The sequence below is a fragment of the Lytechinus variegatus genome, chromosome 11, assembly GCF_018143015.1.
Source record: "Lytechinus variegatus isolate NC3 chromosome 11, Lvar_3.0, whole genome shotgun sequence".
NCBI classification, from domain to species: domain Eukaryota; kingdom Metazoa; phylum Echinodermata; class Echinoidea; order Temnopleuroida; family Toxopneustidae; genus Lytechinus; species Lytechinus variegatus.
Genome location: NC_054750.1, coordinates 21,902,007 through 22,003,132, shown reverse-complemented (window position 1 = coordinate 22,003,132; position 101,126 = coordinate 21,902,007). Strand labels below are relative to the sequence as shown.

The 101,126-nt window shown below is 37.0% G+C and overlaps 2 protein-coding genes and 1 pseudogene across 2 annotated transcripts; 2 read left to right on the top strand and 1 right to left on the bottom strand.

Moving 5' to 3' along the window:
- The first annotated feature begins 10,822 nt into the window (after positions 1-10,822).
- Positions 10,823-18,041, top strand: LOC121424117 (PAT complex subunit Asterix-like). The gene is made up of 4 exons (XM_041619715.1): positions 10,823-11,003; positions 15,012-15,111; positions 15,843-15,940; positions 16,928-18,041. Exons 1-4 carry the CDS (start codon positions 10,945-10,947, stop codon positions 16,995-16,997), a joined length of 327 nt encoding a protein of 108 aa, XP_041475649.1. The 5' UTR covers positions 10,823-10,944; the 3' UTR covers positions 16,998-18,041.
- A 2,401-nt stretch (positions 18,042-20,442) lies between these two features.
- Positions 20,443-51,552, top strand: LOC121423606 (ubiquitin-protein ligase E3C-like). Its single transcript, XM_041618989.1, has 22 exons — positions 20,443-20,610; positions 23,805-23,902; positions 24,418-24,471; positions 25,330-25,539; positions 26,388-26,500; positions 27,893-28,044; positions 28,906-29,056; positions 29,832-30,070; positions 36,028-36,176; positions 37,024-37,205; positions 37,581-37,667; positions 40,364-40,518; positions 41,749-41,972; positions 42,487-42,591; positions 43,304-43,477; positions 44,309-44,450; positions 46,907-47,151; positions 47,579-47,700; positions 48,353-48,443; positions 49,018-49,116; positions 49,631-49,918; positions 50,585-51,552. Exons 2-22 carry the CDS (start codon positions 23,837-23,839, stop codon positions 50,753-50,755), a joined length of 3,219 nt encoding a protein of 1,072 aa, XP_041474923.1. The 5' UTR covers positions 20,443-20,610; positions 23,805-23,836; the 3' UTR covers positions 50,756-51,552.
- Positions 51,553-67,282: 15,730 nt separating this feature from the next.
- Positions 67,283-72,406, bottom strand: LOC121423944 (annotated as a pseudogene).
- Positions 72,407-101,126: the final 28,720 nt, after the last annotated feature.

The window sequence follows — 101,126 nt, the reverse complement described above, 5'->3', positions numbered from 1 at the left end:
AAGATTCCCTATTTCTTTGAGTACACTGCAAAAAAATGTTATCATGATAAAACTAAAGAAAATGTGTAATAAGAATTTAAACTACTCTGAATTTAATTTATTTAGATGTTTATATCATGGTCTAGAAATAAAAATATAAGTTTTTGAGAGTATGCTCATCAGATTTTAATAATTATACAATGTGTTGGTGTGTGTGTACTGTGCAAAAACTGGTTATCAAGCAATGTAGAGAGAGGGGGACAGGAGCAGTGGGGTTTAGTGTACTTGAATTGATATTTTTGCAACATTACCACTATTTTCTGTTTGGTCTAATTCTAAAATTCTATGGTAATCTTAGTGAATCCAAAACCAACTCCTATTCCATTTACAATTTAGCTCGTTCACCAATTTTTTTATCTATATGATAAGACGAACTGTTAATAAACCAAATTTTAATTGACGAAGCTCCAAGTAATTAAGATTGGTAGACAATATGGAAATTAGACCAAATTTGTTAGAGAATAAATGAGTGAGACCAAGTGAGTATTTGAACAAGTAATTGACCAAATTGATAGCAGACCACCAAGTGGGTCATTATGTTAAGACAATTTGATAATTACTTCGACCATCTGGAAGTAAACCAAGAGGATACAAATTCATGATGACAGAAATGAGACTAGCGGGGAAGTCCATCCCGATTAAAAGTTGGCTTAAATAATGCAGAAAGTTTCAGTAAAATCAAATCTAAAATGATAAAGTTATATTTAAAGTTTTGTTCAATTTCACAAAACAATTATATTTATATGTATTTGGTATGCAAATGACAATGTCACTGATTCATTATTTTTGTATATTGTACGAAATATTTAAATTGTCTCTTCATCGTATGAAAGGTTGTGTGTAAGTTAACTTTGGATCCTCCCTGAAGATTTGGAACTACAATGCAGTGTGACTCCATGGAGAACCCTTATTGCTTAATCTAATATAATGATAGAAAAATCAAATATATAGAATACAAAAGAAATGGTGAGCAAGTGACTTCATCAACTCTCACAGCTTGTTAAAAAGGCTTTGTAAGTTGCGCACAACTTTCGGGTAAATTTCTAAAGCTAGACGGGGGGGGGGGGGGCAGTCAAATGTATTGCAATACACTGGCCAAATTATTTCCAAACACCCCCTAAACAAGTTTTTCTGTGTGTCCAAAATAATCCTCTAGTTTTTTGCAGGCTTTATTTACACACTTTGGCCCCTATTAAACAAGTCGCCAGAATGTATGACCCCGGGGAAAAAGCTTGGGGAAAAAAATACCCTAAACACGTTTGGCTAGTCTTAAAAAAAAGCTTTGAAAAAAAAATACCCTAAATACGTTTGACCCTGCGATTGACCAGTCTTTCTAAACTACCCCCTTTTATTTAAACGTTTTTTTTCACGCATGTACAGCAATACATTTGACAGCCCCCCCCCCCCCCCACTCTGGAAGCTAGCCAGCACTCTAATTTTTTCCTATAGATCCAAAAAAGCTCAAATACTTGCATGAGCAGAAAGACAAAATGCCACTGAATCATTTGATCACATTTTAGTGAACCATTTTAATGACATCTCTCGAAATGAAGAATTCCAGACCCTTTTAGAACTTTGAAGGTCCAGCTTTGTAAGTAGAATGTGATATCAATTGATTCATTGGCATTTTGTCTTTCTAATAGTAATAAAGCAAATTTCTTAGCTTTTATGGAACTTTGTGTCCCTTGTGTAATTTCTTGATAGCTTTATTCTTTGAAAGACAACATGAAAAATTGGCCAGCTGTCTAGGTTCAGGAATTTCCATTCAACTAACAGCCTTAAATTCTCAAAATATAAGACCTTGTCTACTAAAAATAAAAACATAATTTAATTTTGATTGGGACATATATTCTTTTTTAATGAGAGTGCCTTAAAAAAAAAACAATTAACAACAACCCGAAACTTAAGTGCAACTTTCACAGAATAATTTTCCTGGTATATATGTATATATATGTAATATTGCAGTTTGCTACACATTATTTAAAGGCTGCTACACAAAAAGTCTTCTGTGTTGCAGAGTTTTACACAGGACTGTACAGAACTAAGTTGAGACCTTTTCTCTCATGAACAAAAATGGTAATCAAAATTTTACTCAATGTACTGTATTTATTTTCACAAGATAGCAAACATTTGGCACAAACAACTGAGTAACCATCAAATTTCATCTTTATTGCTGTTATAATTCATTACAATTCAACAAACACTATGAATTTTAACATTCACAATGTACAGATACAAAACTTGCAGCGACAGAATTCTCAAGTGACAAATATTTACATCTAAATTGTCCTACACATGTATGCACATTAACATTGATCAAATAGAAACATCAAAATTCTGCATTACCATACCGACTTGGAACATAGTGTCATTCCAGATTATTTGATTTTCAAGTACATTAGTTTCATCTTTAAAAAATATTGTATAAAGGAAGCAAAATAAAGTTAGATAGTCACACATTATCAATTGCTCTGGTCAAAAAGACTTGTTAATAGTGTTATACTGAGTTCCATGGAAAATGATTTTGATTGGCTGGTAGTTTACATAGATTTGTAAGTTCTATAAAAAAAATAGCAACAAATTGGAAAATTTCAACTTAACCCTACAGGGTAAGAAAAATATCCCAATGTGTGCTGCGTTGATCATCACATATTTGCATGCATTAAATTATTTTTTTTAATCTAGATCAAGTCGTTAAGAATTATGTGTCTTTTATTTCAGAAGCAGACACTAAAATTCTCAGAAAATAATTGGGATTTGCAGGGAATTATTTTCCTGCAGCCTGTTGCATAAAACTTTTTACCTGAGAAAACTCTGGTTAAAACTGAAAACTAAGGTTAGTCGATTTCTTCCATTCACTTTAACACAGGGCGAAAAACTCAGGTAAAAATTACCTGAGTTTTCTCAGGTAAAAATTCTTATGCAACAAATTGCAATTTGCTCCACATTTTTTAAAGACTGCTACGCATAATACCCATTCTTATAAAACGTAAAGGATGCAGAAATGCTCATCATACAACATTTGGCCATTGAGATCAATATTAAATCTACTGTTAATGATGGAATAATGGTCTTTGATTCGAAATGAACATTGTTTACATTTGACTGCCAAAGCATCCTGTAATTGACACTTGCTGATCCCTAATGACAAACAAGTCTAATAAAAGAGGATATTCAGCAATTCAAATGTTCTTCTAAATGCTTCAAGTGCCCCACTTATGTACTATCTTAGTATCTTTATGGTTGAGGATGTCAATACTTCCTCAATTTGCATGTTTTTTTCTAATTTAATAAGAAAATCATGTACATTCCTTATTGGTCAGCAAATTTTACAATTGCAACTTTGCAAGACAAAAAATAAAATATAAAGTAGTGGGATAGAAGTTGTTGAAACTAATGCCTCTGCCAATAATAGATCTGAAATATATTGCACATTTAGCTTCAAAATTTTTAATAACTTTCATAAACTCCCACATGCATATATACACTGGTCTGACTCTGAACATACATGCATGAACCAAAATAATCTTGATTTGTATTTTTAAAATTGTTGCAACTGAACCATTAGCTTATATAAAAATTGATGTGTTCAATGTACTTAAAATTTCCTTGTCAATTCTTAATGATACATTTACATGAGCTTTTTGAAATCAAATAAGAAAATTAAGATTGATTTGGAAATTAAAAGAAAAATTATAGCAAATAAATCAAATAATCACATACCGTTATGTAATAGAATGTGGAGGTACATGTAACTTACAATGTACATGTATGTTAACTTGCGTAATTGCCATTAATCATGCCATTAGCGATTTATTTGGCAAGAAGAATGGAACTATTTTCAAATCTGCACACTAATGGCTTTCATAGAAAGCAGAAATGAATGATACATTTATGTCAGCATGCTACTGGCATGTAAACCTAGTTACATGTACACATCCTCAATCGAAAGTAGTTAACCATTAATTAAGAATTCAATTGCTTTATTTATAATGCCTCCTTTACACTATCAAAAAGCTACAATGTTGATGGACCAAATACATTAACAACAAATAATTCTGCAAGTAGAAAAGAAGTTGTAGACATTCATGTTATCTGTACATGTACAAAGTATGTACATTCTAGACTTACAAAATGTACTACAACTTCAGCAACCGTTTAACATTTGGTTCTCTCCTAGTATACAAATCAACCTACCTGTAGGTACTACCAAGCATCTGTGACTGTAAGCATATACATATTTTTTAAAATCACTATTTAATGCACAATTAGTAATGAATTGGTTTAGATACACATATTAAAAATTAAAATCATCCAAATGATGAGAGTAAGTGAAATATATAGATCCACCTACATTTAGCCTTTTATTACATTTTGGATGCAAAGATCTCTATTCATGATGACCTTTTGGCGATTTGACTGCAAATGTTTATATTATGTAATCTTTGGGTCCCATCTTACATACATGTAGAGTTGTGATTGATCGGATCAACCACAACTTTGGAAAGCCACGATGCAAGCATTTAAAATGCATGTTTGTTAAAAATGTTTCTAGATATCAATCATGTATACTGTACATTCTTTGTTGCCTTGATGATTCAGTGTGCTCCTCTTTAGAGGACATTGGGCAAATTCCCGTAGGAAAAATTATGACAGTGGATATCCATATAGCTGAAGTGGATTATTGGATATTTTAAGGTGTAATGATGAACAATGTAATTTTGATACAGAATGAGTCAATGACCCGAGTGCCTTGAGCTACGTGTACTTCCTTGGTTGAGTTCAAAGGTCAGAAAATGAAACGGACACATGCAGGTAAAAAAAACAACATTTCCATCATGTTCTTGGAGATTCCTCATATCGGCAAAATAATATCACTCTTGATTTTTCCATCTCGTACTTCATTGCGGCTGGTTTAAATTAAATAATCTCAAAAGTTAAAATCTGGAGTAAATCATAAGCTATCCTTTGCTAATTGATATCACTGTCTCATGGTTTGACGCTTGCCTTTAAAATAGACGATCAAGGGTCTGAATATCCAGAAGTCCAATGATCGAATCAACTTGGTATGATCGCGAGTAGAAAGTCCCAATGGGTCACCATCAATCTGACTTCTTTGAGCGGTTACTTCTGCCACGCGCCTTGGCAATGTTGGTGTCCCGCTTAGCTTTTCGCCTCTTCTCCTTGTCCTTCTTCTCAATGTCTTTGTAAAGGATGTACGAGAGGATGCCACTCAGGATAAAGAGGGGGGTCAGGAACATAAAGATGGTGGTGATAAATCCCCAGGGGTCCTTGGCAGCCCAAAGGATAACATTCTTCTCTATCCAGTATTTCCAGGAGTTGTCATCCTCACCTAAAGGATCGTTGAAGGGGGTCTCCTCCTCGCCTGCCATAGTCCTTCCTGGAAAAGAACAATATTGAGTGAAATTTTAAAATCTTGCAACTGATGAAAGAGTAGAATCGCTCAAATAAAACACATACATGTAGAGTTGCATTGAAAATTTGCTCACATTTTTCAGAGACAGATTCCACATTTATGAAATATATGTTTACAATAAATTTGATATTTATGGTAAGAGTTGAAAGTTATCTTTAATATAGCCTAGGAGTAAGACCAACATCTCAGCAAATTGTTTGCGCAGGGCCACTCAAGGGTTCATTACATGCCGCTGCGCACTGAAAAATCAAGCCATAGACGTCGTGTGTTGTGGACGCCAGAAGTGGTGTCACAGCACGCGCAACCCACTATTCAGAAATCCACTGCCAAACGCGGTTCTTGGTGCGAGGTTAATACATGTACTAACCCCGCCTTAGTGTGAGTGGTGCAGGGCAGATTACGGTACAATCCAAACTAGAAATATTGAGGCATGTCAGAAATGATTTGCGCAGAAACTCACATGTGAATCTGATTCTGAACCCACCTTCAATTCAGGGATCAGTTAGAGAAACGTAACAAAGAATACGAAAGAAATGCTAATGAGCCAAAAGCTCAATAAGCACGGTGGTCATATATCATAAACCAATAATATTCTTGATCAATATCTGCGCAACCTGATTTTGACACGTTAGATCCTCGAAGTCGAAGTCTAATCTGGATTCTGGATGTGTACAGTGCAGGACCATTTTGGTATAGCGCACTGGGTGAGAGAGAGGGCTGATAAATTAGCAGGTCCAGAGAAGATGGTCTTCAACAGCAATATTTATTCACCTTCGTGTAAATTAATAATGAACATTGTTTAGAAAGTTAGGCACAGGAAATACTTTTTCTTTGCATGATAATTTGAGTGCGTAGCTTTGCCTTTAGTTAAGGACCCCTTCTATTCAGGCGGCGAAATAAAAAAAAAATCAATCAACAATTCAAGGTGTTCAGAATTAAACACAGCCACTCAGGTCATTCAAATATTAAAATTTAAATGAACAAGTTCAACTTCAATGACAAGATTAATTTATATCCACGGCCACGGAGTCGGAGGGATTTTCAAGATAATACAGCACTGATTAGTGAGCTGAGTTTTGTGATAGTTTTTCTTGGCTAAGAATCTTTAGAATATTTCAATAAAATTTGTGAAAGATGATTTGTCAAAAAATATTAAAATTAGCAGAAGTTTTATCGTTTGTGAACAAAGTGCGTAGGGCCTAGGGCTAGGCCGTAGCTTAAGTTTTGCTCCCATGCACGACACACTTATCAATATATGGGACCATGTCAATGAATTTACAACAAAATCGGGGCTAGTCGACGTCTGTTGCCTAAATTAGTCGAACATTTATGTTCATGTTTGACGTTACTTAGAGTCTAGACAAACGGAATATAGCAAAAGTTTTACACATCTACTTTTATTAAAAATACAGCGCCATATACTTACAATCTAAACTTAATTCTAATTTTTGATGGTTGAACAGAAAGGTCGCTCGCAGTCGAAATAATCCCATACAAAGCGCTTCGACGCGACTCGTGCTATGGTCGGACATAAGGGCCAAAATAAATTTAAATTGGAATTCATAGCTCGGAACGTTTGTCGATCACCAAATCAAGTTTGTGAAACATCTATTTGCTTTAACTGAGTCACTTACAAATTTCACAAAACAAATGGGCATAGAATTCTATGTATAGACCCCTGCCATTTTTAAACTCTCCAAGCTAGTAAGAATACACGTAAGAACTTTTTTATATTTACTTTTGTCTTTTTATTATATGAAATAATACTCTCTTTTTTTTCTACCATATACTAAAACAATTGGATTCACAAGTGATAAAGTGCACTAGGTATTTATTGCCACAACTTATTTTATGGTAATGGATCGAGACACATCATTTACTCATGTATAAAAAATGATTCAGTTATGATTTCATGTAATAATAACAAAAAGGAAAGTGGGGATATGACATCATCAGCCAATTAACCTGATGAATATTCACAAACTTTAAATTTCAATAACTTCGTTATTTGTTGTAAGATTTTGATGAAATTTTCAGCATTTTGCTCTGTGATTTTACTTTCGATATAAATATTTTCAGCCCGGACCATCCCTTTAATGTTCAACTCGAAGATTTAGAAATAACGCAAGTCACAATTAAGCTAAGGCACAAATTAAACAGCAGCAAAGCAAATAGAGAAGGCGCAGGTACTATACTGAAGACACATGAACAATTGAACTAGTATCAACTCGATTGAGTCTACAGTTAATTCACTGACTTATCAAAATGGCCTCTTTGCCTCACTAAAACATATATAAAACAGAATTATCATATATTCAAATTGAGAAATACTGGTCAATCTGGGCTTGCCAATTTATAATCAAACTGAGAATTACTGATTTTGTAGGAAAACCAATGACAAATTAGTCCTACACTAGATTTTTTGCGATCATCTCTTTGGCTCTTAATCGTTTTGCCTAAATTGGTATGTAAGGAAAAATTGTTACATGTACATAATTCGAATGGAGATGGAAATGGAATTATGGAAAGTAGCGAGAAATAATACATGGTAAAAATAGGCTCGCTGCACTTATAGGCTTTATCAATCTAAAATATCCAGGAATCAGGGTGACCAGACGTCCCGTATTTCCCGGGATTGTCCCGCATTTTGCTCCTGTGTCCCGGCGTCCCGACAAACCCTTCCTGGGATTCCTATTTGTCCCGTATTTCAGAATATTGAACAAAATGTAGTTAATACATTTAAAAATGACGAACTTTCCTTAAATAACCAACAGCTGACGAAGCAGCTCAGGGACAACAATTAAATCGATATTTACTGTAAACTTTTCTGCGGCGATTTCTTAAACCCAAGACATTGCAAACGAACTGGCCTGCCTGTGTGTGTGGCAGGCTACTAGCTAGGCATGTAGGATCGAAGCAAATTCTAAATGGTGAAAACAATCTCACATGATAAACAGTTTTTCCACCAACATAATCACAAAATCGGCGGGAAATTCGTATAATTATACTATGGATTCTCAGATTAATGATTTGGAGATGTAATCGGAGGAAGTTATTGAATTTTTATAGATCTAGTTGTTTCAGCTTTCGTTTTGAGTCTTGGTGTGCACGATGCCGCGATGTTTCATCCAATTTTTAAGTTTGACAATATGTTTCACTTTGAAATCTTATTAATTTCTAAAACATTTTATTTTTTAAATTTTAAAAATACATTAAAAAAACACCAAATGAAATTATGATTTTTATTAGATGATTGGATTTTTTTGTTTGAATACTTGAAGTTTGAACTTTTCCCTTTTCCTTCTTTTATATATACCCTATCCTTTCTGCTTGCCCTTTTTTGTTCCATCTATCTTTATTTCCAATAGGCCTACCATACTTTATCCGTATTATTTATTTTGTAATTGTCTGTGTTATTGTTTGAATATTTTTTAGTCTTTATTACCTTGTGAATGCATCGCACTTCGGCCTTAGCCGCGATGATGTCTTGATTTTTATTAATAAACCATTTATCTATTTCCTATCTTTCTTTGCTAGACATTTTCTTTTCTCTCTCTCTCTGTTCATTTTTCTTTCTTTCCTTCTTTCTCTTACTTTCCTTCTTTATCAAATATCCTTTTTTATTTCCTTATTCTTTCTTTCCCTTCCTTCCTTCCAGTTTTCTTCTTTCTTTCAAAGAATGAAGGAAACATGTTTATTTCCTTCATTATTTCTTTCCTCCTTCTTTTTTTTACCTTTTCCCCCTTTCCTCTCCTTTATTTTGTCTTTCAGACATTTATTCATCTTCCCTTCCTTCCTTCCTTCCTTCCTTTCTTTCTTTCTTTCTTTCTATATATTCATTTCAAGAATGACGGAAACCCTTTTTTTAATCTCTTTTATTATTTCTTTCATCCTTCTTTTATTCTAAGGCTTTCTGTTATTTTTTTCTGTTTTCCTTTATTTTCTTCCTTCTCAATCATCTCTTTTCTTTCTCTCCTTCATTCTTTTGTTCACCTTCCCTTCCAATTCTTTATATTTTTTTCACAAGTCTAACACTTTGTGTGGGCTTCTTTGTTGATCTTCGTTTGTCAATTGTCCCGTATTCATTTTTGAAATCTGGTCACCCTGCCAGGAATATGTGTGATTTAAATGCGTAATGTAGAAAGCAATTAGTTCATCTTGGCTTCAGTAATTTAGGTAACAAAATAATGCTGATGATCATGCTTTGATTGCCAAAAAAGTTTTTATCATAAAAAAACTTTAATAAAACTGTATTGGCAATTAATCAAAGCATCACCATCAGTATTATATTTCTCTCTATTTATTTTTCTTTTCTTTTTTACCAAACTTTTGGGACCGAATTTACAAAGGTGTTTTTTTAAGTAGACGGTATTGTATTCACGCGAGCAGCTGTGAATTAATGAGTTCACTCTGGACCTATGACTGTCCAACAGGCATCAATTTTGGTGCACTGTAAAGTGCGCATCATTGCACATTTCTTAGTATATACGCATTAAATTAATAAGCACAATTTATACAGGAAATCTGCATAAACCATGGGTTCAATCGTAAATTCGGGCCTTGATATATCATCGGCGGTCATCCGAACCTTTGTATCCATGTACATACGACGGTGCACAGCCATTTCAGGGGCTGCGGAACAGTTTTCAAAGTGAGGGGGGGGGGGCTGACCATGCTCTAAAAATCACAATCATATTGTCATTTTTACGTTTTTGTACACGGTTTTGGAAAAAAGTGGGGGGCTTCAGCCCCCCCCCCCGGTTCCGCGGCCCCTATATTTCAGAGAAATCGACTTCAATCTTCATTATAATTTTCAAACTTAGTTCTCCAGCCTTACAACCCGGGCTTACAACATATTCATTGATAGAAAAATACATGGTTGGATGAAGACCAACTTGCTTGAAATATGCTATAAAAAGTATAGAGGGTATAACAACCTTGACCACAACGTCATATCGCTTTTAGTTTTCACGTGCAAAATCAATGTAGTGTTGATGGCTGATACGTCAGTTTAGCTTACCGCACGCATCAAAATCGCGTTGAGCCAAAACGTTGTATCGATCACTCTGCAGGTACTGACACGTTTCCAATGGGATTTGCGGATTTTATTAAAAATTTGTATGGCATCGTCGTGAAAATCCCCTCATATCTCAGAAAATAAAATAGATTGCTGCCTAGAAATGTAATTGAATAGGACTTGTACTTTAATTTTCTGCACAAATCTCAAAATCGATTTTTTTACCAAACCTGATACGATCGACGGTTCGGATGAACGCCGACGATGTTTGGTGGCGCAGCGCGAGGGCTGCCAAAGCAAGCCTTTCTGTTTTATTTCATTTTGGCCCTTTTGGTCGACCATACCGTACCGTATCGTGTCGAGGATTTTGGACTAAATACCGTCTCCAATCATTTATTTTGCTCAGCAGAGTGCATTTGAAGCGAGGGAAGAACCGATAACTAACGAAAAAATGTCAAATAATGCTGCGAACAGTTCATCAGATGTGAAAAGACCGAACAAGATTAAGAAGTGAGTTTTAAAGTGCTGCGTTTTATTACCTTCAATTTCCATACTCGATTCTCGAGTCGAACCAATGCAGATCTTTGTGGTCCGCACAAGCTCAGCCCAGCGCCCACAGCCAGCTTTAAAAGTGTGTGCAATTTCTTACGCATACGACTTAATGGGAAATATCAAGATTCCGTGATAGGGGTATTGAAATAACACATAGGCGATATTGCCGGCTTAGCTTATATGTTGCCTCTGGCTCTGGTACTGGACCCTAAATTGGCATGTATCATTCAAAGCCAGCGTATTTCACACTGACATAACATTTATTGTGAAAATGAAAAATCACAGGAAGAATAACAGCCAAATATTGGTGGAGTAGATCTCTAGACCAAAAAAGCTTCGGTCTCTGTATTAAATGAATTAATTATTAAAGTGCATGAAGTTGCTAGTTGTGCGACAGCCAGCCCAAAGTAAGTCTTTTTCCCCTTTTAACTTAAGTTTATTCAACTATTTTCCCCTGTTTTGGTGCATTTCACTCAGGCCAAAACTGTAAACGTAATAATGATGATAATCTTTATTTTTGTGAAATAAAGACGAAAATGGATGAGCACTGTTGGGGGATTTTGCATTGTGAACCCCCTAAATCAGTAGTGAGTAGAGGCGCACAGCCAATATGGGAGACTCTCTCCACTCCAATAAGGGAGACAATCTCCCATATTGGAGACTTGCTTTGCAAAAGAACAAAAGAAACAACACCAACAAAAGCATGATTTTTTCCACCAAACTTTTGTCCAACTGAGGTCAGAAGCCCATTTGTTTTGTGTGTGGATGATAACAAAAATCCTTATAAAAACAAAAGTAGACAGTGAATTTTCACAGTAGATGGTGAAAAGGGGAAATATTTCATGAGGACTGCTTATCACATTTTTATCTGCCGCGAAGGTAATCTTTTTTAAGCAAATGTTAACAAAGAAAATTGGTCTCCCAAACTGGAGACTGTCTCTGAAATTGGATACCAAAATTCTTTATAAAAGTCTCTGATATTGGAGATAATCTCTCTCATGGGAGACAGTCTCCAATATTGGCCGTGCACCTCTACTATGGTGGCTGTACGGTAGCGAGCAGTGTGTGTCCGAGGAGAAATTAAAAAAGATTAAAAATGTTTTTTAAAAACTTGAAAAAGACGGCTGGCAGCTGTCTATTGGTGGAGCTGGTAATGGTCAATGCCATAGTTTGACTTTTTTGAGGAAAATCTGTATTCAAACTCAATCAAGTCTGTTTATAAAGTCTCGAGACAATTTAACATTAATAAAAAGTTATTACTCATTTAAAGATATGTGACGATATACGAGCCTAGCGTGCAGCTTCCCTATCATGCCTACTCATTCATTGAACTTGAACAATGAACAATAAATGTTACGGTAATACGGTACTTTAGGCCTAACAAGATATAAATTTGTTCTCTGTTTTAATACTGATACTAGGAGTCTGGCACTCATTCAATGAACAAGATTGGAGTCTAGGACTCCCTGGAGCTGTGTGGGGAAATCAGGGGAGCGTTGCATCAATATTTCCATTCCATCAAATTTGATTAGCAATGGTTGTCATATCAGCAATGGTTTTTAAATACGCAGGATTTTTTAAGGGGGTGTTCAAGCTGAATGCAATGTTGGCAAGCAAAAAAAAGGGTTTCACCACAAATTTTACGTAGTTTCGTACCCCAAATAAAATTGACAATAAAAAAAGGTCTTTAAAGGGGGGGGGTGGGTATCCAAAAAATTTAAGGGGGGGTTCGAACACCTGTATCCCCCTGCAAACGCTACTGCGTTAAATGATATCAAGATTCAAGTAAACATATTAAAAAAAAAATAACAAAAAAATGTCCATGCCGAAAAGGAAGAGAAGACAAAACTGGCATAGAAGCAAAGGCAGCAAGCAACTTTGATAACTAGGCCTATGGCTTAACCAGTTGTAAAGCAACAAGAAAAATGGAGACTCTCGAGTGCAAGCGTGAACCCTCTGATCCATAAAATAAGATGCTGAGAGACCTAGCTCCGCATTTAGTGATGTCACTAAGCCTGAGTCATATCGATTATTTTGAAAACCGGTGTTCGACAGCTCTAATTCGATCGAACATCGATGCATCGAATATTGAAGGCGGGGAAAATTTAGTCTTGTTTTTTGCGTCGATGCGAAGCGCTTTGCATGTGCACTATACGCACTGACGGTATGCGCTGGCGTTGGCCGGGTGAGCGTTGCACAAGCAGATGACAGAGCAAAGTTCGTTTGTATTTTCCATGATCACAAAACACACAAAAAAGGCCGGGGACCAAAGCAGAATTCTTCCCAAAATATCTTCAACAATGATATTTGCAGATGACAACATATAAGTTTAAAATGAAACAATAATAAAGACATGAATCACGCAGAGTCGATCCGAATGATTTTCGGTCAACTAGCATTCGCAGTCCATTCACCAGCCCCGTCCTCAGCTCCGTACACTCACTCTCAGCTCCCGAAACGACAGGCGTGCATGACGTCAGCGCCAGCAAACAAGTGCAATCAACGGAGAGCGCTGTAACTTGCCTGAGATTGTGTAGTTGGATCCAAAATGAGCTCCAAATAAATTTATGGGAATAAATACGTAATTTTCTCTGGATGGTCATTTGAATTGCTATTCAATGCTGATATAACGATTGTGAGGAAAGATTGTGGAATATGAGTTATGACGATGTTCGAGAATTAATCCTGATAATGACAATCCAGTTTTTTAGACGCAATTGAGCATGCGATCAAAATAAATATGAATGGTTCGAATCGAGCCCTAAATTCATCTAAATTATTACGATTTAACAAGATTTTATGGTCATACTAAGAATATTGACGATGTCAGCAAAGTATGTTATGTTCATATGGAAGAATAAATACTGGGATTATTTCTATGATTCCATTTCTGGATGTCTCCTCCAAGCTCCGAGAAAATAAGTACAATGCGCATGCGTGTTCGATGACGTATGACATATTTTCCCATTCATGAAATCAGAGCCCAAAGTTGGGCACAAACTAGCTTCAAATTGATGGGGAAAAAATCAAACGCAATTTTCTCTGTTTTGTCATGTAAAATGTTATTATATGGTGATATTACGAACTTGAACAGAGTTTTTGCATGTAGACAATGTTCGAGAATCAATCCTGACGTGATGATTATTTTTTTTAGACAAGTGCACTAGCTCGACTCAAGAAGTCAAGTCGATCGTCATGAGATGTCCGCCATTGAAAATTGAAACGAAATACAAACGTTTCACATCAAGCTCTAAATTTATATTAATGATTATCATATGCAAATTATTGTTAAATATTACGATTAAATAATGTTCTATGGTCATGATATTAATATTGTTCATGAAAGCAAGATTTATTTTACGTTGATCGCGTAAATTTTCTGGTTTGATTAAAGAACAGTACTGCGCATGCACGATCGATGGCCATGACTTATTCCATTCATAATTCATCGTGCATAAATTATCTCGGCACGAGCAGACGAGTAAGACTCGAACTATGATCGAAATAAACTTCAAATTAATGGTGAATAGCATCATAATTACTCAATCGGTTTCATTTTGGGGGCAATAGAAATCAAGTAAGTAGTAGTAAAGTTGGACATTGCTGATATTTTGATGATTGATTGTGAAAACCAAACGAATCGGCCGGCTGACATATTTTTTATTTTTTTCGATGCACCGATTTTGCAAAATCTGCACCGGTGTTCGATGACATCGATCGAACACCGATTTCAAAATCGATTCGACTCAGGCTTAGATGTCACATATTGCATTATCTGGAAGCTATTCAAAGCATGTACTGCTGAGTGGCTGAAAGTCCTATGCACTTTATACAAAATACATTTTTTATATCACTATCAGCCATTTTGAGTCATACAACCACTTGCATATAATGTGCAATGTAAATATTCCCTGCCTTTCCAGCTTCAGTATAAACAAAAGTTCTTTATCCTTAAATACACTACAGGTATACTCCACCTGATGAGAATAGTGCATCTGATGATCCTACTGCAGACTACATGAATCTCTTGGGCATGGTGTTCAGTATGTTTGGACTTATGATGAAGGTTTGTATAATCATCCAGTGTAGTGAAGGGATGTTGTGGCTCAGTGGATAAGTCTCTGGACCTTGAACAATGAGGTGTGGGGGTCAAATCCCATTGCAGCAATGTGTTTAAATGTAGTGTCATTTCCTACTCTCCACCAAGGTGTAGTACATGAGCATCCATCATGGTAGTAGTAGTAGTAATGATAATAATGATAATAATATAGGTATATTTACCCAGGGAAGTCACTTTAGTTCTGAAAACTGTTCTCCAAGCGGACCCTGCTATTGATTATTGATACTTTAGCATTCTTGAGTTTAGTTTTCTGTAACAAAAACACACTTTAATAAATTAATCAATCAAGCATAATTGTAAGTCAGTGGCAAACAATAGACAAAAATTTACAATTAACTGTTGATGTTATATTTATGTTACTAAAACTGTAATTCAATTTCTTATTCATTTTAACAAATTATGTTTCATGCAAACAGATTTGATGTGGAAAATGCATTAATGAAATTTTGCACTTCGTGCAATATGCACTGGTATTTAAGCATGGCTTTGCTTATTGTCAGATTGGTGTTCCCTCTATCATTTCAGGTGCAAGAAGAGAGTAAGAGACATGGACACAGTGTGTTTTGAATGATATGGTAATGGAAGGCAATATAAGAAACACACAGGCAAACTTTAGAAATGCTGATATCAGAATTACAGTTACCTGTGAAATCACTCTTTCTTGTATCATATGGCAGATGAAATGGTGTGCCTGGATGGCAGTCTTCTGCTCCTTTATCAGCTTCTCAAATTCCAGAGTCAACGAGGATGGAAAACAAATGTTCAGTAGTTTTATGTAAGTAATCATAAAAATCCCTTTTCTTTTAAATAATCTGTAACTGTATAGAGTATTGCAGTGTTGAAGTCACAGAAATTTCTTTTTTTTTTGCATATCAATGTTTATGTAACCATTTCTCAGCAGAGCTTGATGAAAATCCTCAAATTGATGGGATTCATTATTATTCCAGGAACATCCAAGATATGACCGTGTGAATACCTAGGCTACTTATGCCGATTTCAGTGGGACATACAGTATTGGGTTTTCATTTGGCAATAATTTGAGTTCATGTCAAATTTGTTGTGTTGGGTTTTTATGCCCCCGCAGACGAAGTCCGGAGGGGGCATTAAGCCTTGCCCTTGTCAGTCCGTCCCCCACTTTGTTTCTGCGCAATAACTCGAAAACAATAGATTTTAAAAATTGTTGGTGTGTAGGTGATGACACCAAAATACAGGCCAAGTTCGAATTCAGAGTCTGCAGGTCAAAGGTCACAGGTCATTAAATATGTGAGTTGGTTTCCGTGCAATAACTAAAAAAATATCACAACAAGCACGTTAAAAGTAATATTGAAAAGTAAAGTTTCAAGTGTTGATTAATTTGCACAAAACATTCATATGCATTACATGGGGGATATGAAGGTATTGATGACACCACAAAGTCACTATTTCTTTTACATTAATTTCAATTTTTTCCCCTTATGTTGTGAGACATCATGGTTGACTCCTTGTACGCATGGAAACATAACTTTATATGATTTGTCAAGAGATTCAATAATATCTACATGTACACAGATTCAATATTGGAGGTTTCATCTAAGAAAAGCCGAAAGAAATGTCAGTGAGTGATCCTTCCCCATATTTGCGTACAACCTGTGTTGTGCATATAATTTTTGTTCTTTTATTTGAAGTGAAAGAATCAAATGGAAAAATGTGAAACAATACAATCTTATACGGCTTTCTCATTCTGTTGTGTATCTTTTAATTTTCCTCTTTGTCTTATGTACAGGTTATCAATATCAGCTGTTGTGATGTCGTACTTACAGAATCCAGCACCGATGACGTTACCATGGCAATAACACTACGATTTTTAAAAGATGTTTAGCTAATATGTATGTCTATATTTAAACGATTCACTCTACATATTAAGGTTTTACTATTTTTGCATCGTTCCTCAATTATTGTCAGTTGGGCTACATAAGTATCTTTTCTCTTCAAATTTTAAGTCAGTAAGGAAATTAGTAAATTGTATTACCAGTATGTGAATTATGGATATTTTTCCTCAAATAACCCAAGTCCCAAGTTACATTACATGATATAAAGACAATAATTCAATTCACAGATAGCAACAACTTTTCTCAAATGACCTTTCCCACATATTTCATTAGGGTGAGCCATAAGACTTCTTATATGTTGTGTAAAGCCAGCAAAGCATTCCATTTCTTAAAGGAAGGCATGGTATAACTACACGTAGATGACTAGAATAGTATGCCAGTGATCAAGTTTGAAAATTGTCTGTTGTTTTGTCTTTTTTTTGGCACACTGACTAGTGTTTGGGCTACTGTCAAATACCAATGATTATGAACACTTTGTTACCCTTCAGCTTGGATGTGATGAAACAAATACATGTATGAAATCACAAATGCTTAAATGTAAGTGAATTTGAAAACCACCTTGATGGTTTATCTCCAATAACCTTTTACTGCTTATGCACACGTACAACTGTGAAAAGGCTTATGCCCTGTATAATCTCTTTCAGAGAACAATATTTCAATGGGTTAACAACTTGTGCTCCAGAGGTTGATTCCCTTGCACCTATTTCCAGTGCTTTTCCTACAGACTGGCATAGGCAATCATTGAAAGTGAAATCTGTATCATTTTTGAAAACTGTCAGAAATAATAAGTAGTGTAAAAAGAAACTGCTGATACTACTACTAACTACTTTTACTTCCCTTTATGCTCGCAATGCTGTCAATGTTAATTCTCGTCCAATTACTGGTACTAAGATTATTTGGAATTGAAATAGAGAGTGTTGCATGTAAGTACTCCTGGGCCCCGTCTTACAAAGAGTTACGATTGATACAATCAATTGTAACTCTATGGAAATCCATCAGTGTCAATTTTTTACACAGGAAATTTGCACAATGTCCTTTGTAAACAAAGAGAAGCACAGTGAATTTTCAGGTAAACAATGAAAGCATGAATATACATCATAGTTAGAAAACATTTTGAAAAAACATGCATAAGAGATGTTGACGTTACTGGCCGTCTATAGTTGTGATTGATTGGATCAGTCGCAACTCTTTGTAACATGGGGCCCAGGACAGGGTGTTCAGTATTAATCTGGTATAACTTAGCATCATTTGGTATTATTATTGTCAACTTTTGATCAAGACAAAAGTAGTTTATCAGTGATCACGTAGATAATTATAAATTCATGTTTGTGACTGTAAATTATTGTTGAGTTGAAAGATGAGATGAATGAAATATATGTTTGCTTGTATACCAAAACTGATAAAAATATGTCATTTGGACTTGGGATGTTTGCAGATTCAAATTTGTTAAGGCAGTTCTGTTATGTTCTATGATTTATTACATTTGGAACTTATTTTTTTCCGTAAAAAAGAACTTTTATGTTATATCATTATAATTATTATCTAGGAATAACACTGATACATGTACTTCAGAATAAATTTCCTGTTAGTATTTCTTAACAGACCATGAATGATAAAAATGAAATTGATACTCAGGAGTTGCATTATATCTGAAAGGAAAAAAAGGACTTATCCGTTATCCATTTGCATTTCATCAATTGAATTTTATTATTGATCACTGCAATAAAAGTAGATTTATGAAATTAACACTTTTCTTTTTTTGTGTTTGAAGTCGTAAATGTTGCTGCATTGCAAGAAAACGCTAGGTTTAATTTGTTAGAAAACTGAAATTGAAAAAAAATGTTGTTGGTAAACTATCGCTTGAGATGCAGTGAGTTTCATTAACTCTGATGCTCAGATAAGGGTTGGAGCTTTGCAAGTGATAACTTATGGTTGCCAAAATAAGTAAACACACAGGCTCTATTCTGCACTCTAGCTTAACTTAGGCCATAGGGTCAAAGGACATTGACTCTGATAAATTTACATATGACAAGCGGAAAATGTCATATACATTGATCCTTATGTTTACTTTCTTCTTTCCTTTGCTTTGATGGTGGAGAAAACAGAGCTGAGGATTTTGAACCTGTGTTAATGATTTGTGTTACTATGGGATATTCATGGTTAAATCACACACAAAAATCCCCACTTATCTGTATTACCATGGTTCTTTGTAGGGTTCATGTGAAGTGATCACAATTTTTGACCAGTTACAAGTTTAAACTCGAACTCGGTACATGGGCCTTATAAGGGATTAAAGTATAGTGTACTCCATATTTATGTCTTATTTGAGTCTGATGTGCTTGAAGACTATACAGGCTGTTATAACCTCATATTTCAAAATTGAAAATGTGTTGAGGGAGAGAAACGGGGGGGGGGGGGGATATATGAGAGGGAGAGTCTTTGAAAAAGAGCAATGAAACCTGGATTGTGAGATGGCGGGACTTTCAGGATTTCTCATATTTTATTATGTGTATGGTGATAATATTGGAATAATAAGGCAAAATGTTTAAGGTAGGGATATGAGTGAAGTTAGTTTTGCAACATCAACATCCCATCATATTTCAAACAACAAAAACAGCCCTATACAACCTCCATCATGCCAGCGGCCGGCAGGTAGTCCCGTTTGTGCCAACATGTGCCATTAAATTATTTTTGATCATTAGTTGAGTAGGCCAATAGATCGAGTAGGAGACTACTTCCATCCAATGGTGAACAGATGGGGGGGAGGGTGTGCCCCCCCCCCAAAAAAAGACTTGCGACCAAGAAGAAAGGAAAGAGGAAAGATAGAAGGGTGAAATATACTATTTTATGAATATTATATACCCTATATCATGGGCGTAGAGGTGGGGGGGGGGGGCTCTTGCCCCCTCCCCCAAATTTTCACGACCAAGAAAACAAAAGTGAAAGGAAAGAAAAGGGGAGGGACAAGGGTGAGATATGTTATTCATTATTATGTTGTGCTGAGAAAAAAATTACACTTGTATATACTTTTTTATTGGAATGTGGAAATCAATACATCAAATAAAATTTTTGTTATAAAAATGTCTAAATTTTTTGCTCGCTCGCTTCACTTTTTTCGCAACGTCTTAATTTTAAGCGATATGCCATATTCAGCACCCTCACAATTGTTGGCTCATTACGCCACTGTCCATTCTTTCTCTTTGGTCTGCAAATCCAAAAGAATTGAAAAACAAGAACAGACTGTTTTACACCTCCGCAAGCCACCCCCCCCCGAAAATAACCCGGAAGCGGAAGTGAATGATCGCAGCTGAGCTGAGCTAGCATAGAGTTATATAATTAGTACGTATTTAACTCTATGGTCGCTAGCTAGCGCCGTCTATGGGCGCGCGCGGGAGCTCGCGCCAGTTGTCGTCCGCGCGCGAGGCCGAGGGGTCATCAGCTGTCGAATTTCCTAATCATTAATTTGCACTGCACATAGAGAATTCGAGAAAGGGTCAGGAAAAGGAACACGATCCACAAAAGAATTGTATTTAAAGAACTCGTGGAACAGCGAAGTATCTATAGCAGTACATGAAAGGTATTGTAAGATTTATTCTGTACGGTTTAAGATTACGTTTGAAATGAGCGTTAAATCTCAAAATTTGTTTCGGCAAGCCGTCTTGATTCTTGTCTTGTCTGTGTGACTGCTGCAGATGCAGTGGCCTGTGGTGAGCAAATCAAATTAATACTATAATAGGCCTACATGTAGGGCTAGGCCCTATGCAATTTTTTTATTATGATGGGGGACCTAAACTTTAAGCTATGCACTTTGTTTTCAAACAAAAACTGTCCCAATTTCAATATTTCAACAAATTAGACTATATTTCAATAATTTGTGGCAAACAGTAAAGATGAAAAGATCATTAACCAAGAAAAAAAATAACGCAAAACTAGTCTAGGCTATCATTCGTGCTAGATCTATTCTAGGCCTAGGCTAGAGTCTATATGAAAATCCCGCCGTGTTTTCCGAACACCCCTTGATTTTGCCGCCCGATGTAGAAGGGGTCCTAAAGCTAACGCACTCGATTTATCATGCAAAAAATATTTCCTGTGGCTGTGCCTCAATTTCTAAAATATATTTGGTCAGTTCCCCCATGTCTGCGCAGTCTCCCAAGTCTGCGCACCCGCGTATCTGCACGATTCTAGTAAAAGAAGATACGCAACGGGCACAAACTTTACACATGCAATACATAGGCAGGTATTCTTGACTCACCGCAGGCAGAGAGTTGTCATCAATGGAAAATCATCACAATGTCAATGGTTACCTGTTAGAAGTGGTGTGCCTCAAGGTAGTGTTCTCGGACCGATGGTCTTTGTTGTGTTCATCAATGATCTGCCTGAGGTAGTAAGCAGTATCGTAAAGATATACGCTGATGACACCAAACTGTTCAGAGAGATCAGAATGGAGGAGGACTGTGACAGGCTGCAAGCTGACTTAGACAACTTAGCTAAGTGGTCCAAGAAGTGGCAGCTTCAGTTCAATACAGCAAAGTGCAGATACCTCCATCTTGGTCATCAAAATTCCCATCATCAGTATCATCTAGATGGAGATATGCTGGAGGAAGTTTCAGAGGAAAGAGACTTGGGAGTCATCATGGACTCTCAACTGAAATTCCACTCCCAAGTAGCCAGTGCAGTCTTGAAAGCAAACGACGAACCTTTGTGCATAGAGACAAAGACAACATCAAGAGGTTATACAAGTCACTTGTGAGACCAATTCTGGAATATGCAAATGGGATATGGTACCCAAGATATACCTCTGACCTGAAGGCTATTGAGAAAGTCCAGCGGCGAGCAACCAAGCTAGTACCAACCCTGAAGGAAATGGACTATGGCAGAAGGCTACGTGCAATGAAATTACCTTCCATCAAGTACAGACTACGAAGAGGTGACATGATTCAAGTCTATAAGATAATCCACGGCATTGATGATGTGAATAGAGACCTGTTCTTCACATCAGCTTCCACTCAAGCAACCCGTGGTCATCCTTACAAGCTTTTTCTGAAAAGGAGTAGGTTGAGTGTGAGGCAAAACACCTTCAGTGTTAGAGTGGTGAGCGACTGGAATTCTTTGCCTGCTGAAGTAGTCACAGCATCAACAGTCAATCACTTCAAAACAAAACTAGACAAGTTTTGGTCTGCATGGCATTATGCTCATGCATGGGATTAGTACTAGTCACTGCATTGGCACAGCAAAGGACAAATAGCACAGATAGCGATTTATCCAAGCTAGGAAGACAACGTACAGTACAAGATAGACCTGGAAACTTGACTGCAGACACAACTGTATTTTTCCAGTAGATGCGGTATAAAGGTATAAAGGTATTCATTAAAAAATCCGACTCAAAATGGTGGAAAAATAATGAATTCAGGGCATTTCATGTGACGGCCTCAAAACCTTCAATCTGAAAATGACTGCCCGAGGTTTTTTCAAGAAAATCTTATATTTTCTTTCATTTTTTAATGAGAAATTTGGTACACTTACTCTTAATAATGTAAGGAACACTATTAACCAAAAGATTTTGTGAAATAAGAAGAAATTCATGTTAAATCTTAACTCAAATTGTTAGGTGCGCAGACTTGGGGCCCACCATCATTCAAATTATTAGGCCTAGAGGATAAAATGAAATTAAAGCGAATATAACTCCAAAATTCCAAACAGTTGTTGGTTTTCTCTGCATTAGAGATTTACTGCAGCCTCTGTAGAAAAAATTGAATAGGAATCGTTCGTCACTCTGCAGTCACAGTTCCACACACAGAGTGCGCATTTGCCATTAAAAGTGCATGCGCGATGAGTGGTGCGTAGCTATGACCCGCGCAGCTTAGGACCTCCTACCATACACCCAGAATGAGTGCGTTCAGGAACCTGTGACAAACTTATGCTCGTCAACGAGAAGAAAAAACAGTGTTAAAATTTTTCCAATCGAATGTTTGGGAAAAGTGGCTTCATATCTTATGGCAAGTCTCGTACCAAAATTCAATTTGATTTAAAATTTCTAGACTTTGCGCACAATTTCACCCTATCCCATGTAGCCAGGAGGCTTCTAGAGAGTAAAATTCATTTACTAACGTAAGCTTACTCTCATACGAAGCCAGGTCTTCCTGGTAATTGACCCACACGACGGAAGCCAAAACCTGAAACTTTCACCCCCGAGATTTCTCCGTTCTAAAAGATTTAGCCCTAAATCATGAACATGGGATAAAACTTCATGTCCGACATTTCTACACCCTCGTTGTTATTTTTTGAACAAAAATTCATCAAAAAAATGAGAAAAATATTGTGAAAAGATGGAAGAGACTTGCCCGATGTTTACGCCGCCATCTTGCTTCCTATTGTTCATCGCCAACGTTACAGATGCGTGCGTTACTCTTAGTGCTGGTGTTTCGCATGACGCATAACTGCAGCATCTATGGAGGAAAGGGTGAGCTACCACACCCTCTTCTATTACTCCTTAATTCCCTTTTTTGACAGAGAAAACAAGACGTGTGAATGAAAGTTGACATTTGAAGAAAACAACACGAACGTGATTGTCTGAATTTTTTTAGATATACAAAAGTAATTAAGAAAATCAATTGCAGATTTATTTTAGATCAACATGTCCAATGTTCACATCATCAAAGATGAATGAGAGTTTCTCACTGGATGCATCATTTTGAATCAAACAAAAAGTCAGTATTTCAAGACTAATTTTAACTTTACTGTTTGTGACATCAATCATCTCTTTTTTTTCAGATTTGTCGTGCTGATTGAAGCATAGTAACACCATGTTTAGCTTCGAAGGGGAGTTTAGGAGGAAGCCAGTGGTTTCAATGAGAGGAGCAAGTAAAAAGGTCAGTATATAATGTACTAGTAATTCTTCCACGAATAATATATCAGAATTTTTTCTTTGATTCCAAAGAAAAAAATTCCCTTTTTACAAAATGTTTTCAGCATTTGAAATTGCTTGTCTTCTGCACAAAATCAGGCCTGTGCCAGCCTTTTTGCTGCACCTGTTGCCCACGCACAAAGCTTTGCAATCATAGTTAAAGAATATCTTTGCGATTTCTTGCATTGACCACATTTTGCAATCAAACATAAAAATCAAGTGTAGGATCAATCGCTTACCTTTGTGTTGGTGGAACTGGAATTTGCCCAATGTGATTGGAATAATTATTACAGTGTGATGCTGAATTTGTAATTTTGGTCTTGAAATAAAGAAATGGGGTTTTAAGGAAAATTGTTCAGATTCATCAAAAAGATTTTAACTTGAGGGATGAAAATGCATGAAGATTGAAGAATGTTTAGAAATTCATCAAAATCACTTAGGAGGAATATACGATTTATTTACATTTCCTTTATTTTTCAGGAAATGACATCATCACTGCTGCAGAGAAACCAAGAGGAAAGACGAAAGAGAGAGGTATTCCCTAACTTCATGTGATATTTTAGGGTATACTTTGCAGGGCCTAAATCAATAGTGTAATCCAAGGCCTTGTGTGGCCTTTTGATTGAGCTAAAAAAAATAATCCCTTTTCATATTTGTGTGCCCTTTTTATATTCCTGACTTGTTGTGTAGTACGAAAATGCAATCTTTTGTAATGGGCCTTGCCCTAAAAATTAAAAAAATGCCTTTTTTGAGGTCTTACCAGGGGCCCGTTGCATAAAACTTTTTACCTGAAAAAACTCCGGTTGTTTTTACCAGAGTTTTTGCCCTGTGTTAACGTCAATGGCAGAAATCAGACTAACTTTAGTTTTCAGTTTTTACCAGAGTTTTCTCAGGTAAAAAGTCTTATGCAACAGGCCCCAGGTCATACATACCTGAGTAATTGAAAATATGAACAACCCAAGTCTATCTCTCGGCCAAATTGAGATAATTGGAGTTACTTAATGTATCAAAGAGCCCATCTTAACTTTAATATGCAGTTTGCCAAGGTGAATGAAAAAAAAATCCTCATTGGGCATTCACAAAAATCTTCTTGTTATTCCTGATTTACTGAAAATTAACTGGAATTGGGTTGTTCTTATGTTTATATCATCAGTAAAACATTTAGGATTTTCTATGGATGTGTTATTATGCATATGTCTGTTAAACATTTTTTTGAAATGTTTTACTGCATGTGTGTTATTCCATTTTGAATATGTATTGTCATTGTGTTTTTTTTATGTTTATATATTTAAAAAAAAAGAAAAAAAGCCCTCTTAATTTTCCTTAAACAGTATCATCATGACTTTGATGCTCGAAGGTTTCAAAATCTTTCTCTCCTTTTTCTTTTCATAGGCGGTTAGGAATCGACTAAGAAGTGCCATCAAAATACAGTCCTTTGTGCGGGGCGCCATCTGTAGACGGAAGCTGATGCGAGCCTACAGAGCGAAATGGGAAGACATGGTGAAGTCTGTCCAGCAAGACCATATTGAAAGCCAGACTCTTGATGCACTTCTCAGGCTTCTCATTCGATTTTACAATGAACGAGAAGATGTTCAGAGATTGGTAAGTGCTCAGAAAATGAGGAGTATTTCTGAACAGGGGGACCAATAATAAGAAGCTTTGTGATCGATCACACAGTTGATTTGTACAAAAACTTGAATATATATACATGTATAATGATAAATGTCATCAAGTATAAAAATCAGCCCTACCATCAAGCGTTAAACTTTGTGTTACCTGGTCGTGGAGCCCGTTCATAAAGAGTTACAACCGTTGTGACTTTGCCATTCTGGCAACTACCATGGTACCCTTGATTTTGATTGGCTGCTGAACCCTGTTACCATGGTAGTTGCAAGAATGGCAAAGTTACAACAGTTGTAACTCTTTATTAAACAGGCCCCTAATCCTGCAGATTGTGCTATGTGTTGAATCAAGTAGAAGTTTACAGGGCTTTCTGGAGGCAAATTTCCCTTTACCCGTTTATTCATTTATTTTGTGTTTGCCTGTGGTAAGAAAATTGACAGGAGATTTCTGGGGGGCTACACATTGTTGATATACCACTTTGTCTAATTCCCTGTATCCATATTTTACTAGAAAATTTGCAGCAATTGATTTTGGCAGATAGCTATGCGATACCATGAAAAATATTCCCTTTTGTCCATTTCTTTTGTTTGTGTGATAAGAAAGTGCAGAGTTGCCAACCCTTGCAGAATATCAATGAGATGTGTTCTGATGTAAATTCAATTTGTTTACTTCCAGCAAAAAACTTTTGTTAACATGTTTTGTCTTGTAAGAAAACATTTGGTTCAGCCGTTTTGGTTATTCACATTGTAATTTCTTATCTGATTGATATTCCGTAACGAGTGGCATTTCTGAAAGTGACCTTATTAATTTTTTTTAAAATCCTACAGACCTGGTTGTGCCAGACTTTATTGAAACACAGAGAGAAGAGTATCAGCCTATTGAAGCTACAGCATCAGACCTGGCTCTATCAGACCATGCATATTCTTAGGCTTTGCTGTCGGTAAGTCATCTGCCATATACACGTAACACCTGGTTGCAGTATACAGAATAAACTTGAAACATAAATACTGTTCTGGTACCCTCCAGCTTTAAAGAAAATTTGTGAGTGCAAAATTTCAAAATTGGAAAAATGTTATTAGGGTTGAATGATTTGATTTAACTTGATTTCATTTGATTTATTGTGCAATAAACATAAGTTAGTCAATCATATGAATTCAGCTTTATCAATCATCGTCATCGTCTAGTCATTCTGACTTACCATTTAATCAGAGGGTCGTAGGTATAAATCCCAGGCATGCCATTAAATTTCTTTCAACAAAAATTCATCTACCTTGTGCTGCACTCAACCCAGGTATTGTATAGGAGTACCTGGCTGGAATGTTTTTCATACCTTGAAATGCTTTTAAGCTACAGCATGGCTAGCCTTTTTATATCCAGGGTATTGATATCAACAGTGCCTTGAGCACTACAGATTGGTTACATCTGTAGCAGTAGTAGTAGAAGTAGTAGTTAGTAGTAGAAGTAGTAGTAGTAGTAGTAGCAGTAGTAGTAGCGCTGGCAGTACTAGCAGGAGTAGTAGTAGTACAGCGTGCGACACTGGTGCTGGTCCGACAGTCCCTGACCAGTAAAAATTGCTGTCGGGCCAGAAAATTTTCAGAAATAGCCAGATTTACTGGTCTGACATGACCATTAAAAAATGTATCAAACTGATACAAATGATATTTTCTCCTCTTTCTTGAATTGTAAAAATGGCTGTGGCATCTTAATTTCTTTAAAAAATGGCTTTCCAAAAATGGAGGAATGGCTGTCATGAATTACATGTATGTTCTGTGTGTGTGTGAACTATTGTTAGTTTTTTTGGGGGGGGGTGGGGGGGGGCAATATAACAAAAGACAGCAAAATAAACTTTTTTCGAATGTTTTTCTTTATATTGGGGGACAAGTAAATTTTAGGTTAGGACCAGTAAAAAATAAACTGGGTATCTAATTGTCCGACATCAACAGGTTGGACCAGTAGAAAAAAAGGGGTAGTGTGGAACCCTGACTGTAGTAGTAGTAGTAGTAGTAGGAGAAGTAGTAGTAGGAGTAGTAGTAGTAGCAGTAGTAGTAGTAGCAGCAGCAGCAGTAGCAGCAGCAGCAGTAGTAATTGTAGTAGTAGTAGCAGCAGCAGCAGCAGTAGTAGCAGTAGTAGTAGTAGTAGTAGTAGCAGTAGTAGTAGTAGTAGTAGTAGTAGTTGTAGTAGCAGCAGCAGTAGTAGTAGTAGTAGTAGTAGTAGTAGTAGTAGCAGTAGTAGTAGTAGTAGTAGTAGTAGTAGTAGTAGTAGTAGTAGTAGTAATTCACGTCTTCTGTGTCAATCACTGTTTTGCCCCTTTTTGTTTTGTCTTATCGTTCAGTCTCCTGGAAGCACCCTCTTCCATCCCAATCACAATGCCCCTCCGAATGCTTGAAGTCTTTACGGATGTTACTACCTACACAAAGAATGGAATAGCCCTGGATGATGCAATAAAAACTGTTGCAGCCCTACAGATGTACCTGGTGCAAAATGGTACAGTATCTTGAAAAGCTTATTGTAAACTCAATTTCCTTTACAATATCAAACATCTTTTTTATAAATTGAATCAAGGTACTGGTAATCATCTCACTATGGCGACATTTCACCAATTATCAATTGACTTCTTCGAGCGAATGACGATCCCAATGAAAGAAATTTACAGTTCCTTGATTTCATTTATCACATTAAGGCCGATTAGATAAATTTACTTTACATTATAGTTTTTTAATATCTTCACAATTCAAATTTTGAATGATGATGATCTTCAGAATTATCGAACTGAAAATTTTATAAAACAAACAGTGGTTTTCTGTTAAATTGAAATTAAGTTAAACATAATAATAATAATAATAATATAGGGTATGTATATTGCGCACATATCCACCCTGTTAGGTGCTCGAGGCGCTCCTATATTACCCGGGTAAGCTAGGCCTGTGTATATATATTTTTTGTATGGTTCAGATTTTCCTGAAAGGAGATGCATAAGAAAAAAAAATTGTCGCTAATTATGTTCCCCCTTTGCATAAATGAACTTCCATCCAAGTTTTGTTAGAAAATTTTGATCCAGATTTAAAAGAGAACCAATATTAATTTTTGGAAAATATCCGCTTTGGCTTGGAAACACCCAATGGGCATATTGCATACAAGAGAAGAAAGTAATCATGATCCTGCACGTCAGAGGCGGTGGAACGTCAGGCTTATGCAATGAAAGTGGAGGGGCATGTATTGTTTGGCAGACATAAGGTGCCCCTGCACTTTCCATTTTTCCGAGCCTGACGTTCCGCTGCCTCTGCTGCATGTGCAGTAGAAGAGATGAAATATATAATTTGATCTGTTTTTTTTTTTCCTAAACAGGTTATTACAAGAATCTAAGGCGTTTTATCAATGAGAGACTGCCTCCTGGAATCGATGTATCTCATCCACCGCCAATAGCTCAAACCAGTCTTGACCTAACCTTAAGACCTCTCAAGGTCACAGGTCAATATCCAGCCTACAAGGGTCAAAGGTCAGTAATTGGGAAAGATTATAAGGTGTAGTGCCCTATGTCTGTGCCATGTCAAATGACTCTACAACTGTCCAATATCATTTTGTATCCCCAATGTGTATGATAAACTTGGTGTAAACTGTTAATGTACTGTAGATTTTGAAGTGTAATGCTTTGGAACTGTCTGAATGTCTTTTCCTTTAGCCAAAATTGCTACAAATCCCATGTAACTGATCATTGGTCATCTGTTCCAAGTTTTGGTTTTGATTGATATATAGCTATTGATAGCCATCATGACTTTTTGAGTTTTGTTAAATCCTATTTTCACAATTACCTTGGTTGCAGCAAACACTGATTTTATGATAAAGTCTGTAAAACTATTCAATTGTCACCATATAACTGTAGATCTAGATCTGGTGCAGCTACATAAACCAAAGAGCTTAAAAACCATCCCACTGATGATCACCGACACAGATTAACACACTTGGGACAGACTAAATCTGGCTGAAATGCCATGCTTATTTTGCTGATTTCTCAGTAATTACACATTTGATTGAGAATCTTTTGGTGCATATTTCTTTATTATACTTACAGACACTTGGGTGTTCATTTCATTGGATTCTGCATGATGTCAAATTGATTTGATATTGTCAACACAACCTGGTATTTATCTTAAAAGCTTGTGTGCAAATGTTTAAGCCTCTCTGGCTGCCAATGAAAAGTCGATAAAAAACATTACCAAGAGTAGTAACATGGGATTTATGTAAATCTTAACACAATTCTTTGCACCCTACAGAAATATAGCTTTGTGTTCCTTATGCCAAGAATTACTATGTCGTCAGTCTACTGATCAAATCAGCGAGTTCCTTATCCCTGCCTTGGCCCAGAGAGAGGGTGGTATACCGCCTGAACAGCTCCTTGAAGCCCTCTTACCATCACTGACCAATAATACTGATGAACACAATGCACAGTTAGGGGTGGAGCCATCGCCTTGGTTACTCTATGCTGTTATGACCATAGTAGGACCTTATGTCGGTGAGTTTGGAGAATTTGTATTTTATATCAATCAAATCTGAATGAACATTTGAATATTCCTTGGAAGTGCCATCTCTCTAGAAACATTTTATTCTTAGGCACAATAGTCAAAATTTATTATCTTTCTCACAATTCCTTAGGGAGCAACATACATGCGTATACAGTGTTGCTCAAAAGTTTGTGAATCCCACCAGAAAATGAACATATGTGTCAGAAATTTAGTTGTGAAGTCAGATGTTAAAATATTACATTCAATAGGGTACCGAAGCGATGACATCAGCCTGGTTCTAAACAAATGAAACGGGGGCCGTTTCATAAAGCTGTTCGTAAGTTAGGAGCGATTTTATTTGATTGGTGATCCTTTTCTCAAGAATGAAGATCCATACTTGGACTAACAATGTTGTTCTTATGTCTTTATTATATTTAAAGACGTGTGCGTGTAAAAAGCACTTATCTATTTCACACCCTTTTTACTTTTTTGACTGAAATTTGTATTTTACCCTTAAAAAGTACTTTTTGTTTCAAAGTTGAAATGTAGTGGGGTTAGGGGTTATACAATGGATCATTAATACATGGCACCACCACAATGTCTGACTCATTCATTATTGGCCTGAGGGTGGTGGTGAGGGTGATGGCTCAACTTGCCCCTATGCTCAACTTACCCTGCCTTCCCCTACAATTGTGTTAGTGTAGCTTCCAGCTTCCGCTTCCAAAGCTCAGTGCATTCAAGGTAGTAATCCTCTTGGGTATCCAATTACATTATATAGAAATATCCATGGTTTGTTAAATTCATTGAACTGATTGCTTAATGGCACTGGGCAACCCTGTTAAAAGCCTATGAGATTTACAGAATTCAGAAGTCAACAGGTTAGACAAGGTTCCTCTGTGATATGATACATCATGCTCTCAATTGCTTAGTTTGTGTTTTGCTTCCTTATTAGGGGCTAAGTATTTTATTTCGTAATTCTCCTGGAGAAATTACAGGAGATCCCGCCCGCGCATGCGCAGTCATTACGTTCGCAGCATTGATTTGGCAGTCATATTCCGCCATTTGGGGTAAGATAAAAATTGCTTTTTCTTCCCCTTCTTCGAGTTGGTTGCTGGAAATTATGCGCTAGAGCTCTTTTCTATTACAACCTCCTTCTGATATCGACATTGGGTTCGAGTTGGAGTACTTCATGACAAAAAATACGATTATGAATCGTGATTTCTTGAATGTGGGTACCAGCCCGCCGGCGACTCAGTCGCAGCGGAGTGCGGTTTCTCCACCGGGCCAGACGCCGGCGAAGCCGGGCGCAGGGACCCGTTCCACGAGCCAGCAACCAGCGTCGCATCAACAGTCTTCGTATTCGACTTCGTCGAATACAGTTATAGATAACTTCATGATAAAGGAGATATGATTGAATCTCCGTCGGGCTTTTCGGGCATAGGTACCGATATGGCACTATTGAAAGCCAAGCCCAATAAAATTGTCAAAAACATAAAGATAAAGGAGATATTAAATCTCCGTCGGGCTCTTCGGGCATAGGAACCGATATGACACCAACAAAGCCAAGCCCAAAAAGAATAAACCTTCCCCTCAACTTCAAACTCTGAGTTTGAGGAGAGACTAAATTAGAATCGCTTTTGACTGAAGCACTGGAGAACCAGGCTTTTCAGAACCAGTCAGGGAGCCAGTTACTCCCCAGGCATAGGTCAGCCATTATCAAGATAGTATTCTGAGGCTGTCTTTTTACGATGATAATAATGGTTATGATGATCAGAATTCTTAAATACAGTTCCACGCAGGTCAGGTCCATGTGACCAATGTCAATGATGACAATTCACAAGCTCCAGATTTCGAGAGTGGGGAAGGTGAATGTGATGTGGGCCAATTAAGGCCCAGGCATACCGGCATTAGCCGCTTAAGTTTGCCCAGCCCCAAGAGAAGGGGCACGGCAATTGATAACCTTGGTCGATATGCCAAGAGTTAATGCTCCCATTTGGGACAAACTAAAACAAGTAGGCCTAACTAGACAAAGAAACCTGCAACTACAAAAAATTCAACGTTCACTAACCAGAGGTTTGACAGCATTCATGCAATCTTTAGACCCAGAGAATATTTCTGAAGCTCAACAAGATTGCCTCGCTTTGCTCAGCAATACCAATTTTGAGCTAAATTGCACAAGGAAACGTCTTATCAGACCTGATATGAATATGAAATTTACACCATTGTGCAAATCTTCCCAAGTGGGCAAGTTCTTATTTGGAGATGATCTTGCTAAGCAAGTGAAAGACCTGAGTGGGCAGCTGCAGGGATGATGAGAGGCTTAATTGAAGGACAAGCAATTCAAGTCTCACACATATCACCCATATGCTAGGAATAAAACCAGTACTCGTGAATCTGGATGGGCTCAATCAGCCCAACATGATTTGTGGTCAGGCAACCAGAGGGTCCTTTTTTAGGGCATCCCCAGTGGAAACGACACAAGAACAAGGGTCATGACCAGTGGCAGAACCCAGGCTCGCAGAGCAGAATGCCTCTCAACAGCCCCTTTCCCCCCAAAGCAGGGTGCATCTTGGAAGAAAACAAAGTAACTACTTCTACTGAAGAGACAAGTTAACTCAATGATTATTCAAAGTTTCCTATTGGTGGCCGAATGAGGCATTTTGTAAACAATTGGAAAATATTACTTCTGATCACGTTGTCTTATCAGCTGTTGAAGGGTAAATTAGAGTTTGAAAATTTATCTATTAAACCATACCGTTCACTACCCCACACTGTTTTCATATCAGAACAGTTGAAGTAATTCAAATCAAGAAATTATACACTTACTTGAGGAAAAGGTGATTGAACAATGCTCCCATAAGAATGGAGAGTTCGTGTCCAACATTTTTATTCGGCCCAAGAAAAATACTGGGCTAATTAAGAGTTATTCTGGATCTTTCTGACCTGAAAAAGTATGGCTGTCAGCATTTTAAGATGGATAGCATACATACAGCAACACAATGTCAGAAAATTTGTTTTCTTGCCTCAGTGGACCTCCGGGATGCTTACTTTTCGGTCCCAGTTCACCCTTCAGATAGAAAGTACTTAAGATTTATTTGGCAAGACACGCTTTTTCAATTTACATGTTTACCAAATGGTTTGAGTACTGCACCACGGCTCTTTACCAAAATTTTGAAACCAGTGTTTGCCACACTGCACCAAGCAAACCACATCTTAGTGGGTTATCATGACAACACCATCATTATTGGTAACAATAAGGCCCAAGTACAGAAGGCAATTGATGCCACGGTTGGCCTTTTATCAGAGCTTAGGTTTATTATTCACCCTGATAAGTCGGTACTCAAACCATTACAGGAAATTACTTTCCTTGGATTGGCCCTTAATTCAGTGAATATGTCCATTACACTCCCTTCTGACAAGGTAAATGAAGTTAAAAAGTGTTGCCTATAGGCCTCCTCCAAACTAACTTGCCTAGTATTAGAGCAGTCTCCAGAACAATTGGGAAAATTGTACCATCATTCCCTGCTGTCCAATATGGCCCTCTTTTCTATCGGGCTTTGGAATTTGACAAAATTGTAGCACTGAAAATTAACAAAGGTCATTTTGATAGACCCATTCAACTCTCGCAGGCAGCTCGGTACGATCTTGAATGGTGGATAGCAAACCTGCACATTGTATACTCGTCTTTGAGAGTAAAGAACCGGACCTGGAGTTGTACTCCGATGCAAGCTGTTCGGAATGGGAAACTACATGTATAGAGCTAAATTCTAGTAAATTAAAGGTGGGCGATGGAATGCCGAGGAGCTTGTCAAAGCTCAGAATAGTGAGATTGATTATCTTGAATTACTGGCAGCCTTTTTCGGACTAAAGTCCTTTTGTACATCTATGAAAAATACCATATCCTACTACGCATAGATCATGTAGTTGTAATGAAATTGCAAATGCAATCTGTAAATGGTGTTTAGAGAGAAATATTTGGCTGTCTATTTCTTATATTCCAGGCAAGCTAAATGTAGTAGCTGACAAGCTGTCTCGTAAATTCAATGATAGGACAGAGTGGACACTGGATAAACAAGCTTTTAACCAATATGCTCCTTACTTTGGCTCACCAGATATTGACTTATCTGCATCTCGAATAAATAATCAATTGCCTAGGTATGTCTCTTGGCAACCCGATCCTAGTGCATTCTTGGTTGATACATTTTTTTTCTAAACTGGGCCAAGTTGAATTTTTATGTCTTCCCACGTATTTTGTCTCATGCCAAGTTGCTTGCAGAAATTTCTGAATGACAAGGATATACGGGCTTACTAGTTGTCCCATATTGGCCCTCACAATTTCGGTTTTCCTTGCTCCAAATTATAGGGAAACCTGTAGAATTCAAGAGGAGGAAAGGGTTACTAACTTTACCCTTCTCAAATTTCACCCCTTTTGAGATCACATTGATCTATTATGTTGTAGGATCTCCGGAAACATTTCAAGAGACTGAATAAAAAGACCACGGAGATCATAAGGTCTTCACGGAGAGACTCTACTAAAAATCAATAATAATAATAATGCTCAATTCTTGTAAAGCGCATATAGCATAGCATGTCCCTATGCGCTGTATCTACATAAGAAAATGGAAAAACTTTATTTAGACAAAGGTTGGAGTTATGTTCAATCATCAAGACATTAATTGGAGTTCTTTACAAGTTTATATGAACACCGAGCTGGTTATAGTACCTTGAACACTACAGAAGCACCTTGTCTAAATTTTTAGTTTTAGATGGTCCTTTAACAGTGGGAACTCATTCATTAGTGCACCACTTTATGAAAGGAACCTTTCAACTTCGACCACCCAAACCCAGGTACACTAACATATCTGGGATGTTAAATTAGTGTTGAACCATTTAAGGAAGCCAGCACCCGAGAGAACCCTTAGCCTCAAGCTCTTGAGCCTGAAAATTGTCACCCTCTTGGCACTAACCTCAGCGCAGCGGGTGCAGTCGCTTCATCAGTTAAACATTGAGCATATGACTCTTAAGGATACTAGTAGTGGAGCTACGTTTTGCTTTGGTCAACTACTGAACAAGACAGACCAGGGCATATGAAGATATGACATTGGAAGCTTATACCCTCTAGATAAGCGAATGTGTGTTCTTGATTATCTAAAACTTTATATTCGAAGAACAGAACGTCTGAGTGGATCATAAAAAGTTCCTTTTCATCAGCGTTCAGAAGCCTCATGTGAGGATAAGTTAATTTATATCAAACCATTTCCCTTTGGAAACGAGTAAATCTAGCTGCAGCTGGGGTAGACACTGATTTCTATAAGGCGCAATCCACGAGGGCTGCGTCGGTGTCAGAAGCTGAGAGGGCAGAAGTTTCCATCGCTGCTATTATCTCAGACAGGCTGGATGGACTAATGAGAAAACTTTTAACAACTCTATCATACGCTTTGGATCAGAAAAGTGACTTCTCGGCCTCCTTGTTAGGCAGTGCCTCATACTCGGTTGTAGAGGTTATGTTGTGTTCACACCAGGGTTGTGACTTGGTGTAATTTTGGTATCAAATATGCCTCCTGAGCTTTGAAATCTCCTGTAATTTCTCCAGGAGAATTACGAAATAAAATAGAAAGATTAAATGAGAACAAAGTTTGAAATTTAATATTTATTTTATGAATAATTTGGAGGGAGAGATTACAGGCCCCCCACTCCCTCCCATTACTCAAGGGCAAAATTAGCTCTAACTTGTTCTCATCTTAGTTTAATCTTTCTTGCTGTTTTATCAGGAGTCATATTTGATGCTTTGAATGATGACTGCGCATGCGCGGGCGGGATCTCCTGTAATCTCTCCCTCCAAATTACTCATAAAATAAATATTAAATTTCAAACTTTGTTCTCATTTAATCTTTCTATTATATGACAACCAAAAAGTTTATGATCATTGTTTAAATTTCCCTCTAAGGTCAGACAGAACGTACTTTAGATCAGTTCCCTTCGGACCTTGTGATCCGATATCTACTTCTTCTGAAGATTCTCTTACCAACGTTACCGAGCGCTGAGAGGCTTCATCATATGCTTGCTGCTGATGAAGATTCTGATATGGAGGAGGATGATGTGAGGGATGTCGTAGAGGTGAGAACTATGGAACAATCGGTTTGAGATATTGTCGCTGAGATGCTAAAACGTATCTTGAAATTCAACAATTTAACGGTTCCATGATATTTGCTCTGGCGACAATTGCTGTGATGGAACAAACATAAATTCTAACCTCCAAAACTAGATAAACCCTAATCCTTATCTTCACATTATTCTGAACCAAAAACTCAATTGAAATCCTAACTCTAACTGTATGCCCACTGAGATATTAAGACTGGAGCAAATGTTGTAGGAGCAAATGCAGTATCACCAAGAAAACAATTTTGGCAGCTAGAAAAAGCTGTATTTTTTAAGTATGGCAGCGGTGGCAACTCGTAAATTTTAGAAAACAGTTTCCTAAATTCCTGTAAAGAACTATAAAGAACAATTAAACGGTTCAATGATATTTGATCTGGCGACAAATGCTCTGATGGAAAGTCTGCACGTTGAGCCAAATATAATATCTAACCTCCAATACTAGATAAACCCTAAACCTTATCTTCACATTACTCTTAACCGAAAGCTCTATTACAATCCTAAGTCTAATCATGTATCCACTGAGATATTAAGACTGGAAAATGCCGTATCACCAAAAACAATTTTGTCAGCTAGAAAAAGCTGTATTTTGTAGTATGGAAATGGTGGCAACCTGTAATTTCTAGAATACAGCCTCCTAGATTCATGTAGATAACTGTTCCTAGGCAAAAGAAGGTTGTTTTGTATATCAACTCTAAAATCAAGCTCTTTCCGAGATCTGAAAATACCCCTTTTCAGTGCCAGCTCACATTTGTTTTGAAGTTCCAAGAAACAATAAAAGTGTAGTTTCTCTTATCTTTTTTTTCAGTTTGGAAGTGCTTCTACCATCTCGGAGATACGCGAGCAGTGTGTAAGACAGGTCAACTCTCAAGCTCATGTCCAATGTCTGATTGCAACAACTACGCAGGGCAATGTACCAGCCTTGACAGCTCTTTGTACTTTATGCCATTCGTTAATGGTGGATCATAAACTTCATGTACCAAGAACAAGGTAAAACGCCATGTAAACCCCTATAAGGTGTTAGAGAACAATTCATCAGTGGCAGTGGTGGTGCAACGCAGAGTTATTGCATCAATGTAAGCAGCATCAGTAGAAGTCAATTTGACCTGTTTTATCATTTTTTTTTCCATATTTACATAAAGAAGCTGCATAATTAACACCTTGTGATGTAAATCTTGATACTGATTATTCCTTGTAAAATAGGATAGTAACAAATATTCTGCCACAGTGTTTCGAAATCCGTCCTGTATTTAAGTCAAATTGATGTATTTTGTTGACGTTATTATGCATATTTGCAATTCTTAAGAGAATTACTTGTACTTCCCTTTTAATGAGAACTACTTGTACTTCCCTTTAAATCCGTAGGTTGCTGTACTCTCTTGCAATAAACAAGTCATTTTTGAGACATCTCTGGATTACATTGAGGAATGTATCATCTGTGTCAGTAACAGGGTGAGTATGCTGATCTATAATTACGATGAATCAAAGATTTCACCGTAATGGTACTGTGTGTGCCTTGGAATATAATATTTTGTGTACATACAGAATTTGCATTCGACTTCTACATGAAATCATGTTTATGAACTGACATGCACTTTACAGACTGTCATTTTGGAACTCTATTGCCGGGCATCACAAATTTGGTCCCAAAAGGTGTGTGAGACGTAAAAAGTAAGCAAGGGGTGCGATGGTGGAGGGAGAGAGGGGTGGGCTAATTACACCCTCCCTCCCAAGCCAGATAGGGTTATGCTTGATTTAGTATTGAACTTAAGTTTCTTCCAATGCCCCCTACAATCATTATGAGGTAGTGGTGATGAAACTTGGTAATAGTATGCAGTGCTTAGAATCAATATATTAAAGCGACCTTACATTGACAAATCATGTGGAAATCAAGGCTAATCTCAGAACAGAGAAGGGATTCAAGTCTTTCACTCGCATGCCTGGGACTGTGTTATGTAATAGACGCCGGCATGTCTGGGAGGTCTAATATAGGAGAGCAATAGTTAGTAACCAACCAACCAGAAGTAAACTGTGTTTTACTTTGAAACATGTAGCTTCACAGAGGTTATTTATATTGGTTTAGCAATCAAGAGACCTGCTAGGAGTCTAGGAATTGGGATTGTTGGAAAATAGAACTGCGACGACCCGAAGTAAATAACCATCACGAGTTCAGTCAAATTTGTGTTGTCCGAATTTTTATCACATTAGTCCGACAGGCGCTCATGACGGATGGATTATATTAAGCAAGTCAATTGGCCTTTTGCAAATTTCGTATTGATTCAATTTCCCCATGATTTGTCAATTGCAGGGCACTTTAAGCTCTACCATATTAGTAGCTCATATTACAGTATGTCCCTGTGGGCTGTAAGAAATAATTAATCAAATTTAGGTAGGGATTGACTTAAGGAGAATAATGCATGCTCCTGTACTTCTTCACATTAATATGCAGGCATGAGATTTCTCCGCGGATCGGCGGATTTCCGCGGATTTTGAAATTGTAAAAAAAAAAATGAAAAAAATGAAAAAGCAAAAAAAAAAAATTGTGTTGTTTCTTGCCGCGTCCTCTTCCCTCTTTGATTGCAGCATCAATTTTCTTGATATTAACTATTTCTATGGCTGCTGAATAGCGAAAAAAATTCACAAGATTACTCTGGGATCTCTCTCGCAACTTCAAAAACAATTGCAAAGTCCGATATCGACGTAATTGCGAGAAAGAAAAAAAATCTGATTTGGTTTTTCATTGGAATTTTGAAGATACCATCATAAATTAGCAAGGAAATAAAGTTTGCAAACTCGGATAAGATCACGGATATCTTCATTTTTAGTGCATTTTCGGGGTTCCCGCTTACTGAATCTGAACTAATCCGTCGCGTGCTTTGGAAATATGGCGCAGATAAATCAATTTTAATGACATAATATGTATTTCAGCGTGTTTTTTGGGTGAGTGATAACGCCTGTACTTAGATGTGTGTTACTGTGATTGTCTGTGTGCTTGTGACTCTGTTGGGTGAACTGCATGTGTGCTACGATGGTGTGATTGACCGTGCTGGCGTGACGTGAATTTGTGAAATGCATTAAATTTTCTGGCGAGTTTTCTAATGTCAGGAGGCAATGCATCGAATATTCAATGAGGGATTTTATATTCAGTATTAATTGTAAAAATGAATTAAAAGCTCCCTGGGTTATGCAGCTGGCAGCTTTCTGCATGCACGTGTGTATACATTTGTTTACATTGAATGCAAGTGATATGGACGTACAGCGTTTTCGAGTTGGATTATCGTGGATTTTACAAGAATTTGTAGGGTGTGTGGTGTAATTTCTTCAACTACAAAATGAAGACTGTTGAGAAGAATGACCCTCGTGTTAGTGATATTGACAAGGATGTCTCCAACAAGTTCAAATGGCAGTGGTTGGACCATGAAGTTGAGCTTGCAAAGTCAGCTACGGTGACTATATTTATCTACAAAATAACCTCTTCAAAACAGTAAAATTTGATTGTAGAATGCATCGAAATGGGGTTTTGCATACCTTAAATTCCAAAATTTTCCCAACACACCCTCCCCCAGGAGGGCCATGAAGTTCCTCTCTTTTTCAAATTTCTCTGTCTCATGCCTGATATGGTGCTCCGAAGTGATGGCATTGTAAAAAAAAAACACTTGATTTGATACTACATTTTGGCATAGCATGATAAAAATGTCTACTACCCCCCCCAAAAAAATATATATATATATGATGGGAATCAGTCTGTAGGGCCCAAAAGGCAATGTTCCACAGAGTACCTATCTATCCCTTTTGAGAACAGTGTAAAATGGCTCAGTTCCAAGCAGCTATGGACTGGGCCAATTTACATTGTTTTCAGTGGCACCTGTTTGGGCCACCATGAACGGATTCACGTCAAACTTTGTACATGGATTTTTTTCATCATACTCTATTGAAATCAAGTAAGCACTGGCCCCTTATTCTGGGAATCGACATTGAACTTTGTGACTAAAGAGAAATTTATCTGAAAATGCAAAAAAATGGAATGGGACACTTCTTGCTATCTTCTTTTACTCTTTTGTACTTTTTCTTTGACGTACGGTCACATCCAACCTGTTGTCCAAATGAAGTCTAATTTAGATTTTCCACTGATTCTTAATGATCTACAGGTCACGTATCCCATTGCTACAAACGATATCTAGAGGGATTGATCTTCCATCGACTGACATCAATCGTATCATCCCACTTCTATCCGTCTTCTGCTCTCTGTTTGGTCATCTCCTGATGTCTCTCCATGACTCAGAGTTCTATGGTGATGATGCAGGTATGATATTGAATAAAAGAAGTATACAAGAATTCAAAGATTTAGGACCTATCAAGTGGATCATAAAACGGCCATTTTTTTATAATCAGGTTGTATATCAGGCAGCTCATGTTGAATAATATACAAATATTCAATGTTGATGAGTGCAATCGTTCCGAATATTGCATGGGTGTGCAAGTTGAAACAGTCCATTCAACGACGTGAAGCGGAGTTGAATAGACCGTTTCGACTGGCAACAAATGTAATATTCGGAAATTCACACGAATACAACATTGAATATTTGTTTTATACAACACCGATTGCTAACAGTTTAGACTAGATCTAGATAGGCTAGATCTATAGGTCTAGTCTATGACTAACGCGCGTTGGGTCTTATTTTGCTTATAGTCGACTATAGCACGGCTAGCATATCTTAGCGTGCTAGCATATCTTAGCGTGCTATAGCTGATTCCTCTGTATGTCATGTGATACGCTTTCATCCAATCAGCTGTCAAGGATCTATCCATGTGTTGTATAACATCGTCACACGCACCATGAACCGTCCTCTCTGCGCAGATACAGTGCGCTATCGCGCCTCGCGATTTCACTACGAACCGTCCTCTCTGTTACGATGCCAAATGTGGAATAAATAATTCACTTCAAGAAAATGTAAAGATATGGGATGAAACTTTGGAACCTGAACTTTTAAACGAAGACACCGGTAAACAATTTGCTTTCCTTGTAGGTGCACTTATTGCAGGTTTTAAAAAGGCTTTTCTTTAAATGCGTTTTCTGCAAAACTAACTTTCGCATCAAAGTGCGCAAAGAGGATGGTTCGTGGTGCGTGCGACGACATGAAATAGCTGTTTCTAACTCACTATGTGGGCACCTAGGGGAATTGTGACTGCATCATTACATATGATTTAAAGGCTTGGTCTCACTGCACTTATGGATGCAGATCGGATGTAAAACAGAAATCTTGCCATCCGTTGGAAAACGTTATGTATCCATGGTGTACTCTTTGCATACGTGTTTCATACGCTCTGAGTCCATCGAGCATCTGTCCACTGATTTATTGTTCGCTTATAGTGTCCATTGTCTGGAGCGGATGAAAACTGACGGAGCCACCCCAAATCTTGCTTGTCCACTGTATCCATTATGAATAAGTTTTCTGTCCTTCGGCCAGTGGGACCAGGGCTTAATCTCATCTAATTAGATCATGTCCTTTCAATTCATTAATACAAATGACAGATACGAATCGGAACAGTCTGATGCCCTTCTCACGTGACGAGCTGGTCCAAATGAGCATGGCTCTACGAAACACCTGCCTGGGAATGGTAGAGCTGGCCTACCCCGAGACTACCCCATCGGTCACTTCTGACTACTCCCTAGCCATGGCCAGTATAGGGGTCAGACAAAGGGTTGACCCTAAGAAAGCAGAAAAGGTCATGGCAACATGGCTTCATGTCTTTAAGGTGAGTCTAAATAAGAGATAACTGAAGCAATGATGTCAGAAAATTTGGGGTATTTATTTCATTGTTTTTTATACCATACATGTATCTTTGCGTGGCATGATGAAAAAAATCCACACATTTTACCAAAATGTCAAGAGCCCGTCCATGGTGGCCAGGCCTACCCCCCCCCCATAGACAGAGACCAAGCTCACCCCCCCCCCCTTGACAGCGTAATAAGCTATTGTGGAACAATCATGCGCAAATCCCACAACTCTTGTCTAAAGCACTATCTGTGTATCAAATCCAGCAAATTGTAGGCTCTCAATACAAGTCCTTTACACATCTGTCATACCCATCTGAATGCTATTTGTGTTGTTGACTTTGGTTCTGATCTCAGACCAGGTTTGAAATATATAAGATTGAATCTGAAATAGAATAAAGCTTTTTTGATACAAAAAAGAATCTGAATTAGGAAGGGTTGTGATATTGGTTGGGATCATTCATCTTTTGATTTCCTGTCTTTTTTCTTTGTCAGGTAACAACTCAACTAATAAAGCAGCTCCACTCTCGTGACATCAGACGCTCTTTCTGCCCACTCAACCATTGGCTCGCTCCAAATGTACATGTCTTAACTGAAAGGGTATGTGAGTTTATTAATAAGTTCATGTTATTTCTAAGGAGACTTCATTCCAAAACACGCTTCCCAAGAAAGAATAAAACCTGATGGAGATTAGGATTTTAGATTTATATTAAAGATTCATATATATTAACGTTGATCAGGGGAGTGTTTTATTACAGGATATGTCAGACATTTAACCCCGGCAAGTCTCATTCTATTCGACAGTTACATGCCAACAGTTTGTCTCAGCCAATGAAAATCACGCAAAGTTATCGGAACAACTTGTCATACAAAAATGTTTATGAATTGCTCCTCAGGGTCTCCTTAAGACATATGATAGCAATCAAGAAGCTAAATGGTCATGGCTAATCATATTCATTGATGTATCTGCCCTTTGTTCAGTACACTGAACAGGAACCAATCAGTATTGTAAAGATCATATTTGCAAATCCATCACAAAGCTCTGTGACATAGGCCCCTGATTAGAGTTTAAGTATTTTGAGAAAGAAAAATTGAATGTGTGGCATATTTTAGATCTGGCGTTTACTAAGACTTAAATTTGTAATCGTGTAATCTAATTGATTTAGATCATGGCCTACATGTTCAAGGCTTGTCGCATCAATACCATTAGAGAAGCAGTAAAGAGTTTCATTGATAATAGATAATAGACCTCCACAAATAAAAAATACTCCAATCAATGATCCTTTCATCCATGTATCTCAACTTTCAATAGTCACGAGGGGTCAGGGGTCATGGAGGAAGGATGTACCGGCCAAGGAGACTGCAGCTGTTGGCCCAGCCCAACCCAGAGGATGAAGAAGGTCCTCCACCGTCCACCCACATGGCTAGACGACTTGTCATCCTGGCCGAGATGCCCTTTGTGATACCCTTTGAAGAAAGAGTTCAGGTAAGATTTCCTTCTTTGAGAAACGTTCCGTAATATTTTCATACAAGACCAAAAAAAATGTCAGTAATGTTCACTGGTATAATGTATAACCTGGGCCTCATAATATAAAATCATAGTCATTGATCGTGGGACTGACTTATATAATTGTGGGACTGTTTCAAAGGTCATAAGTATGAAAATATGTTAATGACTAATCAAAATGATGTGTATTACATGTTTATAATATATTGATGGGGATTCTTGTTATTTGACGAACCATCGTCATCTCAAAACCATGATTGGTCGTTATACTTTTCTCACAACTGCTCATCATTTTTGCTGAATAATGAAAAACAAAAAAAATCGTATGAATAATGGAATATTGAACTGTTATTATTTGTAATAATGAATTTATGAATAATGAGCCTGCACCTATGAATGTTTTAATAGACATATGGCACAATATAAATGCTGTTGATCATTATCATCATCACATGTCAAAATCAACCTGTTAGACAACACTATGTCATATTATAATTCATGATATTGGCCTATGACAAGATACATGCTGAGATTAACCTTGATCCCAGCCATGGAATAATTTCCTTCAGCAAGAAATCAATTCAATTTGCTGCAGTCAACCCAGGTGAGGAAAATGGGTATCAGCAGGAAGTAATTCCTATAAGAGCTGTAAGCACTTGAATCGAAAGCCTAGCTTAGCTTGGGTAATGCAGGAGCGCCTTGAGCACCTAACAGGGTGGATATTTGCGCTATATGAATACCTGATGTCATTATATTATTATTATGAAGGATATTTCCCCTTTAGTACCATAAAATGTTGCCTTGTTTCAGGTATTTCGAGACTGGGTATTGGCCGATAAGCAGGATTCTCAGGGGGAGTTTGCTGGTTTTTTACCGGGTAAGGCCATCGACATCATCATCAGGAGAAACTACATCTATGAAGATGCCTATGATAGGCTTAGACCAGAGAATGGTGAGTTCTTCTGTCTCCTACATTCTTCTTATTCTTCTGGAAGTCTCATGGAAGGTTTATGAGGTTGATAGAATTATATTTATTGTCAAAATGAAATGAATGGAAATTTGCCTTCGAACTATTTTGAACATCAATTGTCGTATCAAATTACAAGTGCTGTGAAGATTGCGTTCCATAGACTGTTGCATATGTTTAAGGATGAATTCAGACTTTCATTAAAGAAGGGACACCGAGAGTGCACCAATTTTTCGCGCCTAAATGACAGAATTGTCTCAAAACAAACTTGACAAGAAGGAAATATATATATATACTCATACCTATTAAACGTCTGCTACTGGCAGTTTCACAATCTGACTTGAGGCGATTTTCAGGCAGACTGACGTTATTGGCTATTTGTGTGGTGCGGCGGGTCAATTTGATGCTTCGGTGGTTTCCGGTTTGGTCTCGTTCGGTGTCTGCACTTTGAAATCAGTTCCGACCTTTTGTTTAGTGAGTTTCTGTTATTATGGACACTTTCCTCTGGGCAAAGATTGCACAAGCCATGTTTTCTTTGGTTTGATTAGACTTTTTTTGATGTCCCAAGTAAGCGTAGATTCAATGTTCTTTTCCTTCAGATTCCATATGTATTTTGAGAGTTGAGTTTCGTTCCGGTATCTTTCATGCTTAAATGATTTGATGTGGTTTCTGTATCTATCTTTGAATGTCCCCCCCCCCCGCAAGCCCGAAGTAATGTTTCTCCTTGTTGCCATGTCGGATCGTCGCCTTGTATACCAGAGCTGTCTGCATACACTTTCCTTTAAATGGACATTGGTTTTTTTGCCGACAGTTACATTTTGGCTTATTTTCCGCTCGTGGGTTCGATTGTTTGACAACTTTTTGGTTGTGGGTTTTTATTATGGTATCCATATTTTTCATGCAACTGTAGCTAACCTTTATTGTGTTCTTGTTGAATATTTGGTTCAATTTATGTCCCTTGGGGAAGTGCTTCATTATAAGCAGACGTTTTAAATAGGTATGAGTAAATGCTCTGCTTTATATAGCATTGAGCACTTAGCACAATCATCGGCATCTACACATCATCGGCATCTACACATCTAAGGATAAATATATATATATATGAGATATTTGATTTGATTTATTGTTTTCTTGTGCATTCATAACATTCATATATAATACATTTTTCATTACATAACAAACATAATATATTGGTTGGGGACGAGGGGGGGTGGCATGAATCATGAAGAAAAAATGGACTAGATAAAAAGGCATTCTAAACAAATATGATCGGCTTCTAAATAGTTTTGATTTCTTATGAGATGGTTGGCACAACGCACATATCTGAATCCATTCCATAGCTCAACTCTTCCTTGTACATGTGAAACTGTGGTCATTGAAACTTATCATCATTCATTCATTCAAAAGCTTCTTTCAATTCTGCAAATATGAAATTTGTAATAGAATATGATTTTTTCTTTATTCTGTGGAATAAATAAGAAAGAAAGAAAGTAAAGAGGAACATGATTAGTTATTTTATGTAATGAAATACACATTTCACTGTATTCATTTATATATTAAAATGTACAGAAGATTAGTAAAAGCTGTTTTCGTCAATGACAAAAATGAAATAAAAATCACAATACGATCGTGAACATCAATTTTATCAAATGAAATAAAACCAGACTAAAGAGATAATATTGTTGAGGCAGTTTATAGTGAGTAGATACTATTTAGTAATTGTTACTACATAAAGGATTATGTATAATGATATAAAATGTTGATGTACAATTGGACATGTCTATGAATACTGCCTGATATTTTCTCAGATGTTAAAAAGTAAAGAACAAAGATATCTCAATCCCAGTTTTATACAATATATAACATATCAAATAGAGGTTAAACTGTGACCTGCATTCCTCTTTGTTTACAACTTAATAGTATATTTCACTGGCACCATCAACATACTTGCTTGTCAGTTTCATCCTGTCTTGGAGTAGATTTCACCATTTGATTGACAGGTGGAATGTTGAATCAACATCTGCTTGTTGATTTCAGGCTTTCAAAATTCATCCCTAGTAAATTGCATCCTGTGGTTAATTGACATTTATGTCTTTGTAGATTATGATTGAAGTCTTCATTGAAGGTGACTGTCAAGGAGGTGCAATTGGAACTTGTTGGGATGCACTAGTTGCAGCTTAATCTTTTCTCCCTCAATAATGTATAACTCTGAAACTTGTAACCGTAATTGTAAATAAGTTGGTGCTTTTGTGGAGAAAAAAAAAGTGTCGGCAAATGATAAAAAAAATTGTAGAGGCCTGGTACATATTGGAGATTGACCTGATGATAAATATGAATAGTGATGAATAGGATAATTCTTCTTTTCTTTTGTATGTGTTACCTTGTTACTTTTGCAATGTTTAGATCAACCAATGGTACAATTATTCACTCTCTGCATTCAGAACCTGATTTTCGGAAAAAGCTCCGGGTGACCTTGAAGAACGCCCAGGGGTTGGACGAGGCTGGAATCGACGGGGGCGGTGTCACCCGGGAATTCTTGACTCAGCTTATGATGACAGCGTTTGATCCGAACAGAGGGTTCTTCAAGACGACGACAGACGAACTGCTCTATCCAAGCCCGCAATCACCAATGCTCATGGAAGACTTCACCAAGCATTACTATTTTATTGGAAGGGTACTAGGAAAGGTTGGTATCAATTTTGGATATATGTGATAGTTCCTTTTGTTACTTTTGAAGTTTTTAGTAGTTTTGTCCAGCAGAATTTACCCCTTATGGTCGGCACGAAATGACAACTTGTATTTAAATCTGTTATCTGAAAAGTCGATAGACAACTTTGCCAAGCTTTATTGCATTATTAGCAGTATACTAGGTAAAGTCTGTATCTCCATTTTAGAAATTTGCTTTAACATCTGGTAAAAGTTCTGGATTTTGCAGTCATATTGTTTGTACTGAGGTTTTTTCTCAATGCAATTATGTAAGATGGAGCAGTAGAAATAGATAGTTTTACTTCATAGTGTAATTAAAATGAAAACAATTGACTTTCTGAATAGGTCAGATTTTAAAATATATTAACAGATTGATTTTCTCTCTCTTTTTTCCTTTTCCTTTATAGGTGCTGTATGAGAACCTGTTGGTGGAGATCCCCTTTGCTAGTTTCTTTCTCTCTAAGATTCTAAGCAGACATACTAATGTTGACATCCATCATTTAGCTTCACTTGATCCTGTTATGTACAAGTAAGTTATGTTTCTTTTTGTATATTCTTTACTGACCTGGATGGAGGTTAAAGGGGTGTGGGAAGGAAGACCTGTGGGTCATGGTAATTCAGTTAACCTTTTCCAAACCCAGGCAGCCCCTTCATCTCTATTCCAGGTCCTTTGTACTATGTCACGTATGTTCTATTGTTTATGTAATTTGTATTGTACTATAATTTATGTATTTTGAAATGCCGAATAAATAATAATAATACTAATAAGTAATAGTTTGGAAGTTGATCCATATTACCAACCATTGGGAAAATTTTGGTTGAATATTTACTTTTCATTGGTATTTCTTTGATAATTTGATTTCTTTCTTTGTAGGTTCGTGTATGCATATTGGCATGAAGATGATGTTAGATTTTGGGGATCATAAAATCAATGGACTCAGAGGTCATTGGAAAATTTTTAGAAGTTTTGTGTTTAATGTATTTTCTGTTTGACATTGGGGAGGTGTGCATTTTGACTGCATGCAGTCGAGATTTGTTTTGCCTTCGTTTCGATATAAATTTGCATTTTAGATGAACAGGCTGTCAGCATTCACTCAGCGGTATTTTAAAATAAATTTACCAGACATCGTTAATTTTGTTCTATGATTTTTTTTTTTGTTCATTTACTGCTTGACTTCTAGGAATCTGCTGTTTCTAAAAGATTACAGGGGAGATGTGTGTGACCTTGGATTGACCTTCACCGTTATGGATAATGACTTTGGCGAGGCTCAGGTACTCAAACTATACAATATTGTTCAATTCAATCATTCATTCAGGTTATATCGCAAAAATTCATTCTCAAGCAGACCTTGCATACAAGGCGTAGAAATTAGTTTTAACTCTGGGGATGAATCTGCTTATTTTTATTAATGATAATGATAGTGAAAATTCTATAAGCACGAAAAAGATTTAAGCCCGACTATATAAAATTTGCATTTGATTCACAGTACTGTTGCTTGTATAGTGGACCGACTTATTGGTAAGATTACAAGCGTGCACACTCTTGCTGTTTCTTCATCGAGAAGACTTATTTAAGGAATATGCCTTCAGTAACTTATTTTCAATGGAATTATGCATGACATTTAAGAAAGAACTTTTGTGAAACAATCGCTTGAATTCTATTATGATAATAATATTGTGCTTTCACAGTAGTTATTAATTCAATGTTGCAATTATTTTTTTACTTCTCCTTTTCTTACCCCTTTCCTCTCTCTCTCTCCCCCACTCTCTTCTTATCTCTATTCTATTCTACCCAACCCCCTTCCCTCTCTCTCTCTCTCTCTCTCTCTCACTGTATATCATGTAGGTCCATGATCTAAAGCCTGGCGGATCTGAGATCCCTGTCACAGCATCTAACAGGATAGAATACATACATCTGATGGCAGACTTCAGGCTCAACAAACAGGTATGGTGTCCCTAAACTTTACAGAAAATTTTCAAACATGACCAATACAAATGTGACATAAACATATTATAAGTGATAAGCTCTTGCAGCAAACAAGTAAAGGCAAGAATTTATTTAAATGACATGTAGATTTATAACATGACATTTAAAAAGAAAGTCGTGACTATGTGTACTAGTTTGCGAAAGACCAATTTATCGTAATGATAAATTTATCCATTTATCAAGGGGCTTCTAGATATATTATAACTATGCATATATTTAGTATGCACTATCTTTATTTCTTGAGGAATATTGCAGCAATGAGCAGTAGATATGCTCTTTTGTTGGATGAACAACAGGTACATTCAATTCCCACCAGGTACCCATTTACTGGTATGGAGAGTGCTGCATGTGGTGTGATGAAAACACAGAGTCTTTGATTTCAAGGCTAGAGTCAACATTTCTATGGAAGAGTTATTACATCATAAATAGGTAGTTTATTCATTGGTTAATATTCAACATCCTTTTATCTCAGATCCGGCCCCAAATCCTTGCCTTCCGTCAAGGTCTGTCGGATGTCATCGACCTCGAGTGGCTACGCATGTTCAACCACCAAGAACTCCAAGTCCTCATCTCTGGTGCCTCGATGCCCGTCGACGTCGACGACCTCCGCCAGCACACCAACTATTCCGGGGGTTACAAGGATGACAGCCCTGTCATCAAAAACTTCTGGCGAGTGGTGGAAGGTTTCACCAACCCTCAACGGAGACATCTGCTTAAGTTTGTGACGAGTTGTTCAAGGCCACCTCTCCTTGGTTTCAAGGTTTGTTCAAAGAAAATTAGGAATTACAGTCAATCGTTTTCATTGAGTTAAAAGAAAGGTGATCATGGCTTCATGGACAGGTTCTTTTTGGGCAAGGTTTTCATGCGAATGTACACTCAAGAGCCCCATTGAATACTACTACTAATATTACTATTAGTAATAGTAATAATGGAAATGTTTTCTTTATAACGTGGTAGCCACATACTTGCGAAAGGCCATTCATTACCCTTCAATCGACATGCTGAGCTCATAGCAAAATGACAGAAAGCCCAATTGTTATAACTCTTCATTGTGAATTGGCCAGGGGCCCGTTTCATAAAGCTGTTCGTAAGTTACGAGTGACTTTACGCACGACTGGTGATCCTTTCTTTTGCTATGTGTTATCCCTATGTAATTGAGTTATGACCTAAGAAGATGTTCCAGTCGTGCGTAAAGTTGTTCGTAACTTTACTTTTCCTTTGTTTTGCTATGTGTTATCCCTATGTAATTGAGTTATGACCTAAGAACATGTTCCAGTCGTGCGTAAAGTTGTTCGTAACTTTACGAACAGCTTTATGAAACACCCACCTGGTGTTGTAATTTGGTATATGGAGTAATTTGGAGGAGATTGCAGGATTGTGATTTTACATTAATTCACTTTTTTTTTGTTATTCCCACCCTCCGCAGGAACTGTATCCAGCTTTCTGTATCCATCATGGCGGCAGTGAGCTAGACAGGCTACCCACAGCGAGCACCTGTATGAACCTTCTCAAGCTACCAGAGTTCGGCAATGAGGAGACTCTAAGAGAAAAACTGCTCTATGCCATTGAATCAGGAGCTGGCTTTGAGCTGAGTTGAGAGCAAAAAAGGGACTTTCAAAGTCGGTGCGACATCAACTTTCATGGGGTATGGATTTTTATTTGCTGCCCCCAGACTTGTAAAAAGCATTGGAAATAAAAGACATCTTTAAGGGAAGCAAATTCAGTGTACCAGCGAGGAATCTTTGATCAAGTAACTTTAGCCTCTGCAACAGTGTCAGCTCAAGGACTGTGAGATAATCTATCATTTGGGGTTTTCTAATTGCATTACATAACATCTGCTATTCATGTATCTTATCTACCATAAGATTGACCATATGTGATTTATATATCGGAATGGTGTCGAATTACCAAGGAAAGCTTAAGCCCTCTGACCTTTCGTGAACAACTGAACTATGGACACAGGATTGTGTGGAGAAGAATTATCTACAAGTATACCTTTGAATCATCAGCTGAACTGGGTAAAAAAAAAGTGCTGAGAGAGAAAAAATGGTCCTATCGAATTAGGGTGTGACTTTGAGCTGAGTGCAAGAAAGACTATCAGAGAAAACTCAAATTCTGTAGGATCAGGCACTGAGCTATGTACAGAAAGGACATTTGAGTTCAAAACAAGCTACATTGCATGCTACTGGGCCTGAACACAAAAGAGATATTGAGAAGGACTGCCTGTATCCATACCAATGAATCATCAGAAGATAAGAGTTGCTAAGACAAAAAGTGTGGTTTTATGCAATTGAATCAGGAACTGGCTTCCAGCTGAGCAATGGCCGAAAGAAAAAAAGCTTTAAAGATCCAGACCGGACCCAAAAATGAAACTGACAAATTATATACCAATCGAAAGCTTATAAGCTACTAAATACAGCAAGGTATGCTTTATGCATTTTCACTGCTTCCCAGCTGAGTATTTTGCTTAAGAATATTCCAATTATCGGGCTTCGAACCCCGTTTAGAAAATAGGCTTTATTGTGCTTTTCACCTGCCTCGAGACCGTCGTCACGTTGTGTAAGAAGCGTCGTGATTCCATAGGTTTGTACAGAGAAAAACTGGGTGATTTTTTTGTTTTCCAGATAACGCATTTCATTCTCTTCACTTCTATCACAGAGGGATATCACATATATTTTTTCCCACAAGCTTGAATTTATGAAATCTACAGTTTTGAACTAGTTTTTGCCATATTTTATTTCCTGCTTATTTGGCACAGATTTCAATTCTATCTGCATTCTGATTATGTATAACAACTTTTCCTGACATAGCAATTTAGGCCCAATAAGAGCCAAACAAAGAAATCACAAAAAAGGTAGTGAATAGTTGTAGGTTTACAACAATTTGAACAGTGAATAATTTTGAGTGCCATTTTCATCTGAAAACGAAAAAAAAAATGGATTCATAACATGGAAATGGAAGAAAATACCCAATGCTTTTGTACACAAACCTATGGAATCACAACCCTCCAGACACAACGTGACGTCATCATTTCCAGGCGACGTGGGGGTGCTCAATCAAAACGTAATTTGGAGGAGCAGTTTCTTTATTTTATTTCATATTTTTAACTATTGGAAGGAGATATATGTAATATTTTTGGTATATTTGTATTGTATGAATCATTACCTTTATTTTGATATATGATTGTTTTTACACCGGTCAGGGTCTTTAAGAGCCGGCTTTTACTAATTTGAGTCCAAAATTGAGAGCTGGCTCTGAGCTTAGCTGAGTGCAAATGAGTTTCATGAGAAAATATATTTATGTACTTTTGATCAGGAACTGGATCCTAGTCCAAAAAATGAGAGCTTGCTTGGAGCTGAGCTGGATGCAAAATAAGTTTAAAGAGAAAATATAGGTATAACATTGATTTGGAGCTGGATTTCTTGTGATCAGAGTGAGAAAAAAAACAGCAGCTTTTAGCTGAGCTGAATGCAAAATTAGTTTAAAAGCAAAATATATCTATAATAGTGATCAGTAAAAACAGAGAAATACATAATACTTAAAAAAAAAATTAAATATATAAGCAAACATTTTATACCAATTGTGTATCTGTTCATTTGATCAGAATCCCATAGAGTCTCTAAAAACAAGTCAGGAGTTCACAGGATTCATTTATCAATTGACAGCCAAAATATAATTTTATGCATTTTACCATACAGTAATTACATGTAATCAATGTAGAATAAAAGGAATTAATGTAGTGTAATTTAGGTATCTGACCCAATAGATTATTTAATACCATCATGGCAATTTCTGTTGCAATCATGTGATCCATGGCCGAGAATGGGGGGGGGGTAACGTTCCCTTTGGCTAAAATCTGAGGAGGATGTTGAGGTAAAAATTTCATTCTCAAAAGTATTTTTGAAAATCCCTAAATTTCGGCTATGACATAATTTGAAGGTGACTTCATGACCTAGGTTGGATTAAGTACCCAGCATCTGATATTTCATCATTTATTACCTATATTATATGTCCTCCTCATTCTTTCCTTCAAAAAAGATTCATGACATCTTTGAAATTTGTATTTTGGTTTGTTTCCAGGTCATGGTCTGCATTAGTTTAGTATCTTTGTTCAATCTATTCCGGCGCACAGAGCCCGGGGATACATGAACTAATTATTAAAATATTTGCTGGTCATTCATTCAATGCATTTTTTACTCAATACTTCCTCAAACACACACGCAGTGCCACTCAATGGTAGTATTGTAACTATTTAGGAAGAATAATTTTATTGTTATTCAGAGTGCATTCATTTTTTGAATGGATTCTTCCATTTGAGTGGTGGGCTGTTGAAGGGGAGCTGGTATAGATTTTTATACATGCTAGTTTTCTTTAAATAGGGAAATGGGAAGTCTAATATATTCAAATTCTTTTAGTCTATGTACTGGAATTTAGATTTCAAGTTATTTTACATGAACATTTTTTTGAATTATTGGTATTTGGCAGCCATTATATGTTTGAACTACATACATATGTATGATTAGCGTTAGCATTAAAGTTGATAAGGTATTTATACTTGAGGATACTACTTTGCATATCGAGACCACATTGTAAGCCGCTGTTACAAGCTACTTAACCCAGGGAGCTCCCCTGTCTACCCAGTCTCGTTATAAATTTTGAAAGAATTAGGAGAGGTATCGCGACAGAACTTTTCGGTTTTTTGAGGTTCCAGTCTGTGCTTCGATGTCAGGATACTGCCACATGATAGACCTTCATCCATAGTGGCAAGTGCATAATTTCTGTTTTCACAATTTTATTTCCAAGTTATTGTGACCACAATCTACCCTAGTCCCGTGAGTATGAGTAAATGCACGGCAAGCTCCTGGGCTCCCACCTGCTACGCGGGCAGGAGCTCCCTGCGTTACAAGCTACTGAGATTTAATTGGGGGAAGGGGGTGACTGAAGAAGACCTGGACAATGCAAGTGGTGAATGAGAGTAGGAGGGCCGGGTTGAGGGAGGAGGATGCACCGAAAAGTTTAAAATGGAGGGAGGGGGTGAGGGTGATATTTGTGAGTGCGGGGTTAATCCAGCCGCCCCTGTAATCAGGGAATAAACCGGATTTAAAACCTGAATGACTTACTAATTTGCTAAGAGCAATTTTATTATGATTTTCTTTGTTTTGTATAAGATATATTTTTTTTTAACAAGACTGAGACCAAGTCCAAGTGGAAATTTACACAAGCAATATTATTAATTACAAAACAACATGTAATTAAGTATACTTTCTTGTTCCATGCAACCTGGGCCCTGTTATAATAAGACTCGATATGGACTCTTTGTCTATTAGAATCCCAGAACTGGTGGATTATGTTCAATGTTTTGTGTGGCTAACCATGGAATGATTTATTTTGATTTCAGCAATGATTTCAATGCATTGTGTTAATGCCCTCTAAAACAAAATGATCAATGAAATGATGTTTAGTACCAGGAAATCTGAAAATGCCATAAAGTGAAGAAGTGCTTGAAATTTTTTGACTTGCATTTATTAACAGTTATTTGATCATCCATTCAGCTTCCGTACTTCTTTGTTTGATTTTTTAATTTATAGTCTTCTGCTCATTATATTTGCACTTGTCAAGTGTCAAAGATTTCAAATAATAAAATGATAGATTGAAGAATATCGTACAAGTTTTTGTCTTGATCAAGCGTATATTGGTAGTGTATTGCTTGCTGGCTAACCAGTAGCTGTTATTTTTGTTTGAAAATATGTGCATATGAATATTTAATATATTATGTTTATGTTACCCTATGCATGGAATTTGTTTATGTTTTGTAGGAGTTTCGTCTATGATTCTGTCAGTAAATGTGTGACTTGTAAAAGGCATAGTATAAATTGGCACACATGTTAACACTGGGTGAGGAACAATTTATGCCTATTGTTGTTCTAACATTACTAAATGAAATGATTTATTGGGGTGTAAGATCTTGACACATTTTTAATCTATAATTCCTATTTACAAATTGAAAGATAACAATTTAAAGGGTGTATCATCAGATGGCTTTTAATCAAAGTATTGTTTCATAATGATTCTACTTATATCCTTATAACAGTAAAGTGCAGAGCAATATTACAAATCAGGGGAGCATTTTATCACCAATTTGTCCAACAAGTGGTCAGATCTGACAACTTTCCCTGAATCTGATTGGCCGAGAAGCACTGTTTCTATGGTAACTGTCGGATAAAACAGGACTTGTCGGATAAAATCCTTTCATGAAACACTCCCCTGATCCTTTTAATATTTGTCCTAGAAAAATAAGTATTTAAATAGTTAGTTGAAACCCAAAAGTTCTCATTCTAATTGAATAAGTCAAGAGAATATAAAGTTTATTTTGTACAAAGTGTTGAAGGCACTTTATTAATTGTTTGATATTTTTTATTTTAAATTGTTCACATTATTTTTAGTATAATTGACTTTTGCCCATTGGATGATGTACTGTACATGTATCCTACTGAATTTATTTTTTTTTTCTATTTTCTTTTCAGTACTTATATTTATGTTTACATTCTAAATTTCTTTACATATTATTTATAATTGTATTAAAGAATATACAATTGCTCAATGTTTGTATATGAATTTGCATTGAATATTGTATTGAAATACAGTCATTTAATTTAATTATTTGATTGTTTTTTGTAAGTAGTTTGTTGTATGCCTCCGATAACGTAAAAAATAAGTACAGGGTTCCCAGCCCATCAGAAATCTTGGAAAAAATTTTTTTTCCAGTCAGGGAAAAATCAGGGAATTTGATAAAAAAAATACCACAAATGAGGGAAAAATGCCTTAAATGAGGGAAAAATCAGGGAATTTTAATCAGCTCAAATGGCGAAAGCTCAGTAGTTAGGCAGAATCAATTATATTTGTTGCTTATCAAAACAACATCCATTGAATGACTTGATATGGTGGTACTAATTAGTTAGCATTATTGTTTTATACTGAAAATACATGTAATTCACTGCAGCAACTTAGAAAACATGCAAAACTGGGAATGGGTTTGAATAATTATCAGGGAATGTTTAAACTTCATCAGGAAAAAATCAGGGAATTATGTTTTATTGAAAAGCTTGGAACCCTGAAGAATGCAATTTACATCTTCTTGGTCTACAAGCAGAGTGATTCTCAGATGGAATATTTGGCCCAAATTCACAAAGGTCGTTTTGAAAACCCACGGTTGAGTCCATGGTTTATGCAGATTTCCTGAATAAATTACACTTAATATAGCGTGTATCTGGCGCGTCTATAAAAATTTGCCAATTCCGATATGCGCTTTTGTCACAGTGCGCCAAATTGACGCCCGTTACCATGGTTAGATACGCTATTTTATTCGCGAGTCTGCTGTTTTGAAGAGTGGACACATAAATAAAATAGCGTGGATAACCATGGCAACAGGCATCAATTTGGCGCACTGACAAAAGCGCACATTGGAATTGGACGTTTTTTATACACACGCCAGGTACGCGCTAAATTAAGCGTAATTTATACAGGAAATCTACATTAACCATGGACTCAACCATGGGTTTTCAAAACCACCTTTGTTGATTCGGGCCTTTGTGGCCAAACCCACTCTTGGTGTATAATCACTTTGTTCTTTTACTGTTCCAACCGCCACTCGGTCCAACTGCCATTTAGTCTTATGCCGAGATGGTCCAATTTCCATTTTCTCTACTTATTATTTCTCACTTCATCAAATGAACATTTGGTTCATGAACAGTTTATCTGTGCTGGGCCAAGTGGATATTAGATGAAATAGGTATAACCTAACTGGAAATCAGAGAAAGGGAAAAAACGTTCTATAAAATGTTAATTGGACCAAATCTTTAGGAGACAACTGGTAAAAGACAAATTAGAATTAGACCACTCAGGATGAGACCAATTAGAAGGTAGATGGAAGTGGTTGAAGAAGAGTTGCAATTTACCCAGTATGCATCCACTCTTGAAATGACTGGAAAATCAATTCCTTTCTTCCACGTTTTCTCGGTTTGTTTTTTAGGATTAGAAGTTATAGGCATACTGAAACATAGGTGTCACGTTGCTTTTCACTTTTTGTGATATCTACAACCACATCACTCTGGATTTATCGCCATAATCACTGTCTTACGACACAAAAACTACAATAACATGTACATGTACAATAGATTTATATGTACTACATGTATTCCCATGACTCACTACTGATACAAGCCCATTCACGAACTACATTCATAGGCCCGTAATCTGAAGTCGGTTTTAACTTATAACTCAGGTTTAAAGGTGTGGTTTAAGTATGGATAGCCAATTGTTACATAAATCACTAACATTAAAGAAATATTTTGGATCTTTTGGCTCTCAATTATTCATAATTGTCCAGGAAATATAAATAGATGATTGTCTTCATCATTGAAGAATCAGGAAAGAGCACAGTAAACATAAGAAACATACAACTTAATAAAAATTTTGACACTTGGCTTCCCATAATTTTACATGTAGCACAGAGTTAGACCATGGTCTAAGTTAAACCTGACTTCAGAATACGGGCCATAATCACAATCTCCCTCTTTTTGACCACCAATGCTACCATAAATATAAGTCACTTTTATCATCGATGCCGTTACTGTAATCAACGCCGACAATTGCAAACCTTTACACTTTGGTTTTGACAACATACAGACTTTTCTTGACAGATTAGCAAAATAAGTGCATAAAAAGGTTTAATTACCCAAATTCACGTCAAAATATAATAGGATAAATCGGAATATAGAAAATAGATTCTCAAGAATAAATCTAGGCCTCATAACATAAGAGGGATGATATTCAATAGGGCTATTCCACGGTTACGTTACATTTGGAGACACCTTGACTCATACTTGGAGCTGTAACTCCATTATTATTGATAGGAACTAAACATCTCCTTATCACAACAAAGTACACAGGCTGACTATCCTTTGTATAAAAACAAAACTTGGGAAATTCTATTATGCTCCTGGCAAATCTTTGGAATGTGTCGGTTACTCACGTTACATGATTTGGACCAACCTGTGGAATTGCCCAATAAATGATTACACACAATCAAATCAATTGTAAAAATCAGACCTATAATCATTTGCAAACCTTCATTTACAGAGCAAGGGGCCTTTTCACTATTGAGAGTGACTTTGAGACCGACTGGTTATCCTTTCTTGTAAATGATATTCACCTGTTATTCATTATTATTTAGCATGAGAGAAAGGCTCACCAGTCATTCTTATAAGTTGCTCTCAACTTACAAACAGCTTTATGAAACACCCACCTGGTGTATTGTGTTTCAAAAAAAAAATGTGTACAAGGAAAGTTGATGCAATAGAGGAGTGTTCAGGGACATCAAAATGCATGCCAGTCATGCACATAGAGTCGGGATAAATTTTCATGCAACTTTCAAAATCGGCTATCTTTTGCTCATTAACCACTGAATGCCTTGTAAAATGCCTGAAAATAAACAAAATTGAGGGTTTTTTTCTGTCATTTGCCCTAATGAAAAGCAACAATTTTCCTTTTATAGCCCACTCCTATTGTAATATATATAGTTTTGTTCAGCCATGATGAAGATTCATCACAACTGATTTCGATAAAATTCAATGTTTTTATTAAGGAGCATTGTTAAATATTCTATAAAAAGAATAATGGCTAGTTAGAACCTCTCTCTAGCAATGTATTAAATGCAACATTCTTGATTTGCTACTCTCAATCTTCCAATGAACTAAGAATTTTTTACTCCTTTTCACTGTATAGTATAAACAAAAGTGTATGAAAGCCTATTGAAAATACATGTGAAATGCATAAATTTTACAGAAGCTGCTGAAATGTACAATTACCAAAGTAATAAAAAAAACACTAGATAAATAACGAACACATGAAGTTTATCATTTTTTTATGGCATTGACGGCATATCATTTAAAAAAAATATGTTAGAGGTAGGAAGGGAACATTTATTTTCACTTAATTTGGGTTTCAATGGCAAGAAAAACAAACAAATAAAGATACTAGTTTACACTCATAAACATGACCAAATGTCCCTTAAACTCATAGATAAGTAAACAAAGCAGAATAATTTACCTGAATGATAATTTTCTTATGGACTGGAATTACATTATATAAAAAACATAGCCTTATCCTGAAATAAGTCACCTCTCTTCTTGTGTGTGTCAGTGTGTGTGTGCTCGTTGTGTACAAAGTCAAGGGAGATGAAAGAAGTCACCGCTGATGACGAAATGAGCAGCAGTGAATGGAGTGGTGACTTAAACCAGAATAAGGCCAAAAACACATTATTATGGAACATTACAGAAGTAATGGAAAGTACTGACAAATTGACTAAACATCATGGTCAAAAGGTCAAAGAAAGACGGACATTTCAGTCCAATTTTGTGGAATACCCCTGCCACAATGAATTTCTGAAGTGGAATAGTATTTGGTCATGTACAGAGCAAGAAAGCACAAAGAGATATATTTAGGGATGCCAGTTGGAATTGATCAGAGGGCCTGAAAATCACCTAGAATACAATATTTTGTACCCAAAAATGCTAAAACTATGGCCTGAAAATAAATTGCCAGAGCCTGAATTCAGGCTTTTGCCTGAAAACTGGCATCCCTGGATATTCAATGGTATTGTTGTGCCACTAGACAAAGTAAAATGCAATTATCTCTGAATTCTTGAAAGCTGCTTCCCCATTCTAGTAGTTGGGCACAATGCCAAGATGGCAGGCAAAGACCATACGTGATTTTCCATACTCGCCAGCGCAGCCCACACTACATACTGTGTGGTTGATATGGCAACCATTTCTCTCTTTGCAATATATATATAAATGGGTGCTCAAAAATAAACACACATTTCCTGGGTGAGCCTACCATTATATGCATGATAATAGCATCACTCTACGTCAACTACAATCATGGGAGTTACACAAAAGAGGTCTTACATGAAACCCAAATTGGCAAATAAAATCTACATAATAAACGGGAAATCATAGGCAGTGGTGAATACAGGATTATGAAATAAAGGGGGAGGGGGCATAAATAAATACATGTAGCAACTTGACAAACTTGCCCCATTCATAAAATTATAATTGTTACATTGTTACCTTGTTAAAAAAAGGTGTCTAGTGGTACCAGCACATAGAACAATTTTCTTTTCCTTTTTTTAGGGGGGGGGGGGTGGAAGGTAACTTTACATATTTAGGACTAAGCCATACAATACTAAATATGGAAATTAAGTAAATTCATGGTAAACGATTGTGAAATGAATTGTATATAAACTCAGAAAATTTGGAGATGATAGAGATTATAATTGGCATATTTAAGAAAAATGAGAATATTTACATGTAACTATACCATAATCAGTATCTTTATACCCCCATTACACCAACGCTGCGTCCATGCAGTTCTCGCTACGTCAAAGAAAAATGGCCATGACGCAGTGGGAACTGCTGCAGCGTACTGAGAGCGTAGCGAGAACTGTTATTGACATGGCATAGTCTGCATGATCTCCGGAGACAAATTTTCCGCTACGTGGACTTTGAACATGTCCAAAGACAACGTAGCGGGAGCGCCGTCTAAGCAGTGCGTAGAACTGACGCACTAAGGACCTTATCGCGTACATGTACTAAAAGCTCCATAGACGTAGCGGACACGGAAAGAACACCACTAACGCACCATGAACGTATCAAGGACGTAGCATATATGGGACGATTTCATATTTTTCGAAAACAAGGAAGTTATCGCTACGTCCCTGCCATTTTTCCGGAATTTCAAGGACGTAGCGGGAACTTCCTCTGGTGTAATGGGGGCATTACAATGGCATGTAAGCAAGATTCCATGAATACAAAGTTATGTGAGAATAACTAAAGAATAAATTAGATTTGTATCTTACCCACTGTTCCCATTGTACAAAAAAACGTGATTAAACAGAACAATAAGTAGTAATAACACAAAGTTTCTTCCTGTCTAAAGCAGCTGTCACGTATACTACTGGGTAGTACTGGCCTACTAATATAAACTACTGTATGTACATGTACTATCACACACAAATACTATGCTAGTTATTGTCACAAATTATACCCTTCTACAATTACATGTACAAACTACTTGACATATTCATTTAAAATGTTACACAACAACAGTAGAATGAAAAGAATTCAACTGCTATTGTACAAAAATAAAGCTGCAAAGAAATTCTACATTGAGAATTTTTTTTAGAATCAAAATGAATATCTTGCATATTCCATTTGTATTCAACAATACACCATTTATACCAAATCATTGATTTCAAACTTTTTACTAATATTCACATCTATCATCCATTCATCTACAGTGAACGGTTCAAGTGCAATTTACATTTTCAAATCTCTCATCTCAGATTTAAGATTGTGAATGAAATTCCACCATTTCAGATGAAATCCTTAAAGGGGAATGAAACCTTTGGAACAGGTAGGCTTGTGTATTAACAGAAAAATCAAAGAATAAGAACAAAGAAAATTTGAGAAAAATCGGACAAATAGTGAGAAAGTTATGAGCATTAGAATGTTGCAATCACTAATGCCATAGAGATCCTCCCATTGGCAATGCGACAAGGATGTGTGATGTCACATGTGAACAACTTTCCCATTGATGGACTATAAAATACCCCCCAATGTCTCTTTTTGCTTTTTCTGGTGATACAAACTCTTAATCCATAATATATTCTCTGAAAATTTGCATTACATGCCATTTAAAGGACAAGTCATGATGTAATCTTTAACAATCTGTATTACATGTACATGTACATGCCCTCCTATAGAAAGAACACATGATCTACTGATACATGTAAGAGGCAGTTTAAGTGAAATATAAACTAAAGTAGTGGGGAGAGTTGTTCACAAGTGACATCACACATCTTTGTCGCATTGCCAATATGAGGATCTCCATAGCATTAGTGATCACAATATTCAAATGCTCGTAACTTTCTCATTATTTGTCCAATTTTTCTCAAACTTTTGTTGAGTTGTTTCTTTGATTTTTCTGTTTTCACACAAGCTATCTTGTTCCAAACGTTTCACTCTCCTTTAAAAGTGAATTAATTATAATTAGCAAAACATGGTACTACAATATTCAATATTTGGGTGAATTATCTCTTTAAAAAAAATGTTACTGAATATTTTAACCAATCAATTACAATAATCATTTCATCGATCGCCTATACATATTAACAGTGCTGTATATCTTGCTAGATGCAAGGTTTCAAATGCACAAAGTCAACAGTGCAGCATAAAAAAAACATAATCTTTAAGATTAATATATTGTACATTTACCGGTAGCTATTATAGCTCCATGCATTTAGTATGGCTTATTGCTATTTAATAGCCAAGCTCACATAAATATATATATATATATTTTATAGCCAAAACTCACATAAAATGTAGTTTATGGCTTATTCATCTACAGAACAATTCCCATATAAAGAGGATTTGTTTGTCTATTTTATAGCCAAAGACCAAGAAAACTTGTCCATGTGTTAAACATGTGAATATTAATGTCATAGACAATGAATATTAGGGACGCACCATTATACACGTATATCCAGGGGAAGGCTGGAAGATCCCCCCCCTCCACAAAAAAACTTGACTTGCTATATGAGTACACACAAAAAAAACTTGACTCACCATCAGAGTAATAAAAAATAAAAACAAACTTGGTCCACTGAAAAATCATCTGAAAGGTGCAAAAAAAACTTTTCTCAATGGAGTACGGAAAAAAACTTTGCTCAAGGAAAGAAATTGTTTTGGCATCAACCCAAACTTCCAGCCCCCCCATGGGTATAGTTTGGTGCGTCCATTACTGCACATCATTGGCGGAAGCCAAAAATTTTAGGAGGGGACAACCAAAAAAAATTTTGACAAGCCAAAAAAAAAAAAGGTTCTCAACCCAAAAATTTTAGGGGGGACGTATGAAAATTAATTGACAAGCAAAAAAAAAAAAAAAAAAGGTCATCAACAGCAAATTTAGGGGGGGACACGTCCCCCCGCTTCAGCCGCCTATGCTGCACATACTTAAGTACTTGAATACATTGAGTGCAGTAGAACTGGAATTGAAAGACACTTGGTCATACAAAGAAAGTACTGGTACAGAATGTATGTACATTATTACATCACACATGGAAAATGTACATCTATTCTACAATGAGGCAATAAGATAAAAATGAAATGTATATTTACAGAATAAAAACATAGGAAAGATTGTACTATATAATTACAGGACACAGCAAACAAAAAATTCATTCTCCCAGAATATATAATCTATTGTGTTTTATATTAAAATAGGATGTGGCACTGCACATGTGATGCTCAAAACTGACATGTGACATACACTGGATGAGTCAATGAAGTACATCTTTTGAATATATCTTTCTTAAACAAAAAATATTTCACATGCCCAACACATCCCTGGTCAAAATTGTGTAGTCTGGGGAGCGTTTCATGAAAACTATAGTCAGATGCAAGAATCACAACATAGACCTGTGTAAAACTTTTTCATGAAATGTTCTGAGTGCACATTTCACATTAAAGATTTTTTCCGCAACAACGCACAGCATACTGTCAAAATATTGAAAACTGGGGCCCTCATTTTGTATCATCTGAAGCAAGGTTTCCACTTTGGCGAGTTAACATCGCAAGTTATGGCGAGTTGTAGCGAGTTGCCAAAATAAGGCACTCGCGATAACTCGCATAAAGCTCACCATGAAACTCGGGATAACTCGCGACAACTCGGCATGACTCGGCGGAGCTCGTTCAAGCTCGGGACAACTCTCCTTGAAGTCGTGAGCAGTTTCAAAATTTTTGAACATGTTCAAAAATTTTGCTAACTCGCTGTAACTCGTGCTGAACTCACCTAAACTCGTTGTATACTCGCAGTACTCGTAATAACTCGTAAGAAGCTCGAGATAACCTCACAATAACTCGTAATAACTCGCCACATCTGAGTATACGCGAGTGCGTTCCGAGTTTTCAAGAGCGAGATACGAGCATTGCGATCGTTTTACGAGTCAAGTGGAGGTGCCCACGAGATTAGCGCGACTTTAGATCGAGCACCCCGAGTTACAGCGAGTTTCGAATGAGTTTATTCCGAGTGCGTGGCAAGGGCTCAGAGGCATGCCGACTGAATGATAAATGTCCAGTGATCTATATTTTCCCCACATATAAACCCCTAAAAAAGTTTGGAAATCTGAGTTTGGCCATTAATTTCTCCCAACTCCAAAATTTACACATTGCATATTTAACATCATTTAAAGGGTCATTTGATTTTCTTTACAATGATACCATGCTTGTTATGATCATGTCATCACGAAAAGAGCAGGATTCAAAAGTGTTGGATGAAGTTTGAATTGAAAAGCTGCAAAACGAGCAAAAAGTTTGGAAATCTGAGTTTGGCCATTAATTTCTCCCGACTCCAAATTTTACACAATGCATATTTGATATCTTTCAAAAGATCATTTGATTCCCTTTAAAATGATCCCATGCTTGTTATGATCATGTCATCAAAAAAGAGCGAAATTGAAAAGTGTTGGATGAGGTCTGAAGTAAAAAGCTGCAAAACGAGCAGAAATAATCATGGAGGGTCAATACAGAACATGATTCTTTTGTCTGTGTCAATACAGATGAAAATCCATTGGCCCTGCTTTTTCATTTCATAATGTTTTCTTGTGGTTTATGTTTGTTTGTTGTGTGTTTGCTTGCGCAGAGGTATGTTTGATTCCATTTGAATGTTGATGTTAAGGTGCATGAAAACAATTGCTGAGAATCTCACTCATCATCATGGATGAAAAGAACAGTGACTTTCAATATTATGTCATTTTGCAAATTTTGAATTTTGACCTTGCCCACATTTCAAAGCACTGCACCTCCATGTGAGCCAAAATCACATCATGGAAAGTATCATTTTAAAGAAAATTAAATGAACTATTCATTGATATTAATTTAACATTGATATTTACTAAAACCGAGGCGGGATTACCGATCAAACTCAAAAGAAACCGCTTAAAAAAACTCACTCATCACCACGGAAAAAGGAACAGTGACTTTCATTATTGTGTCACTTTGCAACTTAATTTTGAATTTTGACCTTGCCCCACATTTCAAGGCACTGCACCTCCATGTGAACCATAATCATATCATGTAGGGTATCATTTTAAAGAAAATTAGATGATCTAATCATTGATATTAATAACAATTGATATTTATTAAAACCGAGGAGGGAGTTTATTTTAAAGTGAACATTTTAACTGACCCACGCAATGTACAATTACTTTTAAAAAGGCTGCATTATTACAACTTTCAACAAAATAAGGAGAGAAATATGCCTCGATCCAAAAGACCCAAGAGTTGTAGCCATTCAGGTAGGGAAACAGCGAATGAAGATGACATTCAAACAAGGGTAGAAGAAGTGCAGGAAGAGACAATTGAAACGGAAGAAAAGTTCAATGATGAGCAGAGCCAAGGTAAAAGAACAAGACATCAAACTAGACAAGGTCCAAGTGGAGCGCCTCTGGCAGTCTAACCTGCATCACGCTATCCAATATAGTAGCAGTGCTGACTTTGAAAACTACTATAAAATAATTATTCACAAAACACCATTCATACATACAATGATACTATACTACGTTCATTGACAAGAAATGACATTTGACCTTTATCATGTGACCTAAGACTTCAGTTGTCAGTGATACTTGATTACCCTATATCCACATTTTATAAACTGTATCTAAACTTTGAAAGTTATGACAGCAATATAGTATTAATCTCCAAAATGGCCAAAGTTCAATAACCTTAAATGACCTTTGACTTTGGTCATGTGACCTGAAACTGGCATGAGATGTTCGGTGATACTTGACTACTCTAATATCCAAGTGGATGAATCATATCCATAAGCTTTCAAAGTTATGATGGTAATTCCACAAATACCCCCAACATGGCCAAAGTTCGTTGACCTTAAATGACCTTCGTCGTGTGACCTGAAACTCTCACAGGATGTTCAGTAATACTTGATTACTCTTATATCCAAGTTTTATGAATCAGATCTATAAACTTTCTAAGTTATGATGGTAATTCAACAGATCACCCTAACATCACTAAAGTTCATTGACCTTTAACCTTGGACATGTGACCTGAAATTCGCACAGGATGTTTAGTGATACCTGATTACTCTTATGTTCAAGTTTCATGAATCAGATTCATAAACGTTCAAAGTTATAATGTTAATTTAACAAATACCCCAATTAGCCAAAGTCCATTGACCTTTGACCTTAGTCATGTGACTTGAAACTCAAGCAGGATGTTTATATTCTTTAATAACCTTATGTCCACGTTTCATGAACTAGGTTCATATATTTTCTAAGTTATGATGACATTTCAAAAATTGAACCGTAGGTTAAGATTTTGATATTGATTCCCTCAGTAAACATGGTCTAAGTTCATTGACCGCAAATGACCTCTGACCTTGGTCTTGTGACCTGAAACTCAAGAAGGATGTTCAGTAATGCTTGATAAACCTTATGGTCAAGTTTTATGAACTAGGTCCATATACTTTCTAAGTTATGATGCCATTTAATTTCAAAAACTTAACCTTCGGTTAAGATTTGGTGTTGACGCCACCGTCGCCGGAATCCATCTTTGAGTGCCAAAAATGTATATCTCGTCCCTTGGTCGTATGAAACTCTTATCACTCGTAACAAAATCTTGATAACTCATTCATAGCTCGCTTTAAGTCGTATAAAGGTCACAGCAACTCATACTAAGCTCGGCCTGACTCGTTTCGTGCTCGGTTCACTCGTACTGCGAGCGTAGTGAACTCGATGTTGAGTCTTTTGTCACTGAAGCAAATTCCAGGAAAAAAATGTAAATTTCACGCGAGCTTGTGCGAGCTATGGCGAGTTAGAGCTCGCGCAGCTCACGTATGACTCGCAACTCCAACTCGCCAAAGTGGAAACCTTGCTTGAATCTAGGAGAATACAAGCATTATTTAGATTGGATGGTAGAAAATAAGACTGAATACGAATTACAAAATTTTGATAAAAAAAGACAATTCAGAATACAGCTACATGTATCTGCTATAGGCCTACAGTCAGCACAGCAGGATACATGTAGGTTACCTAGCAATAATCACAATACTTTGGGCAATACATGTAGACGTTTCATTTCAGTTTTCATGTAATAGCCTTTACATAGCAAACCTTGAGCATGAGAGTTTCCATTAATTAAAAAGAGGCCACCCTCATGAATAAATCACTATTTTGTAACAAGAAGAATACGGAACAGACTCTAATTTTGTCTTTTGAGTAATAGTGGAAATCAAAAAACAGAAAAGGCAGCAAACTCCAGCCAGATCAACTTCTGGATCAACCCAGCCCACAGAGGAATTTCTTTCATTGGAAGGATCTGGAACATCCTTTAGGTGAATTTGGTAGCAATTTTTGAAATAAAAAAAACAATAGAATTTTGTTCTGAATGCTCTGAAAAGGAATACAGAAGAAATTCAAAAAAGAAATTTACTGTACTCTCAGAGGCTCTGTAAATGCAGAATGCTCTGAACCTTCAACAAGTACCTGTCTCATCAAGATATCCATTTCCCACTGCTGATGGTGGCGCCCGTGGCAGCACCCCTCAGGCCTCCGTGTGGCCAGGATGTTGCAGCAAGCCCAGTAGTGATAGCGACTCCTGTGGCTGACCGAAAAACTGGCTGGCAGGTCTTCGGCTGGGATGCAGTTACGCCAACTTTCAAAGGGCATTGATGGGATCGGGTGAAACCTGCATCCCTCAGCATCATTGTGATGGGTGGAATACTCATTTCTGCAGGAAAAGCACTCCAGCTTGGGCCCCTCAAAGGTGAAATGCGTCTGATGGACGATGTCAGACAATCGCAAATGGCTATTTTCCTCCTCCAGATGCTTACAGCGCAATTCCAGTTCCTCAATTTTCTGCAAGAGATGTGCATTCTTCCTCTGCTCTTCTTGCAGTTTCACTTTGGTCACTCTAAATTTTCTCATAACTTCATCACGCTCCTTGTGAGCTTCAACCATTGCCCTCTTTACCTCTTCAACTCTTTTACCTGCCATCTCTTCTGTAAAACGCTGCTGACGAACGTGCAGATGAAGCTCTCTTTTTTCTCTTTTAGCCTGTTCTTGGAGTATCATTGTCTTAACCTTTCCCTCCACCTCAGCCAGGAACTCACTTTGTCTTTTATCCAATTCTTCCTTGACCTTAGCCTCAACTTCTTTGGCAACTTTGTCATCAAAGTTCTGCTTCTCTTCCTCTGTTTTCAGCCTGTCCTCCAGTCGTTCCACCATGTAAGCCAGCTCTTGATACTTCTTCTTCAAATCAATGCGCTCCAACAGCATTTCATCAAATCTCTCACTCAGATTCCCCTGCTCTGTCCGTGTACCTTCCGTTAAGTGGGCAAAGCTGGCTAGAACCCCAAAATTTCCCTCAGCCTCCTCTCTAGTCTCTGAATATCTGCAAGGAGGTCTTCTCTTGGGGTGGGAAGGTCAAGACTCTCTGGACTCAGAGGCAATCCCTCATCAGAGGTTCCTCTGGAGAAGGCAATTGGCGATCCTCCCCCTTTGAGGGGAAGGGCAAGAGACATCTCTTGACTTGTGAGCGTTTTAGCACTGGACAGGCATCCCTCAGGACCATCGGGGGGCTCTTCCCAAGTTCCTTCTTCTGGTTCCCTTGCTACTGCCATCTTCAGCTGTAACTCGAGTAATGGATGATGATTTTGATCTGTAGGAAAAAAATGAATGAAGAATAATGGCAAAGTTTAACTGTGCAATAATTTGCATGTCCTTGATCAAACCATGGATCATACATCCAATATTAAATGTACTTCATTTGCTCCTGAAGATATATTTTCAGAGTAGGCCTAAACCATTTTTCTCCATATGTGATCTAGCAAATAACAAGCATGCATGAAGGGGGGGGGGGGCACACACTGCCGGACCAATGGCAATGTATCGCAAAGTTTTCACTTTTTAAAATTTTATCCAAGTTAATTTGAGAATCATTCCATTCATGTATCACATTTCCTAAAAGAGAATCATTCTTTTCAGTCACATATTTCAATTCATCTAAAACTTTAATGCAGGCCACACTTTTGATCTGAAACATTAAAACTATACTGGTAATTATTTTACATATAGGTGGTTTGAATAAAAATGAATACTAGCACATCAATGATGTGGAGCTCATCCGGCATCTTGCAACAAAATTTTTAATTTCAACCTAGTTGACACTGTAAGTGAATTATATTGGTGACATAAATGTAGGAGACTGAATTGAAATTGATGAAGAAATGACAGAGAAGTAAGCATTTTTGTGATTTATGAATAGATTAAGAATATATTAGAATAAATAATTCTCTTGTCAAAATTTCAAAATTCTGTGTAGAACCTTGGTGAATCTCGTGTAGCTTTCAGATGGAACAAAGACAAATCAAAGTCAACAAGTATGCTGAAGCATTTTTTGCGAGGTTTGAAAAATATGCATATCATAAATCAGCATATTTAATGAGTTTCGAAATTCTGTGTATAAATTTTGTATCCCCACTTTTTGAAAGAGTTCCATATGCACCCCCAGCACTGGTGTACCTAGGATTTTCCAAAGGGGGGGGGGCAAATTTGTCCGCCCAAAAATTTGACAAAAAAAAAGGTCTTCAAGTTCAGAGGGGGTCACTTGTGGCTCCTCAGCCTGGATCAGTTGTGACTCGTCGGGGGGGGGGGGGCACTTGTACGTCCCTTGCATGAGTTGTGACTCGTCAGGGGGCAATCTGCCCCCCCCCCCTCCTTCATAGAGGTACACTAGTGCCCCCAGGTCCCCACCAAAAATTTAAAAAAGATTGTTGAGACTTCCGGTTCATTCACTTAGGATTTTTCTATTTTTTTACTGTTGTCAACCTTAGTTATTCAAACTCATCTCGTTTTATCTGCAGTCAAGACCTCTTCTTGCTATGCTAGCAAGAAGCGCTGATACCGGAACGATTATCAGCCGATAGTTAGACTAGTCTAGACTCACAGACCCTTTACTGACTAAATAAACAAATGTCTCTATGGACAATTTCACGCACTAGATCCTGCTCGAAATTTGACGGAATAGCGTTTTTTTTAATGCATTTTTCCACTCCCCCATCATAGAGCTAGATATATTATTCTGAACCTTATCCATGTTTTTATTTTCAATTTTAGTGGGGGTGCATATGGATCTCTTGCCAAGCTATCATATAAAGCAACTAAAATTGAAATTGATCAAAATGAAGGAGAAAAGCATTTTTGTGATTTATATTTTGCATTAATTAGCATAATTTTCTAGTCAAAATTCTGTGTGGAAGTTTGGTGACCCTCAAGTATCTCTACCAGATGGATGGAAAAAAATCATAATTGGTCAACAAAATAAAGAAGAGGAATTTTTTGTGATAATGAATAAATTAGCACAAATCATTTTCTAGTAAAAATCTTTAAAATTAACTACATACGTTTGCTGAACCTCATGTAGCACTACCAGATGGAAGAAAAAAATGCAAAATCGGTTAACAAAAAAGAAGCATTTTACGTATATAAATGTAAAATTTTTCAAGTCAAAATTTCAAAATTCTGTGTAGATCTAGATGTTTAGTAAACCTCATGAGGCTCTACCAGAAGGAAGCAACAAATCAAAAATTGGTCAACAAATAAAGAAGAAGCATTTTTGTGAATTTTGAAAAATGTGCATGGGGTAGAAAGTGGATACCATGCGCGACCAAAAAAACACGTAAAAAAAATGTCTTTTTAGAGATAGAGCATGTTACGTATGTAATGTAATAAGGGTGTCAAAAACACTAAAATAATGAAAAACAGGGTATCTGTTTCGCTAGGAAAGCTATGTGTTTAGGGTCAGATTGCAAGGGTATAAAAAATCAAGACTAAAATGTTTTATAAAGGATACTGTACTTTTTGCCTCAACAGTCAACACTACATGTTTAGAGTACGATTTGCATGAGTGTTGGAGGTGGGGCCGTACTATTAAAACCCAATGATGTAGGTAAACCGACAATCAACCGTCTGTGACATACGGTACCAATTACTTGTTTAGCGGTTCAATTCAGGGAATTCTTGCCAAGAGTATCATTTCGTTCTAATACTTGTTAAGGGTAGGGTTTCACACGCTTGTTAAGGGGTGCATTTTCAGAATATATGTTTAGGGTGCTTTTCGAGACCCCATGGTCACGCATGGTATCCACTCGTCAATGGAAGTGCCCCCCCCCCCTCCCCGAGGTAAATTAGCACACGTAATGAGTTTTAAAATTCTGTAGTACAAATTTTGAATCCCCCGGCCACCTGGTGCTATTATAATTAAAAGCAAGACTTGAAATGACAAAGAAGCATTTTGAAACTGGCTCGCCAAAGCATATCAGGCTTAATTATCAGCTCATCCGGCCCGAATGACCAGATGAGCTAAAAAATGCTGTTTTTGACTCGCTGTATGGCCCCCGAGTCTACTCCGTATTCTACTAGAGCAAATTTGACTGAGCTGAGGCTGAGCTGAATTTACAGGGACAGTGGAGGTGCATATGGCATGTGGATGGGGGGTGTCACTTGCCCATCCATTGATTATTATAACTGTATAAAAGCCAATTTGGAGGCCTTTCTATTTCTATGGCATCATCGTGATATTGGGAACCATCGTTCACTTCATACAGCAGCGCTTTATTCAGTCTCTTGCACGGTTCCCTATTTCCACCTCCATTCACTTTGTACACAAGTGCGTGTATACATACAAATCGACGAGTGGTTCCCGAAACCACGATTTGGCCATTTCTATTCAATTACAATCAACATCATTCCTTTTTTACACTAAGTCTGAGATATCAGTATATGCCATAATCATGTGAGTGACATCACTCCAACTGAGTCCCAACCCCAAGGCATGCAGACAAGCCGTAAATAAACACTGTAATTGTAAAGCCTAAAGGCACATTACAATGACAATACAGTCATGCAGACAGCTAAAAAGTGTACGTTGAATATTTTAAGTAATACCTTCGGAAAATATGACACGCTGAAGTTGTGACGTGATCGGCCTGTAAAATCCTCTCCTTGCTTAGTATAGCCACTTGTGATTAGGTTGTCAGAAGTATTACTTTTAGGTGAATATGTAACGTAAAAAGTTATGATGCAAAAACCTTTTCTTGTGCACACTCTCACTCTGCCACCGCCCTGCACTGCAAAATGCACACATGCATGGCATGCACGCTATACGCGGTATACACAGCACAATGACAAACGATGGAAAAAATAGTTTGTTTACGTAGTGTTTTAGGGGAAATCCCGTTTGCGGTGTAACGCGGCCGCGCCATAAATCTCTTTTTCAGCGGCGGAGGGGGGGGGGGAGTTTTTTTCCTTTTCCTTTTGGGGTGCTTCGTGTATTATTCTCCGTAGGCAGCACCCCTTGCCCTGGAATGCACTAAGTATATTTTCTGGTGAAGACCTTTTTTTATGTCAATTTTTTTTCGGGACCAATTCACCTTCATTATTGTAGTGAAACTTTTTTTTGAATTTTGAATGTGATAATCAGTGGCGTAGCTAGGATTTTTTTCCCAGGGGGGCACTGGGGGGTCCTTGCTTTCCGGTGTGTATGTGTCCACAAGGGCGGATCCGACTTTCGCCAATAGGGGACGGGGCCCGAAATTGTATCTTCACCTATATCAGTCACTTGTTAGTTTTATTCTTATAAAACAACATAAACATAAAATAATCTCATAAGCCTTATAAAAAGTGTGAACGCGAAGCACGAGCGATTTTTTTTACTTTAATGCATTTTTTCCTGAAATTTAATTTTCTGGGCAATGTTATGTGTGATCCTGAACAAGATTCGTATGTACCACCAAGAAACAGAAATGTTGATCAACTGTTCTAGCATATTATCGAAAAGGGACCAACGAAGACGGTATATATTTCAATAATGCGAGCGCGAAGCGCGAGCAAATTTTTTGACATTCCGACCTTTAAAAAATGGTCATTCTAAGCACTTTTTGTATTAATCAATGTTATAGGTATGTAACTAAACAATTGATGCGAGCGCGAAGCGCGAGAGGAAGAAAATTTAGATTTTAGACCTAAAAGCGGGACACTCTATTCATATTTTGTAAGTCATAAATATGGTAATTATAGTCAATTGGGTATCATTAATAATGCGATCGTGAAGCGTGAGCAGACAATTATTGATATTCTGATGTAAAACTGGATAATTTAAGTACATTTTAAATAAAGAACATGCACGCTATCGCGCATGTTAAATATTTAGACCTAAAATCTGGGCATTCTGAATACATTTGTTTAATGGAACATTATGGAATACATGTAGACAATATGAACTTGGCAAATCAAACAATGTGACCACGCAGCGTGAGCTTAAAATGCTGATATGTAGACCATAAAACGGACATTTTACAGAGCACTTAAATTTGTAAATGAAAAAAAATAAATAATGAAAGCTCGATGTCGGAGCTAAAATATGTTTTGAATATTGACTTAAAAACTTGCTCCACATCAGCCTACAGTGAGCAAGATATGAATCCCATCGAACAGGCAATTATGGCGCGAAGCGCCAGCAAAAATTTTATATAGTAATGAAAAGATGAAAACATGAAAAGATTTTTTTTTGAATTACAAGTCTTCCCCTCACATTATTTCATTCAGTCGTCTTCCTCCTCTTATTTTCCTCTTCTTTTTTCTTCTGTCTTTCTTCTTTTCCTTTTTCTTTCTCCTTTTTTTCTTTTCTTTTTCTTTGCTCTGCCAATTTTTTCTGGGGGCACCTGGGGGGGGGGGCACGCCAAATCTCAGGGGGGGGGGCACGTGCCCCCCATGTGATAATTACACACCACTTAAAAGTGGTTTTGGGACACAACTTAATTTTGTCTTGCAATTACTGAAAACTTGCTCGCTCTCTTCGGTCGGATATTGTTATTAACTCCAATTCATTACTTTATATCACAAGAAATCATTCCAATATATAGCCATAAATAAGTCATCATTGATGGTTTTATTATATGTATACCTTACGGTTATACACCCCTCCCCCTTAGTATACAGCCCTTGTGATGTGGGGGTATCCCCAACTTAAATTTTCAGGTCAATATAATTGTTTTCACCCCCCCCCCACTGCTTGGATCGGACTTACGCCAGTGCAGCAAGACGTCAAGAATGCAGCCATTTATAAACTTTTCAGAAAATCCGATCCACTCATTAAATCCCATTACCCCCCCCCCCAAAAAAAAAAAAGAATAATGATAATAATATTCGACCGGTTGTCCTAATAGTTATCCTTGGACAAAATAATGAGATGAGAAGTTGCTTTATCGTATAACTCACTTTCATGTAAAGCTAACACGATCTTCAGAAATCTACTCCCTAACAAAATACAAATTAATGTTCATTTCTTATTTAGTGATTTTTTTGCGGTTGCTCTGAACTCCCCTAAAACTTCTACTTCAGTTTATTCACTCAACCAATCTCCTTTTTTTAGTCGTGCTCTCCTGCGAATTTATTTGAACCTTGAACTTTAATACGCTACGATTAATTGGAGAGGAACGACTCAAATCGGCACTGCCTCTTGTTTTGCTTTGTAAGAAGTGCGTGGGACATGGGGGGGGAGGGCTATCCATGCATGTTGGCCAAAGGAAAAAAAACGAAAGAAAACATGGCATTTATTGAACTGGTAACAAAAGAAACATGGAAACGACTGGGAGTGGAATTTGAATAGCACAAAATGATTATTGGAGCGTATAGGGGTGTGCAGTGGGTTTGCCAGGTTTTGTTAACATCGCTTATTATGATAGGGTGCCGTCTTTGGGATGGGGCCAGGGGGGCGATCACCCCCTATAATCTTTCACATTGAAAACCGCTGGAGCAAAGGGAAAGAGGAGAGAGAGAAAGGTTGAAGAAATATGATAGAGATTCGTGCATGTGGTGTACTGTTCTATAATATGTTATTTTTTTAGCATGCTGTATAATATTCAGTGAGGAAAAAATTACGTCATACAGGGGCGGACCTAGCTTTCACCGATAGGGGGGGGGGGGGGTTCAGCCATATTTTCGGCCACTCGAAGATGATTTTTGTTTGATCCTTTGAAGGGGTACTCCTAATAGTCACTTCTTATATTTGTCTCGCCCACCAGAGGTGAATGCGAGACTTATTAGGGATCTGTCGTCCGTCCGTCGATCACAAACCCTATTACCTAACTCCACAACCGTATGTCACTTTTCAACCAAACTTCGGGATGGTAGATGGACTGGGGGTCGGAGGTCACATGGTAAGGTCAAAGATCAACGTTAAGGTACATGCAAGACTCTCGGCCGGGACTCTCTGATGACATGCTAACTCCGCAACCATATATACCGTCACTTTTCAACCAAACTTGGATGGTAGATGGACTTGAGGGACCTTCATGTTACGCTGCAGTCGGAGGTCACGTGGTAAGGTCAAAGGTCATCTTATGCAATTAAGACTCTCTTATGACACCTCTGCAACCGTAAGTCACGTACTTTTCAACCAAACTTGGATGGTAAATTGGACTTGGGGGCATGCATCTTAAGCTGCAGTCGGGGGTCACATGGCAATAAGTCAAAGGTCATTTTCAGGTCAACCGTTTAAGTTTCCTTGCAAGACTCTTATGACACATAACTCTACAACCGTAAATCACTTTTCAATCAAACTTGGATATGTACTTAGGGGACCTGCATGCTATTGTGTTGGGAGGTCACATGGTATGGTCAAAGTTCATTTTTAGGTCAACGTTAAAGTTTACGTGCAAGACTCTCGATGACAAGTGTTGTTCCATCCAAGTCATTTCACAATGAAGCTTCGATACAATTCTGTTGCGTGCCCTCGCTAGTCACGATATTTTTGGTTATTTTCATAAGTGGGCGAGACAAAATCGCTTTTGCCTTGTTCATTTTATTTTATGTATTTAGTCCTAAATTTTGAACACTCTGGGCAATGTTTGTTATCCTGAAGGAGATGTGTATGCAACTAAATAATTACTATTATTCATAAATGATTACTACAAACGCAAAGCGGGAGCAGAAATTTCAATAGTAATACACGTTTGGAACTGTTCGAAAAGGAACCTGTTAAGGACTGCTTGCAGTTAGCCATGAAGACGTAACATATTTCAACAATCAAATAATGCGAGCACGAAGCGCGAGCTGAAAAGTTTTGACATTACTACCTAAAGAATAGAAAAGAATAAAAATAAAAATCGAGATTTAGACTTGTAAGAACAGGATCCTCTATTCATGTTTTGTAAATCATTAAAAGGATTAGTAATAGGAAATCTTCCTACATTGAAATGTGAGCACAAACGCACGAGCAGAATGTTTTTTGATATTGTGATCTGAAACTGGATAATAATATGAATAGAGAACAAGTTGCGTATCTGAATGAACATGCGCGCAAGTGTTTCAGATTTATGAGAGCCAAATGAGCTGAAATGCTGTTAGTGATTTATGTATTTATTTACTTAAACCACAACTTTAAACCTGAGTTTAAATTAAAGCCGACTTCAGAATATGGGCAATAGAGATATGCTTAGACCACGGTCTTACTCTGTGCTAAAATCATGGGGAGACAAAAAATTATAAATTTTGTTTATATTGTATATTTCTTATGTTCACTTTTTTGTTTTCTTTTGCTTTCATAATAGAAAAAAAATACTTCAAAATACTTTATCATTCCTAGACAACTTGGGTGTCATTATGAGTTAATAAATTGGGTGTGTCAGTACCGTTGGGGATTTGTGCCCCAATGAGCTCTCCATAGTTAATCCACAACTTTAAAGCAGGGTTTTATTTGAACCCGAGTTCAGAATACGGGCCATAAAATCAATCAAGCGAGCTTAAAATATTCGATATTCCGATCTGAAAAAAAGGGTTACTTTTGGTCCGTTCCATAAAGAGTAACAACTGTGTAACTTTGCCATTATGTAAACTACCATGGCAACAGGGCACAGCAGCCAATAAAAATTAGTGTTACCATTATAGTTGCCATAATGGCTAAGTTACAACAGTGGTAACTCTTTATGAAATGGGCCTCTGATATTTTCATTATTATTACTTTGGGTTTTGACATAATAGGACCGGGACATTATTAGGATATTTTGTCATCATATTGAAATGATGACTATCTTCCTATTCCTCTTCCCAAACGCGAGATGAAACTTGTCGATATTCCATTCTGAACAAAGGGAAAATTTAGTTATTAAATCAATATCTTGATTATTAATCTAATAAGCCTAATCAGAACGCATATCCGTTAATATTATGGCCTGAAAACTGGACACCTCAAGCACTTTTGAAATCATGAATAGCATGCATGAGTTAATATATATTTTTAACATTTAATGCGAGCACAAATCGCGAGCCGAAATTTTTTTTATAATCTGTCATGAAATAGGGATTTCAAGCAGGGTTGCAATAAAAAAGTTTTTTATCAAAAACAAAATAAAACGTTATTATTGTTTAAAACGTTTCAAATCGTTTTTAAACGGGTTTTTTTTCAAACGAATAAAGTAAGACTACAATTTTTGTTACCGAATTTCCAACAGAAAAGTTCATACCCCCCCCAAAAAAAATTACTTAATCATGGAAGTAAAAACCCACTAAAGTTGACATTTTAGAAGTTTATTCTTCATACATGCACATATAAATGACATTTATTTAGTTCAAGTTTTCCCCTAATCTTTTTTTTTCATTCGTCTTCCTCAGCTTATCTTTCTTCTTCTTTGTCTCCTTTCTTAATTTTCTTTTTTTCCTACCCCTTTTTTTCTTTTTTTTGCTCCGCCAATAGGGGGGACCCAGGCCCCTCGCCCCCTAGATCCGCCTAATATGTTTTGGTTATCCTGTCATCTCTATTGAGGTATCTGTGCTTGTGCGTAATAAATTTTGAAACAGATGTTGTTCTTTAATCTAAACTATAGAGCTTGCCACACATGGCAACACGTGAACTTGAATCGAAAGATTATCAAAGTTTAAATGAATACTTCCATTGATTCTCAGGCAGAGGCAGCATGTTTTGGATACTTTCATGAGGGTCAATGCCCCCTTGCCCCCCGGCCCAGATTCAACGCCTCTGTTCTAAGATAAAACATCAATAAATCGGAAATAGTTGTAATTACTGTCACAAGCTATTGACTTAAATGCGCCACGTGGAGTTGGGTAGTTGCCCAAATAGAATATTCAAAATCAATTGGTTTTATTCAAAACATTCTGAATCTAGCCTGGCCAAACCCTTAATTAGCTGAGACCTTATATAATGTGTATAGTGCTGGTTAAAAGCACTTACAGCTAGATGTTCCAAAGGTTAATTCAATATTCAAAAGGTTTAAGTACTAAATACTCATCAGAAATATTTTCTATTTTATTAGTGGTTTTATAAGGGGGCAAATTTGCCCACCCCTCCCTCAGACCAACCATTGGTCTGATTGTATGAGAATGTGGGGAATAGGGATTTGATTTGATTTATTGATTTCCGTTTTACAATAAGTACATAATAATTATGATAAACATAACAAGTTCGAAAACGTCTAAACTGACCAGGGGAGCGTTTCATGAAAGGAGTTGTCGGACGTTTTATCCGACAAGTCCTATTTATCCGACAGTTACCATAGTAACACTGCTTCTTAGCCAATCAACATGAAGGAAAGTTGTCGGATCTGACATCTTGTCGTACGAAACTGTTGATGAATCGCTCCCCAGATCAAGGGGGGGGGGGGGCTCAAACAACTTACAGAACAAATATGATTGAACGAACAACATTATTGGAACCAATAATTATGAGTCCGCCATGAGGCAGTAGTTTTAAAGTAGTTTTGTTTTAAAATAGAAGAAATACAAAAGTGACCAATAGCACAAACAAGCTAAAATGGACCAGAGCTAAAATGAATTAAACATTGCATTGGAATAAATATTATTCTGACATGTCAATCAAAGATATCTTAAAATTTAAATTCATGTTTATTTCATTATTAGCAGAAAATTGATACTGTGATATTATCATACTGTACAAGCCTATATGAACAGCAAAGGATATATGATAACATAACCGAATTACATTGAAAAATATATATAATAATTATGTCATTACATATATATCGAAATAAAAGGTTCAATGTATGGGATATTGAGTAGTACTCTTAAAAGCAAACATTTGAAGTTTCCCAAATAATGTAAGTCCAAAATATAAAAGCAAATAAATGATGAAGGATTAAGAACCAAAAACAACACAATTGATACGTTGACCATTAGACCATTGTGTTATCATCATATATAATTACAATTGATATAATTACGCACAATATATATATATATATATATGATATATATATACATGTATATATATATATATGATATATATATATATATATATATATAAATGTGTGAAGTTACACATGTACAACAGCTTTTGGCAACTCTTTTATTTAAATATTTTGTGAAAGAAATGGATGAAGAGAACAATAGTAGGCGTAGCTTAAATCAAGGTTCCCAAGAGCTATCTACCCTTTGGAAAAATTGGTGATGCCGAAAAAATGTCTCTGCCGGGAATCGAACCCGGGCCCGCAGCTATGAACGCCGGTGCCTTAACCACTAGACCACAGAGAAAGGTTAGTGGCTAGGGCAACCCCGATCTGATTGACCGTCAGATAGACATATTTTCGACACTATACCAATTATAATTTCCTTTCTCTTCATCCACTTCTTTCACAATATATATAGGCCTATATATACATTATGTGTGTAAATAGTAGTAGTGCATAACAATAACAAAGAAATATTTGAAACAATGATACAATTTTTGACGAGAATGAATATAGTTTTGAATATATACATATATGCTATTATTTACACATATTGCTTCAGTTGCTAATGAAGGTCTGGGCACGCGTTCACAAGCTGAAGACTGCATTATTCTTAGTATTACCATCTCCGTTTTTTTAATGATCTCAATCTGGTAATATATCGATTCGATATTGATATCAAATCATAGAAAATGGTGAAGAAATGACAGTGTTAAATCTTTTAGAAAAAATTTTTTATTCCAAAAAATTTAATGAATGAAATCGTTTTGCAGGCTTGTAGTCGGACCTATATCAAAACCCCGTTTTCATAATGATCAGCGAGGCAGGCACGGTGGTGCCTAATAATAGGGAAATCAGTGGACATGTGGAGGTGTTGCTATTTTTGTATCCCAACAATTCAATTACAGGTTAAAGCCTGATCTTACTTTAATGAATGATGCTACTGAAACACTTTTTGTTGAAATTCATATGCCCAACGACAAAAATATTCTGGTTGGAACGATTTACAGGCCGCCTAACTCCTCCCATGATGACTTTTTAAATACATTCCATGGCTTATTGGCACTTCACGAGATGGTGAATAAAACATGATTTTTAACTCGGCGATTTCAATATTGACTTACTAAAGTACGATACTGATACTTTTGTTCAAACTTTTTCGGATGTAATAATGACAGCAGGTTTCCTTCCTTTTATAAACAAGCCAACTCGAATTTCAGTTACATGGGCTACTTTCATCGACAATATATTTACAAATACCCGAAGTACCCAATAATTCTTTCTGATTTGTCGGACCATTTTTCCTATATTTTCGCATTTCAAACTAGAAACCAACGCCACAAAACACAAAGTTGATCATAATACTCGACGTGATTTTTCTGAAAATAATATCAATATGTTCAATGAAGAGTTAGGAAATGTTGACTGGTCAGGAGTTTACAGTATTCAAAATGCATCAAATGCATTTGACGCTTTTATAAATATAATGAATCCTTTAATGAATAGCTCTTTTCCTGTTGTGCGATTGAAACGCTCGAATTACAAAAAAGGTTCCAAGGTCCCCATGGATCACACCTAGCATTTTGCACTCAATAAACAGAAAGAACAACCTTTACTTAAAAACAATTTCAAAACCATGCTACAGAAATAGAAAAAAATACACTGACTACAAAAATATTCTGACAGGTATACTAAGAAGATGTAAAAAGAATTATTTTCATAATCAATTTGACCTCTATAGAAACGATGTTAAAAATACATGGAAAGTTATAAAAAAAAACATTATACAAGTTACCTTAAAAATGTCTACGCCCACGAAAATAAATGTTGATGGCGAATTGATAGAGGATTCCCTTGCCTTGGCAAATGTTTTTAATGACTATTTTGCATCCGTAGGCCAAAATATTGCCAGTACCATCCCTGCCTCTTCTAAACACTTCACATCCTTTCTTAATGACACTAATCCAAATTCGATATATTTCACACCAACAGACGTAAAAGAACTAGCTGATATAATTTCTGGACTGAAGAATAAAATGAGTTCAGGATGTGACGATATAAGTAACATTCTCTTGAACAGGAATCTGATACACATTGTTAAACCTTTGACTTATAACTTTAATTTGTCTCTTATACAGGAGTCTTGCCTTCATCATTAAAGCAAGCCCGAGTAATTCATGTTTACTTAAAAAAAAGGCGGCAACACCGTGTTGGGAAATTAACGCCCCATATCATTATTGACATGCCTTTCGAAGGTTTTGGAATAAGTAATTTTTGTACGCACGACACAGCTTCTTAATATGCATAAATTGTCTTATCCCCTGCAGTTCGTGTTTTTTTCGTGAAAAACATAGTACTACTCGATCATGCCCTGTTGGCAATGATCAATAAGATTGCCAATGGAATCGACAAGTAGGAGCATACTGTTGGGGTGTTCCTGGACTTCTCCAATGCTTTCAACACAATTTATCATGACATCCTTTTATACAAGCTTAATTATCATGGAATCAGAGGGATAGCTTTGGAGTGGTTCAGGAACTACCTTAGCAGTATAGGCAACAATATGTTTCCATAGCAAATGTAAATTCTCCTTCCAAATCTATCTCATGTAGAGTCCCTCAAAGCTCTATCTTGGGTCCGCTTCCTTTTTGGTCTACATTAATGATTTTTATAAATCTTCAAGTACTTTATCATTCATTCTTTTTGCCGACGACTCAAATATATTTCTTCACTTAAGGACCCCAAACATTTACTTGACACATTCAATAAAGAATTAAAACTAGTCTCGGAGTGGATCAAAGCCAACAAATCGTCGCTTAATCTCAATAAAAAAAATGCTCTTCAGCAATTTCATTGATGACCTCCCAGGTAACATTACTTTTGATAATATCAATATTCAAAGAGTATTAAATACGAAATTTCTAGGAGTAACTATCGACGAAAGACTGTCAGCTCCAAAGGTTATAAGGTACAACTAAGTTAAATAAACTAGACAACTTTGAGGTTACGTGCGACCGTCTTTAATGACCATGGCCATAGAGACCAACACAAGGTGGCGCGCTTACACTTAGCGCATGTAACATCGAATCATCATTATAATACTAAAACAACATACTGGCGCAGAACATAATAGATAATACATGTAAAATAACTTAACGGAATATTGGCATTATAAATAAAGTAAAATTCTACTTCCCGACTCGCATATTATTAAACTTGTACTCTACGCTGATCCTCCCGCATTGGAACTTTTGTATTATTGCATGGGGGGGGGGGGCGGGGTGTGCTGATTTTAATTTGAATAGACTTTTACTACTCCAGAAAAATTTGCCACTCTCATTATCGGGCACACACGAATGCTCTTTTTAAAACTCATGGTATTCTTAAGATACATGATCTTTACCATTATAATCTTGGATTTTTTTATGTACAACCTCAGTAGAGATGAACTACGAGACGTATTTTATTCTATGTTTACAAGAAATATCAATATTTATCACTACCCTATAAGATCTGCTGGACTTTTCCACTTACCTAGAACGAGGACATTATTAACAAAGAGACTGTTCAAATCTTCTGGCATCAAACTTTGAAACTCACTTTCACAAGCTTTACGAAATAAGCGAACTATTCATAGCTTCAGTAGAGCATTTAAAAAAAATCTAACTAATAATTATAACACTCAAATCATTCATCCTACTTCGGAAATCTTGTGGATCTTCTGTTCTTTCGGATTTTCCCCCGCCCTCCCCGCCTTTATTTCGCTTCCTTGCTCGTCTTTTTTTATTCGATCTATCCTGTGCAGATTTTTTTTCCCCGCTCTTTTATTTGCTTTCTATTACATAAATTATGGAAAGCCAGCAACCCCAACATCTTAAATTCATGTTCAAATTTTCTAGATGATGTAAATTCATACATCCACTTTTTTCTTTAAACCTCAGTGTGATTCTCTTTTCTTTGCAAAGGACGATAATTTCTTGTGATTCTCTGTTTGAGATTCAGATACCACCCGCCAAGTTTCTTGTTTACCACGTAATCAAATTGTTTTTACTCACTCCTATATGAATCAGGAATCATCCGACTATACCAGTGCAAAGAGGAGATTATAAGCTTTAAATGATAGGTCCTTAATGTATTGTAGAAATCGATAACTCTCGGTTTCGTCACTGCTATTTTGTTATATTGTGTGCGACTGAAGTGAAATGGTCGTCGTTTCTGAATGTCGGGCCTGTCCTACAAAGAGTTGCAATTGATCAATCGAAACTATGGAAAGCCAGCAACGTCAACATCTAAAATACATGTTTGGTCAAAATAATTACTAAAATATATTATCTGCTTTCTTGACAATTTAGTATGCTTCCTAATTTTGTTTTCAAAGGAGATCAAACAAATCTCCGGATCCAACTTGACACGATTTTAGAGTAAGTGATTTCTAACTCGATACGACATTATTTAGGAGCAATTTTGCAAGTAAAAATATAGTTTTATTGTCATTACACGAATACAAGAAGCACATTCTTATACACACACAAACAAGAAAAGTTCTTTTTCATTGCCAAGCAGGTTCAACTTTGCAAGCATTTTGATAATGATGAAGTATGACCGGAACCAAGACTATACGCGAGGTTCAACCTTGAAACCCAACCACCCGGTGCGGGCCTGCGCATGCAGGCGCGGTGGCAAGTGAAAAGTGCAACTATGCTCAAATACTCGCTCTGCACCTTTTCCCGCAAAGTTGCACCATTCTAATGACATAGTAATGGCCTTCTTAAGGCCCGGTGAAACCACCAGAACCAGAGCGGTGAATAAATTCATCACCGCTCGTTGCCGTTCACCATCGTTTAACAGAAGTTGGCCCCCGTCAAGGCAATGCGGTCGGTCACCACCGATGGTCTCTAGCTCCTACCGCTCCGAAAGTTTTTAGCTGCACAAAATGTTGCGATCAGTGAGGAGCGGGCAATTTTCCACTCCGGCAGAGTTCACCACCGCTCCAACAACGACCAATCAAGGTTTGGGCACCGCTAGACGCAAGTTCGTGGACGCTTGGGTCCGCTAGGTCAACGCAGAAATCTTGAACGCTGGACCACCGCTGCTTCGCCAGCTTTGCCCGGGCGGTGATCAAACGATGCACAAACTTTAGTGGAGCGGTTGTAAGCGTTTTACGAGCGCACACGGGATTGCTCGAACGGTGTCGGGCGTTGAAACAGCGATCCATTGCGGTAATGAACTTGGGTTTGGCGTTCAACGCTCGTGTCACCGCTAAACCAACGCTAAACCAACGCCAGCTTCAGCGGTGCACCGCTAAGGCAACACAAGTGTTTCCGTTTTTTTTCATTCGTGCGCGGTGACGAGCGTTGTAGAAATTCAGCCCCCTCTCCCTACCGTTCAAGGAACGCTCCAACAAAGTTCGGGCAGTGTGACCCGGCATTAAGAGGAACAGCTCCATCGACGTAGCAAATACATAGTGGAGTAAGCGGACAAGGAAAAAACGTAGCAACTGCTGGTGAAAGTGGTATGTCTGGGACCATTTCAACGCAACGGACCGCATCGTCGCGCACAATAAACTCAGTGCATGGGAACACCACCAACGCAACATGAACTTAGCAAGGACGTGACGCGGACGTAGAATCTACGGGAAGATATCACATTTAAAAAACGCAACAAAGTTGGCGCTACGTCCTAGGATTTTTTTATGAAGTTCAACGACGTAGCGGGAACTCCATCCTTGGTAAAGGTGCCTATAATGCCAGTGATCTATAAAACGAGTCTAATAATGCTGAAACTTTTAAAATACAATCAACATTTTTTGAAATTTCTCAATTTGTCGGCTAGGTTTCCGCCTTAATGAACACTTATAATGTAATTGAAAATGCAATTTCAATGGGCCGTCATTTACAAAGGGTGAACTCGGTCTCGATTCCGACCTTTGTCTCTGCCTCGGCCTCTGTGTCTTCGACCCCGACCTTGGATTTGAGTTCCGTGACGCCAGATACGACCTAGGGGCCTGTATATTCGTTCTAGCTCGGATCGTGGATCCATCTCGTCTTTCTTCTTCTGCCTCTTAATGCTGACTCGATGTCTTCTTGAGTGTCCTTCGTCATCACTAGAGCTAGAAGATATCTCTTGACTTTCAAAGAAAGAAACCGTCTTCACTTGCTTCTGAAAAAAAACACACACGTCAGTCTGGACAAAGGGAAGGTCAATAATGCTATAATCTTATCTAAAGTAATATGGGTTCAGTTCATAAAACTTAATAACAACACCAAAATATGCTACATTGCCCTAACCCAATAAGTGCACTTGGTCTCGTTTCGTATAAACGTTGACATCAATACAACCTACATGGAATCATTAATTTTGATTGGCTGTTTAGAATCGTCATGGTTACCATTTAATGGAAAATCAACCATAATAGTCACGTCTATGGCAACAAAGTCCAGGTTTCACTGTAACTTTTATCACTCTTCAAAGTTTTATGAACCGGAACCCTCCAGGCATTTCTAGGAGTCCTGTCTAGCTTCAGCGCCAGTGTAAGAATGCCACTAGAAGCTGATAATTTCGTTTATTTACTGGTCAGTTTCTGACAAGAGAATAAGTGAATAACCAGTCCAGTATATTTTGGCTCAGGGATTAATTAGATTAATTACATAACCCATGCCACGTGCTTTAGAGAATAAAAAAAATTAATAATATCACTTACGGGATAGAATAGAAATACGGTAACGATTTGTAAACAGAAATTAAAAAAAATGTTTGAAAGGAAGGGAGATAAAAGATAAAGTAAACCCAAAATATAAAAATGAAAGAGAAGGTGACAGATTTAGTCACTGCGTGCTCTTTTTAGTTGTTTTATATTAATTTATTTTCTTTACATATTTAATTGTAAACTCACAATTTCCGTTCAATCTACCCTCTATTCGGTAACGCCGTGATCCATTTCATCGTTTTGTATTCAGGCTATCCCTTTTCTTTCGTTTTGTTTTGTTTTTAATTTGATTCACGGTCTTACTTTTCCCTGGGAAAGTCTTACTCCATTATTCCTTCAATATTCCTGCAATCTGTAAACTCCCCCCCCCCGCCCCCCGGCCCCGTTATCGATAAGAATGCAGCATAGAGTCTCAAAATAGTGGTCTGCTATGAAGTCAGCGTAAGAAAGCTACGACTTTGAAATGATACTGCAGACTTATGACTTATGCTGCGGCAGTCACATTTGCACTTCGACGTTCGTACGGCGAGTAAAAAAAAAACCAGCCGATTTATTCATTTTTATTCAAACCACCTATCTGTAGCTGTTACAAAAAATGTAAAAACGGCTGTTTTCGTCTCGTACGGCCGTCGCGCCGTAGGGGAAATGTGACTGCACGTAAGATCGCCAATATGTGATATCGTAAATCGCACGTAGTACATGGAGCAGGTATTTGCGACTACTTCTCTTTTATTATCGGCCCAAGCAGAGCATGCAAATTTGCATGCTCTGCTTGGGCCGATAATAAAAGAGAAGTAGATATACTAATTCTTCACATTTACCGTGAAATTATTTGCCAATTTTCATTTGAAACTAATTGGCATACTTTTGCAATTTATATTGGGCAGGGGGCAGTGGATGGTGGTGGCGTTGGGATAGGCCTATCGCTAGACGTCCTAAAAATAAAGCAACTTTTATTTCCAATGAAATTATAGGGCTATTATCATTTTAGTTACACGACCCAATGGTATTTTGCAATTCTCCCCACCCCCACCGTTTCTCAAATTGTTCCCTATTTCCCCGCCTTTTTTACTTGGAAATTCATAAAGGCGACCGACCCTGCATGCCCCTATTAGTGCGGGCCCTGTTGGCGTAACAACGTGTAAACTACTATACTAGATGCAGATTATAAGAAACTTAAAGCAGGCGGTTTCCTCTTCGTCATCCTAAATTGTCGCGCCAAAACACTCACGCCCACAGGATTTCAAGTGATAAAAAGAGATGACAAGAAATAGGAACACAGATTGAAGAAAAACGAAAAGAAGAGAATGAAATCTATTGAGAATGATCTTTGCAAAACCTGCCTTAACCATAAAAAAGAAAAACTTTCAGGCGGTTTTTATTGATCACGGTGTGGAGTGTCCCCTCCCCCATCCCTCGTATAAATCATAGATACCTCCATCTGTTCTCTGTCCACATTCGTTGTGTAGTAGTCATGGTCGTGCCTCTGTCTCAGCAGGCTCTGTAAATAGTCCTCAAATGAAGGCGATCGCTTCAGGGACTCTGTGTCTGATCTAGGACGCACGTGAATGATATCCGCCGTCGCTGGTCGAGGGCTGTGACGGGTACATTCATAAGTTCTAGACATGAAAGATGTTTGGGGTCTTTTGCCTCCTCCGCCTTGACCGCCGTATTTGTCCTTGGTTTGTAAATGTTTCTCCCATGCAGGTAAATTCACGAGGGAGAATGCATCAGATCTGGGAGCCGTGAGGATATCATCAGCTGTTGTCGGTCGAGCGCCGTGGTAGGTCCGTTCGCAGGTTCTCGACACGGAAGAAGTTTTGGGCCTTTCTCCTCCTCTGTGTTGGCCGATTGGTGAGTGATCTAGACTACCCGATAACGCTTCATCGCAGGTGGATGGTGTGGTGGATCGAGTTTCGAAGGAATACCGATACGGTTCAGAGAGTAAACGATCTACCGGGGATCTTGGCTCAAGCTTTCCACCCGAACGTCTAGGATTACTCTCAAGACCATCGTGTTCTGGCTTTGGTCTAGAAAGTTGTGTGGTCCCGGGACGCATGCCGTTTAATCGTGATAAATAGGCGTCCAGGACGCGGAATGGTTTCTCCATACATGGAAAGACCAATTGCATGGCTTTCCTTGCCTCCACTGAAACCACACCATGCAGGACGATGTATGCCATCCCGTAGAATGTTCCCCATCCCGCCAGGACTAGCTTGTAGGCCTCCTCCTTTGGTCCCAACACGAAGATGTATCCACATGCCAGTGACATACAATGAAGTATGAAATCGCACATGGTAACCCAGGCGTGCACTCTTCCCTCATGTTGCGGTACGTCAATCATCTTTTCTTTGAGATGTCCATGTATGTCTGGTGATAGATGGTGCGGATGAGAGTATACCCTAATTAGTACCAATACAATTACCATGAACAGGATGATCAAAGGTATCAAGATACCCCCAGCAAGTGATTGCGTTCCTATGAAGCACCTGTGAATAAGGAAGAATAAAATAAACGTGCACATGTTTAGTTTTTACTATGAACTTGCTGTCTTGTACTGCAAGTGATGAGTTGGATGTAATTACAGCGACTGATAAGATATGAATCGTACAAAAATAATATAATGAATGTCTTGGTTTTTTCCATTTCTTTGCGAGGTATTCCATCTTTTCCAAAATATTAGTATTGAATTTCCAGCTAATGCCGCCTCTTTATTTGTTTGTTTGTTTTGTTGTTTTTTATTTACCTTTCAACGAAGACGTAGTGTCCTTTGGCAGGTATGGCTGAGATTAACACAATCAAGCCAGGAACACCTGAATGAAAATGGAAGCAAATTAAAAACAGCAACCATGAATCTTCATGAGCATTATTAGTGTTATTCATGATATCGATAAAAGAAGCCTGCATGGGCTCTTGTACAGTATATATATTTTTTATCATTATAGTGCTAGAAGGATAGAAATTCGAATAGGAATAAAGTACGTTTGTGATACGAATATCCTCTAACACCTTCGGGATTCAATGAAGTTCTCGGGAGTCATTAGAATGGATCTTTCAATAGCATAGGACCCAAGACATTCTTGACTCATATTCTGACGATAACTAAACCCAGGTTTCGATTACAAAGTTTCATTTTACTTCTGCAGTATTCAAGATAGTGATCTACATGAAACCCATTCAAATTCGTTTTATATTCACATTGCCAAGTTCTTTTATATTTATAAAACAATTTAATTTAAGCTACTTTTCGTTCTTGGTGAAAGTGCTGGAAAACCTATAAACATGATTAAAGTGTGGTCAGGGTTAATCCATCCTTAACCATCAACCATCTTTGATCCTCTGCAGAGTTATGTTGGTTATGCTGTTACAATATAAACACATTATGCACTTTACGATGTATACCTTTACAGCACTTTCCTTATCTACATATGCATTCCATCTTAAAAACATAGTGAACACTTTTCTATATTGTTCTTTACCTAGTGAAACAATCACTGAACACGTAGCAAATATTTTTTTTTCTTCAAATCCTGGCTATCAGGGATGGCACCAATGTACTCAAAAAGGGAATCGCGTGAGAGATATTCAGCTACCCAACCCTGACCACTCTTTACGATATTTGTTGTTCTCTTACTTTTGTCCTTTCACTACTCTAAAAGTAACGGGGCGATTTCCCCAGTACCCTCCTCTAAAATGCCACATTGGCATGTGCTTTTATTCGTTCTTGAAGTTTTCGCAGTTTTTCTTAGGTCTACTAAATGATTCTCGAGTAATCTCTATCAGCCTGAACCCCGTTTGACACGACAGACTAACAACATGAAATTAATTATGGAAAGGAATGGAGCCATTACTCAGTGTCGCTAGTACAACTTTTCGTCGAGACGCCGAGAAATGTAGGTTCTTGATGAGAATCAAGTAAAGGCTGATGGCGTGCATGGCTATCAAGCAAGCAGTCGACAAGGCGGCGTAATGAAAGATTATCAAAAGGACCATACATGCTCCCCCATTAACTTCTGGGTCAGCCATCCAAATGTCTATCACTATGACGCACATAAACGCGACAAAGAAGCACAGAGAGGCGACAAACTGGCCAAGCAAGATATTGCCGCGAAAAGGTCGTGCTGTTTTCCTGCAAAATATAGGATACATAATTATGATTAGTTCTAAAGACGAGGGAAACATTAGATGTAGGACTACAGTGAAAGCTTAAAAGTGCCACCCAGGTGTGGAGATAATCATCTCGTCATGTCTCCAATCCTTGGAAAAGATGATGAGATGACAAGATCCAGGATCTTGTCGTGTCTACATCAGATGATCAGATGACAAGAACTTGGATCTCGTCATGTCTACATACCATGGGAGAGATGGTCAGATAACAAGAATTTGGATCTCGCCATGTCTAAAAACCATGGGAGAGATGATCAGATGGCAAGATCTTGGATCTCGTCATGTCTACATCCCGTGGGAGAGATGATCAAAATATCTCGTGCTATGTCGTAATGTCGATTTCTTTCAAAAGAGATCAGATGACTCAGATGACATGACCATGGATCATGGTTCCAAGATCTGGTCATGTGATCATCTCTGACACGGGATGTAGACATGACGAGATTTAAGATCTTGCCATCTGATCACCTTTCCCACAAGATGTAGACCTAGGCATGACGTCATCCAAGATCTCGTAATTTGGTCTTTTTTCTAAGGGATGTAGACATGACAAGATGATTATCTGAACATTTGCCTGTTTGGGTGGCACTTTTAAACTTTCATAAACCATTGCCGTAGGTAGGAATTTTTGTTAGGAGGTGGCAAACTCCGACCTTAAACATATTAGAGAAAATTAATCCTTTCATAATAGCATTTCGGTAAATGGCTTTCATTCCATATAGCCCTATCATAATTTCATGAAATCTACATTAATTTTCTCTCTATTATGCAACAATCTACTTTCAAGGTTATCAACTTTGAATTTTTATTCGTAATAAATTTTTGTCAAACTTCGCCACTTTTTGTATTCATGGTTGTTTTACAATCAGGCTAACCAAACTGTCTCACAAGACAAACAAATCGATTTGTTGGGAGGTAGAGACAGTGTGTGCGCGTGTCGCATACATCCGTAATTCCAAAGCTTCGTTATTCCGAAGGTTCGGATATTCCGAAGGTTCGTTATTCCGAAGGTTCGTATATCCCAAGGTTCGAAATTCGGAAGGTTCGTTAGTCCGAAAACGAAATGAGATTCGTAATTCCGAAGGTTCGTTAATCCGAAAACGAAATGAGGTTCGTAATTCCGAAGGTTCGTTAGTCCGAAAACGTAGTGATTAACGAATCTAATTTCGTTTTCGGACTAACGAACCTTCGGAACAACGAACATTATTTCGTTTTCGGATTATCGAACCTTCGGAATAACGCCACATATGTTCGGATTAACGAACCCTTTTACGTTTTCGGATTAACGAACATCGAGGTATAGGCAATTTACGTGTTTCGAAATTACGAACCTTCGGAATTACGAAGTGTAACCTGCGCGTGAACTGTAGGCCAAGTATGTTGTAACAAGTGAAATTGTATTTCTTTTTAAATGAGAGGCATAGGTTCTCCCACTATTTTACACAAGTTTAATCTTTGAACCATATACGTTCTGTCAGTTGCTTTTCTTTCCGGAGAGTAAACTTTGGACAGAAATGCTCGATCTTGATAACATTGGCAAATTGCAACGTAAATTGTCTAGAAATTAAGTGGGTTTGGGAATAGTGAACATGTAGGTTTGTTGCATACATATTCTTAGAAACTCATACATTATTAATCAAGTAATGTTTAACTACACGCATGCGTAACAACCCGGTGAGGCCACTTTTGGACCGAAGTGGCACATCATGTAGGATGAAAGGTCACCTGCGTGTTTCATAAAGCTGTTCGTAAAGTTACGAACGACTGGAACCTGTTCCTGGGTCATAACTCAAGTACATAGGGATATCAGATAGCACAAGAAAGGATCACCAGTCGTGCGTAAAGTCATTCGTATCTTACGAACAGCTTTATGAAACACCCACCAGGGCCCAGTAGCACAAAGGTTAGGGATTGATCGTACCCTTGATTTTCAAGATTGATTGTACATTGTAGTCAATGGAATAGATGGTAGAAAAATGTTGTACGATCATTGCTAAGTTTTGTGTTACGGGCCCCAGGGGTCACAAAAAATCAAATCATCTGTGTAGTAGCTATTTGGGTTTTTTATTTTTAAGCAATTTCTTTTCACCAATCGTTTCTGATTGGTAAATAATGTAAGATGATTGCCAATAATTAAGATGTAAGGGCCCGAAATTGGAAAAAATAACTGAGACAGTAAGTTTGGCCTTAAAATGCCAGATATGGTAAAATTTTCGAGCAGTAAACATGGCTGATATTCTTTCTCTTGCAGTTTTGAGATTGTTTAGATTGTTTTTATGATGCTCAGAAGGCTTGTTTGCACAAATTTATAACGATTTAACTTAAATTTCGATTATAATTCGATTCCACTTCAACATAATTTCAATTCCTTTAAGATTTTTTAACTAAACGCCTGCTTAAGTCTTCAGAAAACGTTGGAGAAAATAATTCATAACCTTTTCAAAAATGTGCATGTATCATACAAAAAAGCTACTTACGAAGATAGCAGGTACACAATCAAAATCAGGAGAATACTCGCGATTGAAATTGTAAAACCGATGAAAAGTAAAGTCAGGTGAGGTGGAACTCGCAATGCCAATCTCCGAGGTTTTGGTGCATTCTGATAATGATAAATGATAGATTAACGGTTTGTTATGATACTGAATTCAGCACAGATAATATAAAGACAAAAATGGTAATGATCAATATGATGATGGTGACTACGTTATGGCAACGTTATAATATAATGTGGAGCGTTGTGGCCCAGTGGATAAGTCTTCTGACTTTGAAACAGAGGGTCGTGGGTTCGAATCCCAGCCATGGCGTAATTTCCTTCAGCAAGAAATTTATCCACGTTGTGCTGCACTCGACCCAGGTGAGGTGAATGGGTACCCGGATTAATCAATTACTTGAATGCATGAGCGCTGAAAGGCAGCTCGAGCTAAAGCCGGGGTAATAACAACGCGCCTCGGAATAGAATATTTCTAGATAGATGGCGCTATATAAATGCCTACTATTATTATTATTATATTTCTCATAAAGAAAAATTGCGATAAGTCTATGAAATCACACTAAAATTAACACATAACACAAGAACACAATGGCCCGTATTCTGAAGTCGGGTTTAAGTTAAACTCAGGTTTAAAGTTGTGGTTTAAGTATGGACAGCCAATTGTTACACAAATCACTATACAGTATAGATATCATATTTCAGCTCATTTGGCTATCAAATCATTCATAATTGTCTAGCAAGTATAAATAGATGATTGTCTCCACCATCAATGAATCATGAAAGAGCACAGTAACCATAAGAAACATACAACTCAATGAAAATTTTGACACTTTTGGCTTCCCATGATTTTAGCACATAGTTAGACCATGGTGTAAGTTAATTGACTTTAGAATACGGGCCACTACTTAACAACGTACCGACTGTGCTTCTGAGGTTAGGGTTTTCGACGTAGGTATTTGCCTTGCTATATATTTGGAAAAAAAAGAGAAAGCAAAATATTAATGAAAATTTGCTCTAATTACCAGCCATGTATTTGTATAAATTACAAATGACCAGTGGGAACGGATATTTGATCAGAAAGTTGATGGGTGTTCTTTTTGTGGGAGGGGGGGGGGGGCATTTGAAAATTTCGAAGACTGAACTTAATGTTGAGACCGTATTTCATTCATAAGTGCATTTAACCTTTCTTCACTATCAATATTTTACCCCCCTCCCCCGCTCAGTTGCCCAATTTTCCTCGCTTCTGCACGTTCTATACTCTGTGTTAATAGTATAGCCTGACATTTTTTTTTTGAGAGAGAGAAAGAGCTATAGGTGCATGAAGTTGATATTACTATATAGATAGTTACTTTCCTGTGTAATATGTTATATACAATTGTGTTTTCACTTATATTATAATTGTATTATTGTATTTATTATAATTATATTGATCCGTTGGAAATTAGAAAAAAATAAAACTGAAAATGATACAGGAACTAGACCAGGGTGGATCCAAGGGGCTCATAAATAGTAAAAGAAATATATATGTAGAAGAAAAAGACTATACAGAAAAGTGTACGTTTATTTTGGCCGTCCTGGCGTAAGAGGGGTTGGGGATGGACAGATCTTTTGATTTTCTTTACTTTGTTATTATCATTTTTTTTTGGGGGGGGGGTCACAGAATGGTTGCAGAAAAATGTGTCTCCTTGTGCCACACTGTTGGTCAAGTCTTGATCCAACGCTGCATTAGACTGCGATTTCACATTTATTTTATTTTAAATGTATTCGATTTGAAAAAAAAAAACTTAAAAGGTCCAATGACCTAGACTCATGCACCCTAATCATTTTAAACATGTTTAGAATGATTACTACCAAAGCAAGTCAATTTGTAATTACAAATCGGAATAACGTTAAAAGTATTGAGGTAGGCAAGTTCAACATTACAGCATGCAATCAAAACTATGAATTTAATGAAATCAAGAAGTCACGATAAACACACAAAAAGGAAATATAGTGGCAAGGTAAGGTTTAGAATGTATATTTGTGCCTATAAGGAAACTAGCAGGTCATATGTTGCAAATCAAGAAAGGAGGACTAAAGAGGGAATACACAGATATCTTGTAATACATATTTGCATTGGGTAAATCTAGGTTATCATGATTTTAATATTGTAACAATAAAATTATAAGTTCAAACTTTGAATGATGCATGGAACAGTGGTGCAGGAGATCTCCCAGTCTCTCCCCCTCACCCTCTTTAACACACAAAAAAGATGATATGCATATACACTGTAAAAAATGAAGTGCTAATTTAGCACTTACAGTGCTTGCATAGTGACTGCACTACGAGTGCTGATTTTTTAGTTCAAATTTAAACTAGAAAATTAGCACTTGTAGTGTAGTCACTATACAAGCACTTTAAGTGCTTAATTAGCACTTCATTTTTTACAGTGTAGGAGGAGAAGGTGGCATTGACATTATTTCAAAATACACTTACATGTACTTGGTTGGATGTCCGTATTCTTGGCAGTCTCCTGCGATTGGTGATTGGATGTTGTGTCGAGCATGGACAATGGTTTCTCACTGGTGTAGTCTCTAGCTATGGTTGATGTTTTACCTGAGGTCTGACCAGCCTTTGTGGTAGGAACATGCGTTATTTTACTTGACGTTTGATCAGCATTTGTGGTAGCAGTAGTAGTTGACACAGAAGCATGTGTTGTAGGCTGTGGCGTTGAAGGAGCTAAGGTACTTCCATCGTAAGTTGTCATGGATGAACTTGTTGGCTCTGCTGTAGGTGATGTTTCTATTGCTGCCAATGTGGTTGATGAGTCGTTCTGTGACACGTTGAATATCATTTCTGTGGTTGATAGATTTGTTGTTGCCTCTATCGTCGTCATGTTAGTTGTCTCCTCCTCGGCTGAGATCAGGGCTGTTGTGGGGTTTACCGTAATCCATTCAGTAACGGCGATGGTTATAGTTTCTAGAACTGTGACTATCACTGTTAAAGGGTTCATTGTAGTCACTTCAACCTCTGAGGAATTTGTGGCAGTAGTGACGATATTAACATAGAAACCTAAAGCTGTGACAAACAGTGTTGATCTTGTTTCTGTGGTGTCCAACCCCTTCGCGGTTGTTGATGATCTTTTAACGTCGATCGCAGTCGGGACGTTGACAGTTGTAGTGATAGTTGCGACGTCATCTGCACCGGCAACATTGGTTAATGTAATTGCTTCTGTGACGGTTGCATTTTGGCTGACTGATGTTGTACCAGCTTTTGTTTTTATTGGAGTCGTGACTGTGGTTGTTATGGTTGCTACAGAATCAGATGTGGTAATGAATATTATTGTTGTTTCTTGGAAAATGTTAGGTATGTTTGAGGTGGTGACCTTCGTTGATGTGGACATTCCATTTCCCGATTGATTCATCGCGGTAATGGTAGTTATGGCACTTGCTTCTACATCAGCAACAATTGCTAGTGTTTCTTGTAGGCCTACAACATTCACATTTGTTGTAGCAAGAGCATCCGGTGCTGTTTGAGCTGAAATGACAGAGATAAAATTACATTTCAGGATGAACCTCTGCACGACATGATGAAAATAACTATCGTGATAGTCATTTACTATTTTATTTAATAATGTTCCCCCCAAATTTCAATTGTAATCATCCTTGTAGGAACTCAAGTCATTCTGAAGTGGAAGCAAAAGAACACAAGAGAATGGAACACCTCCCAAGAATAAGGCTAAGCTCAAGTATACCCAAATATTTAATGGTATGTTCACCTTGTCTACACTGATGTTATACTTTTTTCAGATCACATGTACCCCATCTAAAAAAAGGAAAGAAACCTTAAATTGATGCTCTCTAGTGTTACTTTGAGTATTTCAACATGTTCAAATGTAAATCTGTTTTCCTTTTGTGTACCCTGTGTGCTTTTGTCTGATTGCAAGATAAGATCAGCCTGGCTCAAATTTCACTGAACATTTTATATCAGGAAAACTACAGTATTTATATTGTATTCTGATATTGCATCCATGTGTCCTTGCTTAAATGCAAGTAAACGATAGTCTTATTGATTATATTCTTCATACCTATCTAATTGCTTTAAACAATCCATTTATATTTGTTTTGTGACAGATTCTACGGGGTAGGCCTATACATGTATTAACCGCAGTTGTTTCTTGAAATACGATTTTATTTCACAAAATTTTCTCTCACTTTCATCATCAGTCTATTGACTTATGAATATTTGAGCTATGTAGTTCTGTACATTTTTATGGAACTTCAATGAAGACCTCACCCATAAAGAGTAAGAATATTTGATGTTGCCAATATTGCGATTTTGCATTTCAAATATCTGTCGTATTGCTTTACTTATAATGGTCTAATGATCTGATGGTCTGGTCTCATGCTAGTTAGGATCTAACTTGCTATTTGACTTTCACCTTAAAAAAATGATTCACATTTCTTTACAGACAATTCCATTTCTTATCAGAATAAATTCAGGAAGTGGCTCTGTCTTTGAATGATATATCTCAGTCTTTCTGGAAAGATATGCCATTCCTTCGCAACAAGTATTACCTTGAAGATGTAATCTTTTTAATATTCTGATAAATAATACTGCATGGTACATTCTTCCACGTATAGGTAATTTTTTCGGTTACTTCTCAAATGGATGTTTCACATAAACTCTCTTTCACCTCCATGTGAATATCCATGATAATTATATGAGTTACTGAACTTCTGTACACTTAAATGTAATATGTACGCAGGCCCCTATATACCCATATTGAAAAGAATTATATATTTGATGCCTACTCTACAATGTTAATATTATTATTTGACTTTTTTTTAATTTTCAAATATCTGCCACAAACATGATTACATCAAAAATGTTTTCCATGCTTTACGATGCTCTGTATCCCTGAGACTTCACGCAAAAATTGCAAGTATAGAGCTGACTTGCCCTTTTTCTTTAGTCCATTGATTTGCATTTAAACAACTCTCTTTATAGCAGAATATAACCCAATGCAGCTGGGGTGTTTACTCTGTTTCTGAATGACATTACGTCGTTCTGTAAATATATTGAAATTTATTTTAGATATTCAAATTCGTGTTACTATGAGGATATTACATACTGGTTAATAGTGTTATGATGGATGTTTCAGTGTATACAGGAATTTTCTGTACCAGTTGTCAGTTGTTTTAATAGAGAGTCTTCATTTTCACAAAGAAAAGAAACGTTCACAATTCACAACCAAAATGACTTTAATATCTTTATGATCTATGATTATGATTGTTAGATTTGCTGTATTTCTTTACATTTCTGTGTAATTGGAAGGAAGACCCCACCCATAATAATGAAGAGAAAAAATTCAATATTGATCCTGCCTATACACATGTAGGTGCGTATAGTGTTACTTTGTATTTCAGATATCTACCATGAGATATTGTCTACCTTATATTCCGACGGTCTGCTCCCATGATCTTTTGCTTATATATAAGTTAGATTGTGACTTGCTATCTTATTTTAGCCTTTAACATTGCATTTGAATGCAGTTCGTTTCATATCAAATACATTCAGTGAATTAACACTTTGGTTTTTCTTAAACAGATTATTTTCTGCTAAATATCATTAAAGGACATATCAATCTGAGGATATTACAACGTTATTATACTGGTTCACAATATCTCATGGTATATATATTCTTCCACTAACAGGAAATATTCTGTAATTCCAGTTGTTTTTTGCGAATGGGTCCTTTCCTTTTTTCACATAAAAAGAACTCTCATAACCTTAGCATATTGACTTATATGAATATCCTTACTTGAGTTTTTTAATTCTTGGTCATTCACATATATTTGAAATGAAGAAGAAAAAAATATTTCATGCTGAGTTTGTGGTTTTTATTTGCATTTCAAATATATACCATAATGAGTGCTACTTTTCACACTGATGTTTTTGCCCTCATGGGTTTTCTTTTCCTTAAAAGCATTTGAGGATCAGATTTGACTATTATATTTAAGACCATGAAACTGCATTTAATCAATCAATTCATTTTATATCACTAAAAATCAACCTCAAGGAGAAACTCGGTTTTCCTTTCAGTCTTCAATTTTCTGTTATATGACATTCAAAGAAGTTTTTTAACTGGAGATGCACGACAGCTTGATATTTCATTTTTTGTCAGCCTTGCTCGGCCAATTTTCACTGTTGAATCCAAAACTAAGCCAAGATAGAAGTATCATTATTTATAACATAGTGATGGTTTCGATTTACAATGACTGGGTTTCCTTGGAAATTGTATGTAATTTGCTTGGAATTATTGCTCTATGGTTTTCACAGTATTTTTCTGCATTTCATACTCCTTTACCATTTTGCTCACATGCATTCTCAGGTTAAATTGAAGGTACTGTCGCCATAGTATGCAAAAGTAGTTATCTCATTTTGTTGACCTGAATATTTCCAATGATTGTTATGCAATTCTTTTAATTACCTCATCGTAATGACTTATCTCTTTATACTTTGGTGGTTGCAAATAGCCAATGATTATAGAAGCAAATCGTTTATGTTTGCTTGGTTACTTTTTGTGATATTCGAATATCACCTAACTTGAATTAATTGTGTAATTGACTCGTTTTACATTCTTGTACATCATTTGCCACCCTATAATTTGCTCAGCCAGTGCGTTTTATCAATAGTAAGCAATGCATCATTTTCTACTTTTATACATAACAGGAATCCTCGCTCTATTTTCTACAGTTATCTCGTAATTCCTTATGGATGAACATTAAATTGATTTAAATGATAATGGCCACTTCCAGCGTTACTTAAACCTGGAAATGCCAGAACTCCAATTTGATTTCCATCCTGAAGATCGTTCTATGCACTCCATATGTACCAAATACTTCTCTGAGTACGATACTGTTGTAAATTCCCGCAATTCAAAAAATAAACTCTTTCTCCTCCATCATAATATAAGAAGCATTAATAAAAACATCGACCAATTTCAGACATTCATTGATTAACTTTGTTATGGATATTACGTTATCGGATTTTCTGAAACGTGGTTGAATGACCAACAACGATCCTTCGTAACCATTGACGGCTTTACTTTTTATACAAACAATCGGGAACACAAAAGAGGAGGCGGGGTTGGGTTTTATGTATCAAATAACTTGAAAGTCAATGAACTTACCGAGCTTTATGTGATGTCTGAGGTTATTGAATGCATATTTATCCAAATAGAATTACCTGATAAAAAACAAATAGTTGTTGGAGAAATATACAGACCCCCTAAAGGTAGTGTCCATGATTTTTTACATCGTGCTCAAAGTCTTTTGTCAATGCATGTTTTGAATAATAAAAAGGTTTTTATAATGGGAGATTTTAATTTGAACTTGTTAGATCGTAATACCCCCTGTAATCAAGAATTTATAGATATGATGTTATCCAACTTTTTCATTCCATTAGTAACAAAACCCACACGGATTACAGATACGTCGTCAACCTTAATTGATAATATTTTTGTTAACGATTTTTCCCATATATCATCTGGCATCTTGGTATCGGATATATCTGACCATTTCCCAATATTTGTTGAAATTGTATTTGATAGAGTCTCTAAAGATAACAATATTAAACATACATTTCGTGACTTATCGAATGACAATATTATTAGATTTCGGGAGAGACTGGCATTGGTTGACTGGAGTGAAATATACAATATTCACGACGTTAATGTTTGTTTTGACAAGTTTATGGACATATTTATGTCGATTTATCAAGAAACTATACCACTAAGAAAATTTTCCCGATCTAATTATAAAAAAATACCCAGACTTCCGTGGGTTTCTAAATCGCTCCTGAAGTCAATAAATCGTAAAAACAATTTATATTGTAAATACAAAAAGAATCCTGAAAATAGTCATTTAAAACGAAAATATATTCGTTATCGGAACGTTCTTACATCCCTGTTACGTTTAGCTAAAAAACAGTATTTTGCTAATCAATTTAATAAGTATAAAAATGATGCATCGAGTACATGGAAGGTGATAAATAATGTTTTACAAACAAAGAAATCGAAGGAGTTCACTAAAGAAATTATTGATAATAATGTAACGGTTGTAAATCCTGCAGATATGGCTGACGTGTTTAACAACTATTTTGTCGATATTGGTGCGACTCTTTGCCATAATATTCCTGAACCTGACAAAAGATTCCAATACTTTCTAA

Excerpts from the sequence above, each read along its gene's own strand:
- LOC121424117 (XM_041619715.1), top strand. The coding sequence starts at position 10,945 with ATGTCAAATAATGCTGCGAACAGTTCATCAGATGTGAAAAGACCGAAC. Across the intron at positions 11,004-15,011 it reads AGACCGAACAAGATTAAGAA|GTATACTCCACCTGATGAGA; the intron begins GTGAGTTTTAAA and ends AATACACTACAG. Across the intron at positions 15,941-16,927 it reads CAAATGTTCAGTAGTTTTAT|GTTATCAATATCAGCTGTTG; the intron begins GTAAGTAATCAT and ends TCTTATGTACAG.
- LOC121423606 (XM_041618989.1), top strand. The coding sequence starts at position 23,837 with ATGTTTAGCTTCGAAGGGGAGTTTAGGAGGAAGCCAGTGGTTTCAATG. Across the intron at positions 36,177-37,023 it reads ATGTGAGGGATGTCGTAGAG|TTTGGAAGTGCTTCTACCAT; the intron begins GTGAGAACTATG and ends CTTTTTTTTCAG. Across the intron at positions 43,478-44,308 it reads CCTTTGAAGAAAGAGTTCAG|GTATTTCGAGACTGGGTATT; the intron begins GTAAGATTTCCT and ends GCCTTGTTTCAG.